This window comes from Sinohyriopsis cumingii, chromosome 3, assembly GCF_028554795.1.
Source record: "Sinohyriopsis cumingii isolate HCF-2022 chromosome 3, ASM2855479v2, whole genome shotgun sequence".
Classification (NCBI taxonomy): domain Eukaryota; kingdom Metazoa; phylum Mollusca; class Bivalvia; order Unionida; family Unionidae; genus Sinohyriopsis; species Sinohyriopsis cumingii.
The window spans coordinates 111,450,481-111,594,659 of record NC_142963.1 but is presented as its reverse complement, the minus strand read 5'-3'; the positions used below and the strand labels follow the sequence as shown (position 1 = coordinate 111,594,659).

The following is a 144,179-nucleotide window of genomic DNA, read 5'->3' as shown; positions in this document are numbered from 1 at the left end:
GTGCCAAGACGGAGGGCCTGTCCTGTACACGTCTCCGTCCTCGACTTCATTTCACTCCCCATAAAAAAATCTATAAAAACCTCAGACCCTTTTTCGTCTGTCTCACACAGTGTGAACATGACGTCCCTTCAGTCGCATCTTCCCGTCAAATTGATTCGTGCCTTGTATGGCATCAGTCGAGAAAAAGATCCACAAACACGAGCTCGTGTCTTAGAAGCTAGTCTCAAAGAAGTCTTACGATGGTTCACGGTGACGGCACGTCAATTACTCCAAGGAATCATTCAGATTCCTCATCAAACCAAACGCTTTTTTGATCGAAACAAAGTCGCTTTGGTCCAACTGGCCGATCCCCGCATCGACACTCAAACCAAAAAACAAATCATTTTGAAACCTGGAGGGAGCGGTACTCTAGGAGGGGTCATCATTCGCTCACTCGTAAGATGGGATCCTAATGCCCCCAAAGTTATACCCAAGACAAAAGTCCAACGAAGCCCCAAGAAGAAAAAGACCAGGTCCCCAAGGAGAACTTCTCCAGTGGCAGGACCCTCCTCTCACCAGACACCACCACCCCGGAAAAAGAAAAGAAGCCCCCAGAAAAAGAAACAGAGAAAAAGTCCCCAGAAAAAGAAAAGTCCACAGAAAACTAGTCGCAAGAGAGGCACTTCGGCCAGGACGCAACCTTACACTCGCAAACCACGATCTGCCACGGCAATGACTGCGTCTCCGGCATCCTCACGTTTGTCCACTTCTCCGTTGATGACACCAGGAACTGAAGAGTACTTGGAGACGTTGATTACACCAAGAACTTCTCCGTTGATGACCCCCAAAAGAACTTCCCCAGTGGCAGGACCCTCCAATTTAGCGGCAGTGGCTGCTGCTCACAAAGTACCTTCTCCCAAAATCAAAGTCCATGAAATATCGGTCATGTTACAAAGTTTACTGGATTTGTCCAAGCAAGAACTGGCTCGATTTAGTCCGTTGCGTACCCCTCCACGACGTGTCATGCCTGTCCTCAAACTGATACGACGTAAAGACAATCAGTGGCGACGCGTTCCAGTATAAAAAAGGCCTGTGACCAAGTAGGGTATCAGTGGTTTTTTTTGGTGCTCCTGAAGACTCAAAGATGTCACCCTCCAGAAAACCCCAAGGAAAGAAAAGGAAAGGACTGCCACCACGTTTAGCCAAACATGGGGACATGTTATCTGTCCTGTCCAAAGCTTCTCCACCCCTACGAAAAAAACTCATTCAAACGGCCTCCAAAGAGGTCATCGATACCGTGTGCGAATGTTGTTTGAACGTTTTGAAAGGCACGATCTCTTTGTCCAAACACCAGAAACAATGCTTAAGCAAGCATCGTCACGTTCTTCGCCAAATGGTTCGAAAGAAAATTCCCATTCGTCAAAAAAAGAAGATGTTGGTCCAACGTGGAGGCATTTTGCCTCTCTTGTTAGGTCCCAAACTGAAAGGAGTCTTGGGAACCATGTTGGGAGGACTGGTGGGAGCAAGATAAAAAGGCCCTCGGAAGTCCCAAGATCTCAGAATCGACCCCTGACAACCCCATGGAAGGACGAAAACTAGCTTTAGTGCCTTACAAACGATGGATGGAATACCATCGGTGGCAAGAACAACGCACCCCGCATTTACCTCCCAATCCCAATTTGAGCGAGATGTCCCAGTTACAACACGAATTGCAGTCCTTGATGGATCGCCAAGATTTGTCCGAAACAGAAAAATCGCAAAAGTACGGTCAACTCTTGCAACGACTGCAACTCTTTCACCAGAAAGCTTTAGACGAAACAGCTCTACCCACTCTGAAAGATTTTAAGACCTTGATGAAAAGTCCAGCACCATCACCAGTACCAGTACCAGTACCACCAGTACCAGTGACCAAGACAGAAAAAGGAGAAGAAGAAGAGGAAGGGTTTCAAACTCCACCAGAAAAAGTACGCAAGTTAACAACACCACCTACCTCCAGAATTGGATGGATTAAAAAGATGATGGCCACCCCTTCTTCATCACAAGAGAAAAAGAAAGTGAAGACAGAAGTGAAACAAGAACCGATATCCCCCGCTCAGACATCCTCCTCTTCGACACCTATTGCCGGCCGCACACGCAAAGCATTGCAATCTAAGAAAGTACCCCAAGAGAAAAAGAGTAGCATCCTCCAAGAGTGGGTGTCTTATTAACACAAAAAAATAAAAATGGAAAAAGTCTTAGCCAGCATTTACTACGATCCCTCCCATCCTGCAGGTTACGCAGGAGTTCAAAAATTGTATCGTGCTGCCAAAACTCGACTGAAAAGTCTCCGTTTACCTCAAGTGCAACGATGGTTACAAGAACAAGCTACCTACACTTTACACAAACCCATTCGACGCAAGTTTGCCAGAAGTCGCACCCGAGTGGAAGGCATCGATCATCAATGGCAAGCCGATTTAGCCGATGTCTCTCATTTGGCCAGCTACAATCGTGGCTACAAATATTTGTTTTGTGTCATCGACGTCTTTTCCAAATTTGCCTGGGTCGTGCCCTTGACTTCCAAATCGAGCAGCGAGTTAGTGCGAGCCCTGCAACGGGTGTTGAAACAAAGCGGTCGTCACCCTCTTCGATGGCAAACGGACAAAGGCACCGAATTTCTGAACCAAGCTTTCCAAAAAGAATTAAAGAAACGTGACATTCATTTTTTTACCACCGAGAATCCCGAAACCAAAGCCAGCATCGTGGAACGTTTTCAACGCACTTTGAAAGAACGCGTGTGGAAATATTTTACGCATCACCACACTCTGAAGTACATCGACATCTTACCACACCTGGTGCAAGCGTACAACCAATCTTACCATCGAAGCATCGGACGTGCCCCGCAAGACGTGACTCCCGACAACGAAGTGTTGGTGTTTGAGTGTCTGTTTGGTACGTCCCCGACGAGGGCTGTCCCCGAGAAAAGTGGAATGTTGGCCGTAGGAGATTGGGTGCGCATTGGCAAAACCAAATGCACTTTCGACAAAGGTTACTTACCTAACTGGACGACCGAATTGTTTCGCGTCACTGGACGAGTGCATGGCCGTCATCCTGCCGTCTATAAATTGGAAGACATGAACGGAGAAGTGCTCAAAGGAACGTTTTATTTGCCCGAGTTACAACGTGTCACCAAAAAAGAAGACGACGTGTACGACATCGAAAGCATTCTCGAACGCAGAACCCGTAAAGTGGGCAAACGACGTGTCAAAGAAGTCAAAGTACTTTGGAAAGGATATCCACCCAGTTTTGATTCTTGGATCGACGCTTCGCAAGTCATCGACTATAAAAAGAAGTGACCATCATACCCTTTCACACAGCAGACGCAGCTACGTCGACCACTCCTTCTTCACCTAGTTCTTCTGTGCAAGATTTACAAAAACAACCCTTGTGGGTGTGGTGTGGAGAACGTGTGCCTAAAACGCAAATCGTCTTTTTCTGCCAAATCTTTGTGGTGTATTGTGTCATCGGGGCAGCCATTGCCAATTTGAGTTTGCAACAAGGAGACAAACAATTGTGGACCATTTTATTGAGCAGTTGCATCGGTTACCTGCTTCCTAATCCCTCCCTGAAATTCTCCTCGAACGGGAACCCCGGGAACCTTGTGTCCAGTGCCAGTGCCAGTCACCACTTCAACCACAATCAGAACCCCATTTTAGACGGAGACACACCTCTGACGTCCAGTAACCCCTCAGACAGCCACAGAACTCTGGAATTATGAGTCACCAAAACCAATTTTACTTAACTTTACCCAGTGACAGTTCCATGGAGGTGTTTCCCCACAACACGTTGTGCTGTTACACGGCCAAATTACCTCAAGCCATCCCCTTAGATCACGAAGCCCATTGGGAAGTGGCTTTAGTAGAAATGATTCACCCGACCCAAGTCCTCAATGTCCTTCCCAATCAAAATTTTTTTGATGTGGAAGTTCATGACGAGCAATTGCAACGCTACTTGGATGAGAACGTCAAATATGACAAGAAAACCCGTACACAAAAGTACACCACCTATCATTTGTTCATTCTCCCAGGCTATTATTTTAGTGGTCATCATTTGGTCAGCACCATAGCCTCCAGGTTTAATGGCGTGTTTGGGAAAGCTTTGGAGCATGTCAACAAAAGTGTCACCCTGGAGTACCACAAAGTAGCTCGTCGCTTCTTGATGAAATTTGAACGGAGTAAAATCATGTCCATTTTATTTTGTCCTGAATTGTTTGACATGTTGGGCGGAGACATGGACATGAGAAAGGCCATGATCAAGAAAAACGAATTACCCATCGTTTACGACAACGAGTCTTTTAGCAAGTTATTTCGTGCCCCGGTAGAACTGAACCAAGGACTGAATTTGATGTTCGTGTATTCCGATGTGGTGGAGTACAACGTGGTGGGACACACCTCCATACCGTTAATGCGTGTCATTCCTTTCAAAGTGGATTCTGCCACGAACGCTGACGAGGAAGGTGGAAACACTTACCACGTTCACCGCGAATTTGTCCATCCTCACTATTTGCCGGTCAGCAAGTCGTATTTGGACACGGTCAACATTGCTATAAAAGGAGATCTGGGACAAAATATTCCATTCACCAAAGGAAAAGTCACGGTGAAACTCCATTTTCGAAAACGGTTCTCTCACGACTCGTAAGTAAGTCATGTATCCAGTGTATCAAGGGGTTGCTCGACAGCGAGGACACGGTTTAGGAGACATGTTAAAATCGGCCTTTCGTTCGGTGGCCCCGGTGTTGAAACCGATGGTGACACGCGGATTGCACGCCTTGAAAGATGCGGCACTGACGCAAGGCAAAGAATTTCTCCAAAATGTCATCATCGACAAACAAAACCCTAAAGAAGCCTTCATGAGGGCGGGCAAAAATGTCTTGCTGCAAACGGGTAAAGACAGTTTAGGCCGACAAGACACACCTATAAATGCCCTGCACGCTACCGAGTCAAGCATTCAGCAAGGACAAGGCAGAAAGAGACGACGAAGAAAACACCCTTTCACCAGACTTCAAGCGAGAAAGGCGAAGAAAAGAAGAACCGTTCGAGACTTAGACGTTTTCGATTATTGAGACCCAGAGAAAAAATGATGCACCGAGAATCTTGCGCTTGTTCCAAGACGGAACTGGACCTGTTTGCCATGCCCCCCACGATGATGACGATGCAAGAATCCCAATGGGTGGAATTTCACCCCGTCTCCTCACTGACCGATTCCGCTCCCATCGAGTTTGAAATCAAAGGACAGCCCGAAGATTACATCGATCTGAATAGCAGTTACTTGTACCTGAAAGTCAAAATTCTAGATAAGACTGTAGGTCCTATAGACGATGAAGCAGTAGCTCCCGTCAACAATTTCATGCATTCCTTGTTCAGTGGAGTGGACTTGTACTTGAATAACAAACTGGTCAGTAGCAGCATGGATACTTACCCTTATCGTGCCTACCTGGAAAATCTCTTGACGTACGGAATAGATGCCAAGAACACTCATCTCAATGCCTGTGTGGTATGGGAAGCTGACGAACCTACCAAGTTTGAAAATTTGGAAACTGATGAAAAGAAAGACAACAATGATGGATTTCTAGAACGAAGAAAGAGAATCACGGGAGTCAACACAAGTTTAGAACTGATGGATCGTTTGCATTTGGACATGTGGTTGCAAGAAAAGTATTTGCTGAACGGGGTGGATGTCCGCCTGAGACTGAATCGTAGCAGTGCCGCTTTCCATTTGATGGCTGATAGTGACGGTTACAAAACCAAAATCCTAGAAGCCAGACTCTACGTACGCCGTGTGGAAGTGTTACCTAAAGTGGGAAACGACATCAGTCAGACGTTGAGCAGAACGACCGCCAAGTATCCCATACGACGCGTGGAAGTGAAAACCTTCACCATTCCCAAGGGACAGCGATCCATGATCGAAGATCATCTGTTCCAAGGACAGTTACCCAAACGTTTGATCGTTGGTATCGTCGAGAATACAGCCTTCAACGGAGCTGCCGAAAAAAATCCTTTCTACTTTCAACACTTTGGCGTGTCCAAAATCGAAGTCAGTCGCGATGGCAAGACCTTGTGTACCCGACCTTTCGAACCTGACTTTACCAAGAAGAATTACTTGAGATCGTACTTGTCCTTGTACGAAGCCACCGGCCAGTTAGGAACCAATACCAGTCACGGCATTACGTACGAGGATTATGCAGGAGGCTATGCTTTGTGGGCTTTTGATTTCACTCCAGACCAAGGCAGCGACGAGGGACATTTCCACCCTATAAAATCCGGCCAGATTCGTGTGGAAATTCAGTTTAAAGACCGAGACCCTGATGAAACGGTGAACGTCATCCTGTATGCAGAATTCGATAATACGATAGAAATCAACAGTTTGAGAGAAGTCATCCTAGATTATTAGAAACCATGGAAGACTGTTGTCCCTCTTTACCTAGTGGAGAAACTTTGGACATGAAATGTGAGGAGACTGTGGAAGAAGAAGTGATCATGATGAAGTCGAGATGGCCAGAACAAGATGCCCATTTAGTCTCCTGTTTCGCCAAACACTTAGTCGAAAAAATGACGCAGTTGATCAAGAAAAATTGTTATGGATGTCAAAACGATCATCCCAGTCAAATTCAACACGATAAATGCCTGATGTTAAGTCAAGAAGAAAAATTGGACGAATATCTGGACGAAGCTTGGAGTCTCATCTCGAACAAAGACGTGTTGCACCAGTGGTATAAAGACTTGCGTGAACATTCTTGTCCACCATTAACCACTCAAGAGATCCATCGTATCGAAGCTCTCCTGAATCAGAGTGAGGAAACAGAACGAATAACCGTTTATTCGTCAGACATTTTCAAGCAAAAAGTCAGGATCGAATTGACGACTTATTATTACCTGTGAAGAAGAAGAAAACACACACACAAATCAATGGATACCTGGGAACTTTATTACCTTTTGAACCACAGTTCGTATACGGCTTCTTGGAATCCTGTCGTCTGTGCTAAAGATGAACTCCCTCATCGCAAACCTAAAGACCATCAAGCTTACGTGATCAACACGGACGAAAGTCATCTCCCAGGAACCCACTGGGTAGCCGTCTACTTTCCTCAAGAAGGATGTGTGGAATATTTCGATTCGTACGGATTACCCCCCTTTGGAAGACGATATCATCGACTTTATGAGAAGAAATGCTCAGATCACCCGATTCAATAACGTGAAATTACAAGGCACAGATTCCTTGGTGTGTGGACAGTACTGTGTGTATTTTCTGCATCATCGCAGCCTGGACTATTCCTTAGAACATTTAGTGACTCATTTTGATCCTCGTTCTTCTCCTAGAAACGATGTGAAAGTAGATCGATGGTTCTGTGACCATTATGCTTATCTTTTGTCTCAAGCTAGGAAACGTAGTGTCCATCAATGGCCTAATGATTTCCAACAGTGGAAATCACAATTTCATTCACAACGTTGTCAGCCCTGTTTAAAGTAGACTGTCAATTGAGAAAAAAATGTTGGTGATTTGAAAAAATTGTTTGATGTTATAGTGTTGGATTATTGTTAAAAATGTTAGAGTTGTTGTTTAGTGTTAAGTGATTTTTTGAACAAAAAATGTGTTTTGAAAAAAATGCCTTTGTCTTTTGTTTAGCCATAAGAATGTTGGATTGATGCTCTTTCATTTCTTACTATCCCTCTCATGACACTCACTGAACGTTGCGGCTCGAAAACCGTGTGGGGGATGTTTTCCTTCACGTCCGCGCTTTGACTTTAAGAACCGGGGTTGTTTCCAGTCTAACCATCCATTGTCGACTCATCCTCCTAAGAAGATGTGCTCCAAACTAGCTAAGCTCAACGAAGCCTACGTGAATTTGCATAGGGTCAGACACAGTCTGATACCGAAGCCAGAAGAAATAGAGAATGTGAGAATGTTAAAAGTCACTGAAGACCTGATAGAAGAGCTCTTCAGGGAAGAAATGAACAGGGAGAAAGAAGAATGGACAGAGAAGTACAGACTTCAGAGACAGCAGCAACAGCAGTAACAACAGCAACAACAACAACAGCAGCAGCAACCTGAAGCTGACAGAGGCTTTGTCGATTGTCGCATCGACACCAAAGAGTTCTTCTTCTCTTTCCGAAGAAGCAGACCTATCGCCAGAAAGTCTATCCTCAGAGGACATCGCATTCTTAGAAACTAAAAAAGAATGCCATAGCAAAATAAAAAAAAAAACAGCCCTTTTCAGGGCTACCCAATACTCTAGAAAAGAAATAACGATTGATTTGCCAATGTGTGTAGGTAGAGTAGTGTGAATATAAACACTAACTCTTTTTTTAAAAAATGTGAGGGCATGTGTTTGTGTGTTTGTGTTTGTAAGTGGTTAAGTAAGTTGGTATGGATAGTAGATTAAAATGATGTCTTTTTTTTGGTGTTTGAGGTGTATATTTGGGGTTAGATTGGATTACTTTGCGTATGTGGATAGTCCCTTGAAGTGATTTATACAAAAATTTAAAATAGTGATGGGTAGCATAAAAAGTGAGTGAGTGTTTCTTTTAGGTCCGCGCGTTGTTGTTTTTGGTCATGATGTAGGTAAGATCAATTTTATGTTTTTAGGGGGATGTTTTCCTTCACGTCCGCGCTTTCACTATAAATTGAAACTCGTTCGGCAGTCCAACTACCCTTGTTGATTGATCAACACCAAAAATGAACACGAGACTGGAGAAACTGTTGGAACTTCATGTGCATCTGGAATATGCCAGGCACATATTAAATGAACTGGCCGCGGAAGCCATTGTGGAGGAGGGAAGGATAAGAGAGGAGGAGGAAAGAAGAAACAAAGAAGAGGAGGAGAGAAGATATAAAGAAGAAGAGGAAAGAAGATACAAAGAGGAGGAGAGAAGATACAAAGAAGAGGAGGAGGAGGAGGAGGAAAAGGAGAGAAGAAGAAGAAATTTCAGAATCCCAGAAACCGAAAATTGGGATTCTGAAGCCACATATCCTGCTTCTGCTCTCTCCCCCCAAAAGGTAAAAAGTAACTGGGGGATAAGATGTGTATGCGGCGCCAGGCCTGGAAGGTGCCACCATTAACCAGGTGTCCATGAAGTTCCAAAAAAACAGCCCTTTTCAGGGCTACCCAATACTCTAGAAAAGAAATAACCATCAATTTGCCAATGTGTAGGTAGAGTAGTGTGAATATAAACACTAACTCTTTTTTAAGATAGTGTGAGGGTATGTGTTTGTGTGTTGGTGCTTGTAAGAGCTAAGGTATGTTTGTGTGAATAGTAGATTATGGGTTTCTTTATTGTTTCTTAGCGTATGTGAAGAGTATAGTTAGGGTTTTGTAAGCGCTCACGTACGATTGTGTGGATAGTAGATTATGGATTTTGTTTATTGTTTCTTAGCGTATGTGGAGAGTATAGTTAGGGTTATGTAAGCTCTCACGTACGATTGTGCGGATAGTAGATTATGGATTTTGTTTATTGTTTCTTAGCGTATGTGGAGAGTATAGTTTGGGTTATATTATAAGAAATGAAAAAAGTAGGGGATGTTTTCCTTCACGTCCGCGCGTTGTTCGGTCATAATCTAGGTAAGATCAATTTTACGTTTTTAGGGGATGTTTTCCATCACGTCCGCGCTTTAACTATAAAGCTAACAGTTTAGCCATTAGAACCCATTCCACGGAATAAAGACAAAGAAAATGGTGGTAGCAACAGCGTTACTGAATCATTTGATAGGCATTTATTATTGGATAGTAGATGTTACGTTTGTCATGGAGAAGATAGAGAAAGAATTCAAATTAGAAAAGTGTCTCGACTATTTTAATAATTTGAAGGAAGCAAAGGAGATAATAACAGGAATGATGGAAGAAGAGGAAAAGAGACTGAGAGGATTGATTGACCCGCCTTTTGTAAGAGTTGGAAGTTTAAAGGAAGCACTTGAAAATGTCATCGAAGTCAGGTGCTTCTTAGAAAAGATATCGAATTGGACGGAGTGGCGATATGTAAAATGGGGGTTGGACCAGCTGACAAAAACGTAAGAAGTAATGAGGAATGTGCTGACCGAAGAGGTCAAGAAGATCAAAGAAAATTGGTCAAAGGAAAGAAAAGAAGAAGAAAATAGAAAAAAAAGGATGAACTAGAAAAACTGAACACAAACTGGATGAAAATCCAAGAGAAGTTCCGGGCCATCGGCCACCCGGACTGGCTGCCGGAAACAGAAAAGAAGAAGAAAGGAATGATGGACAAAATAAGAGGATGGTGGAAAAAGTTAAGAAGTTAAAAGAAGAAGAAGAAGAAAAAAACCAAAGGCCCTTTTCAGGGCCAGCCATATTTCTCGAAAAGAGATAGCCTTTCCATTGCCTACCCTTTTTTAAATTTAAATTTAAATTTAAATTTAAAAAAAAACTTTAAAAAAAAAATAATAAAAAAATCCCATATTCAATTCCCCTTGTCCCTAGACAAACCCAAACTCTATTCCCATGTTAATTTCCCTTGTCCCTAGACAGACCCAAACTCTATGTTAAATTCCCATTGTCCCTAAAGTGGCCCAGCGTTTTTCTCCATGTTAAATTTCCATTGTCCCTAAAGTGGCCCAGGGGTGTTTTTAATGCTAAGTCCCATTGTCCCTAATGTGGCCCCATTCACTACTTTTACAGCATTCGGCTGAGATATTTGCAGACGACAGTTGGACAGCAAAGCAAAGGTAAGTGTTTCTTTTCGTATTTTATAAACAAGAACCATGTTTTCCAATCAGCATAAAGTGATTTTATCCACATTAATGAATGTGCGTGTATTTTTTTCTTCTTCAAGTTCTGCCCTATACTGCACGAGTTTCTTAGGCTTCAACAAAGCGAGATCTATCAACTAAAGAGATTAAATCTTGATTTTATTTGATCAATATTAATTACCCTGTTTAATGACCTTACACACTAAGCCAAAACTGTGTTTCCCGTCACTTTTGGTATATTTTACATTACCGGCCCTACTTGCATACGCATTATTCGTCCAAGGTCTATATGTTATCAATTCTTTTTTTTCCGCAATTGAATCCAGTTTGCAGCGACATATCAGTGCTTTTTTTCTTCTTCTTTTATATTTCCTCTTTGATATCGAATATAATTTTTCTTAGAATCCCTTATTCACGACTCTTAGTGTACTTCAAACACCCCACTCTCCTTTCCAAACGTACTGAAAATTGGGGGTGGGGGGGACTTAGTCATATATTTTGAAAGAATAATACGTGAATAATAAACAGTTACCTTCTTTGGAGTGTTTTATGGCGAAGAAGAAGCACGGATCATGTTTGAATAAACCCAAAATTTAGCAAATGATGTATGAAAATAACAAGGAATTGCCATTGATTCTATCAGAATTATAAAAAAAAAAAAAACAGCATCAGCGATTTGTAAGTGATACCACGTAGCCCTTAGGGTAAAGACATTTTCTCTCTCTCTCTCTCTCTCTCTCTCTCTCTCTCTCTCTCTCTCTCTCTCTCTCTCTCTCTCTCTCTGCAATAGAACGGTCGAAGCTTGTACTTTCTGCTTTCTGCTGACTGCTGGACCAATGCTAGATTTTACCTGATATCCATCGATTTAAGTAGTGTCTATTTGGTATTTATTTGTACTTAGCTCAATTGCCTGTTTCAACATAATTCTTTTCCTCAAAAAGTAAACAAAAAACAAATAATAATAATGGGATGAGCAAATTTTTAAAAAAAGTTTGAATTTAAAAATACAAAAAGGTGTTTAAAAAATTGCGACCTCTTGTTTGGCAGCCTGACACATAGAAAGATAAATGTGGGTATCAATATAAAAAGGCGAAACATTTTCAAGATAAAAATTAAAAAAAAAGAAAAATTGGGATGAGCGAATTTTAAAGAAATTTTGAACAATAAATGCCTTGAAAGGTATTTACAAAAAAATTGGGATGCCGCCGCGAGTTTCGAACTCTCGACATCTTGTTTTACAGAAGCGAGGCATAATTTATCCCTTTTCTACTTTTATGTCATTGGCAGTGCCAACAAGAACAAAATATCAAAATTAATAATAATAATAATAATAATAATAATAATAATAGTAATAATAATAACAATAATAATAATTATATGTCATGTCAAAAGTAACAAATTGTCATTGCCACAAGAGCAATGTTTGCTTTAAAGCATAAATACATATATATTCTAACTTTGCATGCAAGCAGTGGCGTACTAAAAGTAAATGGCATCTGGACGACGATGATAGCCCAAGGTTTTTTTTGGCGCCACAACACCCCTGGCACCTATCCATGGTTTTGGTGCCCCAATGCCACTAGCGCACGGAGCAAACTCTCCGTCCGTACCCCAAACCCTCCTTTACAACACTACTGCATGCATGTTTATATTATCTACTTCCTTCTCCTGACATCATAGATCTAAAATCAACGTTTCTTAATCGTATGATTCCAAATATAAATCAAGCCTTATAGCTCAGTGAAGCCCCCCCCCCAGGTTTGATCTCCTTGTCATGCCACTTAATATCAGATAAAATGAATGAGCGATATTAGTTTATTACTGAAATAGTCCATTTTAGTCAGAAGAGATTCAAACTTAGAACTAAAGTAGGACATTATCATCCTTGTGTATTCCGAGACGATGAAACATAAGGTAGCTAGGGTAAATCACCCTTGGCTGATGATGTGATAATCCGTGGAAGTGAGAAAAAATAATTGACACGTTTGTGTAATTGTGTCACAGACACACAAATATAAAAACCAATTCCACAAAAGCACTGTACCTCTTCATCAAATATTTAAGACCAGTTTTTATCGGTTCCCAAAAGTGTTTTAGCAGAAGAGTTTTTTTAGGTGATCACAAATATATACAATCGAGTAAAAAATAATGTTCAAGCAAAAAATAAGCAACCTCCAGCTCATCATCATTACCATTAGCAGCACTATCATCATTGTTGTCATCACCATACCATTATATCAGTTTAGATAATTCATTTTCTTCTTGTTCTTGCTTTTCTTCTTCTTCTTCTTCTTCTTATAATACTAATAGGAAGAGGAATAAATAGATTTATTTATTTATTTATTGTCATGGTAGCTTATAACTTTTCAGTACTGACTAATTTTAAGATCAACCAGTAACAGCGTTCTCTCCAAAATTGTATAATCCTGTCAGTTTTACAGGCTTCCACATATCAAGAAACTCAGTGTATATATGTTGCTTTATTTCTTATATATTGGTCACTATAAAGGAGGATGTACTTTAGGCATGACATTGTTTTTGGCTATATTTTAAATGTATTACCAGTAAACGATAATAATATATGGCTATATGTATATTAGAAGTAACACTGAAGAAACTATGGCCAATAAAATATTAAAATATTAAATTAAAATAATTTAAAATAAAAATAAAAATTAAATTAAAATAAAGTTTTTGAAATGATAGTAACATGGAAGTTTATAAAAGTTTATGATTAAAATTTACACAAACCTTGTGCATGCAACATTCATGCAACAAGTTTTATCAATTTGCATAATTATTAAATAGTTATTTTATTTTTTTGTAGTTTCTATTTCTGTCCACGTTTCATCTTTTTTCATAGGCCAAACTTTTAGTCTTTTATCTTCCAATATATATAAAAGCTAGTACTAAAATAATAACTTTGTATTTTATAAGAATATCTAGTTTGAATGAATTATTAATGTCAGGTAGTGTCATAACTGCATTCCAGTTTCCATCTGCATATTATTTCTGGTGCGTCTACATTTTTAATAAAAAAACGAAGATGGAACCTTCATCGTAATATATGGTTTTGTAAAGTTCCTTGAAAAATTGTGAAAACAGAAAATATTTTGCAAGAATCATAGAGACATGAAACACATGGCAAAACAAGAGCTAATGAAACTTAGCCAAAAATTTTCCTTATCATGCCTACAAAGAAACAAACCAAAAAATCATCTTGTCTCTGGAAAGCCATCTTAGGTGGCTAGTAAAATTACACTTACTTATTTACTTAGTTGGATTAAAGTGATTTTCGCTCCAATGGAGCATGTATCACTGTTTAATGCACGCACAGCGTGCTATTTAATTACTCCTGGGGGAAGGAAGGAGAGCCACATCCCCCAGGCTTTTATGTGTTCATGGAACACTTATTAATTAGGCCGTCAGATCGAGGTACTATTTAGTTCCTAGCGATCTGGATGTATGGCCGAGGTGAGTGGGATTGGACCCAGCACGCACTCATTGCTAAGGTTGCATTGCTTTGCTGATTGAGACGAGTGGGATTGGACCCAACGCGCACTCGTGTATTTGGCTGGGGGGGGGGGGTGCACTGCACGCGTGATGTTTGATGTCCGGTCATGGTAGAGGAGGAAGAGGCTTATGGATCGGGAGGCGGTTCGTGGCACAGTTTCGATGTTTCTAAGCTCCAGGGTATAGTTCTAAAAGTGTCGTCCTGCATAGTTTGGAGGATAACTCTGTGCTGTTTTAGAGTATGTTAAAGATAGATAGCCAGGTTGACAGCCATGGGTTTTGATGTTGCCACCTTGTGTAGCGGGCCCTGATGGTCTTGGGTATTTGGGACCACCTTGATTGGTATTGGATTTTAGGGTCTTAGTATTCTAATTAGTGCTTTTTTTCGTTGCAGCTTTGTGCTGCTGGATCTGATGGTCGTTGGGTTTTAGACCACCTTATACGTGTTAATTTGGGGTTATACTTCCTTATGCAGAGAGCTTTATTATTTTGCAGCCTTGTGCTGCGGGATCTGACAGTCTTTGGAGTTTAGACCACCTTATAAATTGATAATTTGGGGTCGTTTTGTTCCTAATCTGTTTTAGTGTGGACGATCCTGATGGTCTGGGTTCAAGACCACCTTATACAATCTGGTTTTGGGTCCTGTCGGTAACTCTAGGTATTTGTTGATGGCTGTCACCATGGGTTTGTGTGAGTGAGTTCGTAGAGGTGTTAATTTTCATTCCAGATGTTGTTTAAGAGACAAGGGGACGGTTAAATTTTTTTTTTTAATTTTTTGGTCTTGAATTCCTTATTTATTTTGATTCCTTATCTTATTGGTTTGGGGTGAAAACTTGTTTTATGGTTGTTTGTATGTTATTATGTAGTCCTGTTTTAATTAATTCCTATTTTCCTATTTAATTTTTTGTGTGGCCTTAATTGGTTTTTATTATTCGGGCTATGAACGGCTGTGTCAGTCTGTGAACCCACGAGACCTAGCAGGCCGTCATAATTCCCAAACAGTGATTTTGTAATATTAGTCCTTAATTGGTTTTTATTATTCGGGCTATGGACGTCTGTGTCAATCTGTGAACCCACGAGACCTAGCAGCCCGTCATAATTCCCAAACAGTGATTTTGTAATTTTTTTTGTGTGATTAGATTCGTCCTTAACTGGTTTTTATTATTCGGGCTATGAACGGCTGTGTCAGTCTGTGAACCCACGAGACCAAGCCGGCCGTCATAATTCCCAAACAGTGATTTGTAATATTTTTGACTGGTCTTTGATTTACTTTCTTAGATTTTTTTTATTAGATTGGATTCGTGTATAAAACTTATGATATTTTCGAATGTTAGATTAATATTGGGGTTTGTGTTCATCAAGAATTCTGGGTATGTTGCAGGGGATCCAATATTATGCTGTTTAACTTTAAACTTAGCCCTTTCTTTTTCAAGTGTGTGGCAGTTGTTAAAAATATGCTCTAGGTCTTCTGGGACCCTGCAGTGGTAGCAGTTAGGGTTATGTGGTTGTGGTCCTATGTACTGTCCGAAGCTGTTAGCCAGCTTGGTTTTGCCCGTGAGTATTCTATTTATGAATTTTTGTTCATTGCCTTTTGTTTTGGGTGGTTTCCTATTTCTACAGACTTCTTTAATGATGGTTTTTAGTTTCCTGCCTTGAGTGCTTGTGTTCCATAATTCCTGCCATTTATTGTCAATGAGGGTTTTATATATGCTACTGAGTTCGCATATGCTATAATCTAGGTTGATGTGAGTGGTTTCGTTTAGTTTTTGTTTAGCTGTTATATCTGCTATATCGTTACCTGGTATGTTAATATGGGATGGTATCCACATAAATTCTACTTGTAAGTTATTATTGTTCAGTTTTTTTTAACAATAAATTGGTTTGCCTAAGATAGTTTTCTCTTGATTTGGTGTTGTTATTAAGTACTGAGTTTATGACGCTTAGCGAGTCACTTATTATTACCGCTTGGGGTATTTTGTTCTCTTTGATCCATTTGAGTGCTTCAAGTATGGCCCAGAATTCAGCTGTGTATATGGAGCAGAGGTTAGGTAGTCTTCGTCCTACTTTAATGTTAAGTTCGGGGATTACATAAGCTGCTGCTGTTCTGGGTGGTTCTGTTATTTTGGATCCATCAGTGTAAATCTTAATGTAGTTGCAATATTTTGAGTTGATTTCTTCTGTACAGAGTTCCTGTTCGTTTTTATTGCCATATTTCGTAATGAGGGTGTTAACTGAGGGGTTGATATTTATCCATGGTTCTTTGTCATAGTGATTTGCAATTTCTGCTTGGAGGTTGTCTATAGGAAGTTGTTCAACTAATTGATGGACTAATTTCCCTGCTGGTATGTTTTGTGTTAATTTAGTTCTAAAAGGTATGTTGCATTTATTTAACTGTAATACAATAAAAGAAAATAAATGGTAAAATATAGAAATAAAGAAATAAAACAATTTGTGACATAATAGTAAACGGAAGCAGGACTCTACAGTGAACAAGCCACTCAGAAGTGGCACGCCAATGAGATTTTATGAAAGAATTCTGCAACCGTCCAGTTGAGAACTAATGACAATAAATAAACAAAAATGACATCTCTTCCCCTAGACGATCTCAATATGGACATGACGACAGACTGGTGACAATATCCACTTTAACAAACATTTTTTTCCATCACGTCCGCTTGATGGAAAATTTCAATCCTTTTTCGGGGAGAAAGCCACGAAAGTTTTGATCTATAATAGAACACACATATGACGATTTATTAACGTTGATGTATTGCTAATATGTAAAACAAAAAAATTGGAAAATATAGAAATATGGAACAAAAGTTAGCAGAAAGACCAAGCTTAGACCGTTCTATGTCACAGAGAGAGAGAGAGAGAGAGAGAGAGAGATTGTTTTTACCCTAAGGGTATCACTAACAAATCGGTGATGCTGTTTTTGTTGTGTTTTTTTTTTTTTAATTTGATAGAATCCATCGCCTTTCGTTGTTATTTTCATACATCATTAGCTAAATTTTGGGTTTATCCACGCATGATCTGTGCTTCTTCTTCGTCATAAAACACTCCAAGAAGGCAACTGTTTATTGTTCACGTATTAGTCTTTCAAAATGTATGACTAAGCCCCCCCCCCCCCCCCTTTTCAATACATTTGGAAAGGAGTGTGGTGTTTCAAATGCACTAAGAGTCGCGAATCATGATTTCTAATAAAATTATATTCGATCTCCCAGAGGAAAATTAAAAAGAAAAAAAAACAACAGTAATATGTTAATGCAAACTAGATTAAATGGAGGAAAAAGAAGAATTCTTACATACAAAACTTGGACGAATAATGCCTATGTACGTATGGCCGGTAACATGAGACATACAAAAGGTGGCGGGCAACAAATTGTTGGTTTAGTGTGTATGCTACGTTAGGTCATTAAACATGGTAATTACTATTGATCAAATAAGATGAAGATTTAATCTCCTTAGCTGATAGATCTAGCTGAGATGAAGCCTTGAAAACTCGTGCAGTACAAGGCAGATTTTAAAATAAAATACACACAGACATTCATTAATGTGGATAGTCACTTTATCCTGATTGGAAAACGTAGTTCTTGTTTATATTAAATGAGAAGAAACACTAACCTTAGCTGTTAAATGTCGTCTGCAAAAATCTCAGCCGAATTCTGTAAATATGCCTGTCAATTGTAAGTCGGCTAACAGCGCCGCCCTGTGTTTGTTTGGATTTACGCTAGCTGATATACATTTTGATCAGACCACTTACTTTCCATACATTTCATTTAATACCACATTATTGGAACAAGAGCTGATCATTCCATTCTGTTCTTCAGACCATTTCAATTAATGCCAGATCATTTGGAATCTGAATACATCATTTCATTTTTTGGGTTAAATCATTCAATTCTAGACTACATAATTTCATTTAATACTACGTCATTTGGAAGCAGATTTCATCAATCCGTTTTGTTCTTTAACTCATTTAATTTAATACCACATCATTTGGAATCTGAATTCATCATTTCATTTGTTGAGTTAAATCATTTCATTTCATACTACGTAATTTCATTTAATAATATGTCATTTGGAAGCAGATTTGATCAGTCCATTTTGTTCTTTAAATCATTTTATTTAATACCAGATCATTTGGAATTTAAATTCGTGATTTCATTTGTTGAGTTAAATCATTTAATTTTAGATTACATCATTTTATTTAATAGCACGTCATTTGGAAGCAGATATCATCATTCCGTTTTGTTCTTTAAATCATTTTATTTAATACTACATCATTTCATATCACACAACATCATTTGGAATCTGAATTCATCATTCTGTTTGATGGGTTAAATCATTCCATTTCACTCTACATCATTTCATTTAATACCACGTCATTTGAAATCTAAATGCATCATTCGGTTTTGTTCGTTAAATCATTTTATGTGACACCACATCATTTGGAATCTGGATTTATCATTTCATTTGCTAGGTTAAATCATTTGATTTCATACTAGATCATTTGATTAATGTAATTTTGGCGGCTAGAGCTGCCCATAGGTCTCCGCTTTGTTTTTCTTATGACAGCTGTCAGAAGAATAAAAAAAGCGGAGATCTACTTTTTGGTCTATAATTAACTGTGATGTGAGAGTGGCGCCGGGAACGTCGGTGATAATGGGTCCATCATCATGAAAGTACATCTTGACCTGTGACCACAAACGGTTTAAGCAACTTCAGGTGTTCCAACGAAACGTAATAAATTGTGTACAATAAAGTTCAACATGTCAATTGCAAACCGACATTAACATGCTTCACATTTTGACCCTTATTTGCTACCATAGATTCAATCTCCTGCTTCTTGACTAATATGGTAATCCTGTGATGTAACTCTTGACATTAACGTCATATGACATTATCAGATGCAAACTGGTTAACCGATTTGTTACACCAATATCGATTTTAATAAGATATAGATTCTGTCTGAGAACATGGGTTACGGCCATGTTTGGAAATAGTGATATTTATGTGTGCCTTTTTAAAATAGTGTACTCGCTAGCAATCCCGACATTTTCTTCCCGAAATCAACTGGTGGTACAGAACTACTAAGTTATGGTAATTCAGTGTATACAAGATAAGTACACTATAGGAGGCACTATGCAATTTTTTTTTACTGAAAACTTCGAATACCGCGATACTATATAACCCGCGATATTGTAGGAAGCTATTATATATGTCATCAGTGCTACAGGCACAAAGCAGGACAGATGGAAATAGAGACTAATGTTTGATACGGAATGCGTTTGATTTAAAAATTGATTTAATGGAAACAAAATTGAAACGGAAAACCAAACTATTCTATCTCATCAGTGAACAGGATGATCGCTGATAATTTCATCAGGTACTGACTGTTAGACAGCATGTAGGTCTGATTATATATATATATATATATATATATATATATATATATATATATATATATATATATATAATTAGTATTAAGCTTATGTTCTTTTGGTCTTCATCAGCCATTCTTGGTGTTAAACTAAAATAATATCTGATTTAACACGTTTCCCTTTTTTGTTAAACTCAGTAAAAGTATTTGTTGAAGACTCACACTCAGCTTGCATTATGTCAGACCCGGCCCTATGGCAAGGCAAAGAGGCAACTACCGTGGGCCCCGCGCTTTCAGGCAATGAAATTTTTTTGCTTGGGGCCCCACTCATCACTTTTGCTGCCTTGGGCCACACACATCCAAAGGCCGGGCCCGCATTATGTAACAATAATAGCAGCTTTCTCATATTTGAAAGAGTGTTTGTCAGGTATTCTTCCACTTAAACTTAAGGGAACTTCCTCATTCGAATTGTTGTGACCTGGGGGGCTGCATCAGCATAAAAATATAGTCAGCTGTTGCCTGGCCAAATCTGCAGATTTAATGGTCTTCTGATCTGCCTTTGGTGTGCTCTTTTCTTGCACCATGCTGTCACATTCAACAATCAGGTTTTGAGCTTCAAGTAGTAACTATTTATAATCAGTATCAGTACATTAATATTTAAATTTTTGTGGAAAATCATTCTTGCATATTTCTTTTCCCTAAAATGTATTGATTAAAAGAAATTTCTGTTTTTATACCGTAAACATTATCCATTTCTTGTATCTTGATTGCTGGGCTTGCTATTATCGTAAAGTCAGTAAGAATGTGATCAAATTTGATATTGTTTCATCCAGGTTTTGGATGAGTTTGATAAGTAACATCTAGATGTATTTTTTAGGTCACTGGTGATTTTGCATTGCTTTCAATTGACTGAATCTACAGCTTAAGAGGCTGTACATGTATTTCTGACAGGAGTTTCATTAAACTTGGTACATAAAAGCAAATATCATAAGATTAAACTTTTAATTGGATGATAATGAGTGAGATCTATGCGTATTAAGAGAATTGCTTGGAACAGGCCAAGGCAAGGTGCATCACTGCTGAAGGGAATTGCTAGGAACAAGCAAAGACACAATGCATTACTGCTTAGAAAATTGATAGGAACAGGCCAAGGCAAGAAGATGACATGCATTGCTTAGTAAACTGCATCAAGAGCTCCAATAGCTATCTGCTGTTTTTTTTCTCAATGTTGTCCAAGATACAAAAGTTACTGAATGAGGTCTTTAGAACTTTCACAGTGCAAAGATGATCATTTAGATTAGAGGGCATCCTCTGGATCTGCAAGAGTGGCCATGTTTCCAGTAATGGGGGAAGAATCTGTGGTTCATGGTTCAAAATTTGGTACATGTTTCGTTTCCTTGTAACTCTTGAAATTATTCTTTCATTTTTCCATATTCTCTCTTTGTGACAGGAATTAAAATAATAGAGAGTGTGTGATTCCAGCCAAGAGTGAGAGTTTGCAGAATATGAAGCTGTGCTTGGGTTCACTGTGCGCCTCAATATAAAACTTTTACTAAGTAAGTTTGGTCATCTCTGCAGGAGCAGACTTTTTTCCAAAGGATTATGGTCTTAACAAGATGTCATGGCTGAACCCTGGTGAATTGAAAACATATGTTACCCCCCTCTTTCTCTCTCTCACTCTCTCTCTCTCTCTCTCCCAGCCGCAATGATTCAGCATCAGCAGCATCAGCCATTTATCAGTCCCGTTTGTTCTTTTCTTTTCAAGATTCTTAGCTCAACTGGTTGAAGACTAAAAGAGCTTATACAAGGGCCTGTCATCCTTCATCTATTCAGCATCTTGCCTAACATTGGTACAAGTTTGTTATCACCACTTCACTTAAACTACTTAGAGGAAAGTAATGAAACTTGGGACACCGTTTATTGCCGAGGTCTAGTCAGTCCGTTTGAAAATAGTGGACTTGGATTTGCAATGTAGCCAACACTCTGTGGCCATCCTGAAAGTTTTCTTGTTACTACTCGAGAATGGATGGTTGTATCGATATTGGGTTAACACTAAGAGATATGTTGTCATGAATAGATAGTCTTAAATCGAAATGTTGCTGATCCAATCGTCATCAACAAAATACTTGTCTTGGTCCCCATGTTGAAAGTATCTGGCTTCTCTTTAATGGATGGTTAAATGTGTAATGAATTTTCACTAAAAGACTTCTTGATTTAAAAAAAAATTACTTGCCAAGCAAGTCATTAGAAGAAATGTAGTAACAGAACTTATCGAAATGAGACAATATCAGAGAAATATTTCCATCTTTGTAAATTAAATGGATGGGCACAAATGAGACATTGCTTCCCCATGAAAATATAATGGTTGTGCTCCAGTCCACCATGTACATGTAATGTCAGCATCTTCACATTACCAAGGTATTTTTAGGCTACATTACAGCTAAACAGCATATGTCATAATAAAGAATCAATACCAAAATAAGCTTCATGTAACAAATATGAATTAAGCATGTGTATTTTGCTGAATTTACATATTTTAAAGAGTTTTACTGATGATTTACTGGAAATCATTGTACAGTTTATAGTAACAAAAAGATGCAAGCACTTGAAATCTCATTTGGCATTTGCTATAGATATGTTGCATTTTGCAAGTGTAAAAAGGACAAATTCACAGCTGGACCAGGGCTCGAAACTGGGACCTACCTTACTCTAGATCTGCACTCTTCCTTTTGAGCTATCTGAGCTGATACGCCCTGTCCTACCCATTACACTTTCTCCCTACCTTTTTGAGACATGTCCTAGCATTTCAAGGTCCATCTTCTACTTATCTGCATCCTCCCTATTAAGTTGGAAGTGCAGATGTGGAATCCTGTCGGTAATGCCAAATGTAAAAGGGAAAATTCATGGCCAGGCAAGGGCTTAAAACTGGGACCTCCCTAACTCTAGATGGCTGCTCTACTATTTGCTAACATGTTTAGTCCTGCCTGTTATACAGGTATGTGAGCTTTTAATTTGAACCCCTGACAGTCATCTGAACATGGAGGTTTCACTAAAACTATATATGTAGCTGACCCTTTTTATTTTTCTATAGATGTTGGGGTAGGTAGTAATTCTAAAGTGTGTCCATCTGTCCATTATTATGTCCTGCATACAGTCTCTTTAGTGCAGCTATTACCAGTTGTTAGCCCAACTGACCATAGCTTAAGCTTATGGTATAACCCTGCGTGCATTGTCTATCCATTAATAATTACTTGTTGCCACTTCGGAAACCATGTTTTTGATCCAATTTTGATTAAACTTGGAATGTAGGTTTATGGCACCAGTGTCTTGGATAGTTCTGAATGTGAGCAAGATCTGAATATGTTAATGTAGTAATATTGAATCTGATTGGCTGAGGTTATTACTGCTATGACAACCAGGTTTTTCTTAGCAAAAATCCAGCTTCCTTCAGTAGCTTCACCCCAGTCTCAGTTGTATCTTTGTTGGAGATGACTAAAATAGACTGTTATGTCCAATTAGAGTTCTATGTTTTTACATGGCAGCTTTAAAAGGAAGAATGATGGGTAGGAAACATATTTTCCTATCTGTTAAAGGATCAACTGATATTTCAGCTTCCACCATTTCTTGGTGGATCACATTAACTACCAAGAGTGCTTACAAATCCCTTACTGACTGGGACCTGTCCTTTATGAATATCAAAGCCCATGAGGTTTGTGCCATTGATACCTCATAGGCCTGCCTAACTCATTTAGCTTTGGAGGATGTGATGAAAGCCATGTTGTTGTACTCTGCTACTTTCTCCTCCTTTAATCTTCAATCATTACCCTATCACAGTCAATGCATTTTCTGACTGGGTCCAATTCTTGTCACTACCCATGCATATTTTATCCTGCAGCAGTCTCAAGCTCTCCTGTGAGGGTGAGTATTGCTTTTATTTGTTGTTTGTTCATTCAAGTTTTGGGATCACCAGACCTACCAAACTGACAAATTCAGCTATGCAATAGCAACAGGTGAGATATCACCGATATTAATATGTATTTTTTTTGGTGGGGGGGTAAAACAAATGTGAACGATAAAATACTTGCCTGTTTCTTTTGCCAGATTCCCTCTTCTCTCCCCACACTGATGTTCCACTTTAGACTGCTCCCTCAAATATATGTGATGGTCCATCATGCATGCCCATTGTATGGGGTTCTCTTACAGGGACCGACTCAAACCCATGCAGACAGAGGTGAGATGGCAATGTGCTTAGATCATGTACGATTTCCACAAGTACAATATGCAAAGCAATTTCAGCCACATTACATCAGAAAAGGATAAAGATATGCCAACATTCTCTCCCCTGTGCATGTTTTAAATGCAAACAACTTCACCTTATATATGTCACTCTCTCAAAAGTACATAATAACTGTTGAGCACCCCTTGTGGAAGAACAGAATTTCTATCATTTAACTGGGTATTTTCCTCCTGAAAAAGTGCTAGCTATGCAATAGCAATAGGTAAGTACTACATCATTCAAATTAGTATAAAAAGAACCACATACCTACATAATATGGTCAAGGTTATTGTGGCTGAGTTTTGCATAGTAACTTTTGTCTAGAGAAAGTTCCTTTATGAAACTTTGTGGATGACTTGCACTTGGGATAATAAATGACCGTTTAGATTTTGGGATCTAAAGGTCAAAGGTCATGCACATGATGATTGAAAGAATAAAAATGGTTTCTGCACAATAAGATTAATTCTGCATCAATGTAGGCTTTTTAAGAAACATTTTTCATGATGTTTCATTGATCCTAATCCCTTTAGGTGATAAACTCACCTCCAACATGGCAGACATATTGACCATTTTGTAGTGATCCCTAATTCTACTGCTTCTCAATGGATGGTCATTTCAAGATGGGGTTCCACCAAAAGATTTCTTGTGATCTAGCTTCATTTGGCCCTAAATAAACATAGTGCCAGTCTGAAATCTAACAATTTCTTGTGATCTAGCTTCATTTGGCCCTAAATAAACATAGTGCCAGTCTGAAATCTAACAATTTCTTGTGATCTAGCTTCATTTGGCCCTAAATAAACATAGTGCCAGTCTGAAATCTAACAATTTCTTGTGATCTAGCTTCATTTGGCCCTAAATAAACATAGTGCCAGTCTGAAATCTAACAATTTCTTGTGATCTAGCTTCATTTGGCCCTAAATAAACATAGTGCCAGTCTGACCACCTTGGCCATCTTGACCTTGTTTTGACCTTAAAGATATCTGACATGATGTTTTTTAGTTCAGGTCCTGAATAAAAATGGTTCCAATCTTACATCGGATATGGGACCATCTTATAATTAATGCTCAAGAATATTAGAGATGGTTTAAGAACACAATATAAATGGTCTTATCTTGATTTCTTTATAACTAGTAGATCACCAGTTTCTCTGGGAACTCTTCTTTCTGTACATCATCATCTCTGGGTTTTAACTGAATGTAATTAACCTCACATAACGATGTGTGTACCTTAATTAATGTATGAAGTCCAGTCAGAAGATATTGGCATATGTTACTGTGGTTGAATTTATTATGTTAGACCTCTCGGAGGATGAAATACCGGTAGGTACTTAATGCATATATGGCTGGCACTTATTGAATTTCTCCTCAGTGTTGAAAGGAGAACAGACATGTTATGGATTGATGCAGTACACAGATAATGATCATGGATGAAAAGCATAGTATCACTGGCAGCTTAAATTTTAAGTAAGGGTGAAACCATAACTTGCAAACAATTGTGCCAAATGATGCATGAGACAGCTTAATCCATTTTCTCTGTTTCCTTGTATCAATTAACAATTTAAACATTACTTTTTACATACCAACATTTTCGCAGAAAATAGTATTATAGTACACTGTGACCATGTCAGTCCATCTGTCTGTTGATTTCTTCTTTTCCACACTGTAACTTCCATTCTGTTACACCTGCCTTTGATAAACTAAACTTTACAGATAACTTAGGCCAAAACATTTTGGGGGAATGATGACCTGGGACTTTTGGGAAAAGAATATTTTGGCTCCATTTACTGTAGCTTGAAATCAATGATCTTGCTCTCATTTCTAGAAAAAAGGAAATAATTATATGCATTTAATATTAGTTGAAACAAATAAATTAGCTTGAAGTTGAAGAAAGAAAAAAACCATCCTGGCTTTAAAGAAAATCCAAGATCCCAGTCCCCCCACCATCATCACCACCACCACCACACTTAGATTGTTAGTCACTAAGTTCTTCTTGATGAAAGATAGAAGCCTATCGATTTTGAGGTCATAAGGTCAATGGTGGGGAATAGTGCAGCTCAAAACAGGAAAATGGTTTACACAGTTACATTAATTCTGCCTTAGAGATCAAACTTTGTGTATGTCTTGCACTTGGGGGTAAGGAAGAAGTCTGCTTAATTTATAGTCAAAAGTTCTTAATACTGAAGGTCACTGTGACAAAAGAAAATAAAATGACTATTGCATACAAACTTTAATTCTAGATATGTACTTTGACCAAAGTTGTGGGGCTGGGGTTGCATTGAAGGTATGGAGTAGACATATTGATTTTTTGGTCAAGAGTAAAGATCATTGTGACCTGAAGAAGAATGGCATTTGCAAAATAACTTTTGTTCTAGAGTTAAGTGTCCTTACCAAATTTTATGCATGGTCACACTTGATCAATAACAAACCAACAGATTCAGGGAACTGAAGGTCAGAGGACACAGTCATGGTTTCTGATAAGAAAAGAATGGTTTCTACATTATAGGTTTAGTCGCACCTTCACCAGCATTCCAGGTCAATGTAAGTCATTGGTCAAGAATTTCCAGACCTTCTAATGTCCGAATAAATGCAGTTAAAACATGGGACTGCAGACACATACATATAATGTTCCATTCATATAAGTCACGTTAGAATTTTAACATAAAAATGGGGATATAAATTTAAAAGATTTATGAAATTCATTTCCAAAGTCCTTGAATACATTTTAAATCTCTTGACTTTGCCAAGCATTTCTGTATGGCTCATATATATTCACATGCTTACTTTGGTCATTTGGAATGACTTTCCATCTTAAGGACCAGCCATCATAAAGTACAATGTGTACACGTTACTGAGAGTTGTCTTTTGAACTGTATTTTATACCAAATTCTTTCAAAATGTTTTGATCCTAATTGCTGAGTTTTTGCCTTGAGCATTAGAACTATGTTTTAGGATAAATTTGCAACAACTGGAAAGCATTACTTTTTATTTGCTACCTAAAATATAGTAACACTTAATGTCCCTTGCTATTCTCAATTTAAATGATTGAAAATAAGGCTTTTTATGTGGAAAACCATCTTTGTTAATTCAGGATGATATTGATGCTGGACCAAGATTTAGCCATCACAGTATCTTTAGATATAAATACCATATGTCAAACAGCAGCTTTAGATATAAATACCATATGTCAAACAGTAGCTTTAGATATAAATACCATATGTCAAACAGTAGCTTTAGATATAAATACCATATGTCAAACAGTAGCTTTAGATATAAATACCATATGTCAAACAGTAGATTTAGATATAAATACCATATGTCAAACAGTAGCTTTAGATATAAATACCATATGCAGAATAGTAGCTTTTTATATGCGCATAAATTCCCCTCTGTTTGCAAAGTTTATTTCCTTTAAAAGATTTTGTTTTGATCACCTTTTTTTTCTTGTTGAAAACTCTTGACACAATAATCACCATTTTGCAACCACTATTTCTGGGTCTAAAGGTGGTCAAATGGTCCTAAGATGCTTGCTTTTGCAGATGATTGACATCTCACCTCAGTCTGCATGGATTCGAGCCTCATGCTTGGACAATGTGGGGATGTGAGAAAGCTTGCCAGGAGCTGCCCATACATCTGTGGTTCTTTCTCAGGAAATTTCAGGGTTCTTCCTCCACCATTATTACTGTTCACCATGCATAGCCTATCACATGATGAAAAATTCCATTAGGCCAACAATAACAACAACAAGAAACCTTATTTCACAAGTAAACTTTGCCATAGGTATGACCATTTGTTTTGAACATAAATGTTGTGCTGTTAAAAGTTTTAGAGTTCTTTTTCATTTCTTTGATTTATTATTTGCTAATTCATGAGAGCAAATGTAAAAGGTTAAAAGGTGCTCATGAGAAAAAAATTAAAATGTGCACATAAAGAAAAAATATTGACTTTGCAAATCTTTATAATTAATACCCTTCCAGTCATGTAACAGTGTTAAAAATGCAAGGTAGAGTTTTTACTGGCTGCAATAATTAGTTATTTACATTTTGAAATATATTTTGTAATTGAAATTTTTTAAGTATCAACTTACTGTCTATATTTGCTTATAAATTGGGTCCAACTGCATAATGTGCCATCAGATCTGGGTCTGTGCAGTTTGTTGGGAGTAATCTGTTAAACATACAACATGGCCCCTGATCTGCTAATGCATTATGTTTTGCCAGATTAGGGTCTATGACTTGTTTCCAATTGGATTATACAGAATATTTTTACTTCAATTAAAATGTATTATGGTACAATTAGCATGATTCTGAATCCATCATGGATTAATGCTTGACTTGTATATTTTACTCAGGTCAAAAGACCATTGCTTTGCAAGAACTCAATATTGACTCATTGAAAGAGCACTGCTTTGCATAAATTCAGTTGACTCACTGAAGACCATTGCATTGCATGAACTCAATAGGTGAGGTCAATAAAGGGCTTTTTTTCACTTTTCAAAGGAGAGTCATTGGGTGTATTGATGAATCAGAGTAATATATTTACTTATTAGAAAATATTTGGGAACCAGTGCTGCTCATATGGTCAAACATCAGATACATAATCCAAGAGTCAAATGTTCGATACCTACCCAGATCAGTTGATGTCAGCTGCTCTGGTGATAAGTTTAAGGCACTTTGCTAATTGGTTCCTCAGCAGTGAGATGTTACAATAATGCATTAAAATGCTCCAATGGCCAAAGTGGTTAGAGCATCCACCTCAGATGTGTGTGTTTGTGGGTTTGTACCCTGGCTGAGTCATACCAAAGACTTATAAAAGTGGTACTAGCAGATGCCTTGCTTGGTGCTCAGCATTAAGAGTTTAGTGTTAGGACTGGTCGGCCTGGTGTCAGGATAATGTGACTGGGTGGGGCATCATGCTACATGTCTGCAGCATGATGCCCCAGTGCTAGGCATCACTATAAACATATAAGGTGCTGTCAAAATCAAAAAGGAAATAAAAAATAGAAAGTACTTTATTTAGAACAAGCATTAACTTTAAAGAAAATATTTCTGTAGATATATTGCATAGCCAGATAGCCAGATGCATATAGCTTGAATGTTCTTAGGTGTTATCTTGCCTGAAATTCAACCCCACCATCTCAGGAATAATCTCTGCTTCAAATCCACAAGGGAAAAAAAGATATAGTGGTATGCATGAATAATGCATGCTGGATTCTCATAAAATAATTTTTCCAAGACAAGCAAAATAGATGTAGAACAATAATTATGCTGTGGGTGAGACTCAGTAGTCTGCAAATTGCAGCAATTACTATATATGTGATGTTCAGAAAGATAGAATTGGTTCACAATTAATACTTCCAGTTCAGTACCCACAAATGTAGTTCTAGTCTATTTTTAGAACATTTTTTCCTCTCTCATTTTGGTGGTGAATCAGAAGAGTTTTATTTATGTATTTTTGGTAGGGATTTAAAGGTAACTGTTTATTCTTGATAATATGAGCTCAAGGTGTTGTTGTCTGTGTGTATTTCGGTGACAGTGCACAGTGAGTAATAAGGCCTTGGTGATGATCCGGAAGTGAAATCTGTGTTCTGTTTACATGTTGCTATGTGACAGTCCAGCATCTAAAAAAAGAGCAGGTCAGCCTTTGATGAGAACTTCACCGTGAAGTCATCTTTGAAGGTATTTTAGATTAACATATGATTTGTATTGATTGTCACACAGTGGAAAGGTCAGTACTGAGAAACAAATGTAGAGAGCATATAGTAAAATTAATTGTGTCCTATGTCCTGTCAGGGAAGCATTGATTCAACTTTAAATTGCTATAAAATTTTTATTATTAATGATAGACATATGAGATTTTCACACCGTGTGTATAATGACTGTAGCAATCAGAACGTATAATTAAAATTTAAAAAAATTAATTATTTGTTTTTTAAATTAATTTTAAAATATTAAAAATTTAAAAATAAATTTTTCCCTATAAATTCACAGAAATGGTATCTGTTGGAGATGACACTCATTATTATTAGCAGCAATGTATTCCTACACCATATAGAAGGTGCAATGGAGAATTTATTTCAAAGCCTGTCAGCAAAAATTTCATTGAATTCTGTAATAGCACATAATAGTGTTTGTAAAATATGGACATGAAATGTAACAGCCAATGGATTATATGGCCTATTGTCATATAAGGATCCCGTGACAAACACATGGAAGAAAAAACATGTTCACAGACTGGCACTGATGATGAAGTTGAAAAGTCTGACTATACCAAAGGAGCTAGATGCATCCCATTTATGCCATACTAGTTTGTGTGTGAATGTGGATCATCTGATTCTAGAGCGTCATTCCATTAACAATAATAGGCAGTATTGCAAAGGTTATGGTCATTGCATTGGCCATGGTGACTATCCAGACTGGACTATCCAGACTGCATGATAAAGTTGAAATTGTAATATGGAATAAATTCAGGTATCATGATATATCCTTTACACCCACCCACATCCATATCAATTTATGTCTGGCATGGAAGGAAGGATGGATGGATGGATGTGTTGAGTAACAAGGAGAAAGGAAAGAGTGTGGTCTTTATTTTAGTAGACCGTGCTGGTATGACAGTGCTTTCTTAATACATTCCTCCCTCCCTCCCTACCTTCATTCATTCATTCATTCATTCATTCATTCATTCATTCATTCATTCATTCAGCTAGTCTAGTAAGTCATGTCTTGTCATGTCATGTTGTTTTAATTTTGATTTTTTTAAATCTTTATTTATTTTGCTTTTTAATTTCTTTATTTGTGTCTTCATATTCAGAGAAAACTGTTTCGACCTCTCCATAGGTCTCATCAGGTGGTAGTAAGTAACACAACTGCACATAACATGCGTTGTGTTACCTACGGATTTCCCCACTACAGTTTTCCCTTCTGCACAATGTATTCTTCATGGTGTATTTGAGCACTTTCATTTTGCACATGGAATTAAGATAACTTTTTCTGTCTGCAGTATCCATTGGCTCCTGCTAAACCTTTGCATAGGAGTGATTGCCCTTGGTATCTAGCAGTCCTTTGCAGTAGTCAGACTTCCTATTGCCTTGCTGTGTCCTGTACCTCAGATGGGCCTGTATCATATTTCCTCGTCTTGCTAGAATACGTTTCCTGGTTTGGGGATGCTTTTGATACAACTGATGGTAAGTGCAGTCTTTATCCATTGTCTCCAGTGATCTCGGAGTCCTTGTTGAAAATTTACCTCCCAAGTGTGTCACTTTTATTTTAAGTGATGATCCCACGCTGTTATTGAGTCTGTGTATTGTTGAATGCACTCTTGCCTCAAAGTTTCTGGAATAGTTCACATTTTTAGGTAATGAAACACTGATTGATCTGTTCACTGCCTCACATTTCTGTGTGTTTGTGTTCAGTCGCAGTCTTTCTACAACATCACAGGAGAGTTTCATTTTCAGAACTTCTAGCAGGATGTTCTTATCATTTTCTGTCATGTTGAGATGAGTCATTTGATGAGGGCCCAGGTATGATGATCGCATCCACCAGCTGTTAGTACTTCCTCCCCCACAGACCTTTGAATAATGCCAGCATTTGGAGCAGTCCCCTGAATAACAGTGCAGAGTGGCATCCAATAGTTGGGGAAGTTGACATTTAATTTTTGTAACATCACCAATATTGTCCTCCATCATTTGCTTGAAGATTAAACCGCAACATGTTTTAATGTCTTGGCTGACAATTTTCTGTTTGAGCCTTTTTCCTTCTCTTGTTCTTATTCCTGGAAACATGTTTTCACTAAATATTGCAGAATTATACCGTTTGAACTGTAAACGACCCAAATGGATGGGATCCGACAGTCTTTCTACTTTCCATATTGGATGCAGAATGGTGTAAGCATTTTGGAAGCCAGCAGCAGCCTGTGCATCTCCATCTGTTGTTGCATGTCTAATGAGAATCTCTTGCAGAACAAACTTGTTTCCCATTTCTCTTGCCATTTCATACTCTGAATGTGGTGCAACTGGTGACAGATTTGCTGTGCAGTCAGCATGGCCTCCTCTACATTTCACATCAAAACCTTTCCCCTTCAGCCATGCTCCAGTCCAACACAGCTTGTTTTCTATTGTAGTTCCCACAATGTATTGCTTCTCTGTAACAGTTTCACAGGCAATTCCAACAGCTTGTGATGAACTTTGACCAGGTTTCTTTTCATGTCCAAAGCTAATGGCATTGTATCTTGCATCAAAAGCAACATTTATTTGATCAGGATGCTGAACACCACGCATAACATTAACTTGTCTGACTAGTTTCAGCTTGTCTGTCATGTCCATTTCATTGAGCTCCACAGTTGCTTTGCCTACAAGGTTGGAGGCCCTTTGCATAAATGTTCTGCTAGGTGGCAGAATGTCAGTGGCTGCAAGCAAGTATCTAGCCCTGGTGTTGCCCATTGGTGTATTTTGTAGTCCAGCTTGAAACATCATATTTACAGCAGCAGGATTTGGCCCAGGTTTATTTGTTTTTATCTCATCATACAACTTATACTCTGGTGACTTAAAGCTGCAGTTTTTACACATCATAGTATGCTTCCAAGCAAGTCCCCATTTTATTTCATTAGCAATTTGGGACTCTGGTCTGCCACATATGTTGACTTGATTGCCACTGCGATAAATGATATCATTCCACATTTCAAAATTATTTTTCATACAGATCATACGTGTCCCATTGTACTCATTCAAATTTGTCTCTTTCAGGTCCAGTTTTGCTTTGGATGATGGTCGTAGAATTTTTGCAGACCCAGGTGTGCCATTACAGTCTGGTGCCTGAACTGGCTTGAAATCCCCATTTGTCAGCTTTGTCACTGCTATGAGAGAGAACTTGTCTGCATCAATTCTTCTGGTCACTGGAACAGATGCAGCACTGGAACTTGGTAGAGTATCATCAGTCAGATATGTGACTCCTTTGTTATGTGGAATATATCCAGGTTTAAAAAAAGTTTTCTTCCTCTTCTTGTACCCTTTCATGGTTTCAGTTACAATAACTGCATGTAAAATACAAGAATTATTCTCTCTCTCTCACTTATATAACTAGGAGAAGGCATGCTAGCTTGGTTTCAGAGAACTTCATCAACTCTTCAATACTACTGGAAGCCTGACATCTGAAGACTCCTCCCCTTCATGGGTGGAAATGATGTCATGTACTTGGTTAGACCTAGCTTGCATATTTAGATGCTACCAGATTTCAGGTGTTACCTTTCACTGACAAGCTCTGGTTTAATTGCTTCACACCTGATAAGAAAAACCACTGATGTTTATGACAAAGGAATGGAGAGACTTTTCCAAAGAACAAAATTTGTCAACTTCAAGTTTTAAATTTTCATTAAAATTTAAGTTGAATTTAAATTTTCATATCAAAATATGTATCATTTTTTAAAATTTAATTTTCTAAGAAAGTTAAACAGTCAAGTTTAATTTCTAGTAATTTCCAGATTGGTGTTAGAACTAAAAACTAATTACAGTTTATTTGAAGTGTTTATCTTGATTAGCAAAATCACAATTAAACTTTAAGTTTTGTGCATTTTTGAAATTCGGCCATTTGGAATTGGCTTGTGCTTGTGTTACAGAGGTGTCAGCTAAAAGCCTGTATCTGTCCTGTTCATGCAAGAAATTCTTTAAAACTTTGCAGCAGTATTTAAGAGACATTGGTTTGATCATGGATGGAAGTTTTGTCCATGGAGGTGAAATTGTCTAACCCTGTCAGGAATCGGTTCACAATTAATACTTCCAGTTCAGTACCCACGAATGTAGTTCTAGTCTATTTTTAGAACATTTTTTCCTCTCTCATTTTGGTGGTGATAGAAGAGTTTTATTTATGCATTTTTGGTAGAGATTTAAAGGTAACTGTTTATTCTTGATAATATGAGCTCAGGGTGTTGTTGTCTGTGTGTATTTCGGCAACAGTGCACAGTGAGTAATAAGGCCTTGGTGATGATCCGGAAGTGAAATCTGTGTTCTGTTTACATGTTGCTATGTTGACAGTCCAGCATCTAAAAAAAGAGCAGGTCAACCTTTGATGAGAACTTCACCGTGAAGTCATCTTTGAAGGTATTTTAGATTAACATATGATTTGTATTGATTGTCACACAGTGGAAAGGTCAGTATTGAGAAACAAATGTAGAGAACATAGTAAAATTAATTGTGTCCTATGTCCAGATGGGACAGGTAATTAACTGGCTTTAAGTCATCTTTGAAGGTGTTTTAGATTAACATATGATTTGTATTGATTGTCACACAGTGGAAAGGTCAGTATTGAGAAACAAATGTAGAGAACATAGTAAAATTAATTGTGTCCTATGTCCAGATGGGACAGGTAATTAACTGGCTTTATGAGAAAGGTTTGTTGCTTTTTCAATCAAATTTCTGGACAGGGGTTAATTTTTAATGTCAAACATGGGGTAGAAATAATCATGGCCAGCAATGAAATATCTTCTAACACTGGTAAACTGAGGTCAGATGTCTAACAGATCCAAGAAAATTAGATAAGACATTTAATGCAGCAATTCTAATTTTCCCCACAGAGAGGATACAGTAGCAAGATTAGATGATGTGAGTTACCTCCCCAGTCTGTTTAATGCTTTCACAGTTTGTGTTCTTTAGAAATGACGTAAACCTTGATGTTACTCATCTTCATTGATATGGTTGGAAAGAATAGGTAGAACTAGAATAAATCAATCTGAAAACAATATTTGACATGCTATAAATAATTATCAGTGTTGTAATTGTAAATCAAAAATAGAAGCTATGACATTAGCATTTCATTGTAAATAAATAAATAAACCATAAAGGAAACACTGGGTCATACATAAATTAATTCCTTAATCAACTAATTCAGGGATAGAATTATCCACTTTTGACATGACTGACCCAAGAATTATTATTATTATTATTGTTTTTTTGTTGTTGTTGTTGTTATTATTATTATTATTATTATTGTTGTTGTTGTTTAATTTTTTTTTTGCATCAACTGGAAATTATCATTTTCATTTTCAATAGCAACAACAATAACAACGGTGACAAAAACAAGCATGACCATGAAACATTTCTGCATGTGAATATTACAGTATGTTTCATGTGTTGATGGGAACACCAGAGGAAGTCTACTTAAGAAAAAAAGACAGTTATAGTAGGTTATAGCGAGAGTGATCTTTATTGGCAAGTTAATGAACAATCAAGCTGTAGATAACAGAGAATTCCACCTTAGTGAGGTCTTGGCCTTCATTTTACTGGATTCACTAATAGAGATGCTTGGCACGGGTTGATTCAACAAATCAATCGAAATCAGAATGATAAAAAATGTTAAAAAAGACAGTAAAATTAACTTGGATTTTGAAAAAGAATTTTATATTATGTGGTTAATATTTTAAGGAGTCAGCAACATGAGTACTATATGGACTATACTGTATGGACTGTACTATATGATCTGTACTGTATGGACTATACTGTATGGACTATACTCTCTTTACTATATGGACTGTACTGTATGATCTGTATTTTATGAACTATTCAGACTTAAAAGAATTGTAGAAAATCATTTTAATTATTTGTAATATTTAGAATCAGAAGTATTTTATAATTATTTTGAATATTAGAAAATAAAGATGTATTTTATAATCATTTTAAATATTAGAAAATTATATATATATTAATGCAAAAGGAGATCAGAAAAATATCCATGCTCTATTCCTTCAAGTGCTTTTGCATCATCTGTATGGATGCTATTCAGGTAAATACATCATTCCTTTACAATAGTTTTGTAAATAGCTGATTTGACATCCATGAAATATTAATTACGTTATTGTTCTTATGGCGAGATATTAGCATCTTCCCTACATCTATATATTACACAGTTGTACACAAAATTAAATTTGTAGTGTTGAAATGTCATGAATGTGCATCAATGCACTGATAGTTTCAAATATGATCCATACAAATTAAAATAATTAAAAAGTTATTTTAGTCAACATGATACGAACATGTATTACAGTAGTTTGTTGAAACAGTGTATCATGAATCATGTTTTAAATTTTGTTCTACCACTTTTCTATGTATTATCCGGCACATGGACAGATTCATATATATATGTGTGTGTGTGTGATTTGGATTTTTTATGTAGCTTTAAAAAAATTTCAGTCATATTGCTACGATGTCTGCAGTGTGGCAGTTTATAGTGATGTCCAGCACTGGGGCATTATGCTGCAGACATGTAGCATTTTGTTCCACCCAGTCACATTATCCTAACACCAGGTCAACCAGTCCTAACACTAATCTCTGACCTTCCGCATCCAGGCGATGCTCTAACCCACTAGTCCACCGGAGCAGTGTATATATATATATATATATATATATATATATATATATATATATATATAATATTGAAAATTAAGATGTAGTTTATAATCATTTTTATATTAAAATATCAGATGTATATCTTAATCATTTGTAATATTAGAAGTATTGATTTTTGTCACATGGTACAGCCTAAGTCATCACTCCAAAGTATTGGTGACCATCACAAAGTTATGAAGTCAGAAATTTATTTCTTCCTTTTTAGCATAGTCTGGTTACCAATTATTCCAAAGATGAAAGGATTATCTAGTCAAAGCCTAATGCACACACCTGGTGAGCTTTTACAGCTTGACATGGTCTGGAGTATATATTTATGCATAAATATATAGGCACCTTTTTATACACAATTGAAGGTATGAAGCATGCTTTCTTCCTGCTGCCTCTACCAGTTGTTCTTTTAGTCACTGTTGGGAACAGTGTACACACCAAAATTATTGCTCCTAATTATCCTCCCAGTGTGTGCCATATGCACTCACTTATAAGTCCAGTAAAACTGCAAAAACATAGATCCTGATCTGTCATAGCATAATGTGTCTGCAGATCAGGATCTAAGTTGTTTGTTCTACTGATTACTCCTAGCAGACTCCACACACCCATATCTGCCGACACATTGTACGATGGCAGCTCTGGGTCTGTGCAATTTGCAGTTGGACTCAACATGTAAGTGAGTATATATGGTAATAGAGGGGGCTGTAACTGTTGTCATGGCCTTCTCTTTCTGTCTTCAAACATTTTTATTTCCCGACCATAACTATCAAAACATTAAAGGTATTTCAACCAGACCTTGTATATACCTCAAGTGAGTTGCATACAGGTGTCTTTTAATACTTGGAATTTCTGCTTTCATTATTATTTAGGTTACCATGACAACAAAAGGTAGCATAAGTAGTATATAAATTAAGAGCTATGGATCATTGATTGCTGTCATAAACAGTATAAATAATGAAAGTGCTGGACTATACAGCTTTACATGTATACTTGCTTATTATGATGAGTTCAACTGCAAACTGAACAAACCCAGATCTGGCATCACATAATGCACTGACAGATCTGGATCTGTGCAGTTTGTTAGGAATAATCAGTAGAACAAATAACATAGAGCCGAATCTGCTGGCACATTATGCTAAGGCTGATGTGGATATTTGTTGCTTGCAGTTGACTCAAGTTATAAGCAAGTATATATGGTTAACTGGTGTGGTGATGTGTTGCCACAAGATAACTCTTGTTCCTGAGATTTTACAGCTTAGTAAATAAATTAGTGTGGATTCCCCAAAAACTCATCTATGTAATTGATACACACTGTTTAAGATTAATTTTTTTATTTGTCCTCAATCCTCTTCTTGTGTAGAGTACATCTTTCACAAAAGTGCTCAAAGTCTTATGTGCAGCCTTGTACAGTAGTCTTCAGCTCTTGTTGAAATCAAACTAAGCATTGCTCACACCAACTCAGTCAAGGGTATTAGAGTCCTGATAAAATTATGCAGTTCCTCAAGCCATCAACTCATTCCATTCAGCCTTTCCAGTCAGGGGAGAATAGTTTGGGTTCATTTAGAAACTCCTTTCGAGGAAATTACAGAGGGGATGTCTGTGATGTGAAAAAGAACTACAATAGAGTGTTAACAACTTTTTCCTGCAGGGCCAAGCAGAGAATGGATGAGGAGGTGGTGATTGGGAGCCAGAACAATGTAGAGTGCAGTGTTCCACCAGGAAGCAATACACCTCAGTCTGGAATTACCCAGGGACACAAACCAGACAAAAGTAGGTATCATACAAGTCACAGAATTGACTTAAAGCATGACTATTGCAATTATACTAAATACAAAATAAAAGCAAGCTACTAAATACTATTTTTATTTAAAAAAACTCATTCACTACAATTCTTGTCACTTTTTGACAAATAGTTGAACCATATGATAGCTATCTGAATATGGAATTAGTTTGCTGAAATTTGTATCATAATTTGCTTAAAAAGTTATTAAAATGTAAGGCATGAATGGTACATACAATGTAATTTTGAAATGGTTTATAGCCAGGTGTTACATTAAATAGCTTTTGAATGAGTATATTAATTGACCTGAAGTAATTTATGAAGACTACAGTAAATAGACTGAAGTATAAAGTGCCTGCCTTTGAAAATTTCACAGTTGATAAAATTATTTAAATTGGTATATACTTTGAAAATATGCAGGATTTCAGTACAAATCAAAATGTGAAAGAAATTGAAACCTTTTTCTCAAACAAGGAATTGAACAATGTCCTTTGGTTTGTCTGCCTGGTATTATGCTCCTTGTGATGCATCTACATATAAAATAGGTTACTGTGCAAGCAGATTATACAAGAAACAGCTAAACTAAAATTTGAATGCAGATCAGTGGAGTATAAATTATATATAGGTCACATGGACCTAATTTTGACTAGGTGTAGTATTACCTCTACCAAGTTGTCATGAATTAGCCAACAACATTCTCTGAAAATAAACCAAATGCAAAATGCAATATATTTCTGGAGAGTGAAACAGAACACAGTGACCCATGCTGAATGGAGAATGTAATATTCCTCATGATGGCTTTAAAATACACCAGTCCCTCAGTATAAAGGACTACAATGCATACCTCTACGTTGCATGTACAATCATGGATCCCATTTAGGGGATGACCATAGTTTTGATACTCAACCTACCCGAGTATAGGTGACCTTACTTACAACACACAACTCTTTTATCAGCGTCCTGAACACCATTACAGGCATCCCTCTGGTGGCCTAGTGGTTAGAGCATCGGTCTTTTGATGTGGAAGGTTGCAGGTTCAAACCTCAGCCAAGTCATACCAAAGACTTACAAAAATGGTACTAACAGCTGCCTCGCTAGGCACTCAGCATTAAGAGGTTAGTGTTAGGAATGGTCAGCCTGGTGTCAGGAAAATTTGACTCAGGGTGGGACATGATGCTATGTGTCTGCAGCATGATGCCCCAGTGCTAGACATCTGTATAAACTGCCACAGTACAGATATTGTAGTGATGTGACTGAATTTGTTTTAAAGCTAAATTAAAAATCCGAATTGCACACAATGCAATTATAGTGAGGGATGAAGATGCATAACTCTTGTGAAGATGCATAACTGTGTTCACTATAATTTATGAAACTGAGTTAAATGCAAATGAAAATTAGATCACTATGGAATGTAGGTCACAATGACTGTAGCACTTTAAATAGACATCCTCTGCAAGATAAGGAACTATCTGAATTTTACAATTCAGCATGATTTCACCATGGCCTAGTTCAGACTTTGTCAGTATTATGCAAATGCTAAAAAGCAAGATGAAAACTGCTAATGAGTGAGATAGTTTGTATGATCAGATAAAGAGAGGCAATTTCTCAAGTGAATTAATCTCTTTCGATTTTATCCTCCGTGAAATCATTAAAGAATTCAGTACCTTGCAATACATCCATCTTCTTGATAACCATTTGTCTAATAAAACTGGTCAGGAACCAAGGGTGACTACATCATCAGAGCAGATGGAAGGGAACACCTCATCTTTCCTTTAGTAAGTACCTTACGGTTTTAACTTAATTGAATGTGAATGTTGGATGCAAGTCTAATAGATCTGAAATATACCAAGAGCTTATAGATTCTTTGAGAGTGCATCATCATTTTTGTATCTATAGTCCCTATATGGGAGTGCATCAGTACTTCTATCTGGAGTCTTTATGGGAGTGCTTCAGAGACAAATCTTGAACATCTGTGGGAGTGCATCAGTCTCTGTATAGAGTCTTTATGGGTTAGATTCTTTATGGGAGTGCATCAGAGACCAAGAGCATTTGTGAGAGTGTATCAGCACCTCTATCTAGAGTCTTTATATGGGAGTGCATCAGAGTCTTTATCATCAGCACCTCTGTCTATCTAGAGTCTTTATAGGAGTGCATCATTCTCTAGAGTCTTTATGGGAGTGCAGCAGCACCTCTAATTAGACTCTTTATAGGAGTGCATCAGTCTATATCTAAAGTCTCTGTAGGAGTGCATCAGCACCTCTATCTATAGTCTCTATATGGGATTGCATCAGTCTATCTAGTATTATGACTATCTGGCCATAAACTAAGCAACAAAAAAGTAAAAACCCAAATTGTTTTAAAATTCAACAAATAATTTATTTTCCATGAATGCAGAGTGAAAATATAAAAAGAACTTACAGTAATGTAAATTAAATCCCAGATAGCACTAAAAGATTTATCACAAGTCCATATGTATAAAGTTCTTACAGAATTCCAGTGGTATTTCAGAAAAGTTCTAATATTGAATGTGTTGATGTGCCTGTAGTCTCAAACATGGTAATGTGCCAATGGCCTCAAGTGTGATGTTCCAGCAGTCTTCTGATATCACAATAATATAACCAAAAAATGTTCTTGTCTGAAACCACTATAATTCCAAATTAATGTTCCACTCCAAGAATATTATAGGTGAGCATTTCCATTGAATAATAATTTAGTTAAATAATTCAACCCAAATGAAATACTGAACATGACAATAAAACTGATTCTGCCTCAGATGTTCAATGCAAGAATGACTTAATTTTTCATGTAAACAAGATTATATAAGATAAAAGCTAAGACACAAAAATGCAACTCGGATGAGAATCAAAGTTTATTTCTAGGAAATTTTAAGTTGTCAGGAAGATAAAATCTGTTTCTAAAATTATAATAAAGAACATAGTAAACATTAGATATAAAAGTTTTATACATGGGGAATACCAATGTCCTAGACCCAGACCAAAATAAATGGATTTACCTCCATTGATAATGATCCAAATATTTAACCCACTCAAAGATAAATATTAACTATGTATGATTTGTTTACAAAATAAATTACTGGTCAAGTTCACAATGAATTTGATTTTGGACAATGTCAAGTCCAAAATACTATTATACATAACATATAATCCTGGAGAACAAACTAAAAAAATACAAATTAAATATACACAGCACTAGAGTCTCTGTTGGACAGCTTCAGCACTTATATTCAGAGTCTGTATAAGGAGTACATCAGTAAATATATCTAGAGTCTCTTTGGGAGTGCATTAGTCTCTAGTCACTACGGTAGTGCATCAACACTTCTAGAGTCTCTTTGGGAGATTATCAGTCTCTAGTCACTGTAGTAGTACATCAACACTTCTATCTAGTGTCTCTGTGGGAGTGCATCAGTCTCTAGTCACTGTGGTAGTACATCAACACTTCTATCTAGAGTCTCTGTGGGAGTGCAACAGTTCTAGTCACTATGGTAGTGCATCAACACTTCTATCTAGAGTCTCTGTGGTAGTGCATCAACACTTCTATCTAGAGTCTGTGGGAGTGCATCAGTCTCTAGTCACTATGGTAGTGTATCAACACTTCTATCTAGAGTCTCTGTGGGAGTGCATCAGTCTCTAGTCACTGTGGTAGTGGATCAACACTTCTATCTAGAGTCTGGGAGTGTATCAATCTCTAGTCACTGTGGTAGTGCATCAACACTTCTATCTAGAGTCTCTGTGGGAGTGCATCAGTCTCTAGTCACTATGGTAGTGTATCAACACTTCTATCTAGAGTCTCTATGGGAGTGCATCAGCACTTATATCTAGCACTTCTACTAAAAAGTCATTGGAAGAGATATCACTAACAACTGGATGACCCTGGGGTTAGTGAATCTCAAAGCTAAAGTAGCTACTACTTCCTAAACACTTAGTTACAAAGACACTAGGCAAATCTTTTTCAGGTGTCAAGTTGCTAAGGGTATTTCTATTTAGACATGCATGGTACTCAGGGAAGGCAGTTTAAAAAAATATCTATATACCAGAGTTCATGTTAAAATGATAAAAAGATTCTAAGTTGCATCCATGGATGAGTACCCCACATTAAAAGTGCCTTACCTGGGTCCCCTTTATGTTTTACTGGAACAGCCTTAAAATGACTACTTACAACAGTGGAGCCTTAAAGGCAAAATAGTGAAAGAGTCAGGTCTGAGATTAATTTGCTCCAAAGGTTTACAAACTGCCTCTGATCCCTCATAGAACAAGATCTTTACCCACCAAACAGTGCAGATGAATATGAAACCTCAGAAGACCAGAGTCTAAAAGTTCATGGGTTAATCGTTCACAAATAAAATACTTGTACTGAACTGCAAAATAAGTTGCACTATTTGTGTTAAAACGAACAATTCTAAAATCTTTGAAAGAACTTGTACAAACCTCAAATACATTTTAAAAATGAAGAGGTCATTGTATCAAATGTAATGTTTATTTACTCACAGTAGTACTAATATAGATACGAGGAATGCTAATGGTTACCATATATACTCATAAGTTGCATCAAACTGCAAACAACAAAGATCCAGATCTGCTGTAGCAAAATGCACCTGCAGATCCAAGTCAATCTTGTTTTTCCTACTGATTACTCCTAATCAGCTGCACAGACCCAGATCTGCTGATGCAGGATGGGATGGCAGGTCTGGGTCTGTGCAGTTTGCAGTTGGACTCGTCTTATAAGTTAATATGTACAGTATTAAATTTTTGGAGATCTACAGTTTGGGGAACCTGGAATGGCCATTTAATAATAAGCTTAATATGGATTATTATCCTAAGCCCTTGACAAAGTTTTTATGGACTCCAGAAGAACAGTGTGTGTTACAAATGTTTGCATGTGCACGTTCGTAACTTTTCAAGATTTGTTTACCATACAATCAAAACAAGTCATCCAGTTTTGGTAACACTATGAAAACACAGGTTCAGGATCTCTTCAGATTGCAGCTGAAAATGTTTGGATGAAGGATGCTAAAAGAAGGTCTGGTAAGTTATGGTATAATACAGTCTGGTAAGTTATGGTATAACACATTCTGGTAAGTTATGGTATAACACATTCTGGTAAGTTATGGTATAACACATTCTGGTAAGTTATGGTATAACACATTCTGGTACGTTATGGTATAATACATTCTGGTAAGTTATGGTATAATACATTCTGGTAAGTTATGGTATAACACATTCTGGTAAGTTATGGTATAACACATTCTGGTAAGTTATGGTATAACACATTCTGGTAAGTTATGGTATAATACATTCTGGCAAGTTATGGTATAATACATTCACTGGAAGACAACTGTGCTTTGGTACTTACGTTAGAATGCAAAATGAATTTCAGTTAGAGCACTAAGAAACTGTAGAATTGTTAAATTTTGAGATTACAGTGAAGAATGCATTAGAGAAAAGTATATTTATAAAAACAGGTCTTCGGAAAAATTACATTAAAATTGCCACTTGTAGAGGCACTTGAAAATTTGACAAAAAATGTTTTTAAACTTATGAGATATGCAGTTTTTGTTTCATAAAGATTTACATAGTTGAGTGGTTCCATTCAGATGTTTTTCATTTAGTATTACAAATACCGACACACAAATGTAATACTAATCTGTTTCATGCAATGTTTCAAGCCTCCTACTTCCATAGGGTTTGGTGTACAGCAGTAATTATACATTTGCCTAAAAAAAGGGACAAAAATAACCCAAGTAATTAGAGGGATTAGTCTTGCTTCCCATACTAAGGCCTTCACATCAGCCTTAAATAAGAGGGTTACAGAATGGTCAAAACCAAAAACTTTAATTGGGATTTAACAAGCAAGTTGTAGAAAAGAATACAGTAATGTAGGTAATATTTTAGAATAAATATTGTTACCAGCTTCAGCCATTTATAGTTAATGAACAAGTATAGATACCTTTATGTAGCAAACTAAATTATGACTCCTTAGCTTTTGACTTTATCACAAATCCTTCATCAGAGGAATTATGTCTGCTAGACTAGTCATAGTTGATCATTTGACAAAATTCTTCTGTACAAAGGTCAGGAAGTTCCAATCCAGTATCACAGTTCAACACTGGCTTCCCCTCCATGATTTCAGTAGCTTCCCTTATTTTCCTACTTTGGGTATTATTTTCTCTACACAGTTCTGTTATCCAGAGAGATATAATGCTCCAATTCTTTGCGGTATTCACCAACTGCTGTGAGGGATTCACTGTTGGGATTCAAGTGTTCTCTCTTTTTTTCAAGCATTGCAGTGGTCTCTCCAATGTAGTCTTTCTTGCAATTATCACACTGGAATTTATAGATGACCTAGCAATTCATATTCAGAAGAATGTGGTCTTGAGGATGTACTGAGGTTTAATGAATGGTGGTAAAGGGTTTGTGAATCACAACAACTTCATGCTTTTAAAAGATTTTTTTGTAATTTCATGGAGAGTATACTTAATACATGGTAAAGAAACAATGACAAATTTTTCTTCTTTCTCCTTCAGATGTTCATCCCTTCTCCATTCCTTTTCTGGAAGCACAAACATCCAGACTTGGTAATATTAGCCCATATAGCTTTCTAAATAATGTTGACCTGTCACTAGGTCTTCCTCAACATGCATAATGCTGTTCATCCAATGTAACAGTGTTCTCACCACTGATCTGATTTGAGATAAATTTCTGATACTGGTCTGTTGGGGTATTTTTGTGATAAATCACAACTTTTGTTTCCCAATAATCTAAAATGTGAACACATGTATCCAAACATGGCAACCTCTCATCTTCTTCCAGTTCATAAGTGAACGGGATATTTTCGTCAGTGTAATTGAGATGCTCTATGAATTTTTCAATATTCATGTATCATGGTGAGAGTGTCATCCATATAATGAAACCATACATCTGGAGGATAGGCTGCAGTTGAACAAGCATTGTGTTCAAAATCTTCCATATACAAATTTTGACACAACAGGAGACACTAGCAAGCCCATTGCTGCCCTGAACTTTTGTTGATAAACTTTTCATGTGTTCTATTGCAACCTTTCATGTGTTCTATTGCAACCTTTCATGTGTTCTATTGAAACCTTTAATGTTTTCTTTTCAAACCTTTAATGTGTTCCTTTTTGAACCTTTAATGTGTTCCTTTTGAAAACTTTAATGTGTTCCTTTTGAAAACTTTACTGTGTCCTTTTTGAAACCTCCAGTCTGCAATAAAATGTTTTGCTAGAAACAGATGGTACATTCATTAGTGATGACTAGTTGTGGGGACATCAGCCTTCCACTTAGCAAGAAGATTCGGCAAATTAATAATAGCCTATAATGGGGACACTGGGTGACCAAGTCATCTAAAGCACATGCTTTATCAATCACTGCTTTCTCACCTGTCCACATGGTTTCAAGTCATAGGCTCATCCAATGTGGGTAAGTGACGAGCTGCCAGTAGCTTCCCATTGGTTGTTTTTACCATGGTTTTCCCCACGTTCTTCCTCCCCCAGGTATACTGGCAACCATGAATAGCCTATCCTGCACTGTGAAGTAGTGTTAACCAGAAACAACAAAAAACACAGCAGATAATGTTACTGCTATTAAAATGTAGTATATAGGAGTAAAACTAATTTAAGCACAATCATACATGTCCTGACAGTCACCTGCACATAGCATTCACCTGGTACAAAGGCCATTCAAATTTCTGAGCCTGCAAATTTTCTATAAAAAAGCACTTTGTGTAACAGTCACCTGATTTGTGCTATCAACAGCCTGGTATTTCCTAAGTAACAGGGGTTTCTCTTGCCATAAGCAGTCACTGGAGAGTATTTAGTGACTGCTCTAAGTAACCAAGTAAACAACTTTGTTTGAGCAAGAAATTGTTTAAAGGCATATCATGTGAATAAATGTGAGAGCATTTCTCATCTCACTTGTGCTCACCATGCTTCAGTCACACTGTCAGATTCAAAAGCATGTTTTTTTATCCTTATAGAGAGGTTCAAAGCAATTTCTTTGCTGGATGTGGGGTAAAGTAGTTGTGTTATTGCAGCAGAAATTAAAGTAGCTTTTTGTGCAGTGTTACATATAGTTTGATATCTTCATCAGTATGCCTGTGAATTATATCTGTCAGATGCAAAAACTTGTCTGTAAAGGCAGGTGAATGATCCTCCTGCTTCTGGGTGTAAGGTTAAACAAGATGACTACATGGGTTGGATATTGCAACTCGTATCATCATGTAATTATGCTTAGTGACTGTAAAGCCCAACAAATAAATTTTCACTCGTATTCAAACAACTGTCAGTTATTTTAATTTTGCCTTTTAAAATTAGGACTGGGGTATAAAAGAAGGATCAACTCTTCTGTGTTTTTGTTGCTTCAGTCGTGACAGTGAACAGACGTATGAATAGGCACCTAGGCAGTGAACAGACTTTTGAATAAGTTCCTTTATTTTTCAAGTATGTGCCTACCCAGTATTATTTATTATTATCCAGGCCTGGTCTTATACCTGTGCAGGTAGAACTAACCAGTTTCAAGATCCTGTCTTCAAAGACCCATGCACATGTGATTCCACGTTTTGGGGAAGCTTGGAAGAGTTTGACTGATTGAGCTAATTATTGCCTTATTTAGGCTATTTGCACATTTCTTTTGATTGTATTTCATGCCTATTATCTCATTGCATTTGTCATGGCTCGCATTACACATACATGGGAAAATCTCTTTACTTTTGAAATTGTTTTTCCATCTTTTCATACTGTAGACAAGAATATATTTTAACTCACCCACCTAACATTGTGCAGGCCAAATGGCATGTGACGTGTAATATTTTTGTTGTAGGAGGAGATTTAAAACATAAAAGGAGTTTTTAATTGTGGTGCATTACATAAATCTTAATTGTACTTCCATGTATGCAAATTTTGGGGAAAACTTAATTTTAATCCCATATTGACTGCTGTATTGAAGATGCAAGTTTTAATAACTGTTACATGTGGGTTACAAGATAATTTATCTTTGCATGCAGTCTCCAAGGCTTCACCACAAAAGAGGCAAAACAAGAAGAATGGTGGAAGTTCCTTGTCTTCCAAGTCTACTTCCACATCCACTGCCAAAACTGCCACGGGAAGGATCAAATCACAGGAACATAATCTGAGCAAAGAGTCCCAAAAGAACTGCTCTCTGCCAAAACAGGGAGGCAGTCAGAGTGCTGTTTCAAACCAGAGCCAGAAAAATGCCAGTGCTGCAAATGGTGAAGTTGGGCCAGACTTGCATACTGCTTCAATAAAGTTGCCAAATGAGCAGGAACAGCCCCTTGCTGACATTGTCAAAAAAGTTTCCAAAGATAAGAAACCTACCAGACAAATATTGATGCTACATCAACAAATATACCAAGAAAGTCAAAAACCAACTGATGCTGATAGTAATATGACCAATAATCACTCTCAATTTTCTCATTTTAATGCAGCCAGTAACCCTACTGGTTACTATTCCATGGCACAAGCATCCTATACACAAACATTCAGCGACCAATCTAGGGTTAATACATGCAGTGGAACTTACAATACACTGAATGGGTACAATAGTTTTAATCAGAATCATAAAGTATATTCACAGAAATCATCTAGTTATGAAACCAGTCATATGCACAGATCTTCACCAAACTCATTATTGATTCATGGTTATGAAAGACAGTCTACAGCTGGAAATGAGATGCAGATGTTCCAGCCAGCAAAATCATCTTTGTCATTTTATTCCACACCCATGCTATCATCCTATAACAGAAATGACATATTGGAGACAGGCACACCAGTTGAGCTGTTTGTATCCAATCTGGACTACAACATAAGTCCTGGGGAATGGAAGAATATCCTTCAAACAACATTCAGCCCACATGTAAAGGTAAGGAAATCACAAACACATGTTGCATTAATTGTATATTAAACTACTTTGCAAATACTGACTATTTCATTGGATTTTGAGATTAAATGTTGAATTCTGTGCCACAAATTTGGATGGGACATTACCATTGTCCATTTACACATCTCTACATGTGTCTGTCTGTCAATCAATCTGGTTAAGTTTTGGGAGTGGGTCAGTTTCTCAACATTGTTTAGTGCCAAATTGATGCAACTTTGTTTGTTAATGCAGCTTGGTGAGTACATCAAAGCCTACCTTCAGTGACTTTAATGTTTGCTTTAAGGTTACCAGTTTTCTGGGTCATGTTGGCAATTTTCTGTCTATATCATTTTAGTAAATACCACTCAAAACATCTCTAGGCTTATCCCATAAAAGTGAAGAAAGAAATCGTGGCAGTAATGTAAGAATACACATACATTTTATGGGTTTTCGTGATTTGCCACCAGAGGTTCACCATAAAAGATGCATATGAGGTGGTCAATGATGCAATCTCCTGCTACCCCCATATTGTGCCAATGTGGTTAAAAATAGTTCTTTGTGTAGAGCAAGTATGATGACGTTTGGGGGTTTCTGATGGTTACTGTGACCTATATTTAATACTTGACATACTGCTGTTCAGTTTTGTATTTAGATCATTTTTTTGTTCATGATGAACCATATAATCAATCTCCTTGTATGTAGATATATACTGGTATTTGCAACAACATACAACTAAAATTGGGTCACTGTGATTTTCAGTTTATATTTTAGTGACTTGGGTTCAGTTTTGCAATTTGATCATTTTCTCAGGCTTACTGATGGGGATGGTGTGACATTCTTATTCTATGAATACATTTCTGGTTAAGTTAAAAAAATATATGCAAAACAATGTATCATCAGTTTATACTTTGTCAATCATCTTTGTTATCTGATTATAGCAATGAAACTCCAGCTTCAAAAAAGCTGACTAACCTGAACCATGCTTATATTCAGGTCAGCTATAGTCATTACTGTTGATAAAGCCAAAAGATACACTAGTACATGTAGCAGTAGTAGCTTGTTTTGCTTTCTGTTTAACAATCATCGTAGGAAAATATTTATTCCAGAAAGGTTTTTGCTTTTTGCCTAAACTATATCCCTTCCTATGGATGTTGGCTTTTTGGAGTCCAAATACTAGAGTTTTTGATTGACAAAAAATAAATATTTTCTGAAGATATTGAAGTTGCTGATCTATTACAATATAAATTGAATGAAGCTAAGTATTAATTAAGAATTAATCTTTCTACGCACTTAGACCCTTTGGGTTCTGGCAGATATTTGAGTGGTCTTTCATAATTTAGTGCCAGTCTCTTTTAAAGAACTGTGAATATTATGGACCAGTAGAAGAATTGGTCTTATAAAGCTCATTACACGTCTGTATGGATTTGCATCATCGATCAACAGATGACCATTCCACAGCTGGACCATCCTATCCATTGTCTTATTAAATGCATCATCTTTCATTTAAATTTGACGTTGTTCTGAAAGTTGTTCTTCTATATGGCATAATCTTTTCCAAACATTTCAATTGATCGATTTCGACTCTATCCCTTGTTTTAGATGTGGTTAAATCAAGAGAATCATGGTGAGATCATCCTGGGATCCAAATCTTTACAACTGAAATGGATAACGGCAGATTGTCACCAAGTCTAATAATTCATGTGTCTTCAGAGGAGTCTTTAACTTCATCTAATAAAGCTGGCATGTGCATCCTATGTCCTGCAGGCTGGATCTGGCCTGCAACCTAGTTTTAACTGATTATTTACATCATTAGATGTGACTTAAAACTGCTTATCTTGCTTGTAACCTGGAGGACATGCCTGCTATAAAGTTTCCAAAGAAATGAAGCAAATAACAGAAGCTTTCCACATATTTAGTTTTCTTTTGACATTGGAAAAATCAAGAGGGATCTCTATAATTTAAGGACTTTTGCAGGGGCCCTAAATGGTCAAGTGATTCAAGGTTCTTTTTGCAGCCCCTCTACAGATCACTCACAACTCACCTTTGTTTGTGTTGATTCAAGTCTCGTCTCAACCAGTGTGGCTGTCTGAGAAAGCCAAATGATTAAATATATGATAGTTTTGTTTGATTGGCTATTTCTGCCAGATGTGCACATTAGATTAAAAATTTGATGGGGGGATGCATTTTGTGTACTGGACTTGCAATTTGTTTGTGTTCTGCATCCAGTTTTACTCTAAATCTGAAACTTTTCCTACTTTTTGCAAGGCTCATCTGTTTGTAGTTCAGACTGGTCTGATTTAGATCTAAATAAAACCAAAAACTAGAAAACCTGGAGGTTCTGAAACCAGTAATTTTCAGCCAAATTTTATTATTCCACTGTATTTCTGATTGCATATTCTGAAAGTTTATATTATTTTATATCATTGCACAACAAAATCTTTCCCATTTTCTGTAATATCACCTACTTTGGTATACTGTAAATGATGTGGACATTATAGATCTCACAAGTAGGGTACTCTTTCAGGACAAGTAAATATGGTATGTAGGCTAAATTATTTAAACCCACCAAACCAAACCAAACCACTTCAAGTCTAAATGTAAATGGTGCCAGTCTGATGGTCAAAATGGCCACAATGGCATTATCTCCAACATCTTATCTATAATCCTTTCTCATTGAAAAACAGAAGTCATATCAACATAGGATTTTCACATGAAGACTTCTTATGATACATTGTTGGTCCTAAATAAAAGTGGTTCTGATCTAACATCCAATATGGCCACAATGGTGACCATTTTGAAAATCTTGTTATTGCTAGCCCTCATAAAAGGAAAGTAATTTTTATAGTTTTCCTTGCAATCATTATTATGGTGTCCTTAATAAAAATGATGTAACTGACCCTCAATATTGCCATGGTGGCCATCTTGAACTGTTGGGTATGTTATTATCTCTACTCCCAGTGGATGCAGTGTTTTCCCTTGAAGTGAAAGAGTAAAAAGTCCCTTTTGTGTTGGAACTGAGGGTCAGATTGCATTAAGAAAACAAATCCTGGTGTCAGAATTGGGGGTCAAATTAAACATTTGGGGGTTTCTGATGCACAGTGAGAGTAAATGAACACAATGGTAGGATGGTCATATCAACATAGGGTTTTGAGATTCTTGTGAAATCTAGTTGAGTGTGAATGAAAATTGTGCCAGTCATTACATCCAGCATGGCTGCCATGAAATCACTCTTGAAAATCTTGTTGTCAGTAATCCTACTGAATGGATGATCATGTTGATATGTGGGTTTAACCAAAAGGCTTGTGATGTCGACTTGGTCAAGAATGAAAATTGTGCCACAATGATAACCAATATGTCCACCATATCAGTGAATTTTAAAATCTCGTTATTGCTGAAAAATATTTGAGATGGTTTCAGCACTCAGCAGTTAAAAGGAAGAAATGGTTTCATCTTGAATTTTTGGAACTTCTTTTCACCAAGTAGAGCATTATTCCATTCAAGGGGCTCTTGCTTGTTTGGCTTATATGACTCAGATGTTTAGTATGCCTGGTTTATAAGTCACCTCTATTTGTATAAATTAATTTTGGTGGGAACAAAAAGCAAACATGTACACAGGTGTACACAGCATGTTTGAGGCTCATAACTTATCTTCACTAAACTCAGGTAAACACTTAAACTCAAATTTGATAAGTTTACTGCAATAAACAAACTAAAATTCACGAGATTTCCAAATTTCTATGTGGCCTTATATAAGGATGCATCAGTTGTTAAATGTTTATTTTGTAATTATATAACAAATTTGAAACTGATGACAAGAGTAAGTGTGAACTCAGAAAATCTTTTATTTGAATAGTGGATATATGGCATGAGAGGAAGGAAAGGTAACTATGACACTACTTTTGTTGAACTAATGGCACCTAATGCATTAGTAAGTTTGAATTGATAATGTGTTATAAGAGAGCTTCAGGACTCCCAAGACTGCAAGCTTCAGGACTAGACATTTTCATGTCCAGCATTATAGAAAATTTTGAATATGTATTAATTCTATTGGCAGGTTGTGAGTGTACATGTGCGTTTGCAACCCGATAACACAAGCCTGGGGACTGTGCGTGTGGCCACTATAGATGATGCCCGCCTGGCTATATCTCAATTCCACAGGAAGAAGATTGGCTACAAGAGAATTCATGTGACTCTAAAAAGTGATGACAGTCAGAAAACAGCGAGCAGTATTAGGTGGGGCAAAGCTGGGCAGCTATTTGGATAGATCTTAATTCAGCTACTCTCAGATTTCATGAAGAACAAGTCTCATCATTTTTATAATTGTTTTAATATATATGTTCATTCTAGTCTTTTCTGTCATTTGGAATCCATTTGATTTCTAGCTAGGATTTTATGCACTCAATAGAAACATTTTCTCAACATGATATTAAGAGCAAATATCTTGGCATCCAGTTATGGCTTATCCTAACATTTTTTATGAAGTACCTCTGATTACAAATTGTTTTCTTAACCATGTTAAACTAGACATTGGAAAGTACATTTCAAAATACAATGTTTGAACTTTGGTCCAAAACAGGGATTTCAGTAGTTCAGTTGACAGTAAGACTTGTAATACAAGGGTCATAGGTTCAGTACCCACCCAGGCCAGCCTGGGTCAACTTCTTCATTGTGTCCTTGCAAAAAGGCAGTTGACTCGCTTGGCATATAACCATTAATGTTAAGTTCTATTCAGAGCATCAACAGCAAAGAAATCCTTCCTTAATATTGTTACAACCAAGCATATTACAATAGTGTAAGCAGTGATGTTTCTTGATAGTTGATATATAGCTATTTCAGTAATAATAAAACATTACTTCCCTTTATTTCAGTCATAATTAACATTACTTCCCTTTATTTCAGTGATAATAAAATGTTACTTCCCTTACAGATTAATGTTGCAAGTCTTGATAATTTCATATATCAGTATCCAAGGATACAGGCCAACTGGTCACAACAGTTAGGTTAGATTGAGTGTTTCATCTTCAAACATGCATCTTTATGAGAAACTGTAAATCACAAAATTTTAGTGAGTGCACAATTTTAATGAATTTATTGAGTATATTATATTTATAAAAATGTTTTCAATAAACGTGATTCAGTAAAATTTTATGTCACTATTTGTTTTACTGCATGTACAGACAAAAATTTCATGTCAATATATATGTTATAGTCCAACTATACTGTTAGAAGTTCATGTCACTATTTATGCTATACAAACAGTCTCAACAGAAATGTTAAATCACCATGTTATACTGACTACTGACAAATTTAATGTCACTATGCTATACTGACTGTCTTGGAAGAAATGTTTTGTTAAGTTATGCTATACTGACTGTCTTGACAGAAAGGTTGTCACTATGCTATACTGACTGTCTTGACAGAAATGTTACATCACTATTTATGCTATACTGGCTGTGTTGACAAATGTCATGTCACTGTTTATGCTATACAGACAGTCTTAACAGAAATGTTGCATCACTATGCTATACTGACTGTACTGACAAATTTAATGTCACTATGCTATACTGACTGTCTTGGAAGAAATTTTATATTAAGTCATGCTATACTGACTGTCTTGACAGAAAGGTTATGTCACTATGCTATACTGACTGTCTTGACAGAAATGTTACATCACTGTTTATACTATACTGACTGTCATGACAGAACTGTCACGTCACTATTTATGCTATATTGGTTGCCTTGACAGAAATGTTATGTCACTATTTATGCTATACTGTCTTGACAGAAATTGTCACTATGCTATACTGAGTGTCCTGACAGAAATTGTATGATACTTATTTACTGGAAATAGCAAGTTAGATGTGGGGTCATATGACATTCACCAGTTTCCTGTAATATTTTTATTCAGATTACACAAAAGACAAGCTGAAATTTTAGTTTGTAAACATGAAAATCTTTGGTCTGAGTATGTCTGCAAGTTTAGTCTTCAGGAAAATAAGATCTATTATTTCAGACCTGTCCTGTAATACATGTATGTAGCAGAGAAAATACCTACCGTCTATACTTGCTTAAAAGTTTACTTTGAGTCTAAACCCCTCCCCCATTTTTTTTAGGCTACCAAAAGCCAGTTCATTTTTCTTACTATAATTAAGGATGTATTTTGCAAGTTAGATCCATCTGAAGGGATGTCTAATTTTCAGTGAGTCAGAGTTGCACTTTGGAAAAATAAATAAGCCCAACTTTATGGATGGATACATTGGAAAAAACAAACTAATGTAAAATACACTTGTATTATTGAGTGGAATACATCACAAATAAATTGACCACTTTCAGTATGTTATAATTAGATCTATTAAAATTGACAGTTGTTGATATTTCAAATCCATTTACATGATAACTCCATGAATTAAATTATAGGTCAAGTACCAGCATAAAAATAGTTCAGAATGCTCCAATTCACAATATCCCATAACATGTTAATTACAAATAAACAATGAAAGTCCACATTTTTGTGATTCGCAGTATCCTAAACCAGATCTAATGTCATTGGGTAAAAAGACCAGCAATTCATCTTTATTGTCTGAAATCTACCATTGTCATCCAGTCATCATAAATTGTCATCATCTAGACATCAGAAATATCATCAGATTCTTTTCTCCACTTCACTCTGCTTAAGTAGAGACTGAGCTTGGGTTCTGTAACACTTTGATAAGACAGTGTGTGAAATCTATTCAAGGTTGCAACTGTACACATGTCAATTGTGAGGCAAGATCACAGAAGGTTGGGGGGGGGGTATGTAATCATCCTCTATTACTTGGCAGTGAGCAAGTATCAAATTCACAGCTCAATGGAAAGGAATGTTAAATGGGGAAACAAGCTAAGAGATGAAGGTCACAGGATGATGTAGAGCTCTACTTGGCACTTAACAAGTACATGTACTAAATTCTCGGCTCTATCAAAAGGATTGTCAATTTGAAAACAAGCCATGGGCTTGTTGGGTCACATGCACAGCCAGAAAACTTAAAAAATATCACTTCAAGCCACCTTATGAAAAAGGAAAATACAACTGAAATCAAACCTTTTACTGCATCAAATACAGTGGTTAAACAGTAAAACAAGTATTAATAACAATACAGGTTGGTAGGACTAGCATGAAAATGGGAGCAATATATTTGCTAGTAAACACATCAGATAAACATTTGTGGACAATTGACTTTGCAGTGGGTAGTATTAATTTATCCATACAATCTAAATATAGATACCATTATTTTGTAATGAATACCACCATGAAATGGATAAACACAGTGCATATCACATAAATATTTCAGATCGGGAATAGAGGCATGAAAACGTAAAAACATTTGAATTGACCATGTTCTTGTGACACAAGTTGTGTGCTGCAGACATCTGGAGTTTCTAACATCAATAAAAAAATATTTCTGTGTTGCACTTATAAGACCCGTACTCTACATGAACCAATAAAAGAGGTTGACTTATAAGCGAGTATATATGGTACTTCAACTACTAGATGGGAAGTAGTTAAACTGAAATGCCTAATAAAATATGCAGTAATAATAAACTATGGGATGGCTTATGTTTTTTCATATTGCAGAGCAGAGGCGGTGGCTTTACTACAGGAAGCAAATGGAAATGTTCTACCCCTGTTTAAATTCATTGAACTTTTTGACAAAAGGTAAAAGAATTTAATACCATTTTGACAAGTCTTTGCTATAAAAAACTAATGTTCTGTGTAAGAACTGTAATTCTTATGATCAGCATATTTCTTTAGATCATTCGTAAGTCTAGTCTATCGCAACATTTACCATTTTGTTATGTGCATAAACAGTGTTGGCCGTGGGACAGTTAAAACTTCTTTTCTTGCAATTAACAAATTTTCTTTACCTTTTTATAACAACTGGAGAGAATTTACATAATATGTGCAAGTCATAGCGATAAAATTTATTTTAATTTATTTATGTCACGTCATGATGCTCAAAGTATTTTGTCTAAAACATTGAGTTTATATGTATCTGTTCACTCAATCAGGATATATGTTGACAGATTCAGTATCAGCCATAATTTATTTTGGACAAAATACTTGAATCATTCAAGTACAAAATTCTCTTCTCTTCCCCAATGACTATAAAATGTAACTGTTTCTCTTTTTGATGTTTGGATTTGTAGTTTCTGAGATTGAAACATTGATTTTTAGAATCACTATTTTTTTTATTGGCAAGCTAAATTTATCACATCTTGTTGTATATACTGTATATATTGTACATAACAGCTACGACTCAAGGTAGATTAGTTCTGTAATTGAGTTACCTTCTCTAAATAGTCATTATTATTATTATTGTCATTATTATTATAATTATTATTATTATTATTATTATTATCATTATTATTATTATTATTAATGTTTCCTAGCCTCATTGCTTTTGGAGGATCATCCACTGTGGTGTAATTTGGTGTTTAACCTTTTTTGTTTTAATCTGGGCATGCATGGCTGGGAATAATTGATACCTTGTATCTATGGCATTGATGCAGCCAGCAATATTGCAGACTGAGTGGACAGTTTTGTAAATTAAGTCATTTAACTTTTCCTCATCAAACTGCTGAAAGTCCATGTACTGTATTTCAGTGTGGTGACCATTTTTACACCATTTGGGAGCATGGCTAGTTACATAGACCAGATATAGTCGTCACTTTATGCATGCACTTGCACATTGATTTCACTTACATTTTCAGGTTTATTAGTGTAAACATGATCATGAGAGTAACACTGTTATCTGTTACTCTAATTAATTGGAGTTTTAATTATTTGGGTAAAGCTGTTAAGTTTCAAAAGTTACTCATCCATTTTAATGGAGTTTTTATGTAGTGGATGTTGAAGTCACCTAAAATGATAGTTTCTCAATCTTCTTTACTTGTAATGTACATCTATTAACAATATGCCTGTTCTGCAGACAGTGTTGCATTTCACTTTTAACTGTTTTAGGTTACGTGTTGCACTTAGTGTGTTATGTACAGTACCTTGCATGCAGCTATCTAGAATCTTGAAACTTTACATGTATGAATACATCTTGATGAGTCCTACTATATTTGAATCATTAGTCCTTAAGATTTTATGCTTCACTGACTTGGGTTACAATGTTTGATGTTCATTGTTAATGCTAGAATAGTGAAATTGATGTCTGCTGGTACAACACCCATATAGCAAAAGCAGCTCAGTGTGACCTATATTTAGTCTTACTGGCTTAGGTTAAGTTTTTAGAGACCTCATGCAATATGCATATTGTCCTACTGAGAATCCTAAAGCCAGGCAGGTGAAAGTCAGAGTGTTTATTCAGTAGTAAACTTTCCATATCAGTGACTATACATTGTGCAGCATGATAGGTTACCTTTGTTATTGGTGTTTAGTACATGTGAATGTGTATAATAATTAGTCCAGTTGATTGCATGCTCAATGATTTTCTTGTGAGGTCTAAGCTGTAGTCACTAATCAAGGCAATTACTGATGCATGATCTATGTATTTACTGACTATTGTTCTTGGTTTTTTTAAAGCCTTTGACTTTCACTGAATACAGTCTGATTCTAGGAGGGTGGACATCATTGCTATCTTCTGGAGCAGATTTTTAGAATAGTGATTTAAAAAGAAGGAAGAAAAGAATTAATCTCTGGTTTTTAAACTCCAATGGTCATAATCAGAAGAGCATGTCTTCTATACATCAATTAGCACAAGATTGTTACTGATACTCCTCCTAAATTACTGAGTATTGCTACTCCTCCTAAATTACTGAGTATTGCTGCTACTATTAAATTAGAGTATTGATACTCATAAATTACTGAGTATTGCTACTACTCATAAATTACTGAGTATTGCTACTCTTCCTAAATGACTGAGTATTGCTGCTACTCTTAAATTACTGAGTATTGCTACTACTCCTAAATTACTGAGTATTGCTACTCATAAATTACCGAGTATTGCTGCTACTCTTAAATTACCAAGTATTGCTTCTGCTCTTAAATTACTGAGTATTGCTACTACTCATAAATTACTGAATATTGCTGCTGCTCCTAAATTACTGAGTATTGCTGCTACTCCTTAATTACTGAGCATTGCTGCTCCTCCTAAATTAATGAGTATTGCTACTACTCCTAAATTACTGAGTATTGCCATGAAACTTTACACATACATTATCCCAAGGTTAGTTAGGAAAATAATGCCACTCAAATATACAGTATTGTCACCAACTTGTGATATCTGGCTGGTCCAACACAAATTAGCACTTACCTTGAGTTCATAACATTAGTATTGAAATATGATTTTATTGTTACTCCTGTATTGATGGTCATATTGACATTGGGTTTTCACCTAAAGACTACTTATGATTTCAGATTAGTCTTAAATAATAATGGTGCCACTCTTGCTTCTAATATGGCCACAGTGGCAACTATCTTGAAATCTTGTTATTGCTCAAGAATATTAGAGATGATTTCGGCACTCAGCAGTGACAATAGTGGGTCCTGGAGCAGCTGTATTGCTATATTTCTTATAATTTCTAAATGCCTCCTCTAAATTTCTTTTTTGGGATAAAAATACTTCTATAGTCCTTCATTTTTGTTTATCTCCCAATATGTTTACCAAAGTATCCTCCAAAAAATTCTATACCATTGTAATCAATGAACTTTTACTGCTGGTAAGTATCCTTTCAGATATTGATTGTGCCCTACAGAAGAGATGGCTTAGATCACCATTTCAGATGCATTATAGTATCTATGGCTTGCTGTGCTAGATATCACTCCATGTACTTCATGATGTACTACATCATCTTACTTACTGGTAAGTTTAGTTTTCTTTGAATACATATAAAAAGTGTTTCATCCAAATTAAAACTGAGGGAGTTAGTGTGCTTGTTCTGCACATATAGTGAAAGAGTTCCAAATAAGAATTGTCACAGTGGTAGTAAATAAGGAAAAGCAGTTTTGATACTTTTTGATAAAATTTTGCTATTTTTGCCCTACTTTATTGGTTGAGTAGCATTCCTTGAAAAACTATGGTTTAATAGCCAAACTTATAAAGGAGTCAGAAACAAAATAATTTTCCTTGGGGTTGTGACATCTGAAGGTAAGTATGCATAAAGTTTTGAACATTCATTAAAAAAAATATTGTAAGTGAAATTCATTAATGGAGAACTATATTTTACTGCCCTCTTGTCTGGAACTTGGTCTTTTCTTTTATCCCATAGAGTTGTAGCATGTTGTTTATCATATGAAGGATTCGTAGACACAAGGCTATGTAATTGGAGGAATTCATAGACACAAGGCTGTGTCATCAGATGAATTCATAGACACGAGGCTGTGTCATCGGATGAATTCATAGACACAAGGCTATGTCATTGAATGAATTCATAGACACAAGGCTGTGTCATTGGATGAATTCATAGACACAAGGCTGTGTCTTTGGATGAATTCATAGACACAAGGCTGTGTCATCGGATGAATTCATAGATACAAGGCTGTGTCTTTGGATGAATTTATAGGCACAAGGCTGTGTCATCAGATGAATTCATAGACACTAGGCTTAATCATGATTGATTCATATATATCAGGGCTGTAGAGAGTGATCATGGGCCTTGTGCTAAGAAACATCCAGGCCTCTCCTAGTTCTTTTTGAAACAATATTTTTCTTTTATAAAATTAAAGTGTTGTTTGGCTCGGCCCTCTAACGGTTGCCCCACCCCCCATCAGCCCTGTATACACAGGCTGTATCATAGGATGAATTAAAAGACTCTAGGCTGTGATAATAATAATAATAATAATAATGAGGACTTTGTATAGCACCTAATCTTTAGAAGCTCTAAGTGCTTTACAACATTAGACAACACCTAAAAGATAAAAAACGTAATAATATTGTTACAAAAACAAACACCATGAAATTAGAAAAACATAAAAAGATAAAAAACATGCTGAGAATATTTCAGGTAGGAAACATTATTAGGTCTTTAAGTTTGTTCTTGCAGTCGAAATAAGTGAGTTTTGAGAGCCCTCTTGAATGTGATCACTGTAGTCTTTGTGTCTAAGTTCAGTGGGCAATTCATTCCACGTTGCTGGGCCTTGGAATGATATAGGATGGATTCATGGACTAGGCTATATCAATATGCTAAATTCATAGACACAGGTTGTATCATATGAATTGATAGACACTAGGTTGTATCATAGGATGAATTCATTTAGACATCAGGCTGTATCATATTGTAAATTCATATATGCTAGACTGTATAATAGGTTGAATCATACACTGGGCTGTTTCATATTTGGATTCATAGACACTAGGCTGTACTAGAATTGGGATTAAAGGGGTGCAGGTTTGAATCCTACCATCAGACCAGCCTGAGTCAGCTACCATGGTGTTTCCTTGTGCAAGGCATTTTACTCTAATTTTCTTTGACTAAATAACCTACCTGTGTTGCTGTGCCAAAAGGTACCAAACCAATCCAAATTAACTCTTAGTGTTGAGTGATGCTGTTGTTGTTGTTGTAGGGTTTAACACCATTTTTCAGCACACGATAGGCTATACATGGCAGCCAGTATTAATGGTGAAGAAAGAACCCGGGAAAACCCCGGAAAGAACCACCAACCCACGAGAAGCTACCAGCAAGCTTTCTCATAACAGAGTGCTTTAGACCACTCTGCCACTCGGGACCCCATCGAATGATGCACACATATAGTAGATTATATGAATATATTAAGATAACAAAGAGTCACACAAGCTATCAGGACATGAAAGATGAAGGATTTCAAGTTGACCTGTGGTATAAAAAGATTAGCTTGTTACACATACATTGCAAGTAATTTTCCATGGAAATAATTGGAATCCTTTAAATCTAGCAGTACAGTATAACAGCCAGACACAAATTGTGAGGAAGCATTGTTGGATATCATTTGATCATTTTGGCAGAATGTTCAAATGCCTCATTGCTGAAAATTTTGGATTAGGTAGATTTTAAGTTTGTTGCACAATATCATATGAAATTGGACTTTGTGATTGCACAAATATTGAAAGAGGTGATTGATGGTAACTTGGGTTATTCATTAATGTATGTTGACTATAAAACTTCTCAAGAGGAAATGCAAACTAGAATTCATTAATGTATGTTGACTATAAAACTTCTCAGGAGGAAATGCAAACTATAATTCATTAATTTATGTTGACTATAAAACTTCTCAGGAGGAAATGCAAACTATAATTCATTAATGTATGCTGACTATAAAATTTCTCAGGAGGAAATGCAAACTAGAATTCATTAATTTATGTCAACTATAAAACTTCTCAGGAGGAAATGCAAACTATAATTCATTAATTTATGTTGACTATAAACTTCTCAGGAGGAAATGCAAACTAGAATTCATTAATGTATGCTGACTATAAAACTTCTCAGGAGGAAATGCAAACTAGAATTCATTAATGTATGTTGACTAAAACTTCTCAGGAGGAAATGCAAACTATAATTCATTAATTTATGTTGACTATAAAACTTCTCAGGAGGAAATGCAAACTAGAATTCATTAATGTATGTTGACTATAAAACTTCTCAGGAGGAAATGCAAACTATAATTAATTTATGTTGACTATAAAACTTCTCAGGAGGAAATGCAAACTAGAATTCATTAATGTATGCTGACTATAAAACTTCTCAGGAGGAAATGCAAACTAGAATTCATTAATTTATGTTGACTATAAAACTTCTCAGGAGGAAATGAAAACTAGAATACATTAATGTATGCTGACTATAAAACTTCTCAGGAGGAAATGCAAACTAGAATTCATTAATTTATGCTGACTATAAAACTTCTCAGAAGGAAATGCAAAATGCAAAGGAATGAGTGAGATTTTTAAAAGTTTTTGGACATGCATGCTTTATTTAAATAAACAAAATCAGAACTTTTAACATATCAGCATCTTTGTAACTGATGGAAACTTAATTGGACAAATTTACATTTGTAATAATTATAAAACAATGATTTTATTACAGATTCACTTTCTATCCTTTATCCAAAACATATTCATTACAAATATAGTGAAGTTTAGCATTAAACTGAGTCATCTATTATTAAAGTTACTGTGGCAAAACTATGTGTTAAAATTATATTTTGCTTAAAACTTGTCGCTCTGATTGGAAGGACATAGTATACCTTAGTTTTGCTTTTTCATTATCAAATTAAAATTAACTTTGACATTTCATTTTTCTGATAGAATTTTATTTAACTAGATACATAATACATATCATTAAGGTTGTATTTCAAAAATAGAGTATTTTATTGCAAAGATTATTATGCAGTGTCATTTAATTTATATTTTCTTGGTCTCTGTTAAAGAATGAATAAAAATTTCAGGTACATGGTGTGATTTTTGGTACAGTCAGTACAGATGGCAGGTGATCACCATTCTTCTGTAGGGCTTTGAAATGAGTGTGGTTTGTAATATGAACTGAATGAGGTAAGGATTTATAAATTTGCATCATTGATACTGGAGTTTTTCCTGTATTTCTGCTACATTTGCCTTGAAATTTCATTATATAACAATAATTTGGGTTTTTTCTATATAATATAGAAAAAATGGTGGAACACTATGGAAAAGAAACAAACTTTTCTTTTCATTAGAGTGCCAGTAATTTTGAGGGACTTGTTATCAATTCATTAAAGCACTTCTATTTTGACATCACAGACGAGCTGTTTTTTGGTAATTATTTTTTTTTCCCGTTGCTGAATGCATGTATTGTTGTATATATGTGGTTTGACAGCATGTCAGCACAATACTTGCTGTATAGTGGAAATTGAAAATTAAGTTATAAAACATGTGTTGATAAAAAAAAAGACTTTTAGTTAGCAAATGGACTTACATTTTATTTTGAGGACAACTTTTGTTTGAATTTTTATGGGCCTGATAAATGCTTATAACGGCAACAGCAGACTACTTAAAGCTTCAGAGATGATGTAATCTTTGATTAGACATTTTTTTTTGTGTGTACATTTTTATTAGATATCACCGGTCCATTAGTGTTGCAGAGCTGTACAAAATGAGGGATCTGCTGGAGATAAAGGAGCAGGGAGGGGCAGGAAGAATGGTTTTTCTTCTCCAAGAGTCACCTACCTCCTTCTCACACAGTGACTCTCCTGATGTGGAGGTACAAGTTCATAAATTTACTTGCAGAGAATTTTTAAAAATAATTTTATGATTGAAATTCTGAAATATTTGAAAGTATGTTTGATTTGTTAGGTGGGTTTTTTGACAGTTGTTGCTACTTCCAAGTTGTTAAATTTAAGTTTCTATACTATGATGTTTATGTTGCATAATTTTATTGCACTGTTTGTGCATTATTTTATTGCATTGTTTGTGCATTATTTTATTGCATATCATATATTTAGTGCCTATTCTGGCAAATTATTTCATATTTTTATTTAGAATCTTTATCTTTTATAAAGAAAAAAGAATCTACCACAACATGCTTTTATTCTTGAACATTCCCATATTTAATTAAATAGTATACAAAATCCATTGCCTTGAAAAAAATACCAGTGAATTGTAATTTCAGTTCGTATGAAAGCCATGAGACTCTGTCAACCACAAATTAAAGTTTTGTTAGTAAACTTTTAAAGATTTTAGATGACTTTGATTAGGAGCAAGAGACTAGTTGAGCAATATTTTGGGCCTCTTGTTAAAATAAAATTTTACCTGAATAATTATCATGTGTAAGAATGATAACTGAGATTTCTTTAATTGAGTGCATATAGTTGTTTTTTATAAGTTTAGTTTCATCAATATGCTTGAAGAAACACAAATATAGTTTGGTTGTGGTAATAAGTTTTGTGTTGAAATTCAATTTTGTCCTCAAATAAAAAGCACAATGTTCACAACAATGAAAGATAATTGATAAAATGGGTGTGCATAACTTCAATTTCTAATGCTGTTTAATTAAACATTGACTACAATGTATGTAAGCTATGTAATTACAATGGTCAGTCCCTTATAAGTCTCTTGTATGATATAATTGCAATTATCAGTCCCTTGTATATCCATTTTATGCTATAATTGCAATTAATCAGTCCCTTGTATGTACCTTTTATGCTATAATTGCAACCATCAGTCCCTTGTATGTCCCTTTTATGCTATAATTGCAATTATCAGTCCCTTGTATGTCCCTTGTATGCTATAATTGCAATTATCAGTCCCTTATAAATCCCTTGTACTGGTATGCTATAATTGCAGTTATCAGTCCCTTATAAGTCCCTTTTATGCTATAATTGCAATTATCAGTCCCTTGTATGTCCCTTTTATGCTATAATTGCAATTATCAGTCTCATGTGTGTCCCTTTTATGCTATAATTGCAGTCATCAGTTCCTTGTATGTCCCTTTTTATGCTATCATTGCAGTCATCAGTCCCTTGTATGTCCCTTTTATGATGCCTTATTTAAATTATAAAATGTTTTATAAAAGGAATATCAGTTATAAAAAAATCTAGCCCTGTGGCAGTGTTACTTTCCTACACATTCAAAAAATAAAATCATCAAGGATTTAAAAGATGCACAAAACAGTCTTTTCATCCATCCATTAATAATTTAAAACCTGATCATTGCCATGGGGTCTCTAACGTTGTCATATTTTTTTTCTCAAACCAAATTGGAGCATCTTTCCTAACATGGTTACCATATTTGCATGGGTGAGTTTTTTTTCTTTCTCTGACAGCTGATGTGATAAGTTCTGAATAATTCCGTACATTTCTGTATGTTTGGGAGTTGGAACATTTGCATATAAAAGCTACAGCTTTTATTTTGTTCAGTTTTTGAAAAAAGAAATATTAAAACTAGACATTGCAGATATGGAATGCAGATGACACAGTTGAAAATTGACCGTTTTAGAAACCAGTAATTTACATGGTTGTTTACATCAAAGTGTTCTATTTATTTGAAAATGGAAACAAGACGGCAATGTTAGAGTGCCCCATGGTGACAATCAAGTTAGAAATTATAAATTGATAGATTCTACAAACATTCTAATTGGACTAGTATTACATATGTGATAGAAAGCTGTTTAACATCAACGTCTGTGCAACTTTGAAGAATTCTTTGAATTTCATTGTCGCCCTGTTCTTGAAAAGTTCTTGAATTTGTTACAGAAAGGTTTTGAATTTTGCTGAAATCTTTAGGAGATTTCTGAGGGAATACAAAATTTGTATGGATTAAAATGGCACACAACATGGTTAATTGGCCCAATGGAGTAGCAACCATCCATTAGTGAACATTAATTATTCTTTTTCTCAGATTTGTACCTATTTATACTGTGTTGAACAAAGTAATATATGGAGTAAAAGTTCAGTTTCCGTAAGAAAAATTCTTGAAATCTTTCAAAGTTCTTGAAAAGGCCTTCAGCATAAACTCTTCCCTCTTCCAACTATACAAACCATTTTCCAGTTAATTGAAAGCAGACTGACCCCAACAAGGAAATAGCAGTTGATAAATGTTTATGGTTGTATAGACACATCATAGCTTAGACACGTGCACAAGAATTTTGCAATCCAGTCTTTTAAGCATGGTATTTTGCAAGAAAACAACTACCTAGTTGATCCTAAATGAGCATGGTGCAAATTGTACATCCAAAAGAACTACCTAGTTGGTCCTAAATGAGCATGGTGCAAATTGTACATCCAAAACAACTGCCTAGTTGGTCCTAAATGAGCATGGTGCAAATTGTACATCCAAAACAACTACCTAGTTGGTCCTAAATGAGCATGGTGCAAATTGTACATCCAAAACAAGTACCTAGTTGGTCCTAAATGAGCATGGTGCAAATTGTACATCCAAAACAAGTACCTAGTTGGTCCTAAATGAGCATGGTGCAAATTGTACATCCAAAAGAACTACCTAGTTGGTCCTAAATGAGCATGGTGCAAATTGTACATCCAAAAGAACTACATAGTTGGTCCTAAATGAGCATGGTGCAAATTGTACATCCAAAAGAACTACATAGTTGGTCCTAAAACAGCATTGTGCAAATTGTACATCCAAAAGAACTACCTAGTTGGTCCTAAATGAGCATGGTGCAAATTGTACATCCAAAAGAACTACCTAGTTGGTCCTAAATGAACATGGTGCAAATTGTACATCCAAAAGAACTACCTAGTTGGTCCTAAATGAGCATGGTGCAAATTGTACATCCAAAACAACTACCTAGTTGGTCCTAAATGAGCATGGTGCAAATTGTACATCCAGTACAGTTACCATGATGGCCATTATGAATGTCATTGTCAATATGCCATCTAAATAATTTTCATCAAGAGACTTCTAAAGATGTCTACTTGGTCCTAAATGAATATGGTCCCAACCTGATATCCAATATAGTCATTACAGCAGCTAATGTGACAATCTTTTTGCTAAAGACTATCAGAGATGCTTTTAAAATTCAGCAGTGAAAAGGAAGAAATCTTATTTTCTTGAATTCATTGAAATTCATTTTGTTCAATAGAGCATCAGTTCATTTGAGGGACTGTAGTTTTTAATCATAAAGTCTTGTCGAGTTCAGTTATTGAATATTTGACAAATTGTATAATTGTTCTTTCCATTTGCCTCTATCGGCTGAATCCTGTTTTTGTTTCATGTTCTTGGTCAAGAAGTATTGTCCTTTCATTTTTATTTTGATTTGTTAAATAAACTATGTTCAGCAATACTTTGTCGAGTTTACACCCTATCTAGATTATGCAGCATTATATATTTCCCTTTCTGTACAATTTCTGCCATGGGTTATGCTTCTGGTTGAGGTATTTGGGTCATGGAGTCGTACCCTATTACATAGAGAACTTGTTTCTGGGAAATTTGAGTTTCTTAAAACATTGCTTCCTCCTAAAACTACTACTGTACCAACTGAATTCCCATGAATACATTTTGTGTTCTTGTATATAGTCATTTTAACTTTTGTTGTCAGCTTCCTTACATATTTCCTGTTGTGATAATACAGATCTGAATGTTTGTAATCCGTGTTGTTGGTACAGGAGATTTTGGAGAATGCTGTTTGCCTCATCCATTGCCCAGAGAACAGTGCTGCCTATGCAGAGGCCCTGAACTGCTCCATGCTGCCCAGTGTCTTTCTCCATCTCAAGACCTTTGCCGCCCAGGTTCACTCACTAATGCTCTCTCACAATGGAGACATGCCACTTATGAGGTAAAATTACAGTTGTCATAATCTTAGAAAAATATTTTTCTTCAAATAATGGAGACTAGAATGAAGTGTTAAACATGGAGTCTGTATGTATGTAGATACTTGTAGCAGGGATGCAGAAATCCATTGTCTGTATTGTCCGAGGTTGATATTTGTTCTTATGGACAAGCAGCTTTTGCAAGGTTACTTGTCCATGGACAAGTACATTGTGGCCTTTAACTTGAAAAGGGCAGTCGTTTTCTGTTTCAGAGTGATGTTTACAAAAGTACCATTCATACTTACCTCAAGTAAAATATGGGTGCATTGCTGAAATTTATCAATTAGGACTGAAAACAGCTGCAGTTTCTATGGATAAAACCAATGGAAGCAAATAGTACTGGTTTAGGCAATTTTTGATGATTACATAAGAATGAATTTAATTGGCTGGAGGAAAGGGCTTCCCTGAGGAATGTTATTTTGAACCAATCGCTGGACTCGTTAATTCCACACAGCATCGTGAATTTTGTCCTATTTGAAACCCAGAAAATTTTCTTTTCAGCATCATTAAATGTATTTAAAGTACCTAATTTATTTCACTTGAAGTATTTAAAATGAAATAAGTACTTCTAGTTAAATTTAATGAGTTACCTGAGCATTTGCTGAATTACAGATGGAATAAAATTTGCAATAGTTTATGGAATGAACAATAATGTATGCAAGAGATACCCCTCAACTGGAGACAAAACCAGCGGATTGTTTGCAGGACAGGTAATATCACAAGGAAAGACGCTGTTAACTCACCAAAAAAGTGCAAAGCACAATAGATGTCATTTAAATTTGATAATTAAAATTCAAAATCTGAGAGAAAAAAGGTTGTGGGTGATTTAAAAAGTCATCAGTAAATATCATGTGAGCCAGATCACATATTACAAGAAAAGAAAATGTTTATGCCAAATCAAAGCAGAGAAAATCTTTTTCAGACTATGAAATTCTTTGTGAGGGTCAAATTAAATATGGAGTTGATTAAATATGGTACAGATCACATGAACAGAACTGCATGCATAGATTTCATAAAAAGTATCTTGTATGTTCAAGGGCCCCGAGTGGCCGAGTGGTCTTAAAAGCGTTCTCCGTTATGGATCACTGCCATCTCACCTCTGTCTGTGTGGGTTCAAGTCTAGGATTTGGCCAATGTGGGTATGTGAGAAAGCTTGCCAGTAGCTTCTCATGGGTCGGTGGTTCTTCCCGAGATTTTCCTGGGTTCTTCCTCCACCATTAATACTGGCTGCCATGTATAGCCTATCATGTGCTGAAAAATGGCATTAAACCCCACAATAACAACAACAACTTGTATGTTCTACTGAAAAATGTCAAAGATAAAATAACTCAGCAATTATAGACCAAGAATGCATTCTTGTTAGATTTGTAGACCCTGACCATAAAAGTCTAATAATAAGACAAATTGAAATATCCAGTATATTTTACATGTCACAGATCCATACTGCATGCTTTTAAATGGTGCAGCTTAATAAAAGTAAACAGTTTTGAACAGTTTGTCTTCCACTATTCTTGTTATATGGACAAGTAAACTTTTTAATTTACCTGTCCATGGTCAACTTCATTTCAACAAAATTTCTGCACCCCTGTGTATAGTCCTGTTAGTATGTATGGGTGTACTTCATTATTGTTTTATCTAATTATTCTTTCTGGAAAATCTGCCCTAAATAATTTTATTTGGACAAAAGCTTAATTCATTTGTTTTGCTGAAAAATGTTTCTAAATTTTGCTGAAGAAACTTTGTTCTCACTTATGCCTAATTTTTACTTTAGACATGAAGTTTATACCCTTCTACAATATTACTTTAGGCCCGACATTTATACCCTTCTACAATATTACATTGGGCCTGACATTTATACCCTTCTACAATATTACTTTAGGTCCGACATTTATACCCTTCTACAATATTACATTGGGCCTGACATTTATACCCTTCTACAATATTACATTGGGCCTGAAGTTTATACCCCAATATAATATTACATCTTGCCTGAAATTTATATCCTTTTACAATATTACTTTAAGCCCGACATTTATACCCTTCTACAATGTTACATTGGGCCTGAAGTTTATACCCCTATATAATATTACATCATGCCTGAAGTTTATACCTCTCTACAATGTCATTTCAGGTCTGAAGTTTATACCCGTCTATGTAATTACTTCAGGTCTGAAGTTTATACCCCAATATAATATTACATCTTGCCTGAAATTTATATCCTTCTACAATATTACTTTAGGCCCGACATTTATACCCTTCTACAATATTACATTGGGCCTTAAGTTTATACCCTTCTACAATATTACTTCATGCCTTAAGTTTATACCCTTCTACAATATTACTTCAGGCCTTAAGTTTATACCCTTCTACAATATTACTTCATGCCTTAAGTTTATACCCTTCTACAATATTACTTCAGGCCTTAAGTTTATACCCTTCTACAATATTACTTCAGGCCTTAAGTTTATACCCTTCTACAATATTACTTCAGGCCTTAAGTTTATACCCTTCTACAATATTACTTCAGGCCTTAAGTTTATACCCTTCTACAATATTACTTCAGGCCTTAAGTTTATACCCTTCTACAATATTACTTCAGGCCTTAAGTTTATACCCTTCTACAATATTACTTCAGGCCTTAAGTTTATACCCTTCTACAATATTACTTCATGCCTTAAGTTTATACCCTTCTACAATATTACTTCAGGCCTTAAGTTTATACCCTTCTACAATATTACTTCAGGCCTTAAGTTTATACCCTTCTACAATATTACTTCAGGCCTTAAGTTTATACCCTTCTACAATATTACTTCAGGCCTTAAGCTTATACTCTTCTATGCTATGAGTTCTTGTCTTGCAAGTGTAATCAGAAGGCTTTTTGAATTATTGGCAATAACATTATTAAAGTTCATGTTTTAAATTTTGAATGCAAGTTTTGTGTTCATGTTTTTAAAGTTACTTCAACACAAGTTGCTTGATTCATCTGAAACTTTTGGGATCACTCCGTTATTATAATACATGTATTCCTAAATCTTTTAACTAATATGTTTGATATTTGACAGCAAAATTAAAGTATTTTCAAGTTTTCAAAAGCAATATCCTCTACATCAGATTTGGTATTGAACTGAAACTTTGCTGCTGTATTATTAGATGTCTACAGTTTGTATCCTGATATTCTAGGACTTTTCTCTTACCTGTATAAGCAGAAAATCACATCATAACATGATTCATAGAACTTTTGTTATTAATCACCCTGTAGCAGGGCCTCAAGTGGCAGAGCGGTCTAAAGCGCTCTGTTATGGATCACTGCCATCTCACCTCTGTCTGTGTGGGTTCGAGTCTCGGATTCAGCTAATGAAGGTATGTGAGAAAGCTTGCCAGTAGCTTCTCGTGGGTTGTTGGTTCATCCCTGGGTTTTCCCAGGTTCTTCCTCCACCATTAATACTGGTCGTCATGTATAGCATATCATGTGCTGAAAAATGGCATTAAACCCTTCAACAACAACAACAACATAACCACCCTGTATGTAATTTGATCATGGAGGCTTTGTTATTAACCACTCTGTGTGTAATTTGATCATGGAGCCCTTGTTATTATTCCCATGCATGTAATTTGATCATGGAGCCCTTGTTATCATTCCATGTATGTAATGTGGTAATGTGGGCATGGAAACCTTATTGTTGTCCCCCTGCATGTAATGTGTTTTTGGAAAACTTATTATCCCCATGTATGTAATGTGGTAATGTGGGCATGGAGCCATTGTTATCTCCACATATGTAATCATCATAGAAATCTTGTTATCATCCCCATGTATGTAGTGTAGTCATGGAAACCTTATTATTATCCCCATGTACATAGTGTGGTAATCTTACAGGGCATGGAAACCTTGTTATTATTCCCATGTATGTAATGTGGTCATGGAAACCTTGTTATTATCCCCATGTATGTAATTTGATCATGGAAACCTTATTGTTATCATCCCTATGTATGTAATTGTATGTAATGTCATAATGTGGGCATGGAAACCTAGTTATCATTGCCATATATATAATGTGGTAATGTGATCATAGAGCCCTTTTTATCATCCTCATTTATCTAATGTGATCATGAAAGTTTTGTTATTATCCCCATGCATATAATGTGATCATGGAAACATTATTCCCATGTATGTAATGAGGCTGATATTTGTTCTGATGGACAAGCAACGTTTTCAAGGTTACTTTTCCATGGACAAGTAGGTAGATTGTGTCCTTTAACTTGAAAGGGCAGTTGAAGTTTATCCTATTTTAAACTCAGAACATTTGCTTTTCAGCATAATTAAATGTAGCTAAAAGTGTCTAATTCATTTCACATGAAGCATTTAAAATGAAATAGGTACTTTTGCTACATTTAATGACTTACCTGAGCATTTGCTGATTTACAGATGGAATAAAACCAGTGGATTGTTTGCAAGGCAGGTTATCACAAGGAAAGACGCTGTTAACTCAACCAAAAAGTCCAAAGCACAATAAATGTTATTTAAGTAATAATAATGAAAAGGCAATCAGCAGTTAAGAGAAAGAATTCTTTTAAGTCACAATATATTTCCCAGCATGAGAAAGCTATAAAAATATTCATGCACCGAAAGAATGGATCATACATGTGCAAGAGAATGGTTGTTTTGATAGGATTAAAGAGTTTATCTCCAGTAAACAGTATTATATTTTTTAAAATAAAATTTCACTTGGAGTGCATTTTCTGACATGTAATTTTCGAATGATTTAAAAGGTGTTCCACAGCTTATGACTCGATGAAAATGATGTCCCAGAACATAGTGCACACAAAAAATTACTTTAAACATTATTTATATGCTGTCCCAACAAATATGGTGTTCCAACATATACAGTAAATACAGTATTTTAAGTGACCTGTTAGCATGACCCCTGATAAATATTACCAGTCTGAGTTAATATTGCCAATGGTTACTTGTTGAGACCTCTGGCTTAGTCTAATCCAGTTTAAAGAAAAATTATGAAATAGACAACAGTTGAACTCTTGCAGTAGAATTCCATGATGACGTATGGGACCTGTTGAATAAATATATGAAAATATTACTTTTTTATATGTACATGTACAGCTTTTACTGTTTTGTCAACAACAAAAGTGAGAGAATAATATATGGATAGATGTGCTTATCTATGTATTTTCTCTCATTAATTTTGTACCAGATAATCAACATTAGATAGTTCATGTATTAAGTAGATGCTTTTATGCACACAATATATCAGATTTATGTTAGCACCTGCTGCTTTAATTGGATTTAAATTAATTGTAAGGGAAGTAATTTAATTTATTGAGTCAAAGAAACAAGTACTACAAATGTTTGATAAAGAACATTGATTTTTCATTCCAAAGCAGTGCTTCATCTGTTTTGTCAGCTTCCCAGCATGTTACAGAGCCGAGGTGTGTCCCCTGTTTGAGTGTGAGTCAGGGGTGCCACTGGAGCACCTCATCAGCTGTGTCCCTGGAATCCAGATTGAGGTCTCCAGTACTGGTGTCAAGAAGGTACGCTGGGCTGAGAACAAACTACCCACCACCATTGGTGAGTTTTAACAACAGCACATTGTCAATTAGTAATAAGGACTGTTTCATAATTATACCCAGAAAGTATAACAATAAAACATGTACACTTTAAGGCATTGTCATACCACACATTTGTCTGGAACATCAGTCCATCAAAAAGTTTTAATTCTAGAGAAACCAAATTTCATGAAAGAGCAATTCTTTCATTTTCAGAGATTGTGAAGTGGTTCCAGATGCAGACTTAATATTTGCTGACACAGCAAGAGGGTGTCCAGTTCAAATGAAACTGGAAAAATGTGAAAAAATAGGACATTCATCAGGAAGTTCTGAGTGTTGTATGTAACAGAGAACTGTGCATACATGACAAAATGATGCTGTGATGTAGCACATAGGGAATTCAAAGTTAGCTATAAGACCAAGTACAGTGATACAGTATAGATACTTGCTCATAAATCAATTAAAACTGCAAACAACATAGATCCTGATCTGCCTTAGTTTAATTCACCTGCAGATCAGGATCTGTCTTGTTTGCTCTACTGATTACTGCTAACAAACTGCACAGAAACAAAACTGCCATAGCATTGTATGATGGCAGATTTGGGTCTGTGCAGTTTGCAGTTGGACTGGTCTTATAGGCAGGTATATACTGTATGTATCTTGATCTTGTAGCTATAAGACTCTTGTAGCCAAACTTTCGGAATTCAAGCTCAAGATTTAAGGGTTTAAGACCAGTCTTAAGTGTTTGATGTCAGGTGGTGGGGGAGCATAAAATGAACTATGAGCCGTTGTATCAACACCAGCCAACAGCAGACCTGCCAACCATTGTGATTTGAGACTATATTAGTGTTACTGAAATGACACTTAAATTACTGACTTTTGGAATGATAGTAATAATTATAAAAATATGATCATTGTAAACAAAATCCAGATTCTGGTTGTATATGAAAAAAAATGAATTTGCAGTATTCAGGCACAAAGATTGTTTTGCTTGTCAAATTGGAATCCAAAGTTTGTCATCCTCTCAGCTGGTCGAGGAATCAGGACAGGTTTCTTTGCAGTAAGAATTTCAAATCCACCACACACACCAAACCTCCATACTTTGTACACTGATGCCTTGTGTTATGTTCAGGATGGGGTGCTCATCTGGAGGCAGTTGTGTTGTCCATCAAGGATTGTGGTCAGGCAGGATTCTTCCTTCATACTGACAGCCTAAAAATGTGGGCTGTCTGTATAGGTCAACAGGGTCAATGTGTCAGCCCGGTAAGATGCACTTGCATTATGGTCATCAAAGACAAGACATTGCTTGTGGCATATGTCAGATAAGGGGACAATCATGTCCCTTATTTGCTTAGAAGACTGGAACCTCCTTTGATTGATGGCATCTGAGAGAATTATTATCACTGTCCAATACATTCCATGCAGTAGGAGTATCCTGTCAGAAAGGTGTTGAGGCAGTGATGATACAGTCCTCAAGAATAGTCCACATGGTTGTAGGGGAGGCCAGTTGTAGACTGTTCAAAATGAGGTTGAACAAACTACTACCCCAGTACCAAATCAGAGTGCATTAGTAGTTAATGGAATCAATCGGAAGTTAGTTTGACTGTACATTTACTGTCATTTCGAATAGTCCCTTAAATCCTTCCAAGTCAGGACCTTGTCATCACATCTCTTCCTGATAGCCCTCTAGTGGCACTAAATGGTACAGGAAGCTTCTGCCCCTGCTGGTGTACAATTCACAGAGGTCATGTAAGCTTTCAGCACAGACTATTTCAGTAATGGGTGCCATTTGTTAGAATTTGATTTAATATACCTTTATTAAGTGGCAAGAATTCACTTCATTTTTATTCTTGTGAATAGACATTCCTTTGGAAGGTCATTATTTAGATGCCCCAAGAAGTGCATACGGCAAAATCAGTGTTAAATTATGTAGACATATTTGGACGAAATGAACCTAAAGGTACTGGAGTACAATCTGGATTGAATGTCATGTGCTGTGATGTCACAGTGAAAGCTACACTTATTGATAAACAAATTCATACTACCCCATATTGTGATGATTCCACTCGGCATTTTCTTTTCTTGACCGAAGTTTAGTACATGGCCATCATGGTAAAAGACTAAAGATAGTTTTCATTTGGAACTTTCTTGATGACAGTTAAGGTGCAAAGCATTGAATAATCAGGATTTAGTAGACTTGTGTTAAAGTTTAAAAGAACAATCTATCTTTATTTAAAATGAGTAAATGAACATGCAGGACCCATGTGACTTTCACTATAGTGGACTTCAGAGAGTTACCACCAAAGATGGGTCTCCTGTTACAGCACAGAGAATGTCTTCATCACAAATCTCTACCTCCATGTATTGTATCACATGATCTATCCACCATAACTAGTTTAGCAGGGTTGCAGATGGCACCAGTTGGGCTAGGACGCAGCTGACCTCCAAGGTTGATGATGCCATCTAGAGTCATTTATAATTGATTGATGCAGAAGGCAGGGCACTGGCCTTATCAGCCCTTTTTAACCATTTTTGGGAATTTCCTTCTCTTTTGGAAGAAAAAGGTTGTTCAGTTTCCACCATTATGGTCTATAGAGCGACCCATTTTGATACAATTAAGTTTAAAGTGGATTACACTTTTGTGTTGAACCCTCATCTGTTAGAGCTTGTTAGGTATTTTGAACTCAGAGGTCAATTTCTTATCTATGAATGCCTTGGTGGAACTGTTCTTGTATCCTTTGGGTTTTATCCAAAACTTTGTATGAACCTTTGAGTGAGGCTTTTTTCAAGAACCATACATACAAATACTTTTCCTTCTTATTATGGATCTTCTAGGAGAAGGAGTGATGTTTATGCCTTATCAGTGGAAAAGAATTGCCTTCATTTCAGTGGCAACTATGAATCTGTTTTGTGTGCCAACCTGTTTTTCTGGCAGTCACCATATGTAGGTGGATTATTTTGGGTGTAATAGAGCCTGTTAGTCATACTAAGAGAGAATTCTTTCCTTCAAGAGAATCAAAGTCCATGAGGTTAGGGATGTTGCTACATCTTGGGGCTTCTTTAATTCATTCCTCTTTGGAAGATGTCATAAGTCACATCTTGGCATCCACATTTTACTTTCTTCTCATTCGGCTTCATTTGATGGTTCACCGGAGTGATGGCATCTATGCATAAAGCCCAGTTGTTCAGTTATCAAATCATCTTCCAGTCCGCAATAGCATCCAGCTAAGAAGAAATGGTATGTTTGCATGACAGCTATTTTTTAGACCATCTGCCTCCCTCACAGCCGACAAATTCAGCAAAATAATAATAGCAGGTGATGTTTTGTTTCATTTTAAATGTACATTTTGGAGGTAAACCTGATTTAGATTTTAACTAATTTAAAACTAGTACTTTACCTGCTATCCTGGATTGCCTTCTCTTTCCCAATTCTGATGTCCTTGAGTCTCAGTCCAAGTCAAAGGTAAATGATGTTCCAAATAATGAAAAGTGACTAGGATATAGACTGGGACCATATTATTTTGTATAGACTGCCAATTACTAACTGGATGAGGCAGTTTTCATCTTGGACTGGGAATAAGCACCAGGAAAATAGATAGCAAAGTTATAATAGCAAGTAGGTATGACCCAAGTAAAATTACCCGATAAATGCATTAAAAAATGACTGTGCACTGTTCAAAATTGCAATATACTTGTATATGCTGTTCTTTCCCAATAATTTATGATCCACACATAATTTCCATATCCTGCTCATTTTAATCCATCCTGTAAATCACATTAAATCAGAGACTGCTCCAGTGGCCCAGTGGTTAGAGTGTCAGCCTCAGATGCAAGAGGTCACGGGTTCAAACCCTGGCCAAGTCATACCAAAGATGTATAAAAATTGTACTAATAGCTGCCTCACTAGACACTCAACAGGTTAGTGTTAGAAATGGTTGGCCTGGTGTCAGGATAATATGACCTGGTGGGACATAATGCTACATGTCTGTGGCATGATGCCCCAGTGCTTGACATCACTATAAACTGTCACACTGCAGACATTGTAGCAATATGAGTGAAATATCATTAAAGCTATGTTAAAAATCCAAATCACACACAGGCACACATTAAGAAATATTATAGGGTGTCCCAACATTTAGTACTCTTAAATATGCCACCATTTGAATTTAGACATAAACATCTTCCATCAACTTTCCCCCACTCCAAGTTTAAACAATGCCGATCATAATATAAGAATGATATGTGTCATGGGTTGATGAAATAAGACAAAAAGTATTCTATCTGACTTCTTGCATGTCTGTATATACCAGTCTTTTATTATTTTATAAGCAGAGTTTGGACGGTCATGTGCCACCCCCTTGTTAAACCAGCAACTGAATCAGCTGAGTCGAGAAATGGTGGACCTACTGAGACATGCCCCCCAGTGCCGTATGCCTGTCAGCAGGTTTATACCCACCTACCACCACCACTTTGGGCGACAGTGTCGTGTGGCCGATTATGGTTACAATAAACTGATGGAACTGTTTGAAGCCATCCCACATGTTCTTCAGGTAGATAACGAATCTTTTTGTTCAGGCCTGTGAAACAGAGGTTCAGATCTTTTAAACAAATGACATAAGCCCACTCAGTGCTGAATTAAAACTAAGCACCAAATAAAATTATGTTCATATAGCATTCATAGGTGGGACAAAGGGGTCACTTTTCTAACAGCGTTATATGCTTCATTGTTAACTTTTTTCATTTATCTCACTATAATACAACTGTATGAATAGACACAAAACTTGATGGTGAGTACTACTTGTCACAGGAAAAAGTAGGTCAGTGACCCACATTTTATTCACCAGTAATGACATTCATTTTAGCTCTGCTAGTCATAGATCATGAGAGCTTATGGAATAGCTTATTGTCCATTGTTTGTCCTTCTGTTAGCGCAAGTTTGTTATTTTTTCTCTTCCTAATGTACTCAGAGGATTTGTCATGAAACTTAACACACAAATTCATCCTGTAGTTGAGATGGTTCTAAATAAAACTGGTGCTGCTCAGAATTACAAAATGACCACCACAATGGCCTTCTTGAAAATCTGTCCCTACTCCACCTATATGGATAGTTATATCAGCATGGAATTTTACACTAAAACAGTTTGTATGATTTCTTGTTGGACCTAAATAAAAGTGGAATCCATCTGAAGTCCAGTATTGCTGCAACAGTGGCCATCTTGAAAATGGAAAGTCATATTGACATGGGTTTTTCGCTAAAAGATTTCTTGCAATGTCTAGTTGGTCCTAAATGAAAATGATGCCACATGTACATCCATTATACTCATCACAATGGACATCTTCATAATTGTGTTATCACTGCTCCTGAATGGATAGTCTTTTCAGAATGGTACTTTAACTTAAAGACTCATTTTGATGTCTCTTTGGTCCTAAATGAAAATTGTGCCAATCTGAGGTACAAAATGTCCATCACAACAGCAAATTTAAAAATCTTATTATCACTAAGAATATCAGAGTTGGATTCAGCAATCAACAGTTAAAAGGAAGAAGTGATCTTTAATTGAATTCTTGAAAATTATTTCCAGTCAGTAGAGTTACAGTCCCTTCAAGGGACTATTCACATTTTGCTAAGCTTCTCTAGGACTGTTGTGACTACAGGAAACTTGTAGTGTCTCTTCATCTTGCAAAGTAAATATAATGATGAAACTTGATGAGTGTATCCATCTTCAGTGGTACTACTCAAAGTAGACAAAGGTAGGTCATAGTGAGTTATCTTCATGGTCAAGTGATCAGGTTTTTGCATTTAGCTTTGTCTCTCCAGCCTTATTGAATGAATAGTCATAAAACTTAATTGGTGTATTTGCCTTGGACAGTACTACTGATACCACAGCAAAGTCACAGTGGCCTATGTTGCAAGAAAATAAAAAAATGTTTGCATTTTGTAAAGTGGCTGCAAAATTTTAGCAGTTTTTAGAATGACTGGTGTTTTTCATCTTCGCTAGCCAGGGTTCCAATGTGTTATCCCTATCTACACCTTGGCAATTTTTAGAATGCCTGGTGTTTTTCATCTTCGCTAGCCAGGGTTCCAATGTGTTAACCCTATCTACACCTTGGCAGTTTTTAGAATGTCTGGTGTTTTTCATCTTCACTAGCCAGGGTTCCAATGTGTTAACCTTATCTACACCTTGGCAGATCATACAGATATTTCAGAGCTTTGTCCTAGTGACATCAATTGAATTTCATGAGTTTTCTCCCTTAGTATATAATGCCAATTAACCAATAGCATGTAACAGTGGTGCATTACTTTGTTCATCAGCCAAAAATGGTGGAGGCATTTGACTTCAAAAGGATACTTTGTAAGTTTAACATTGAAAGTATGACTACCTACCAGAGAGAAGCCAGCACTGGTTTAACTTGAGGGAAACGATGTATTTGTAACAACACAGACCAGCAGTGAAAAATTGCTTATTTATTAGTCCATTCCAGTTGTTTATTCCCCTTGTATCATTGATTTAGGAACAGTGTTTTTGATTGGATGCATTGGGTTGCCGTCACATCAAATAGAATTCAGACCTGAAGCATAACAATGACAAGGTGTAGATAGTGTTAACACATCAGAGCTTTGGCTAGCAAAGATAGGTGTTTTTAGGTATTTTACAGACTGACTAGATTGTGAAAGAATAAATGGAATAAAGTTATTTAGATATTCATTAGATCTTTATGATAAAAATTAATATACAGTACTAAACATACAAAGGTAACATGATGTAACCATGTAATCAATGGTGGCTATATTTACTGTACAAGGTAAAGGGCAGTTAAAATGTCAATGAAAAATCTATTCAGTGATGGATACTCATCTCAATTAATTTTAATTTAATATTTGAATGACAGGTGCATAGTCAGACATTGTAAACCAGCACCTGTTACCATTACAACACATTTTAACATTAGTCCTGCAGCTACATTTGGTAAAACCTTGATGACCATGACAAATACTTTCATTTGATCATTGGTCTCCAAGAAATTTCATTTGTCATTTTACAGATTCATGTCATAAGCATGCCATCAGTGGTTTTATGTATATCTATGTTAGGGGCCCCGAGTGGCCGAGTGGTCTAAAGCGCTTGCCGTTACGGATCACTGCCATCTCACCTCTGTCTGCGTGAGTTCGAGTCTCAGCCTTGGCTAATGTTGGTACGTGAGAAAGCCTGCCAGTAGCTTCTCGTGGGTCGGTGGTTCTTTCCGGGGTTTTCCAGGGTTCTTCCTCCACCAATTATCCTGGCCGCCATGTATAGCCTATCTTGTGCTGAAAAATGGCGTTAAACCCTACAACAACAACAACGATATTAGTAAATATGTTTACAAGATCCAGTCTTTTTCCCACTGGACAGATCAGTCAGATTGTATCTTACAAGAATTAAGTTAATTTCCATTGGATGGGTTCAGTCACATGAATAGTTATTTGTTGTTCCAACTTCAAGTATGCAGATGTATTTTATGTTGTATTTAGATATTATTTGAGAGGAAGAATATTTGTTTGGATTGTTTAGAGGAAATAGAAAGTGCTCATTGGACTATAAAATTATTTTAGAACAATTGTGAATTATTTAAAAGAGTTATGGACATTGCCATTTTGGTGTCATGATTCTTGGCAGACCATTTCTGAAACTTGAGCTGAACTTTTCATTCTTTTGGACTTTAATAGAACTTTTTCAGAATTATTTTGGATTCATAGCAAAATACTACAAGTTCCTCTCACTTTTTAATTTATAAGTTCGATAATTACATTATTTGTTAAGTTTAAAAAACTTGTTGGTTATGCTTCTTTCTGTTCCTTAGTATATGACCATAGAGCCACAACATTGGTTTAAACTGGTTTCTTGTGTAGAGTCCAATTGATTTTTGTACACTGACATAAGGTGGGACAATTTATTTTATGCTTTCTTTCCATCTGTCTGTTACCAATTTTGTTTATACTCAATAGCCCAAATTTCTTTACCATCTACAGTTATGAAACTGTGGATGACCTGCACTTTGGGTAAGGAAGAACCCTAACAATTTTAGCATCACAAGGTCAAAGGTCTATGTCACTGACTAATTAAAGAAAATGGTTTCCACACAATAGTTTTAGTTTTATAGTCCATATCTTGACCTACCTTTTTGCGCATTGCTTGCACTTGGAGCAAAGACTTGGGAGTAAGGAAGAAAACGCTGCTTGGGACACTTTTCTCCACATGCTTGGTGTGCTAAGTGCACTAGCATGGATTAATGACCTTTCTATTCCAAGCAAATAGTGGATTAATGACCTTTCTATTCCATGCAAATAGTGGATTAATGACCTTTATATTCCATGCAAATAGAGGATTAATGACCTTTCTATTCCATGCAAATAGAGGATTAATGACCTTTATATTCCATGCAAATAGAGGAGGGCCAGCAGAAAGCAGCTTGCATTTCCTATATTGGCAGGAAGAAGATGGCTGCCTCCTCCTTTTTTTCTCAGTGGATCCTCTGTGATCCCAAGATGGATCAGTAACACTTCCTGGTGTATAAAAGCATCCTTGAACGAGTTCTATATTTCTGGCATGACAAGAATGCTTTCATCTTCAGTTTGCTAGAGTAATACTGCACACAGGTTGGACAGGACAAGAAGGCAGTCTACTTAATGGGGAAGTTCCCTTAATTGGGACTTAATGAGTTCATCATTTGACCATTAATTGACCATATAACCACAGGGCACCAGACATAATACATTGGGACCAGGGCACTGGATTAGGCACTAGGCAGTGAATGTAGATCTAAGCACCAGGCATTGGGTACTGCCAACGGCAATGAGTACTAGTTGAAGAAGAAATATTCTTATTCCGAGTGTGCTAAACATAAATAGGGTATCTAGAATTCTCGAATCATGGAGACAGTCATCCCTAGGGAGTCATGTCCTCTCCTGCCAAATGTACCTCTTCCCATTGTCTAGTAGGTGCCAGACAAAGCCTTTTTTTCAGAGACGTGGTTGAACCAAATGGACAATGTGAAACCTTTTTACAATAAGAAAGGGTTATTAGATTGGCTTCTGGGCCACTTACCTCTGTCAGGGACCCCATTTGGTTTCACCAGACCAAATTAGAACCATTAAGGGAAAGGTTTACATCCTTGTAAAGAAGGGAGCAGTAGAGAGGCTGGTAAACATTACAAATCTGGGATTCTATACCAGGTTATTTCTTTTTGTAAAGAATGGGGCAATGGTTTGCCTCATTATTCATCTTTCCCTATTAAAAAATGTATTCAAGAAGAGCACTTGGCTTCAGTCTGAAATGCTGAAAAACCAGCCAGTCTCCATAGGCCTCCATCCAAGGCTTATCTACACATTGCCATCATCTATCTCTGGGACAGAATCCTATAGGGTGCCCAGGAGGTAATGCCCCTAGAAACTCCTTCACTTTAAGCATTTATGGAGCACAATTTTAACCACTTTACTGTAAATAAAATTTGCTGTGGGAATTATTCAGGTTATTTCATGCTTATTTACAGAGGGGTGTGTCATGTACAGTTCCTCCACCTTCCTCCATCTGCCATGAAATTAAAATGGAAAAGAAATAAGAAACATGTCATTCTCCCTCTCAAAGATACCATTGTTATCTCAGAAACCATCACTTCAAGATGAATTTTTCTGTTAGAAGAGTTTATCAATATCACACAGAGACCTTTCCTTCACAATAAATGAAAGTCCATGGGTTATAGTTGTTGCTGCATCATGGTCATTTGTTAATCATTGTTTTATGAATGATGTCCTGCAAGTCAAATTCCGACTGACTCAATCCTTTTGTTCATTCTACCTTCATTCTGTATCACACCAGAGCATAGGCATTGATGCAATAAACCCAGTTGTGTAACTCCAGCAAGCTGTCAAACCATCCTCAACTTTTCATTAGAGGGTTTAAGGAGACAGTTTGTTCGCTAATCATTAGGCCTTCAGCCTCCCTTCAGCTTGAAAAGTCTGTGATGTAGTAGTAACAAGTAGTATATTATTGCTGTGGTTTGGTGAGGCAAAATTATTTGTTATCTTGCAAGTCCAACTCATTATAAGAAGTTCCCATGGCACAATGATCTCTCGGCAAATTTTAGAGTTTCTTGCTGTTTCCACCAATCTCTAACCAGTTTTTCTGCATCTCAGAAATGACTATCGATTTGCAATAGTTGACTTGGCTTAAAAACGAAAAGCATATTGCACACTAATTTATTGAGTCTGCAATAGTTGTCATATAAACAAAAAGCATATCAGACACTAATTTATCGATTTGCAATAATTGACTTGCCATTTAGAAATGAAATGCATATCAGACACTAATTTATCGAATTGCAATAGTGGACTTGTCAGTTATAAATGAAAAGCATATAAGACGCTAAGTGAGTTCAATTACAACACATTACAGGATTAAAACAAAACTCAGATGTTGATTTGTTTGGTATGAGTGAAGGACATAATCACAGGCAGTCAGAGTATAGTTGCTTTCATCTCAACATCAGTGTCAATGCATTCACGAAGTTTATATGCATTAAAAAAATGACATTCAAAATGTTTCAACTTGCTTGCAATGGACACTTTTTAAAAATATTTTGTTTAAATCCTGAAATCAGACAGTAGGCTTAGAACAATATGTTAAGTGTGTGAAACCACTTGTCTGCATTCAACACAATTTTTAAAGATGGATTATTTTCCTATGGTCTGATATTTGAAAATAATATTTCAAAAATCATATAATCTTTATAGAATTGATAAATGCAAAATAAACTCAGAAATTAACACAAGTAATGATGAAAATTTGTTTATTAAATTGTGTATCAATTGTTGGAAGGGGCCCCGAGAGGCTGAGTGGTCTAAAGCGCTCTGTTACGGATCATTGCCATCTCACCTTTGTGTGGGTTCTAGTTTCGGATTCGACCAATGTGGGTATGTGAGAGAGCTTGCCAGTAGCTTCTCATGGGTTGGTGGTCATTTCCTGGGATTTTCCTGGGTTCTTCCTCCACGATTAATACTGGCTGCCATGTATAGCCTATCATGTGCTGAAAAATGTGTTAAACCCTACAACAACAACAACTTGCTTGAAATCTCCCAATAGTAGAAATTTTAGCTGTAGAGAGTTTAGCTCTGTTAAACAAACGAGTTATACCCCATCAATTTCTAGAAAAAAATTTAAAGCTCAAAAGTATAACTGTATGAGTATTGTGTTCATTAAGGTTAAATACATATAACAGTTCATGAAATATGTTAGCTGTAGTCTTTTGTCATCATAAAATTGTTACAAGATTGTGTGAAATTTAATCTGACTTGTAAAATGCAAAATCATGACATACTGTACTTTCATGCATATCTCAGAAAGGCAAATTAAAATTCCTGTGATACAATTGCAGATTCTTGGAACTGGGGATAGGAAAGTTTTAATGCTGACTCACAGAGCACAGGTCCGTAGATTTACCACAGATGTTCTCCGTCTTTTAAAAACCATCAATGGAAGACAGATCGATTTGTCTAGTCTACCTGAGGCTGTTTGTAAGTGTAATGAAGATTTTACTTACTACTTTTATTTATAAATACAGTACCATACATGTGAAAAATGTTTCAGCTCAGTTAATTAGGGGGGAGAAGGAGGGGAACCCTGTCCAGTTATGCTCAGTTTACAGTGCCAGATAAACTTGTAATCCCAATAACTTCCAGTTTAGAGGGAAAGCATTATGAAAATTAAAGCACATAATTTATTTATCTTATAAAGGCGATGCCACAGATGCATTCCTGAGGTTTTGGCATAAATCAAGGGGCCCTGAGTGGCCAAGTGGTCTAAAGCACTCTCCATTACGGATCACTGCCATCTCCCTCTGTCTGCGTGGGTTCAAGTCTAGGACTCGGCTAATGTGGGTATGTGAGAAAGCTTGCCAGTAGCTTCTCGTGGGTCGGTGGTTCTACCCAGGGTTTTCCTGGGTTCTTCCTCCACCATTAGTACTGACCGCCAAACATAGCCTATCATGTTCTGAAAAATGGTGTTAAACCTGACAACAACAACAACAACAACAACAGCATAAATCAAAATTGGCATATTTCGAAAGTAATTTTTCCATTAAATACTAGTGAAATAAGGAAATTCTTGGGCAAATTATATCTCCAAGTTTTCAAGTAATGATAAATTATGCATAATTTTCAAACAAATTAATCCAGGTAATATGTATGTGAGCTGCATATCAGTCACAGCACATGGTGTCAGTAATAGCATATAAATGAGAACAGGGTGCAAATTGAATGTTATTTCTTCATTCTGAATTGCGTTAAAATGAAACTGCATTAACTGAATTGGCATAATGCTCACGTCACTCATACATTTGAACCAAATTCTATATCAGTTTCACTTTTAGCTCACCCTGTCAAAGGCCAAGCAAGCTCATGGCTTGGACCTGTATCAGCCATCGTGCATCTGTCAACAATTACTTGTGACCACTTTAGATGCCAGATTTATGATCAATCTGATTAAACTTGGTATGTATGTGTAGATCATCAAGATCTTAGATTTATTTGAGCTATGTTGATCAGCAGGTCTTATATTCGAGTGACTGAGCTTCTCATACTAGAGACCGCATTTTGGGATGAATTGTGATCAAACTTGGCATATAGGCTTAAATTATCAACATATTTGACATGTATAAATATACACCTCATTCACACATTGATTAGGTGATGTGGCATCAGATTGACTGAACTTTATATCACTTTAGAAGCTGTATTTTCCAAACTCATTTCGATCAACTTCATTTGATGGCTTAGATCTCAGAAGAATTGTTATAATCTGTGATCTGATTTGCTGAGATTGTTACTGTCCTAAAAGCTGTATTTTTTAACTAGTTTTTAGTTTGCTTGATGTAAAGGCTTGTGTCATAAAAGATCTTAATTTTACTTTTACATCTGAATGTGACTGACATCTAAATAGTATTGACAAGTTCATCTGGCATACAGATTTACTGAGCTTGTTACTCCCATAAATAATTAAATATACAATCCTGAACAGTATGTGGATATTCAGATTGGACTTGTTTCACAACAGCTAATAAATATACAATCATGAACAGTATGTGGGTATTCAGATTGGACTTGTTTCACAACAGCTATTAAATATACAATCATGAACAGTATGTGGGTATTCAGATTGGTCTTGTTTCACAACAGCTAATAAATATACAATCATGAACAGTATGTGGGTATTCAGATTGGACTTGTTTCACAACAGCTAATAAATATACAATCATGAACAGTATGTGGGTATTCAGATTGGACTTGTTTCACAACAGCTAATAAATATACAATCATGAACAGTATGTGGGTATTCATATTGGACTTGTTTCACAACAGCTAATAAATATACAATCATGAACAGTATGTGGGTATTCAGATTGGACTTGTTTCACAACAGCTATTAAATATACAATCCTGAACAGTATGTGGATATTCAGATTGGACTTGTTTCACAACAGCTATTAAATATACAATCATGAACAGTATGTGGGTATTCAGATTGGACTTGTTTCACAACAGCTATTAAATATACAATCATGAACAGTATGTGGGTATTCAGATTGGACTTGTTTCACAACAGCTAATAAATATACAATCCTGAACAGTATGTGGTTTTATTATATGCTCATTTTTTCCCGTTAACTTAATATTGTCAGAATCATGCAGTATTACCTGATATTGAATCCGTGCGACAATACACATATAGCATTCACGTGCATTAAGGAACTACTTTCTATTGCAAACAAACAATGGACGCAGATGCCAGCACTTTTGATTTATACACAAATCATGTACACTCGCATAAGAGGCTCTTTACATTGTGGTTGTTTAAATTTGTTTCTGAATGAACTAAAACAGATGTTTCGTGGACTGCCACATACCAGCTGCTTTGGCATATTCCGCATTGATACAATGTTACGGATTTAGGCTAGCTACAGTATATAATGGACGCAAGATAAGGTCCTTACAAATAACATACCAGTGACAAGTCATATACTCACTCCTTTAGCTGGTGATAAGAATGGCAAAATAAAATATACTTAGTTTTACATCCTGAATTTCCTCAAAATGTATTTTCTTAATTCTGCAAATCTGAATTACATGAGCCATGTCATAGGTTTTCAATCTGGATTACACATTTCAAAATTGTGCTGTAATTTCGATGATAAGTGCAACTGCATCCTCCTTACTGCACTCAAAATTAAATAAGCATTAAATTCCATAGCATCTTTTTGATAATTGCAATTGAAAGACTTTATATTTTTCCCACATTGTGATTTCAAACATTCAATGATAGAAACAGAAACACGTCTGCAGATGTCAACACGCTTCTCCCTAGCTTCTTCAATCTCATGTATTTCATGTGGAATTGTCACATACAAATCCAGTCCATAATCACAAAATTTCCTAGAATCTAGAAAAATACCAAAATCTATTCATTCCAGATCAAATGGAAAAGTTGTTTCAATGCACATTCATTCACAACATGACTCCAAATTTCAATTTTAACTTGACAAGCAATTTTTTTTCAAAAGTTATGTCGAGCACGTGACTAAGTTCAAATTTATCTGGGCGGAGTTATGTGTGCAGTAATATTGTTGATTTGTGTAATGATGAATATGCGCTTGTGTATTTAGTTTGGAATGCGGCATACATTTATTTACGTTGTTTCTTGTAGTGTATTGTGTTTATATAATAAAACCTCAGGTAAAATAAAGAAATGAGCATATACTAAAAAGGTTACAGCATTTATATGGGAAAATATGAACTCGTTTTGTTGGAGGGATATACTGCACTCCCAAGGTCGTGCAGTATTCCATCCAAAAAACTTGTTCATATTTTCCCATACAAATGCAGTAACCTATAAATATCGATTGGACTTGTTTCACAATAGGTATTAATGTGCACTGTTCATCAAAATTGCAACATACTTGTATATGCTGTTCTTTCCCAATAATTTATCCACATGTGATTTCCATATCCTGCTCATTTTAATCCATCCTGTAAATCACATTAAATCAGAGACTGCTTCAGTGGCCCAGTGGTTAGATCATAAGCCTCAGAAGTGGGAAGTCATTGGTTCAAACCCTGGCCAAGTTATACCAAAGACATATAAAAACGGTACTAAGTGTTACCTCATTAGGCACTCTGCATTAAGAGGTTATAGCCTGGACCGGTCGGCCTGGTGTCAGGATAATGTGACTGGGTGGGACATCATACTACATGTCTGCAGCATGATACCCCAGTGCTAGACCTCACTATAAACTGTCACACTGCAGACAATGTAGCAATATGACTGAAATATTTTAAAGCTACGTTAAAAATAATAAACACACACACATTAAATCATACAACTTTAGGATCATGCTAAACACCACTACTTAGAAACTTGTGATCAGAACCAAGTGGTATGTAGGAGTACCATGTAGTGTTAATAACCATGTTTTCATCATATTTATAGCAAAAATGACTGGAAAGCCTTGGGATATTATCGAGTATGGAGTGTGTACCATTGAGGACATGCTGGCAGATATCCCTCCCTCCACCATAATTGTAAGTTTCAGATTTACACTTTGACTTTGTTTTTTATTTACATATTTACAGAAGTATAATTTACCATGTGTAGAGCCTTGATTATGTAACCCCAGTTATCCAAATTATTGCTTTCGTCAAAACAGAGTACATTTACGAAATTAATGTGACACGGTAACATTGTCTAAATCATCTAAACTTCTAATAATTGAAACTTTGTTTATTGTCCAAGCTTTTAACTCAACTCTGTGTAGTATTGATAAGCTTGTATACCACCCCCAGCATTTGCTTTAGTATCAGTGTTGACAGTATATACATGTCTACACCCTCACTGAATGTCAACAATTCGTTTTCCTAGGCAACAGGTAGGAGTGATTTAAGCTAGTTTTTTCCTTAGTTGTGCCTTGAATCATGAAATGTGATGCACATTAATCAGTCTGGTATATACCCTCATCAAGGTCACTGTGACCTCTATTTCATGCTTCATTGAAGTTTGTTACATTTTGTGTTTTGTGTATCTTACTCAAGCTCTGTTCATAAGTAGAATCATCAAACAATGCTTATATGCATCTCTGTTAGTATCACACCCTTACAAAAAAGGTCATGCAGGGGTCATGCTACCAGGCAATGTGGGTGGCTAAGTTGCTGAAAAATATAAACTTCACTTTCTTTTTTCAAGAAGGAGAAAATGACTTCACCCTGTGATTTTTTTTAGATGTAAATGGAATGACACTAGTTTGTGACTTTTAAGATGCTAACTTGACCCAGTCAAGTAGATAAGAGTTGTAGCCGAAGGCGAAATGTATTGCAAGCAGCCTCAGGTAGGTGTTGATGTCAGTTGTGCCAGAAAAACAAACTGTTGCATGTTCACAGCCATTTGTTTTAATAGCTGATTGATGATGATGATCCTTCACCCAGAAGTTATAATTTGTTATCCCTGCCCAATTTCTGAAAGTTACCATTTGTTATCATGTCATGATGAAAACCTACCAGCATGTGTTTTGAATCATGAAACATAAATATGTACATAACAATTTGTCTTTTGACTACACAATCGGTGATAGCACTTTCTAAATATATTTTTGGAAGATTTTAACTGCCAATATGCTTTTGCTATTCATAAAATTATTTTGAAACTTAAAGTGACCTGTCATGGGATAATAATGGCAGACATCCCTGTCTGGGAAGTACATCTTCATTAGACTGTTTTTGTAAATTCATTGGGGACAGAAATTAAGGAAAATATAGAATTCAATGAAAGCAAAATTTAATGTCTAAATGCTATGTGATAGAAAATTTAGTGCCTTCCCCTCCGTTGTGAAGGTCAGAATTGTATGGGACAAAGCTATGTTGTGGAATTCGTGTTGCACAGTAAGTTACTGCTTAATTTTTCTTGCATCACTTTTTGGAAAATACAAAAAAAGCAAGGCGAATATTTAACCATTACATATTTCATTGTAAGTATGCAGACAAATATAAAAACCGTATATCTTCAATTGTATCTATAGATTGTAACAAAGTTAGAAAGTGTGAAGGGGCAAATTCAGAAACTCCATTTCTAAATATAAATATACCTACATGGCATTCATGGCACCATATTTGTTCTGGACTGTGTGCTGATTCAGTTGGAAAAAAGGATCTTCCCATACAAAATTTTCAATATGGACTTGATATGGAATCCATACGTACTTTTACAGAAATATCCATATGGACATTTTTATTCTATAGCTGAACCACTCTTATGGATTTCAGTGTATCCATATGGAATTCATATGGATTCCTTACATAGTTCTTATGGGCTTGAATGATTCTGTTCATCATTGATGAATAGGTTTGTTATTGTCTTTGCAGCACTGCCAAAATTAAGCTTTAAAGTTTTTGTTATTAAATGGTCAGTCCCATAAGGTTTATATACCCGTCATCTCTACACCATGTATTTTGACCATTCGACTTCACATGAACTCCTTAGAAACTATTATATTGTAATTAATGCTAACTCACAGGACCACTGCCTTGATTACACCATTGTAATTGCTTGCAAGTATAGATAGTTAAGTGCCACTGGAACAAGCAATTCAATACAGCAAAACAAAACAAGGACCACATCATGCTCACGAGTCTTCCCATTTCTTGCAAAAAGAATAAGAGCACACATAAGAATTACATATTAGTGCAAGATTGAATGAATATTCTTAAAAATTATGCCTGGGCTCGAATTCCCTCACGTTTTCATCTGTTATCAAGCCTGCCGTGAGAGTACGTTTTGAGGTGAAATAGTGTCACATACCAGAACTGGATCATTGTGACCTATTTTCATGATTTTGGAAAACCTGGTTTCAATAGATTAGAGTTAGTGGGGAAAATATACCAGATTAGGTTACTGTTGTCTTGCAAGGAAAATGATATACATGTTTTAGGACTCACTGAAACAAAATTAAATGCTAACCACTGGGGTGAGATGATACACCTGTGCTGCATATCAATATGGTTCATGATACACAGCCTGTGATTCAATACATGTCGATACACATATCAACTTGATGGTCTTTCCATCTTTGGAAGGTAGTTGGTGCCCTTTCATGTATATTGCAATTCTATTCCAATTCCAGTGGGGCCCCAAGTGGCCAAGTGGTCTAAAGCACTCACCATTATGGATCACTGCCATCTCACCTCTGTCTGCATGGATTTGAGTCTCTGGCTCTGCCAGTGTGGGTATGTGAGAAAGCTTGCCAGTAGCTTCTCGTGGGTTGGTGGTTCTTTACAGGGTTTTCCCAGTTTCTTCCTCCACCATTAATATACCGGCCGCCATGTGTAGCCTATCTTGTGCTGAAAAAATGGCATTAAAACCTACAACAACATTTTCAGTATGTAGACTACAGATAAACATATAGTTATCATATATTTATATGCAATTCTCATTGATGAGAATTCAAACAGACTAACTGTTGGTTGCAGTGAGTTTTATCTTACATTTTAGGTCATTTAATGGTGGCTCCATTTAACTCCATTTGTTTTGTACAACATGAATGATTTGAAAACATTATTACCAGCTAATTTCATTTATTCCATCAGCACCTTCATTCACTGGTTAAATATCTCTGCATAGAAAGAGAAATTCCAAATTTGTTTCCCATGTATAATTTAAGGAGAGATGACAGGATTTAATCTTAAGGGAGACCTCCCCCTTTGTCAAAGGTCAGGAAGAAATGTTCATAGGTCAATATTGATCTAAACCTGAATATCTGTCTCTCTTCCTCAACTCCACTTTCTTATAGCTCTACTGAAATCAACATCCTTGACAGATGTCACCCTATAGTTGTATAATGTGCTAATTAATTCTGTCAAGAGCATACTAATCTCCTTTTCTTTTTATCAATATTGTTCTGTGCTTCTTTCTGAAGGGGTATGTACATAACTAGCTTTGTCAGCTTGAATATGTTAGGAAACTGATCTTGGTGACAGTTATGTACAATTTTCCAGAGATCACAGATGTTATCTTTTGGACACATATGCTCCAAAATAGAATTTATCATGGACATAAACTAAAACTCGGTAGTTTACTGGCTACTATGCCAAATTTCTTATCTGTTCCATAATGCTGTATAAGGGTATTTAGTCCATCAATGCTTGCACAGACAGAGATATTAAAATAAATATATTTACTTCTTAATTGCATTTTCTTAACCCCCCTCATATGGATACATGTACATGTATATAGTCTTGTAGCATATATTCTCAGGGTGAATTTAGTTAAATAAAAAATTGTAAATTGCATTATAAATTGTCTGTATTTTAATTAGGCTCATTATTATATTTAATTTCGAAATTCCACTAAAAGGGTCATGCCGTCTATTATTTTTCCATCCAACATGTACATCAGACTCGTATTTAACACCATTTTGGGCTCAATATCATTCACTGGTATTTCCGTTAACTTTCCCAGCTCCAATAATCTGATACAGTCCATAACATTAAAAATTATTGTCATCATCACTATCATCAGCAAGTATTTGCCAAATGAAACCGTAATGAACCATGCGGGGAATCAGACTTTTGGGTTTTCTAGGTAGCCTGTATTTTAACACTCATTTGCATAACTTTCTTTATTGATGGTTCAAACTATGCCATAATTTTTATTCCTGGGCATGTTGTTCTAATCAAATTTATTTTCACTACCATTCATGTCCTGCTTGAAGAACCCAGATGTAGAACATTTGCTACCCAAAAAACATGTCATGACAAGAATGGTTAAATAAAAATTGTATACTTTGCTAGGCACATTTTCATGTGGGACTTTCAACAAATTTGTGGGAGTTCATGCATTTCACTATTCTCCAAGTACATAAATATATATCAATTTTGCACGTTTCGTGCAATGGCACACCCTGATATCTTCACTTATGTATTTCACATATCTAACGGCTTTTTCATGTAGTCTGTCTGTTGCTCTGCCAATACTTCCTGTTTGTCACTCAGAATAAGCTACATTGATTTCTGATTGGTCTTTTTTTTATAACTTTAAGTGGAACAAGCAATAATCACAAATGAGAATTCATTGTAACATTTCAACATGCAACACATGGATAGCATAGCTTTCTAGTCAAGATACAATTTAAAGTAGAAACTTTGCGTGAAAGTGGTTATTAAATGATGAGTAAAGTACTTTATTAAACATGTGGAACATGTTTGGAATGTATAGTATATGCTGGACATACTTCTGGGTTAAGATAATTAGCATAGATTGGGGGTGGCAGGTTATGAATCATGCCACTGTATTAATTTGTAGACGGCGAGTTGGTATTCTCAAATCTTTTTCATTTTTACTAATAAACTTTAGTGCCTGTGACTGCAAATGCTGTTTCAGATGGATTAAAATTTTACAGAATAACAAGGCAACTAATAATAATTATTCATGACAGCCGAAGACTAAAATGAGTCCACAATGTAACAGAAAGATCAAGCACCCTTATTGATCACATGTATACCAACCTACCAGACAATGTGGCTTGTGTTAATGTACCAAATGTTGGTCTTAGTGACCTCTATCCTATTGTTTTTGACAATTAAAATGCAAGAAATAGGAAAAATACACACAAAACTGTCATTTAGAGATTGTTCACAAATTTGAATGAAGAACAGTTTCTGGATGGCTTCTATAAAGTTACATGGAATATAATCCAAACTTTTGATGACATAGATAAAGCTTCAAGGGTTTGAACTGACTTATTTATGGATGTAAAGTATGAAATCCTAGATGCCATGAAAATACAAGACCAATTCAAGGCTATGGGAAACCAAGCACAATATATAGTATGGATAAATAAAGTATGATTAAAAAAGCTATAAAATAAACCTTAGTTGCTTGAAAACAATATGAGCAACACAAATTCTGTTTGGAAAGTTTTTCAATTAACTCACTGGGCGAACACAAAGATCAGACAAATCAAATTCACTCACTTTTGATAAAGGACACCATAATCACTGATGACACTGTCATTGCAAATGTTATTCATTTCACCAACATTACCACAAAGGTAAAGGAACCAGTGATAGAAGCAACTTTAGTGAACTGAAAAGATTCTGCAATAGCAAAATCCGTGAGGAGGTACAGCATGACCCCGCTATAGCATGCTCCATTATAGCACAAATTCAGATATAACATGATTGTGGCATGGCTCCCAAAATTTAATATTTATGTACTTTTCTCATACACAATTATATATTTCTTCTTTAAGGTATGGAAAGTAATGTCTAAAAAAGTTTATTATCATTTTGTTGGAAGAGATAGTGTATGAATTCTAACTGTCCTTTAGCGGCAACTTCAATAACACATGCACCCTTCATCAAAGAAAGCTAACTACGAACTTCAATAAAAATAACCTTTCATCAAAGGACTTAAATAAAAGCAAAAGAAGCTGATAGATTGTTGCATTTTCCAATGGTGACTGGAACACGTTTGTGTCATCAAAGTTTAATTTTTGCAGGAAAAAAAACAACCATTTACTTACAGTTGCTACCAATGGCAGCTTATAATGCAAATTAAATTTCTAATCTTTTGAAACCTTAGATATCTGGCTGTCAGGTTAATTGAAAATGGGGTATCTTGCAAAGATGTTTGTTAAACTTTTTAATTTGTTCAAGTTTTCATTTCCCTATAAATAGCCTCATCCCCTGGCTAGTCTTGGCAAGATGACAGCTGTCTCCAGCTGACCAAAATCTAGGACAATTTAAGTACATGTAGCATGTAGACAGCTTTAGCCATGTGCTACTTGCGACAATTGTAGTGAATTAAGTGACAACTGGATATAGATCAAAATGAGGACTATCATATTTTATTTATATATACACGTCTTATTTGTGTTTTCTAATGGGATGCGAGTCATACATGAAGTTTATAACATATGATCTATACTCAAATCCATGGATGTATTATATGCAAGTACAGTACTTTATGGATTATGGATTGTACTACACAAATGTAAGTTGTCAATATACAAATGTTTTTCAGACTAGTTTATCTTCATTTAATCAAAAGCACATTTTCGAACCTACTTTTATTACACACACACATGCCCATCATATTTTAGGTAAATGCATCATTTTCTTCAGCTAACTGATTTGGTTGGTTATAACATGATTTAGTCTGTGACAGTCAGGTTTTATGGTGGCTTCACACTGTATGTTTCTCTATCCCACCAGTGTCAAAAAATGTTGGTAAAATATGTCTCGTTGAATTTGATACCAAGAAAGCTACAGGACTTGATGAGGTTGGTTCATGACTCATTAAAACTTTTGCCTCAGCTATTTTAGTTAGCATAACATTCATAATCAATTGTAGTATTGCAACCTCATCTGTCCCCAAAATGTGGAAAACTGCAAAATTAATGCCTGTTCACCAATCTGGTTCTACAGTTGATGCTGATAACTACTGGCCAATCTCAAAACTACAAAAATTGTCAAAATTGATTGAAAAACATGTCCAAGACTCGTTCATGTCATATTTAACCAAACGCATGCTGTTACACCCTAATCAATCAGGCTTTAGACAGAAACATTCATGTGAGACTGCCTTATGATCTCCCTAACTGATAAATGGCTTCAAGCACTTGATCAAACTCGAATACAGTCCTACTCACTTATATCGACATCACTTGTGTTGACAAGCCGCCTATTTCGACAAAAAAGCATAGTCCCTTGGTCTACTATTACAAAAATAGTCATGTTTATGTTGACATCGAGATAAAAAATAAACGTACATGTCGACAGAAGCCCATGGTCCCAGCTTGAACAAATCCTTTGTTTTCTAATCGTTTATGTCACCAAGCTGCCAGTTCCGACCCATACTTTGTTCAAGAATTAGCTGATCTTGCCGCCAGGCTTTGATTTTCCCACCTAATCATTTGTCGGCAAGCGGACAGTTCTGACCTGTACTTTATTCAACAATTAGTTGATCTTGCCACCAGGCTTTAATGTCGTGGTCGGATAAAAAACAGGCTTTTGTTTGCTCCTATAATGTTAGCCTCTTGTGGCAACTTAAATAAAGCAATGAAATCTGATAGATTATTGCATTTTCCAAAGTGATCGGTGATTTAAAAACAAGTTTATTGTGCTGTGAAAGTTTCCTTTTTAACTTTATTTATATTTATTATGGCTACCAACGGCAGTGTAAAACATAGATGAAATTTACAGTCTCTGGAAACTAAATATCTGGCTGTTATGGAAGTTGAGGGTGGAGCATCTCGCAAAGATGCCTGTGAAAATTTTTCTCTTAAACATAACACCCTATCAGGATGGATGAAAGCTGCCGAGTCTATAAAGAAAGACTGTGTTGAAGGTAACTTCTCTCCCCAAAGGAAGAAGCAGAAGACTGCTAAATTTGAAGATGTGAAATAGGCCACAGCAAAATGGTTCAATGAAACCCCGCAATGTACATTCCACCTTATCCATAGATTGTGATATGATCATCGAAAAAGTGAAAGAATTTGCAAAAAACTTAGTGTGGAGAACTTCGCTGCAACAAGTGGTTGGTTCAGTCACTTTAAAGTTCATAACATCGGATACAAAAGGATTTGTGGAGAAGCCAACTCAGCATTCACATCACAGCTTGATGGATGGAAAGCCCAACTTAAAGATATATTACACAAATATAAGTCTGAGGATATATACAATGCGGACGAAACAGATTTATTCTTTATGTGTACTCCAGACAAGACATACTGCATCAAAGGTCAACCATGTGTTGGTGGAAAACAGCCTAAAGACCGCATCTGTTCTAGTCACATCAAACATGATTGGCAATGATAAAATGTCACTTCTAGTTATTGGCAAGTCTAAGAAGCCTTGCTGTTTTAAAAATGTGCACCATCTTCCTGTGGATTATTATGCAAATGCAAAAGCTTGGATGACGTTGGACATTTTTATGGAGTGGATAAGGAAACTCTACAAAAAAATGAGAGTGCAAGGAAGAAAATTGCCTTGCTTGTGGATAATTGTTCTGCGCACCCATGTGTGGACAATCTCCAACATGTCCAACTAATTTTTCTTCTGCCCAATAACACATCACTCATACTATCGATGGATCAAGGAATCATCCAGAATCTAAAACTACATTATTGAAAACTTCTCACCCACAAAAAGCTGGCTGCGATTGATCAGCAAGAAGAATTTAAGGAAGATTTACTTGGGGCTCTGTACAACCTAAGGAAATCTTTGGGATTAGTGAAGCCAGAGACCATACAGAACTGCTTTATGCACACTTTTTCTCCCGAAAACGAGGAATTTTATGGATTCTCTCCATCAGATAGCCCACATAGTCTTGAAGAAGATGGCTTTTATGAAGGTATTGGAATTCCAATGGATGAGTTTGTTAGATGGCTGTTGAAATGGATGACAAGGAACAATGCCGAGCAGCTCTAGCAGATGATGACATTAGTGCTGCCGTAAAAATTGATTACATTTCAGAAGATGGCACGGAAGACAACATAATTGACAGTGATGCTAATGATGAATCGGAAACACTACCTTTGCCATCTGTTTCATGCAGAGAGGCCTTTTCAATGTGCGATGGTTTTACAAGATTTTTTGTGCAATCAAACTCATTGGTAATATCGGAAGAAGTGCATGGTCACTTGGAAAAGTTGCAGCGTCAGAGAGAACAACTATCAAGGCTCAAACAGAAGAAGCTTGCATGAAGTTCAGAAATGCATGTACTCTTATCTCCCATGCCCACTTGTTGTGCTAAACATTTAATTTTAATTAATTTTAATTTAAATTAAATTTTATTGTAATTGTATGCATTGATTATGCTATAGATAATATCTCAATTACATGTATATGTATTTGTCATTAAAATCTTTTACTGCTACATGTATTTGTATTTTGAGAGAATTCATAACTTATTATCTCTGGGATATATTTTAAATGCATACCACTTGAGCTGACATTGTTACAATACTGTATTGTAAAAATCATTTTCTTTTAATACCTCATTAGCATGTGTCAGTGTATACAATATTATGCCTTCATTAGTCATATCAGCTGCATATCTCTTGTTCACTTTTGTGTAGTTTTCACGATGACTTCTGTAATTAAATACATGTACTGTTTAAACTTGTTGACAGGTTTTCATTTCCCTATGAATAGCCCCATCCCTTGGTAGCCTCAATAAGATGGGAACTAACTGACCAAAATCTAGGCCAATTTAAGTACATGTACTTGAAGCATGTAAATAACTATGCAACCATGTGCTAATGCTGACATTGAATATCGTAATGAATGTTTTTCATATTGGATTGTGACCGATGCAATATTTTATTGTAGATTTTATTACACAAAGGTAACCAAAATGTAATTTGACAATATACAAGTGTATTTCACACTGGTATTGTCTTCATGTACTCAAAATTTCCATTGTTTGTTTACTCAAAGTGTAATTTGCTACTCACTCACGACAGGTCACCCCACCCCCCAACACTTATCTCGACATCCACCTATGTTGACAATATTTCCTCGGGCCCAAGGGTAGGACTGTAATAGGATCTGTATTTATAGATTTCAGGAAAGCTTTTGACATGGTGGATCATGAAATCCTTTTGAAGAAACTGAAAATCTACCAATGTGATGATTTACTTCATACTTAAGTGAGAGAACACATATTTATATATAAAGATCTGTCCGAACCTCAAACAATTAGATATGGAGTACCACAAAGCTCAACTCTAGGTCTACTATTTATATTATTTATTAATGACCTACCACATTTACTAGGGGACTCAGTTTCATCTACATAACTCTATGCAGACAACACAACATTGTCAGACATCCAAAACGCCAAGCAGGAAATGGAAATTTCTTTGCAGGATGCCCTAAACAAACTGGACAACTGGTGCACATATTGCAATGGCATGTTGGTAAATACTGGTAAAACTAAAATATTACTTATCTCAATATGGCAAAAAAGGACAAATCTTGATAGTGATGAACTATGTCTGACATGGAAGGATAAAAATTTGCAAATGGTCTGTCATGATAGGTTATTATCTACCAAAACACCAAGTAGTCTATCATGGACTGAGCATATTAAACAGATCAGTAAAAAAGTTTTAAAGTTGTGGCTTCTAGTAGGATTAGACATTTTCTCCAATAAAGGCACAGAAAACTATTTTATAACAGTTACATGCAACCCTATTTAGATTACTGTAATACAGTATGGGGTAATTCAAATAATAAAAACAGCAAAGTTAACACTTCTTCAAAAAAATGGATTTGGGCTAATATCAATCCAAAAAGAAAGCAAGGAGACTTTGGCTGGTAAGTTAAAAAATATTACCTATTAAAAACTGAATCTGGTTGAGAAAAGCCAAATTAATGTCCAGGATATCCAATAAAAGTGCTTGTGAATATTTAGTCACTTAATTCCAGTATAGGCTACCTGGTAATACTCCCCCAACAGCGATCCATGTCCTCCAAACAATATAAAATTTCCAAACCAAATAAGGAATTATTCAAAAAAGTTTCAGATACTCTGCAACTTTGCTCTGGAATAGTATTCCAGTTGACATTTGAAATGTCCACTGTTTCCTTCTTCCAAACCTAATATATCCAGTGGCTTAAGAGTCACTGTTAAAATGAGAAAGAAAAGAACTGTATTTGTATTCATAAATGCCTCTGGGCATCATTAAATATAATATTTATTCATCTAATGTCACTAATTGCATATTGCATGTATATTGACTATGTGGGTCCAATATAGGTATGGGCAGTTATCCATCTGGTGAATTTAGGAAAGTAAGTAAATATATTGTCTATAGATGTGTATGCTACTATGAATAGGTACGAGTCACCTTCTATAAATAAAACATTGTTATTATTATTATTATTATGCTTGTTTGTACGTGTGCATTTGTATGTAAATTCCTTTTTATGAGGGCCTCAGGGTTAATTAGTTCATTATTATTATTATTATTATTATTATTATTATGCATGTGTGTGTATATGTGTGCATTTTATGCATGTGTGTGTATATGTGTGCATTTTATGCATGTGTATATACGTGTGCATTTGTAAGTAAATACATTCCTTTATATGAGGGTCTCAAGGTTGATTAGTTCTTGAACTAAGTGTATTACCGTTTTTAAATAAAGTCATTATTATTATTATTAACTCTTGCCACCGAGGATGCCATGGATGTATCCTGTGAGCTCTAGTTTACCTCCAAATGAAGCAGATATGTCAAAAGTGAAGATTGGAGCAGAATTATGAAGTATTTTTTGCAACAGTTGGCACAAGTTGCACCCTCCTGAATTTCATTAGAGGAGTAACGGTGGTAAAATGTTTGCCCCTGGGATGCATTGTGTTGATGTTCCAGCTGAGAAGCTCTTAGACTTTTTAAAAATTTGATTATTTCAGTGATTTACCTTCCTTTAACCTTTATCTTAGTTCTGTGTATGCTTTGCATGAATACCTAGACTTAGTCACAGTTGTTGAAGTACTTTTAAACCCTATATATGCATATACATGTATGTATACTTTTATATTGTTTGTTCATTGAGCTCTTAATATCTGAGACCCAAATTTTTGAGATACACATGAGAAATGGTCTGAGAATATATCTCAATAAAAATAGCTTGACCACACTAAAAAGTATGTAACTTTGACCTAATCTGCATGCCTAATTGATTTGTGTAGCTTATCATTAATTACAATCTTGATATCTTGTACCCATCATCTTGTGATATACTTTATATGTACCACAGATAAATCCTAATTCTTAAGGACAAATTTTCACACTTATGTCAGTGTGATCTATTTTTCTTATTCTGGTGATGTGGGTAAATACGTGTATTTGGGTATGTGCCTTGGCAAAACATGCAAGATCTGGCATTCGTTGGAATCCTTGATGGTTTTGTGTGTTATTGATGCTAACTGTTCTGTTTTAAATCTTTACACATTCCAGGCCACAAAAGAAGGGTCAGATACAGTTCTTTCTATTCCAAAGCGAGGTAAAGTATCAATGACAGAATCTTTTTTCAAGATTTTTTTCCCCCTTGTCTTGCAGTTCAAAGCTCTTAACCAATGTTTAGTTATGTTTCTTTATATCGCATGCATTAAAGGGTAAGTACCCAGTCATACACTCACTGTTTTTGGTGATGGTGTAATTGAGTTATTTAGCACTCACCGGTCTAACATTTGGATGCCAGTTTGCTGTCAGATATGGCCAGCATTAATGATTATAGAAAAACCAATCAGTTGCCTTCAACAGTTATTTTAAAAGTCTTTAAATCCACCTGACACAGACCATACTGATATAAAGGCCCTTAAAATTTGAATGAATTGCACTGGTTAAATGTTGCCACCATTTCTCAGAATAAAAAACCTTTAAATGGTTTCTATAAATTAAACTAACTAGACTTTGACCAAACTTAACATGTGGCTCAAAAACCAGCTCAACAGTATTTGACCAAACCTCACAGAATTCACCTTCAACCTCAAAAATGGCTCAGCAGTATTTGACTAAACCTCATAGAATTCACCTTCAACATCAAAAAATGGCTCAACAGCATATGACCAAACCTAGCAGAATTCACCTTCAACCTCAAAAATGTCTCAAGACTAAAAACACGTAGAATTCACCTTAGTATTAAGACTTTTCAATTTTATTACAAATGATGCCAATCTTCTTTCAAGGTTAGCAACTCTTTCTATAAATAAATAAAAATATATGCACTTATAAGTTAAATTGCAAACAACAAAGATCCTGATCTGCTGTATCATAATGCACCTGCAGACTAGGGTCTGTGTTGTTTGTTCTACAGTTTACTCCAAACAAACTGCACAAAACCGGATCTGCCAGTACATTATGTGATGGCAGATCTGGGTCTGTGCAGTTTGCAGTTGAATTCATCTTATAAGTGAGTATATACTTTTAATGACTTCAAACTAAAGAAAAGAATCAGGTCAAGCCTGATAGAAGTCTTTTAAATTCATGTAATAAAAAAATGCTTGTCTGCCATCAAATATGACAAAAACGTTAAATGACTTTTTCTCCAAAACTGCTGAAATGAAGTTCATACATGGAATGAAGATCATTCATTTCATGCAAATCTTAGAACAAATGAAAAGAATTTGACCAAATTTGTCAAGAAACTATGAAAAGAGGGCTTTTGATAGAAAACAATGCTGACCCACCATCACACGTGGCCAGTGTTGCTCAAATCAGAGAAACCTTTTGATGACTTGTTCTCCAAAACTGCCTGATAAAATTTGATCAGTACCTTTCAACATGTGTCCTGTCATGACTTTTATATTTACATAAATGATACCAATCCACCATCAAATATAGCCACCTCAGATGTGAAGTCATGGGTTCAATCCCTGGCTGAGTCATACCAAAGACTTAACAAAAATGGTACTAACAGCTGCCTCACTTGGCACTCAGCATTAAGAGGTTAGTGTTAGGACTGGTTAGCCTGGTGTCAGGATAATGTGACTGGGTTGGTCATCATGCTACATATCTGCGGCATGATACCCCAGTGCTAGACAACACTATAAACTGCCACACTGCAGACATGGTAGCGATATGACTGAAAAATTGTTAAAGCTACGTTAAAAATCTAAATCACACACACACATCAAATATAGCTGTCTTTACTAAAATAGGATGGTTTTTTAAATTTTACAGAAAGAATTCATGTAGTAACATCTTTTATGCAGACATATAAATTTTCCATCAGATAGTCAGATTCTGAAAATATTTGTAAAATTTTTGAATAACTTGATTCATTTCAAGAATCACTTCACAGAATTTGATCAAATTTTACAGAAAGTATTGACATGATGGACTTTAAAACTTTTACAAATCTGCTTTTAGATATGACTGCTGTTGCTAAAAATAGAAATACAAATTCTTATTAAAAAGTCGCAACAAAATTTGATCAAATTTGACAGAAAGTGTCTCTAACTTGAATGTCTTTCACATTTGTGCAAATGATTATGTTCTGCTATGGCTGTCATTGCTAAATATTGGAAAACATTGAAACAACTTTATCCCCTCCCCAAACAGCTCAACGGATTTCAACCAAGCTTGATACAAAGCATTCTGGCATAGGAGTCTTTCAATATAGGAACATTGTTGCTGATGTGCCGTCAGATATGGATGAAGATATGACAAATGGAGAGACCTTGAAGCAGGTGTTTTCATTATGTGCAATGAACATCACTGAAAGATATTTCAACAGAAAGGATCCTACTGACCAAGATTTCTTGGCCAACTGCTTTTGCACTTGGCTATTAGGCAGGTGAACAATGTCATGTCCACTTCAGCCTCTTATTGTTATTATATACAAGAAATGTACATTTTTCATTATTTCTATTAATGTTTTGTTCATAATTTATTTTAAATACAACATTGCAATTAATGTTTTAACTACAATTGGTTTCCTAATTAGCATTCCCAGGTCATCCATGCATCCATCCAGCTGTCCTTTATTCAGCAATTAGTTTTCTGCAGGGAAATATTTCAGCAAGTTGGTGGATTTTAGCAAATTTAGTATGCACCTGTATACTGATAAGTGCTTAAGGGAGTTTATGGTTTTCACCCTATGTCTAGAAAAGTTATCATGGTTAACACAAATTCAAAAAACATCCACAAGTTTTTAATGGTTGCCTTGAAATCTACATGAATATAAAAAAACAGTTGATTTCACCATTGAATATGCCAAATTTTTTTAAAATTTATTTTAGAGTAATAAACATAACTGGATACAGTACATCACTTTTTAGGGGCTCTGAGTGGCCGAGTGGTCTAAAGCGCTCTCCGTTACGGATCACTGCTATCTCACCTCTGTCTGCGTGGGTTTGAGTCTCAGATTCAGCCAATGCAGGTATGTGAGAAAGCATGCCAGTAGCTTCTCGTGGGTCGGTGGTTCTTTCCAGGGTTTTCCCGGGTTCTTCCTCCACCATTAATACTGGCCGCCATGTATAGCCTATCGTGTGCTGAAAAATGGCGTTAAACCCTACAATAACAACAACAACAACATCACTTTTTAATTTCAATCTTGTTTTTTATTTTCTAAAAATAATGAATGGGATAAAATTAGGCAGATCTCTTTGCTCTAGTGGCATGCTAATTACTTTTGCAAATTGCATTCTAAACATCATAATCTTTTTTTTCCAGTGAGACAAAATATGCTGTTTGAAAACTGAATTGCTGGAAGACTTCTTAAAAAGTCCTTGAAAATAAACTCTCCAAGGCTGTGCGAACCATGGTTATGGCCCTTGCTTGTTCCATTTCCACCCATTTATTTCTTTATCTTAACTATACCATTGATGAATTTCAGCCAAATTTGACAAACATCTTTATATTGCTGATACATTGACTGTTTTCTAGCATTGTATAGCATCATTTACAGGTGCTATGTCCCCTGATTGTCTGTCCTCCCGATTTTATGTTGATGAGACCTGGATTTTAACAAAATCAGACTTGCAGCTTTGTTTTTTAAAACTTGAATGAGTTTGTGAACTCCATCAGGCCATCATTATAGGAGTTTTGCCCCTGGTCATCCATCCTCCTGCAGTAGGTGTTTGCAGCATTGCCTTACCAAAGATTTCAATCAAATTTGATACACAGTTTTATACTAATGAGATCTTGAAAGAATTTGAGTTTTCCAGCATTATATAACATTATTTAATGGAAATATGGTCCAAATTGCCTATTCTTCGGAGTTATCATGGCTTAACTTTCCAAAGTAATGTTAGATTTTGACTGAACTGACGAGACCTTTAGTGAGTGTTAGTTCCAGTATTCCACACTATAATTTAGAGGATTTTAGCCCCTAAATGTCTGTTCTCCAGACACCATTTCCTGTGCAGAGTACATGTACTATCAGGCAAATAGTATTGAGCAGGGCCATTTGCAATGAAACTATTACTCAAGAAAGCAGTTTTATTCTAACATCCCTCATTGTTGGAAGTGATCAATGTTATTTTAACTTGGATAATCTCATTGTGCTAGAGCAATTGCCACAATATATTACTTACATCTAATCTATATCAACATAGCATCATACACAAACACATAAGTTTTGTTTCCTTATGACCTTAGAATGCTATCATGAAAAGTGTTCTTAATTTAATAATGCTAAAATCTTGTGAGTTTCAGTAATGAAAATTTCTCCTTCTGTTGCATGAAAAGTCATAAAGTTGATTGGTTCCATGGAATGTCACAAAATTGATGGGCTCTGTGGAATGTCACAGAATCAATGGGTTGCATGAATTGTCACAGAATCAATGGGTTGCACGAAATGTCACAGAATTGATGGGTTGCATGGAATGTCACAAAATTGATGGGTTGCATGAAATGTCACAGAATTGATGGGTTGCATGAAATGTCACAAAATTGATGGGTTGCATGAAATGTCACAGAATTGATGGGTTGCATGAAATGTCACAAAATTGATGGGTTGCATGAAATGTCACAGAATTGATGGGTTGCATGAAATGTCACAAAATTGATGGGTTGCATGAAATGTCACAGAATTGATGGGTTGCATGAAATGTCTCAAAATTGATGGGTTGCATGAAATGTCCCAAAATTGATGGGTTGCATGAAATGTCCCAAAATTGATGGGTTGCATGAAATGTCACAGAATCAATGGGTTGCATGAAATGTCACAGAATTGATGGGTTGCATGGAATGTCCCAAAATTGATGGGTTGCATGGAATGTCACAGAGTTGATGGGTTGCATGAAATGTCACAAAATTGATGGGTTGCATGAAATGTCACAGAATCAATGGGTTGCGTGAAATGTCCCAAAAGCTGATGCATTATATAAAATGTCACAGAACTGCTGAGCTCACTTTGAAGAAGAGCACTGCTAGTGAAAAAATCTTTCCTGATAGTGATTGTTTCATTTTGCATTTTGCTTTATTTCTGTGAGACTGGTGTTAATCACAGCTACAAATCTCTAACATATCATAACCTAACTAGTGAAGATGGCTTTATGGTGGTCCTGAATACAAAATTTTTAAAGTGTACTGCTATATTGTTTCAGCAGACCAGACAGCAGAAGAGGTGGAGAGAATGAAGCAGTTTGCTTTGGAGGTTGTGGATCTGCTCAAACACAACCCTCAGTGCAGGATGCCCTTCAACAAGTTTATCCCAGCCTACCATCATCATTTTGGACGCCAGTGCCGGGTAGCAGACTATGGAGTTACCAAACTTCTGGATCTGTTTGAGGCCATCCCTTGGGTGGTTGAGGTTAGATCTGAATTTTGTATCTAAGACTTTAAGCTAATGGTACACAGCCTACTGTGTTAAAGTGCCATTAAAACCAAAAATCAAAGTACACAGTCTGTCATACAATAACTCCCTAACCCTGAACTTTAGGGCAATATTATAATAATAATAATAATGATAATAATAATAATAATAATAATGAGGACTTTGTATAGCGCCTGACCTTTAGAAGCTCTAAGCGCTTTACAACATTAGACAACACCTATAACATGAAAAATGTATATAATATGATTACAAAAATAAACACCATGAAATTAGAAAACATAAAAAAACATGATGAGAATATTTAAGGTAGGAAACATTATTAGGTCTTTAAGTTTGTTCTTGCAGTCGAAATAAGTGAGTTTTGAGAGCACTCTTGAATGTGATCACTGTCTTTGTGTCTAAGTTCAGTGGGCAATTCATTCCATGTTGCTGGGCCCTGGTATGCAAAAGAATGCTGTCCATATGACTTTGTTTTCATAGTGGGAATAATGAGTATATGATTGTTGGAAGAGGAGCGTAAGTATCTTGCTGGTGTGTACACATGGGTAAGGTCGGATAGGTATGTTGGACTAGAGTCCGACAGTGAGACGTAGCACAGAGAACAAATTTTGTGTTTGATTCTGGATTGAATGGATAGTCAGTGTAGGGTACAGAGCAGCAGGGAGGTGTGCTCTGATCATGGTACATGTCTTGAAGCATATGTCAGCAAATGTTGACAGTTTCATAGATGTGTACATTGCTATCAATCACATTTTGATCTCTAGTATGATGTAGAGATGATAATTTTAGATGTGCAACTTATTTTGTATTGACTTTTTCTCTTTGTAATCTTATAATGAGCTTTACATTGTTATTGCAATTTATCTTGACTGTATGTATGTTCTAACCACCTTTATTGTATGCAAGCATTTCATGCATATGTTGCCTTCAGGTGGAAGAAGAGGAAGGGGAAGAAAAGATCCTTCATCTGACCGAGACAGAGCTGCGGAAGGTGGTGGCTGAGCAGATTGCAGCCATCATCAAGCATAAGAATGTCAACTACCTGCCACTGGAGGACATTTCACTGAACTTCACCCTCCAGTATGGCTACTGCCTCCCTCTTAAGGACCTCCATGTTAAATCTATAGAGGAGTTGCTCTCAAAGCTGAAACATCTTCTCAAGGTAAGTAGTTTGTGGCTGACAAAAAAGGGAAAGGGTCTGTGCAGATTAATAATATATATTGGGCAGAGGTCCCCAAAGTTTGATGGCTCTTTTTGGACATTGTTTTCTTAAAAATAACTTAAAAGCCAGATATTTGTGAAATTTAATGTGAAAGCTTGCAGAGCTTTAAAAAATATGTAAAGAAAAGAGATACTATTATTAAATGAACCAGTAAATGTCTCGTGTTCAGTTCAAGATGCTCTTGCTTCAGTGGTGATATTTTTATAATTCACTACTTTTTTCATACCATTTATTAACAGAAATGTATTTTTCTTTCTCAAAATCTATCTATATAATTTCTCCAACAACAGTGTTTTATGCCACTTTGATGTTTCTAGAAATTAATAAATTGACTACAAGCTATGTTAGTTCCTGGAAAATACATAATACCTAATTACCAAACATTTCTAGTCCAGTCCAATGGCAAAAACGTTTTGAGCATGTTGTCAAACAAATTGGAAGATAAGTAAATGTTGTTAGTATCTTTTTAAACTCAACTCTGTGAAGCACGAAATAGCTATTGTATTTCCCCAGTGTCAGCATTGGTGTTATCCACACAGATAAAAGCATCTACATATGTACAGCCTCACTCGATGTAAAACATTCTTTTTTCAACAGTTTCCTAGGCAACAGTTTGGAGTGAGTTTTACACATCTGCCCCATGGGGAGGGATTAAGTGGGGTAACTTTGTTCATTTTATGTACATTAGTTGTACATTCTTGAGTGTTGTATTTTGCCCAGGATGTTTGTGCAATGTATTCATACTGTTACACATATAATTTTGAAACTTAATGGGGAGATGCATCTTGACTACACCTCAGTACAAAGGTGGGTTGCTATGACCTATATTTCATTCTTTACTTAAGCTGGTTCAGATTTGAATGTCAAGTTCATTTCTTGATTTCTATTAGACCTAACCATGTCAACCCACCATCAGTTGTGTCCATCCTTACTAAATAAAGAAAAAAAATTAAATGACTTTCAAAAACTATCAGTAATTGACCAATTAGACAGAAAGCATCATGGCTCGAGTACCATTCAAATTCAGACAAAAAGATGCCGATCCTTTACAAATTATGTCCAATTTCACAAGAAAAAAGGGGAAACCTTGTATGACTTCTTCTGAAAAAAGCACTTTAAAAAATGTTCATATTTGGCAGAAAGCTTCATGGTGTGAAGATCTTTCCCATTCATTTGCATAATAATGTCCATCAAGTTTGTCTGTCCATCCATTACATTCATTCTGCTGTCCTTTAGTCAACAATTTTCTGCATGATAACTTTACTGGGAATTATTGGATTTTAACCAAACATAATATACACCTTTAATATTGAATAAACTTTTTTAATGTAATTTTTTAAATTGTTTGCATGTTTTCTACAAATAATGAATCAATAAAATAGGATAAAACAAGATGGAGTAGTTTCCCTTTGATGTAGTGGCATGCTAATTATTTTTTTCTTTTATTAAATTGAATTTATTTTGTCCACAGTACATGCATACATATTTCTAAAGGTCATCACCAGCAAAGTACAGAAAAGGTTTGTACAGAATGTAATTATCACTCCAAAGGGGGATAATCCTTAACATCCGATAATCTGAAAATGGATAAAGTAAAATTTTAAAACCTAAGAATACTATGGGCCCAAACTTTTTGTTCAGTATTATAGAGGTGTTTTGCCAGAACTAATAAGACACTTGAGTGAAGTTTCAATTATTAAAGAGATTGATATCTGAAGTATTAAAGCTTTACTATATTTATTTTGCATTTTGTTTCTGAACAGCAAATTAAGTTCTCTGTAACATGTATCAGTTAATTTGGTTAACGTGTTCCTGTCAGGCCTGGGTAGATTCATGTACATATAGATCTATGTAAATAGAATGATATAACTATATCCTCATTGGGGAAAAGTGATTCAGTACCATTTGAGATGGAAATTTTTGAAAAAATAATGTTAGTGTGGCATCTTTTACAATTAAGCAGTATTCTTGTTACAGATTGAGATTTACGAAGGCAAGAAGTATGTTTTCCTTACAAACAGAACCAGTGTCCCTGTTCTTGCTCGTCAGGTTTTACAACTCCTGATGGATGAAAGTGGAGGTAGTCTCCCTTTTGTGGAATTATGCAGCCGTTATAAATCTGCTTTTGGAGTAGATCCAGATGTACAGAAGATTAAAGAGGAATTACTAGATTATGTCCAGGTATATATATAAGTACATGAATATTATTTTCTAAATGTTTTTTTAATCTGTCAAAGTCAGACCATGTTTTGTCTGTTTGGTCATGCATCTGTAGCTGAAATCGTACGATCACAGTATGGACATTGTCATCTTAGAAATCTCAAAACATCTCAGTCAACACTGTAATAGTGTGAGTAAGCAATAATGTGTGGTAAAAGAGACCACTGTCACATCAGTTTATTGATTCAAATATATATACTGTACAAATATCTTATTTTCAGCATGACCAGTTACACTTCTGCTTTGCATCATATATCCTTCAACAATTACTTTTTTAAAAGTATAAAATAATCACTCTACCATATCTCAATAAAACTGACTATATATATATATATATAATGTTCGTCCATGAGTGTTGATGAGGACCATTCAATGTCATCTATTCACTGGGGTGGCAGGTCCAGAGATGGCTGATTAGTCCAGTCTGGGCCTGGAAGAGTCTGTTGCTGTGGGGACATGGATGTACATACAGGTTGCTGACTGGGAGTTGTGGAACTTGCTATTCCTGGTTTTGCGCAGGTCCCGTTCCTCAGCTGTGTCCACCAGTTTTTTCTGCTCAAAGGCTGCCGCACTGGCATTGACTTGACTGCGTCAAGCAGATTGATTAGCAGCAACACTCTTCCAGCTGTCAGTTTATCAGCAAGGCTTTGAGGGTGTCCTTGTACCATTTTTTTTTTTGACCACCGTGAGATCTCTTGCCTTGCTGTAGCTCTCCATAGAAGACAGTCTTAGGTATGAGTTCTACTAGCATGCAGACAACATGGCCAGCCCATCAGGTTGTGCCTTGCACAGCGCGGTGTGGATGCTTGTCATGCCAGCCAGAGTGAGCACCTCCGTGTTTGATACCTCGTCCTGCCATCTGATTTTCAGTAGTTTTCTCAGGGAGCTGATGTGGAAGTCGTTCAGTTTTTTAACATGGCGGCTATACACAGTCCATGTCTTGCAAGCATAGAGGAGGGTGAGGAGAACAACCACTGCATAGACTTTGAGTTTGGTGGCAAGCTTGATGCCTCTCCTCTCCCAGACATTTGAGTTGAGTCTGCCAATGATATGCTGTCTTTGGCAATCCTGGTGTTGACCTCATCGTCTATGTGAGAGGGTGCTGCCGTGGTATGTGAACCTGTCTACATTTTTGAGTTTTTGGCCATTGACAGTGATGGATGGTTCCAGGGAATCTTCTCCAGGAGCTGGCTGATGGAGAACCTCTGTCTTGCTGGTAGAGATGGTGAGTCTGAAATTGGTGCAGGCTGTGGAAAAAAGGTCCACATTCTGTTGCATGCCTGCCTCCATGCTGGAGTTGAGGGCACAGTCATCTGCAAATAGGTCACGAATGTGTTCAACTTTAGTTTTGGCTTGAAGCCTCCTCAGGTTGAAAAACTTCCCATCCAGATGGTACCAGAGACCTACTCCCACATCACTGTCCTTGAAAGCATCCATCAACATTGCGGAGAATGAGGCTGAAGAGAGTTGGGGCTAAGACACATCCTTGTTTCACACCATTCGTAACTGCAAATGGTTCGGAATAGTTACCCTGGTCCTGGATTCTGGCAAACATGCCATCATGAAAATGCCTCACCATGATCTTCCAAATGCCTTCCCGGCTGACAGTGTTGAATGCCTTAGTCAGGTCCATGAAGGTGGTGTTTTGCTGGATATTTTGTTCAAGACACTTTTCTTGCATCTGCCTGGCAGCAAAGATCATGTCGATGGTGCTTTTCTCCTTTCTGAAGCCATACTGACTTTCTGGCAGTAGGCCAATGATCAAGGTTCTCTGTGCATCTATTCAGCAGTAGCCTGGTGAGGACCTTACCTGCGCTGCAGAGTAGAGAGATCCCTCTATGGTTGTCACAGGATTGGTGATTACCTCTGCGTTTCTAAATGTGGATGATGATGATGCTTTGAATTACTGGGGTATGCGTTTCTGCTGGGATGGAGTCTGCTCCTGGAGCTTTCCCACTAGACAGCTCAATGGCCTTATGAGTTTCCAGCACTGTTCAGTCATGATTTTTCTCCATTTTAAAGTGGAATTCTGCTTTTCTTTTGACTTGAATCAGATTTTTCTTGATATAGTCCCTTTTTTATATCATCTCCAATCTGTTGTTTTTTTTAAACTGTCTCTTTGGTTCCATTCTGCAATGACCCTTGTAAAGTATTCGTTCCATATATTAGTTAGCACAAGAGTCTCTTAAAGATTATTCTGATTGGTCAAAAGTTTAAATTCATCCAATGAATCTTTATGTAATGGAAACCAATGGCAATGGAAAGAAGCATGCTTGCAAAACATGGAGTCCTGAGTTGTTGAGAGAGACCATGACACAAAATGATTAGATAAAAGTTTAAAAAATGTCTGGAAATGGGAATGGCTGGAGAGAAAAGTTGATGGAAATTTAGTTGGTCAGTTTATAAGAAAACTGAACACTAGAGGACTGGCATTTTGTGACCTCTGCAAGAAAGATCTAAATTATGGTAATTGCATTTGGAAAAGTTTAGAACAGCACCTACAAAAGGAGCTGCATACAGAAAAATTGAAGCTCAGAAGGCACCTGGAAAAAGTGCAGTTAATTACTATAAGAAGAAAGATTTCTTGCATGAGAGAACAGCTGTAGCCCTCTGTCAGAATGTGTAGTGCCTGTTGCCAATACAAGCACCACCTTGAAAGGATAAAGGCTCTTGTTGAGAAGCAAAAGAAACAATTGCACATTGAGCCAAAAAAGTCAGTGGCAACAAAAAGGAAGGTTAAAGAAATCTTTGTCAAAGCCACAAAAATAGCTCAACTGGCATATCAATAGGTTGTGTCCAGTGGAGAAAAAGACAAGTGAATGTATGGGATTATTTGTATGTAGTTGATCTATTTGGGTGTGTATTTTATTTGTTATGAAAAGAGAGAAGTATAATGTGTTTGCTGCAAAAAATGACATGCACATGAAATAACTTCAGCATCACTAGTATTGGAGAACAAATTCATGTGACAGTAAATATTGTGAAATTATTCAAGTCAAGTTGAACATTTTTGGTAGGTTTATTAGTTTTTCAAATGATTATTTTGTTTCATATATCATCATAAGTTGTACCAGGAGCAGTTTATGATTATAAAATGCGTTTTTGTTGTTGTTGTTGGGTTTAATGTCATTTTTCAGCACATGATAGGCTATACATGGCGGCCAGTATTAATGGTGGAGGAACAACCTGGGAAAACCCTGGAAAGAACCACCGACCCACGAGAAGCTACTGGCAAGCTTTCTCACATACCCTCATTGGCTGAATCCAAGACTCGAACTGGCACAGACAGAGGTGAGATTGCAGTGATCCATAATGATGAGTGCTTTAGACCACTCGGCCACTTGGGGCCCCTGCATTTTTGGCTGGAGGTCTTCAGCCCCCTGGACCCTGGATCAGGGGCACTGCCTCTTGAGACCCCATTGGGGGAGGACCCCCAAACCCCCTTAACATTTTTTCAGCTTTTTTTATGGAAGATCAAAACCATGTCTCACTGTTGGAGAGTAAGCCAATCTCTCATTGATCTCCACGTGGGGTAGATGGTTGATCGCTTCATTGTTGATGGAAGAGGGTCTGTTGAGGACACCATCAAAATGTTCCACCCAGCAATCCAGTATTTTCTCCTTCTAGGTTATGAGAGTGCTGCCACCTGAACTCAAGAGTGGGGCTGTGCCTGATGTTACTTGGCCATAAATATCATGAAGAGCACTATAGAAATTCTTCAGGTGTCTGTCAGCAAAGGACTGAATATTATCAGCCTTTTGGCTCAGCCATGTGTCCTGCATATCACACAGTTTCTTCTGTACAGTTTGGTGGAAGAAGGCATTTTTATTTGCTTTAGCAGACTTGGTGTCGATGTTGTATGCACAATAGAGATGATGCTTCTCTCATTGAACCAATCTTGGTGCTTTTGCACAGTAATGCCAAAGGTTTCAGATGCAGTCGAGTGCATCAGATGTTTGAAGGCCGCCCAGCATTTCTCTACATCACTGGTATCAGAGTCTGTGGTTCCTAGCTGGCTTGTCAGAGCTTCAGAGAGCTTGCTCAGTGTTGCAGACTTTCAGCCTAGAAACACTGAGTCACTTTGGGACTTTAATTCCCTGTGGACGTCTGGGAGGTTGAATTCTAAGATTCATCTTGGAAATCAGTAGCCTGTGGTCTGCCCAGCAGTCAGCACCACACATGGCCTTGGTCACATGGACGTCCTGCCTGTCATTCCTATGGACTAAGATGTAGTTGATTAGATGCAAATGCTTAGACCGTGGGTACATCCAAGTTGTTTTATTATGGTTAGACAGACATAAGACTGTTTTCTCCAGAGCAGATGTCCATTGCTGTTGCAGTTGCCAATGCCATATCTACCAATAACTCCCTCCCATGAGATGTGGTCCATGCCAGCTCTGGCATTAAAATCATCAAGAATGATTAGCTTGTCAGACTTTGGTCCTGAAGCAATCAGAGCTTCCAGATCCTGGTAGAACTTGACTTTGGCTTCCTTCAAGTTGGTCATGGTTGGTGCACAAGCACTAATGAGTTCCATGGGAGGGTAGCTTCAGCATTATAAATCAGTCATTATTTCCCTTTAATAAGATGGAGAGCATGTTTACCAAACTCGACTTGACAGCAAAACCAACTCCGGACTCACGATGTTCATTGGTGCCACATCCACTCCAGAAAAAGGTGTAGCCAGCTCCAACTTTCATCGGCCAAGCGAGTTTCACTCAGGGCTGCTATCTGTATCTTGTAGCGAGCAAGTTCTCTTGCAATCAGGGCAGTTCTTCTCTCTGGTCTGTCAGCCTCTGCATAATCCAATAGAGTGCGTATGTTCCATGCACCAAGAGTGAGTGGAACCTTTCAGGTTTTCTTTGTGTTTCAACAGCAAGAATGGGATTCCCTCCAGCCATGGTAAGCTGGTCAGGGTAGTTGAAGCAACCTTTTTTGAGGGCACCTTTTCTAGCCCCTTCCTCAAGCTATAGAGGTAAGCAGCACTATCCTGAAGAGGTCTGCTTAGTTGCTCAGACGGCTGCCAATGTCCATTTCTGCTTCAGGTCAATGGAAGATGACCCTATGGCCTGAGCTGCCTGCATGCAGGTCTGCCACTATGGCGGCCAGTGCATCCACACCTGCTGTATTGCAGCTCACCCATCACCGCAGGACTTGGGCATGGGTGATGACAAATGACTTGCACATGAGTTGGATTAAAGTGAGGGCGAGTTGCGCTGTGTCAGTCTCACTCTTCTCTAGGCCTCACTTTGTCTTGTTGCAAGATGTTGATGTAGTCAAGATGGCTGGAATGGAGACTGGATGCAGTGGATGACCAAGGCATCCTACATGTCTTGCCATGCTCTTAGCACTCCACATCACTTTGCTGGGTCTGCCTTCCTGCCCACTGACCAGCTGGTAGTTCCTCCACGCAGTCTGCTGGGTCCAGTCTTCACATGCAGTGGGTGACAATCCCAAACTCACAGAGGGTTTGAGACCCATCAGTTACCCTCAACCTGGTTTAGCCAGCCAGTCAAAGCCATTGCCTGTGGTGTGGCCGCTGTGCATGCTACAGCTTCTTGGAGCCACAGGTAAGAACTGAGCGCCAAGTGGGGACCAAAAGTAGACTAGCTACCCTCAAGGGATTACAACTGCTAACCCCCACCAGAGGTAATAGCCCTCCATGAGCACCCCTAACACCACTGTACATATACATATATATATATTTGTGTGTGTGTATATGTATATATATGTGTATATGTGTGTGTATATGTACGTATGTATATTTTTACACACACACACACACAAGAAGACATGTGTATGTAATAATATTGATACAGTGTGACCCAGCTATAACACTGTGGTTGGGTCCATAGAACCTGACTGTTTTAGACTGAACCATGTTATAACCAACCAAGTCAATTAGCTGAAGAAAATGATGCATTTACCTGAAAATATGGCAGGTGATGTGAGGTGTAAAAGCAAGTGCAAAAATATGTGCTTTTGATCAAAACTAGTCTGTAATACACTTGTATAGTGACGACGTAAATTTTTTTAGTATGATCTAATCTGCTAAGTATTGTATATGTATTAAAAAATCCATGCATTCGAGTATAGATCACATGTTATAAAATTCATGCTTTAGTCATAACCCATTAGAAAACATTAATAACACGTATATAAAAAATTGGTAGTCCTCGTTTGATCTTTGTCCAGTTTTCACTAAACAATTCACTACAATATCACCAATAGCACAAGGCTATAGTTCTTTACATGCTACATGTATATGTACTTGGCATAGATTTTGGTCAGCTGGAGACAGCTATCATCTTGATGAGGCCACCTATGGGATGAGGCTATTCATGGGGAAATGAAAACATGAACAAAAGAACTTGATGGCCAGATATCTATGGTTGCAAAAGATTGGAAAATTAATTTGTTTTATGCTACCTTTGGTAGTGACTGTATGAAGCTTTCTTCCTGCAAAAAGGAAATTTCACTGCACAGTAATTGTGTTCAATCACTTTGGAAAACGCAACAATCCATCATATTCCATTATTTTATTTAAGCTTGGTGCCGACTTCCTTTGTTGAAAGGTTCTTTGTTTTTAGTGAAGATTGTTGTCAGCTTTCTTTGAATGGTGCATGTGTTATTGAAGTCACCAGTAAAGGACAGCTTTGAAGGACCAAACAAATGCCTGTTTCTTATTGCCACTGCAACATCAAATAATTGTAGAACACTGATTGAAACTGGTTCTTTATTTGATTAGTATTTCCACAGAATGACTAAAGGTGATGAGTTTCTTTGAAGTTTCAGCAAAACTATTTATTCTGGGTACATTTTCATTAAAAAAAAGGAATTAGCCATCACTTGGTTGATTGTAGCAGTGACTCTTCCTGCCTTCAGAGGTTGATTGATTGTAGCTAGTCCCAGTAACAGGACTATTGGATGAACCAACAAATATATCTGTTTATTTGTTGACATTGCTGGTATGTGTCAGAAATTTAATAAAAGGTCAAAAGATTGGTACACAGGTGTTCTGTTTTGACAGGGATTACAACAGAAAATGTGAGTGTTCTGAAAGATTTAATTCTGTGAGTGAAAGTCAAAGGACAATCATAATAAATATATTAATTACTGACAAGTGACCAATAGTCAAACACTATTTTGTCTGAAAGATCTGTTGTGAGATAGAGCCTCGTCAATTTGCACAAGAATATAAAAAAAAAAAAATGTAGAGATCTCACAGCATATATATAGTACTCACGCTTGATGTCAGAATAAGTGAATTATAATATAACAATACTCTGTTAGGATGGTTTGTCAATATGAACAAAGAATTTGTTTATGTAATGATAGATTCCAGGGCATTTTATATCAAGTTTGCAGCTTCATTTTCATGGTGCCTCTGAATTTCTCAATCTCAACCCAAGATTGTTATACATGTTTATACACAGCCAACAATGTTGCAAAAAAGAAATCTCCAGATGGTACATTTTGCTGTCAGTAAGAAGAAAAAATTTGCAATTTGCCACATTCACAAAGCCTAGTGCAATCCCCAAATAAATGTTTTATGTGTTATTTTTTATACTTTTAAGAAGAAAAATAATTTTATGAGAAATATACATGTATACGAAATTTCAGAAGCCATGTCATGAACATCCTATATTATACTTCATATGCAGTCTCTTCCCCTGAAATGGTAATAAACTTTTTACTTTATTTTTCATACTTTTAAGAATATTTTTTTTCTTGTACAAGAAAAATACATGTATATGACATTTTGGGAGCTACACAATGATTGTGTTATATCCTAATTCATATTATACTGGAGCATGCTATGGTGGGATTACACTGTATACTGTAAACACAAAACGTTTTTATCCATAAACAAATACTGTAATTACTCAACGAGATTGAACAATGAATAAATGAATGAATGCAAAAATATGTGAAATAGCTACATAGTTCCCATGAACTGAAGGTCGCATTTTGTGGCAGAGGTTTTTAAAATTAATAATGAAGACCTCTTCAAGCAAAAACAATACAGGCACTTGAAGATATTGTATATGAATTGAGTTCACCAAGTTAGTGACTTCTATGATAAAAAGTAATGATGGGAAATTTTTACATTGTGTGTGTGTATAAAATGCACAACAAGATTACTGTGTGTTGTTTTCACATCGGCATGTGCTGAGATATAAATATTACAAGATGAGAAAACATCAAAAAAGGGTTTTTGAACTCATTTTAAAATGGTGTTTTATTGCAATAACCAACTTAATAAAGGGCACTCATTAATGATGGTTAAAGATTATGTGCCGTAGAGTCCTTTGTCCAGCTGTTAATGAATAGCAGTAGATAATCAAGTAATAATAATAACAAGATTATGCACATTTTCATTCTAATAAAGATAACAATAGAAGGGCAAATAAAAAAATAAGAGAGGATTGATAATTAACAAAACATTGACCCATTTAAAATGAGATTATTAACATCCTCTCTACATGAGGGGCCCCGAGTGGCCAAGTGGTCTAAAGCGCTCTTCGTTATGGATCACTGCCATCTCACCTGTCTGCGTGGGTTTGAATCTCTGATTCGGCTAATGTGGTTATGTCAGAAAGCTTGCCAGTAGCTTCTCGTGGGTCGGTGGTTCTTTCCGGGCTTTTCCGGGTTCTTCCTCCACCATTAATACTGGCCACCATGTATAGCCTATCGTGTGCTGAAAAATGGCATTAAACCCTACAACAACAACAACTCTCTACATGATTATTTCTTTTATTTCTTTATCTCATGTTCTTTTATTTGGTACCGCAGTTAAGAATTTACCTAAAGTTAACAAATGTTTGTTTTTTTATTAGATCAGGCATATAATTAGCAAACAATACATTGGTCAATTGACATCAAAATCATGTCAGTATTTCTTCAAAGCCATTTAAAATGTGAACTCTCTTGTTCAAATGGTGATTCTTGTATTTCATAATTTTCAGTTTCATTATTTGATGCCTCAATTAAAAACTTATGAAAAGTTAATAATATTTATAACAGACACCTAGCAAAAAATGTATTGGTTGCTGGACTTATCTAAATTGTATATCAGTATATTTTTGGTACAGTTTGAAATGAGAGCTTTTCTTCTTGATTCAGTTATAAGACACGAAAATACATGGTTCAGTACAAAGATACAATGCATACTGCTCCGGTGGCCTAGTGGTTAGAGCATCTGCCTCGGATTCGGGAGGTCGTGGGTTCGATTCTTGGCCGAGTCATACCAGAGACTTAGAAAAATGATACTAACAGCTGCCTCGCTTGGCGCTCAGCATTAAGAGGTTAGTGTTAGGACTGGTCAGCCTGGTGTCATGATAATGTGACTGGGTCGGACATCATGCTACTTGTCTGCGGCATTATGCCCCAGTACTAGACATCACTATAAACTGTCACACTGCAGACATCGTAGCAATATGACTGAAAATTGTTAAAGCTATGTTAAAAAATCAAAATCATACACACAGACACACACACACAGATACAATGCAACCAAACAATGCCTTAATTGTATGTAGTTTCAGTCACTTCTTTTTGGAAAAAATTCAGCAATATTTTTGTATTTTGCAAAAAGATCTTTACTTGAACATTTTACATGAAAATTTTAAGGATTTATGACAAGTACAAATTTCTATGTCTGAAAAATGATACATTTCATTGGGTGTTAATTTTATGGATAGATAATGGTTGAAAAAGGAGAGAATTTGACAAATTACATTAATTGTGGTATGTCATTTACATTGCTAGTAGAAAACAAGATACCATGAATTTATAAGATTGTTTGAGACTGAACCTTGTTACATCATTATAAATTATGTAGTGATAATAACATTTGCTGCTGAGAACCAGTCAGTTTATCCCCTTTGTCAAAATGATGAAAATTTGAGGAAAGTCAATCATTTCTCATGGTTCTGGAAATTTACTAATCTATCAGTTTCTCAAGGATTTATTTATATTTAAAATCACAGTACTATATTGTGCCATAAATGCAACCATTTTTATTCTAGGTGTTAAAATGACATAAACATACCATTAAAAATTGTATAGTAATTGTTTGAGACTACATTGAGCCATTGTAAACATTGAGTTCCTGCAGGACAACTTGATATCAAATTGATAAAGATGTCGGTGATGTCATAACCATAAAAAGAGTCAAATGCGTACCAGTCAGCAAAAAATATCATGTCCTTCACATGAGTTTTCTCTCTTGAAAATACCCATCCTGTCATTTGGGGGATTAGAAAATGGGTATTCCACATAAATTCACATGATGGATTGTCTCTTTTGCTGTGATTTTGTTTTGTTTTCAGGTGTCTGGAGATGACGAGTCTGCTATCATCAGCCTGACACCTCTACAGGTCCTGGCATGTGACATCTGCCATCTGCTGCATATTCATGGCTGGATCTACCTTGCTCACTTTGAAGCACTGTACCAACAAACCACTGGTGTTGAGCTAAAACCAGCCCTTTATGGCTACCCTAACACACTTGCCCTTCTCCTTGCTCTGCCTCATGTTGTTGCCATCAAGGGTCATGGGCAGAGACGAACAGTTCATCTTTCTGGAGACTTTTCCAGTAAGTCTTGCATATGGCATATTCACTGTATCATTCTTTAAGTCAGTAAATTATTTTAGCATTGGGAATTTGCTGTCTTGGTATCACTTTATATTTGAGTTACTGCAAGATAAAAGAACAATGGCTATCTGGATGAACTGATTGTATATCCTTCCAAAGATGGATAAAGCAGAGAATATATTTTTTTTTGCTTTTTTGCCGTCACATAATTTTGTTTAGCATTGCATGCATGTTTTTTCACACATTTTTGTTTGGCATTGCATGTATGCATCAGTGTGTCTGCATTCACACATTTTTATTTGGCATTGCATGCATGCATCAATGTGTCTGCATTCACATTTCTTTGTTTGGCATTGCATTCATGTATCCATGTGTCAGCATTCATATTTTTGTCTAATACTGTGTATTTATGCAAGTACCTGCATTCTTGCACATTGCAGTCAAAGAATAATTAGAACATCATTTAGGAGAGATACTTAAAATTGTGGGATTTCATTTGCTGCTGTGAACTTTGGTACTTTTGTTTGATCCATCTTCCTTGGGTCAGGGGAAAGCACTTGGCCATTCAAGTGAATGGTGGGGAGGGTAAACAAATAAAAGCAAAAATGAAGAAAAGTGTAATATACCTTGCTTTCTGCAAATAAATCCTTTAAATATCTACAGGAGAGCTTGATACAGAATTGTGGATAAAGACATTAGGACAGTATTATTCCACAGAGTTCAACTGTTTAAGGCCAAACATCAGGATGATGGAAGTGGTAATCCAACATGACCTTTCATGTCATTTGCATGAACCAATCAAAGTTTGACTTCCCAATGCACTCACTTATCAGTCAATAATACTGGAACTTTTATTGATGTATAGGAGATTATTACATTGTGTTTTTCAATGGTTCTTTTCAGGTTTTTCCCAGGTTTTTCCTCCACCAGTTTACACTGGCTGACATGTATAGCCTTGAGCTGAAAAATGGTGTTAAACCCCATAACAGCAACAACAACAAAATTGTGTTGTTGATGATGTATTTTTGTGTATGCATACCTATGAAAAATAAGGAACCCCAGCAGTCATAAGTGATGAAAGAGAAGAGCTTTTTTTATTTGCATGCACTGACACCCCAAATGGGACCTCAGTGCACACTTTTTGAGTCTCAAAAACGCTTTTAAAAATAGTAGTCTGGGAGGTTAGCATGTATGAAATGTACCTGTTAGTGGTTTGTCCTCCTGTACCCCATCTTTGTTTTTACTGTAATGACTGTTGCAAAAAACGAAAGTGTTAACAAGTTTACATCCATCTTTCTGGCAATTTCTCTTGTTTTCATCAATGAATCATGGTCAAACCTGACCCACATATATCAGGAGGATATGAATACCTCATGAGATTACAGGTGTATGATCTTGAATATCGAGGTCACATGGAACCATTATTTAAATTTTGGGTGGGTGGCCAGTTATAAAAAGGTATGGATTTGGCAATTACTTCTACAGTTGCCATGGATTAATTATCATCGAACATGGTAAAGAAGTTTACCATAGAATTTAAAATATTTCTGCTAATGTAGAGGCTAAAAGGGCAAGGTAACAGTTGGTTCAAGTTTAAACTATTAAAAAAGGATGTCCTTGGATAGATCATCAAATTTACATTCAGCTGTCATCTCATCCTTTTTGTTTACTGTCAGAAAAATGCATCCTGTTTTGTTGTTTATTGCTCCCATTCATGATTTCCTTTAGAATGAAATGTAAATCTGGTTTTCCATTTCCATGAGTGTTCAAGGGAGAGAACCCATGCTTGCGCATTTGATCAATTTTTAAACGTTTTTTAAATATGCAGTTGTATAAATTGCATAAGACAAAAGCGAATTTACAATTTTTTTAAAATGTAACATCAGTTGCTTTAAATATACAGATATTATCTTCTGTTTCATTTTCATGTAAATAAAAATTGTAACAATACAACCACTAGTTACAATATATATGTCATTGTTTTCATTGTCCACCTCAACAAGAACAGTGTCATGGGATGTACAGGGTAAAACACTATCAATGTAAGTAATTTATCCTGGATTATGTGAAAAGGCCATCAACCATCATGAAATTTCAGCAGCATCTCAATAAGAATCAATTTTCTAATCAATTAATGAAATACTTTTGCATTTGTTCCATTTGTTTTCTTCCAAAATACAATAATCATTTCATTTAGATTCATTTTTGTTATGTTTTTTTTTTTACTGCTCTGGTGATCTAAGTAGTTAGAGCATCCACCTCAGATATGGGAGGTCACAGAATCAAACCCAAGCTGAGTCATACCAAAGACATAAAATGGAACTAGAATGGCTATCACAATGACCCAGTGCTAGATATCATTATAAAGTACCATACCAGATATTATAGCAATATGTCTAAAAAATGTTAAATCTTTGATAAAAATTAGAAAGCATTATTTATTGGGGTTTTTATACATCAATTCTAATTTTAGTCTGCTTTCTGATTCATTACATGTACTTGGGTAAAATGACTTGTTTTGATGTCAAATAGTGTAGTCCATTCTGCATCATCCATATTGCCCATCATGCTCTCTGCATCTCTGCATTGTCTATATACAATCATTTTCAGCTTCAGAGAGTAGGTTTGCATGAAGACCTTCATAGTGTGTAGAAATGATGATGTATGACAATATATGACACAATACTAAACTATTTTAGACCACTTCTAATTACATGTACAGGGTTTTATCAAATTTGGCCATTGTTACTCTGACAGATAGAGACTTCTAAAAACAAGTACCAGGTTTTATCAAATTTGGCCAATGTTTTTCAAAAAGAGATTTCTAACAATAAATGCTCTTCACAATTGGACATCATTAATAAAAAAGAAAAAAGAACATCTGACTTTTCTATTAAAAAACTGTTAAATAGAATTTGAAAAATTTAACTGAAGTCCTCATATGAAGGCCTTTTAAGTTTGTACAGATGAGGTTGATCTGCTCGAAAATATGACCATTATAAAAAGACTATCTGACCAATGTTTCCGACTTGTTCAAGTATGCAACAGAATTTGATAGATTGGAGAGGAAGCACCCCAACAAATAGGTATTTCAGGTTTAAACAGATTGATGGCAATATACCATAAAATTTGACCACCATTATTAACATTTAAAAAAAAACTTAAATGACTTCTCAAGAACAAAATGACAGAATACACTAAATTTTATAAAAGCATCAAGGCATGAAGGTATTTCAGTTTTATACAAATGATGCTGATCCATAATTCCATATACCCATTGTTACTATAGATCAGAAAAATATTTAAATGGCATTTAAAATTTAAATTAACTGAATTTCAGAGAAATAAACCTGGCATAGGGCTGGTCTATTTGGCAAAATGGATGCTGATCTGTCAGCCAGTACAGTTGCAATTACTTTTAAAAAAATAGAAGCATTGTTCTAACAGTTTTGTCAAATGCTTTTGCATCTGACTTGTAGGTAGGTGTCATCCTGATGAGTGATCTGAGGCCCACTTGGGCCTTTTGTTTCTAGTTTATAGTCGCTGCAGACTAATGTTTGTGGTACCTTTTTGTTCTAGTCAGCTTGACCCATTCAAAGGAACACTGGCACTGTAGAAGACCAAGCTCTGGCACTGTTAGCTCATCAAATTCTGGCTCCTCAATGACAGGTATGTAACTCCATTTTCCAGTATCACCCATCTCTGGTGTCGCAGATCAGCATTTCTTTGGCCAGTACATAGAAAATCCTGTTATCAGGTGCAAAAGAGAATGTAATGTTGCTTTTATGAAATCTAATCTAGTTTTGACACATACTGGGATCAAAAATATTCATTCAATCCATTCTACATTTATTGATGTAATTTTGTCATCAATGAATTCACTTGTACCCATTGAGTTTTTTTTTAGCAGTTGAGGACATCTCTAAGTGCCAGTTCAGGAATTCTCTGAAACTCGCTTGTCCACCATGGTCCATATCTGTGAAACCAAGCTCTTTATTTTGCAATGTATTTTGCTTGGTTGCCTTGCTATCATTGATCACAATTATGAATGAGTTGGCCAAATTAAGGTAGTTTATGTTACACACTCGATAACAATTTTAACTGTTTGATTGATCAACTTAAGTGAGTTCACCCGACATAGATTTTAAGTAGGATGGATTTGCGAGCCTTTTAACTTTCCTTTTATTCCACCTCCTTTATTTGATTCAAAAAACATAATTAACATGATAACACAAAGGAGGCCAGCTTTTAATTCAGTGCAACAATGCAACAAATACTTCTGCAAGTCAGTTATCAAAACAGCCGGGACTTGATTGGGTTCTCAGAGAAATGCCTGCAGACATAGATGCCACATTTTATATTTAAATACACATTGCAATTACTATTACACTTAAGAGGAACTAAAAGAAACAATTAAAACACAAATTTCACTTAATAAAAATTATTTAATTGGCATTTAAATATTAATGTACTGCCTGCTCTAAGCGTAAGTGACATTTTCATTGATCAAAATTTCCTTGAATATCTTCCAATACAATGTACTAAAAATGTCGTTTGGAAGGAAAATGTAACCAATTATGACTTATTAAACGCTGATAATTTTAAAATGTTGACTAAAATTTCCCAGTCATATCTACCATTTTTGACCATAAAACGAGTGATATATCAACATTTCAGTTAGTAATTTTGATCATGATTTCTTCAAGTTCAATAAATAGGGATCAGTTTTTGGGGGAGGTATTTTCTGGTTAAAAAAATTGCGATCAATGCCTGACACCACATTATAAGCAGGTTTACGAGTTATCATGGGAGTGGTGTTGTTCATGATTGGCAGCAAAGTTTCTTTGAAGTTAGATTTTACTATATACAAGGGATCCAAAATTCAGATGGCTCTTACCAAAATAAATCTCCAAAATATTCAAGAGGTTGCTAGACATTTGTGGAATTTAATTATTAAACACATTCAAAGGTGGCATAAAAAGTTGACAAATAATAAAAAATTGATTTTTAAGTGTACCATAAAAGACAAAAAAGGGTATCAAAGTTTATCTACTGGACTGAATTATTGTGCCCATGTTTGTCCATGTACATCAATCTCCCACACCATGTTTCTTAACTATATCATGCCCAAAATACATAATGGAAATACTAGCGACAACTAACATTTATTATCAAAACTTATTGCAGGACCTGATCAAATACCATTTAACCATGTGAAATATCCATCAGTTAGGGGCTAATCTGCTCATTGTCAATTAATACATTTCAAAATCAAGTCGAATAGAATAAAATATGGCTATTCTTTGTGACTCAACAACCAAAACATCACAAATTAGACAAATTTTAAATGTTGAATGACCCTGACCCTAATGAAAATTGTTGTAATTTGTATCTCTTCTCAAAAATGAACTTTTTCATCGGAGATAGTTTTAATTCAGTCTTAGGCAAATAGATGAAGATATCAAGATATGTCTCACTGGTCAAAAAGTTTACTTCATTTCTTCAGTAATAACACTACCTTTCTCACCATCCAGCAAAGGAAATCTACTTCAATACCTTCGAGTTACCTTGACACAGTGACTGTACAGTGATATAAGAAATGTTCACATATAAATTCACGCAATATTCCTTTGTCTAAATAATGCCTTCCTCACAAAGTGAAAGTTTAGTTTGCATAAACTGAGTGGTCACTGTATATTTGCTCCAGTGGATGCCTGAAACAGTCAAAAACCATTGTTTGGTTAAGAAACACCTAAATAGTGACTGCAGAAAGCAGGTGACTGTTATATACATGACTGTATAAATGTTGCTGTTCAGGTTTCAGACTTTGTCTTTGTGTGTGTGTAAATATATATATATATATATATATATATATATATATATATATGACCTCATTACACAGTAGCCTATAGGCATTGTACATGCTATAATTGTTCATTTTAGTTAGACTTCAAAATTAGTCGAGCTGTGCTGTCTTTTTGACAGCTCATGTTTTATACTGTGTAAGTTTTAAAAGCTGGGACAAGAATATTCCTAGTTTTACTTACAGTCAAGAAAGTTACTGTTTAAAAATAAATATTCATAGTTTATTAAAGATTTGATATATGTTAGATTGTCATGTTTCATTCAATATACTTCCCAGACGAAGACCAGCAGCAGGCTGCCCCCCAGAGGAAACTGTCCCCATTAGAGTTGCTGTCAGGAGGTATCCCATTTAGCATACCACCACCTACTGAGCCCAAGTTAGGACCACACTCCTCAGTGGATCTCGTGTCTTTTGAAACATCCGGTAAGTCCATTGCATCTGTCAGAACCTTTATCAGTAGCTAGTTTCTGATTACTGGATTTGTTTACATCTGTCATATTGTTATCTTGTCTGTTACAGATTTTGTTTTAACACGGTGACTTGAACCCTTTTGATTTTGGAATCCATTGGGGTCAAGGATCAAGGTCTCTGTGACTGAAAGAAGAAAAATGGTTTCTTTGTATTAATTCAAGGTGCTCACAGTCTACAGTTGCCAAATGCCTTAGATGATGTGCACTTAGGATAAGAAACTGATGACTCCAGGGTCTAAAGATCCAATGTTTAGATCACTGACTGAAAGAAGGAAAATAGTTTCTGCATGATAACTATTGCATTATACAGATGCAATGATGTGTTGCTGAGTAATCTTGAGCAATCAAGTGTACACAACAAGCTGTTGATGGATTACCTTATTGTTGTAATCCAAATGCAGATGTTTTATGTAGTGTTATAAGTAGTAAAGGAATCCAAGTTGGCTTTTAAATTTTGGAATAAAAATCATTTTCCCTTTGGTGTGGAGGAAAAATGGAGAGAATGACCCAAAAATTATTTCAGCAGAAACATTTGAGTAGTCAGCATTTAGAGTTTTTGTATTGTTGAATTATTATTGCATTGTTCAAGATGTTGTTAGAGGAATATTATATGACAGCTTATCTATTACTTCTTAAATTCATGTCAGAATGCCAAAATATGTTTTCTTTCAATGCTAAAATAAAACATATCAGAATGCCAAAATATGTTTTCTTTCAATGCTAAAATAAAACATGTCAGAATGCCAAAATATGTGTTTTCTTTCAATGCTAAAATAAAACATGTCAGAATTCCAAAATATGTGTTTTCTTTCAATGCTAAAATAAAACCTGTCAGAATGCCAAAATATGTGCTTTCTTTCAATGCTAAAATAAAACATGTCAGAATGCCAAAATATGTGCTTTCTTTCAATGCTAAAATAAAACATGTCAGAATGCCAAAATATGTGCTTTCTTTCAATGCTAAATTAAAACATGTCAGAATGCCAAAATATGTGCTTTCTTTCAATGCTAAAATAAAACATGTCAGAATGCCAAAATATGTGCTTTCTTTCAATGCTAAAATAAAACATGTCACAATGCCAAAATATGTGCTTTCTTTCAATGCTAAAATAAAACACACTAAATAATGAGATTCAGGAATATAACTAGGTCCAGCTTAGGAATTTCCTCCTTGGGGTGTACTTAGAATGGAGTAGTATAGGACAGCAGTCAGAAATTCTACAAGAAAATTGACATTTGTTCAACCTGGCAGACAAAATATAAAGTGATTCAAGGAAAACTGGACCATAAAAAAAATTGAAAGTTAAGTGTGAAATGTATTAGCCACAGTGAATGTCATTAGTGGTCACCAGTCAGTGAACCTGTGAAGGACATTAAAGATGCTGGTGCATTTTATATTAAAAAATCTTTGCTATTAACTGGATGATGATAACTCTTCAGTTCTCATTTCATTAGTAATATATTCAATGATATTCATCATGATTGTAGCATTTTCCATTAGAATCTGATTCATGTTCAAAGTTACTGTTCTATTGTAGAAGGAAGAGAATACATATTATATTTTTAAAAATCCACTTGTTTTCTTTTCATTCCTCTTAAATCACATAAAATGTATGTCAATACAAAAATCTAGAAGTTAATCTACTGGTCAAACTTTGTAAATCTGCTGGTTTAATGTCCAGGTTCTGTCACATATAACATTAGTTCTACATCATGTACCTGGACCAAACATTGTGGATGGACTGCGCTAAGAGTAAAGAAAAAGCCTGTTAATTTTGGGATCAGACATGTCAAGGTCACTGACTAAAAGAATTAATTCATGCAAGAAAAATTGAATCTGAGGTCTGAAGGTCAGAGGTTATATGGCCATGGAAAGGCTGATAAGAAAATACTGGTTTCTGCACATTAAGTTTGGTGTGCTCGGTGCTTGCATAGAGGGCTAATAAATATGGGTGGACAGACAGTGTGTGCTCAATGCATGCATAGAGGACTCAGGTGTACGTTGGCATATAATGTGTGCTCACTGCTTGCATAGAAGACTATTAAATATAGGTGGGCATACATTGTGTACTCAGTGCATGCATAGAGGACTTTTAAATATAGGTGGGCATACAATGTGTACTCATTGCTTGCATAGAGGACTTTTAAATATAGGTGGGCATACAATGTGTACTCAGTGCTTGCATAGAGGACTTTTAAATATAGGTGGGCATATAATGTGCTGTTCATGGCATTCTTGTTTATTTTGTTTCAAGTTTTTTTTAATTTACCCATCACTATTGACTCTGAATATCATTTCATGAGATGAGCTAGGGGATAAAGGCTGTAAATTACAATATGAATATTTCTGGTAGCTGTCTTTAATTAAAAAAACCAAGTTTATCACACCTGGTTAAAACCACATTAATTTGGACTCTGTGTGTGTAGTATGTCTATACTGACAACCAATCATATTATCTTAATCCAGTACATTATGAAAAGAATTTTTAATTATTTTAGTTATCAGCAAGTTTGTGAACATATTGAACATATTTTTGCCAAGTAAGCATCAGTTTCTTAAAATATGTGACCCAATTATAACACTTTAGGAGAACTACCACCACCATGAAAATCCAGCCTGCTTAGGCTAAAACGTTTTACTTTATTACTTCAGAAGATAAGTTATCTGCCTACATAGGTGGCAGTTGCAGAGTGATCTCCCAATATTACTGGAATTGGCACCAGATCACTGCCATCTCAACCGTCTGCGTGGGTTCGAGTCTCGGATTCGGCTAATGTGGGTATGTGAGAAAGCTTCCCAGTAGCTTCTCGTCAGATGATGGTTCTTTCCCGGGTTCTTCCTCCACCATTAATACTGGCCGCCATGTGTAACCTATCGTGTGCTGAAAAATGGCATTAAACCGTACAACAACAACAACAACATAAACATTACATTTATTGACATAATGCACACACTTGCACCTTCCCATTAACACTACCTCTGTGATGATAAAATATTAAATGAAACCAGATTTATAGAAACTGCTTGAAGTTTCAGCTCTATTTAGATTGTTTAGTTCTATCATTGCTCTACATTAAGAACTCACCAAAGTCAATGTTTCCACTTGTATCCTGGTCTAAATATCACTCCACAGTCTTGCTTCTTGAATTTAGTTTTTCATCCATAAGTCACCAATATATATATATAAATATATATATATATAAATATATATATATATATATATATATATATATATATATATATATATATATATATATATATATATATATATATATGTGTGTGTGTGTGTGTATATATATATGTATATATATATATGTATATGTATATATATATATATATATATATATATATATATATATATATATATATATATATATATATATATATATATATATATATATATATTGAACAGCTAAATGCAGCCATAATTTAACACTGCTCACTCTTCAAATCTTCGATTCCCTGCTAGTACATTTCAAATTTTCCCTCCACCACCAGGACACTCAGTGGGGTGTTATGGAGACATGTTCTCCCACTTCAAATCAACCCTTCACCAAACAGAATGATCAGCGAGGGCTATGGGGTCACATATTCCCTCCTGCCTGCCCATGCCCTCCACTTGTCTGTCTGAATGCTTTATATTCTCAAAATACATGAATATTCACATGAGAACTTGCTTTCCACTAACCACTAGCATCTTGCAGGAACACGGTTTTCCTTAAAATAGCAATGTTAGTATAGCTCAGTGAGTATAACTTGTGTTCACTTTTGGTAACATGTTTCACCAAAACTGTTAATTTGATGGGTTTGTGTAACACTGGCTATGTGGTTCAAATATCTTATATCCAATCCCAAGTTGATGAACTGGACAACATCATGCCAAGTATGATCACCCAGGTGTTCCACCATGACCAGAACTCTGATCGCAACACGTTAGTCATTTGTACACTGTAAGCCAACTGATGGAAGGCTTTTATCAACTACATTGGAGCAAGAAAGAAATCTTTGCAAGTATGCTCAGGTATTATCTCGTATTGGTGAGATTGACCTGTTTTGTGGCTCAAATATCCCCTAACCCATCCCAACATAATGGGACAATGTCATGCAAAATCAAATTGCATTGTTCCATCACAGCTGGACTCTACCATGTCTCAGATCACAACAGGTCACCACCACAGTAGATTTTACCATTTAAGCCAAACAATGAAATATTCTTGGTCTAGTTTGCCAATGCTACACCACAAGTCACTCAATGCACCCAGAGCTCATTTAATTCCCCAATACAGATTATATGGATACAGTGCATTCTCGTGTTTGCCACTCAAAGGGAGCAGTGATTGTTTGGAAGTAACATTCTGTGAGCATGGTGGTCTGCTTCTGTGGACAATTCTTCTCCAGCTTAATCTCAGACTGCAAATGAGACACCATAATATGCTGTATCACAGGAAAAAATTATGGACTCCCAACCACACCCCTCTCCGGACATAGTCATGTTTTAAAAAATCCCAACACTTTCAGGAATCTTTGCCCCATTTTTTTTTTCAACAACAAAATAAACAAAACATTTCTAGACCACTACAATATATGCATATTATCTGTAGTATGCATGAACAGTCCTGCTCAAAGCTCAGTGAAACCATGGGGCATACAGCTGATATAAACGCAATTAAAATGTAAGATGGTCAGAGATATAATTAACCCATTTTCAGTGATTGCTTAATTGGCTCAGTGACAATAGCTAGTGTGTTCATCTCAAATTCTGCTGTGGGAGAGTCAGTTTAACTAATTTGCACACATAAAGTACACAAAGCTGAGGATGAGTACATGAATCATCATGAAGAACATATTACATATCACTGCATTAAATGAGAATAGTGAAGCCAACTTTAATCAAGTTTGTGATCAGTGGCAGTGTTTCTTTGAAGGTGGACTTTTAATCCTGATATAAAATGCAAAACATTGTTTCATTTGTTAGAATAGTATTCATGGGTAATTCAACTTTGAAGTCGAGTGTGATTCAGGAAGCAAGACACTATCAGCAAAGCCCAGCAAGTTGTCAAAACTCAATTAGCACAGCAGCAAAGGGGAGAATTTCATTCTTGTACATACTGCAAGCATCATATTGATATTAATCATTCTGGTATCCATGGGAACACTACCTATATGGAGCATCACAGGAGTCTAATGTCTTGTCAATAAAAAAAGACTTGTATATTTATTGTTGTTGTTGTAGGGTTTAACGCCATTTTTCAGCATACGAAAGGCTCTACATGGCAGCCAATATTAATGGTGGAGGAAGAACCTGGGAAAACCCCGAAAGAACCACCAACCCATGAGAAGTTACTGGCAAGCTTTCTCACATACCCACATTGGCTAAATCCGAGACTCAAACCCACACATAGGTGAAATGGCAGTGATCTGTAACGGAGAGCGCTTTAGACCACTTGGCCACTTGGGGGCCCCTATATTTATTGTACAGATATAGCTATTTTGTGTAATCACAAATTTTCTAAGTATTTTATTGACTCCTAGTGTTGTAGCATATTCAACACACTGAACTGAACATTCAGATGGGTTGTCTTTATCATCATTCATTATTAATTGATGATTTTAGCCAAGAAATAGATTGATGGAAACAAAATACTAAGCACATGCTCATGTTTACACACTTGATTTGTGTTGATAAAGCATTAACACTTGAACTGGATGGACACATTTATTACTACTGTGTTACCTATAAAGACGCCGTTAAACTTGAAAATACTATGTTCCCTCCCTTCCCTGATTAAAATGGTCAGTTTCAAATGTGATCTATTTTCATTTTTATATAGAGACAAGCATTATATCTCATTATCAAACTGCACCAGATACAGACCAGGATTTGCTCAGAGAATATCCAGCAGGGAAATATGTACAGCAGTACAATCTGGGCTAGTGAGTGCAAAGATGAACACTAATAACACTTGCATTGCCTTAAAACCCCATATTCAACCACTGAGGGCAGCAAAGATTGCATCAAATTAAGTATATTTATTTGCCATCCAATGGTTTTTGAGGCTTCCAAACCCCTCAACACTATGTGGAGTAATGGCAAGTAAGAAGACAGAGGTGTCGCCACATTCATCCAGACTGACAGCAAAGTATGCTCACAAGATCTATTATATTTGGTAGATCTCACTATGACAAAAGAAGACTCAAGCAAGTTTTTCACTTATTACCACCAGTCTTTTTCTCCTCTCCCATATGTCATATATTGGTCCAGATTTCCAGTATCAGCTGACATCATGCTAATCAACAAACACCAATGAGTGTTCAACTGTGACCACTGTTTGGTCAAGTGGCTGACTTGGAGACATTGCAGTAATGGCAATGAGGAAGCCCTCTTCAGTAAGGTGCCATCTTGCATGGTGCAAATAAGAGCTGGTTTTGTCGCTTAGCACTCCAACATAAAGGAATTGACAAGGTTATGGAGGATGCAATGACCATATTCCATCACTGTTGGACTCTTCCATTGCAATCTGTCAACACAGATCCTGCCTATTCTGTTGAATTATGGGTCCACTTCCATTGATCATTATCCCGTATGCCATTACAACATCACTCTTAGGACTCACATGACACAGTTGATACGGAGGATGAGATGGCCATGTTATGTCTCTACCATCCATATCAGATTGAACCAGGTCAGTACCAAAGATCTTGCCTGTAAGGTGGAATGATGGGCCAGCTACACTGTTCAATATCTCATAGAGCCACAATGCACCAAGCTCAGTCCCAGGCCATTCACCTTTTGCCATTTGTGCTGCAGTATCTAGTTAATGAGCTCTTCTTGGTAGGAACAGTCATGCAGATCTGATACGAGTTCAAAGCCACAGTTCTTGAGAATCCATGTTCATAAAAGCAGGGAGAAGTGGGTTGTTTGTGGTGCAAAACCCCTGTCTATTCTGGATACTTCATCTCATGGTTACCAAAAGGACCCAGTGAGAGCTCTGAAGTGGTACCTGAAAAGAGCTGAATTTGAGCATCAAAGGAAATTCCACAGCTTGTTGCCTCTCAGAGGAAAAGGATATTGACATAACACAGGTCCTTTCATCCTTAGTAACATGGGTCATCTGTTCCACCTTTTGAGATCGAACCCAGGGTCAAATGAAGTTGGTATACATCTTGGCTGATTAAGTTAGGGTACTCACAACAACTGGACCCCAAGTAGCCGAGTGGTCTAAAGCACAAACCATTACAGATCACTGCCATCTTACCTCTGTTTGCATGGATTCGAGCCTCCAGTTCTTTCAATATGGGTATGTGAGAAAGCTTGCCGGTAGCTTCTTGTGGGACAGTTGTTCTTTCCTGGGTTTTCCCAGGTTCTTTCTCCACCATTTATACTGGCCTCCATGTATAGCCTATCTTGTGCTGAAAAATGGCATTAAACCCTACAAGAACAACAACAACAACAACAACCATTGCATTGGAATGAAACTGTTCCCTAGCTGACATTATATGCATGCTGTGTGATGGAGTTAACTTTCTCCAGCTTTTACCTCAGAAATTATGCATCCCAAAAAAGCTCACCTAGACCTGGTGGTACCTAATAGGTTTTCTTCCTGGTGTAAGTCCAAAAGAATAAAGCTTCACAACTTGCTCTGGAATTGCAGGAGGTAATTATTTTCCTTTAAAGAGTCCAAGTCCTAGCATATGGAATATATTCTCCAGCTGGGTTATTATCAGTAAGCTGGCTCCTTAGGGGACCACCAATGGCCTCTCTGGGATAAGATAACTATATAATTATTATTTCAGAAAATACAAATGTTTCTATGATAATAATTGCCTAATAATATACACATACACCCTGTCATCCTCACCAGTTACATCCATCTAGCAGTTGCACTGGTTCAGTCATTATTTTTTAAGTATTCATGTGATTTGGTGCTTTTCTTTGTATCAAGGGTAAATTACTCTAAATGACACCTATGTGGGCAGATAACTTTTAACATTTTAGCTAAAATGTTTTAGCCTGTGAGGGTTGGATTTGAAGGTAGTTGTAGTTCTTTTAAGGTATTATGACTAGATAAGTATTATCAAAGAAATGTATTTTACTAAAACAATGGGTTCTTTCTGAGATTATTAGGTAATTATACCCAATCAAACTGATTGAAACAAACTTTGCTCCTGTTTCATTACTAGCAAACACATATTTATACTTTAAAATTACACCCAGATCTACTTAGATTGTATCTGAAATCTGAAATTAAGGAAAAACAAATATTGTTAATATTGTTTGAATAGTTCAAGACATTAAAAAACTAATTTGGTAAATAGCAACTGGTTTAATTGAAAGCAAACAGGGTCTAAAGAAATTATGCTAGTTAGTGAGTGTTTGCCCATATTGGCTATGGCTCTATGTACTAGTGATGGAGACAACAAAGGTATGATTTTCTGTTCAAATTTAGTTAACTTTCCTTACATATTCAGATGTTCAACTGAGTTGTTTTTCAAACAACATTGTATAGGTTCAAAATGAGCATAAATAGAACTGTCACTCATAAAATTCTGACCACTCCATTGGCCAGGTGGTTACATCTGCTTTGGATGCAGGAGGTTGTGGCATTGAACCCAGCCAAGCTGTACCAAAGACTGATAAAAATGATAAAATTGGTGCTCTGCATTAAAAGGTTAGTATTAGGACCAGTTGGTCTGGTGTCAGGATAGAGTGACTGGGTTAATGACATGATGCCACATGTCTGTGGCATGATACCCTAGTGCTAGACATCACTTGCCACAGTGCAGATGTTGTAGTGATATGACTGAAAAATTGTTAAAGCTACATTAAAAATCCAAAACACATGCACACAAAATAGCAATATGTTGAAAGAACCTGTTATATATGAGCACTCAAACAAACAAAATGTAGCTTTACAGTGAAAATTAATACTGCTTGATTGTTCTTCATCAACTATACTGATTTTTAATTCAAGAAAAAGGGCCACATTTAGGAAATATATCAGATTGTTGCACACAGTCAGTTCATTACTGAAGGGATATAAAAAAATTTGATGTGCAAGAAAAACAAGAAGCCATGTCAGAAAATGAAAAACTTGATGAAATAAATAAATATTTTTAGCAGCATGTATTCTATAAATTTTCATCTGTCAGCTGCACGAAAATAAATGCCCCTTTGGAGCATCATTTGCAGTGTTATTGCTGACCTAATCATCCAAATTTTAATTTTGGTCTCTGGCCTAGAGATCGTCTATAGTGGATATCTGATGGGCATTGATGAAGGTTATATCAGATAAAATGTTGATTTGCTCTTAGTAACAGTACTTGTTCCAAGTGATATTTTTCATATTCAGAAATATGAAAGCAACAACTTGGTGAGTCATAAAGCCAAAAAAAATAACCTTGAATTGGTAACAAACAATTCTACTTCTTAGGGACCGTTCATTTAGTATGTACACATTGAGGCGGGAGGTTGGTTAACCCAAATGCATATGCTTGCATATGGGAGGGGGATCTACTGATAATCTACGTATGCATAAGAAATGAGGGGGACCTTGATAATAATTTGTCTGATATGTAACCTGTTTAGTTGGCGTTCGAATTATAGCGGACACTATACAAACTTTTTAGAGTTACGCAGCTTATTTCTTTGATGCAGCAGTACATTCAAGGTCAGTGGACTGTTTTATTAAACATGTTAATATTATTAATCCTTGATCGTTTCTGCATGGATTAAATATAGGCCAGTCTTTAGAATTCAGGGGGGTGTCAAGCATACATATGCAGATGGGGGTGTAAAAAATGTATGCCCGAGTTTTGCGGTGTACTAAATGGATGGCCCCTTACAAGTAGATCTTTATTTTAAGCAGACTTTTGCATGATAAATGTAGAGAAATTGCAGTGGACTTGTCAAATGGATTTGAAGCATCATGTACATGTGGCCATTTTGATAATCTAATTTGATAATCAACCCTGAGATGGAGGTTACTTTTTCTGCCTATTTTGTTTTCTTTATTTTAACATTCCTACCAAACATACCTGCTTGTATTTAAATAGATTAAAAATGGAATTTTGCCCTGTGTGGTGGAATGTTGTACAACTGTTTTATTAATATTCCTTTGCATCAAATTTGTTCAGCACCACAATTTATATTTTTATTGGAATTAACATTACTCTTTTTCCTGAAAATTATCCCAAAAATCATTTGGATAAGAGACTTAAGTTTGTCATCATTATATATAAGCATATACCATGTGTTCAAATTTGGTACTTTAATAATGTGATATTTATTAATTTAAAACTCGATTACAGATGCAGATGAAAGAAAATGGATTACTAATGAGGAGAAAAGGGTCGATGTATCACCCACATCTGAATTACTCCAGCTAGCTGCCATGTGCCTCCCACAAAGCCTCAGAACCTCTCCACAAACACATCAACCCCAGGAGCTAGAAAATGTGACAACTTCCTCTTCTGCAGACAAGCTGATGGAGCTGTTCAAATATGGCTGGTGGAGAGCCAGCCCCTCCCAACTGGAGGAGGTGTCTCGCAGTGAGGGTCATGTCTTGAAGGAGGCAGTACAGGGTGCTTTTAACAATTTGAACTATGGCCACACTGACAAATTAAAGTCAGGGGATATTAACATGACAGACAACGAGTCTGACAAACCATCTGCTGCTACAAAAATGGTAGACATATTACACAGTTTTTCTATTACTAATCAAAGCTGCACAGAGGAGCTACTCAATATTCCTGATATTGTATGGAATACTGTCCATTCCCAATGCGAAGAACCTGATGTAACTGATACAGCAGGGTACATAAAGGCAGGATCAGTAGAGAATGGCCTTCCTGCAAATGAAGAAAATGGCCTTGACCAAGATGAAAAGCCCGCAGGCAGCATTGACAATAATAATCTATGCTATGAGTTGGTTTTTCAGCACAACCAACCTCTTCACACAAGCTCCACAAAGTCTGACACAAGTGACAGCTTACAAAGCTCTCCAACTAAAATCCCCTCTATTGCTGATCAGAAAAAGAATGCCAGCCCAGTAACTAGTGAAGCATCCAATTCTCCAAGGCGACGATCACGTCTTGCTGCCAGATTTGGACAGCTGTATGAAGCATAATGATGCTTGCATGCAAGTTTCCTTTTTCTTTTAAACTGTTCTGGTTAATGATTTGTGTGTGTACACTTTGTGTATTTTGTGACAGTTGCAGACTTTGTAGCTATCTAGAGTGTTAGTATTCATGCCTTGGGTATTATACAACACTCTTGCATGTTCATTTATCGATGTACCTTTGTTGGTATGGACATGTTACAATTGGATAGATTTTGTACATTTTTTTACATGTATACATTTAAGCAGACTTCCTTGTATACATTTAAGCTGACTTGTATAATTTTAAGCAGACTCCCTGTATACATTTTAGCAGACTTCCTTGTAAGTATAATTTGATGTAAGTATTATGGTCAGGCATATTGTTTCGACAGAGCTGTCATCATACTTGTGCATTAAAGTTGCCAACTAATTATCACAAAAATACATCACATATGAGAGTATATGTCTGCCTGTTGTGGTCACATCTACCATCAGATATAACAGACCATAATTTTTTCATTCCCATTAAAACAGTAAAATGTACTTATTCCAGACTTTAAAATTTACCTTTCTTAATGTAATTGACACAAACCTTGTTAAGATTTATTATAAAATGTGTGGTTTGGATAGCCTAGGTTCATACAGAGTATCATTGTGTCCAGTTCTTTATAGATCAGTACAGTAGATCTATAAATTGGGACATCAACATTATATTAAATGCATCAGTGGATATATAAATAGGGACATAGTGTATCCTCAGCATCAGCATCATATATAATGCATCACAGGAGATATATAAATAGGGACATAGTGTATCCTCAGCATCAGCATCATATATAATGCATCACAGGAGATATATAAATAGGGACATAGTGTATCCTCAGCATCAGCATCATATATAATGCATCACAGGAGATATATAAATGGGGACTTATCATGGGTCCATCATCATCATCATATATAATGCATCAAAGGATATATAAAAATAGGGACAGTGTATCCTCAGCATCAGCATCATATATAATGGATCACAGGAGATATATAAATGGGGACTTATCATGGGTCCATCATCATCATATATAATGCATCACAGGAGATATATAAATGGGGACTTATCATTGGGTTACATCATCTCCACTGTGACCATCTTAAAGAGCCATTGTCAAAATGGACCCACAACTGGGGTCCCTTTTGGGGGCCCAGGGTAACGTTTAAAAAAAAATTAAAATTACAATGGTATTTAAAACTATTTTCAGACTAAACTTAATATATGCAACCAGGTAGATGCATTATATATGTAATGGATTTTGCATTATGACCCTAGAGTCCATGTCAGTATGTATGTAATGGATTTTACATTATGACCCCAGAGTCTGTGTCAAAATGTATGTAATGGATTTTGCATTATGACCCCCAGAGTTGATGCATTATGTAATGGATTTTGCATTATGAGCCCCAGAGTCTATGGATTATGCATGTAGATAAAACAAGCTTAGATGTATGTAAAACCCAGACCAGGATAAATCATTGGTAAACTGCACTCAAATTTATACAAACCAGGTATATGCAAATAGTACACTGTTTTATATTACCTAAAGGCTGATATGTATATCACTGTGATAAGATATTATCTGATGTATTTATACAAAAATTGAATGTATTGGCATGGTGTTGATGTGTGATCTCAAAGCTAATTGTATTCATTCATCTGCAAGGATTCATGGTTGGTAAGTCCTGTTTGTGCCATGCTGCATTTGTGTATTCCTGACTTTTCTGTGATTGAACTTGCCATGCGGTCGAATGAACAGTTTTGATACAAATTAGGTGGCGAGACATTTTACTTTTCTAACACAAGATATGTATATCTTTTTGTAAAACTAATGTTCACTTTGCTTATAATACAACTAGTATGTTCCCATACCAAACAAATTTGCTTTGTTTACTTGTTTTTTCTATATTGTTTTTAGATGTTTGTATTAGATTATGTGAATTCCAAACTGCTTTCACGCCATCAAAATATACTGTACAGTATGTACTCCCTGATAAGTCAAGTCAAACTGCAAGCAGCAAAGATCCTGATCTGCTGAGGCATAATATGCCTGTAAATCAGGGTCTGTTTGTTCTACTGATTGCTCCTAACAAACTACACAGACTCAGATCTGCTGGAGCATTATGCAATGGCAGAACTGGGTCTATGCAGTTTACAGTTGAGCTTGTCTTATAAGCGAGTATATATGGTACTTTTTCATGCCAAGCTATGATGTGAAACAAATTGTCATACCTTTGCTAAACGAGTTTTTCATGTGTGTAGCAAATATGTTTTCCAACTATTCAGAGTGTCCATACACAAATCTTGTCCATGTAAACATGAACATCAGCATATTTAACATCATCTTTTTGGCATCATTCTCCTTTATTTTTGGTACCTGTCCCCAGTTTCATTAAACACCTAAAGTTTCCTCCTTCAAATTTAGGTTTCTATACATTTTGTTTTTTGGCAACAACTAATTTTTCACAGAACCTGCATCAGATATTAGAGGGCATTCAGCAATCTTGAAAGTTTTTTTAAAGGAATTCCAGAATTTTGATTTCATTTTTTAACAAAAGCTTCCTGCATGATAGAATTTGATGTCTGAGGAACTATATTTAATCTAGCTGCTGTTTCATCATCATTTATATACACACTGTTGTGAGCAATGTAATATAAAATCTCAAATTAAGCAGAAATTTTGAAACATTTACTGAAACTTGGGCCTGATCTTTTGTAATTTTGCAAATTAATATAGAGATATAATATTTCATTAGGTTTCTTGCTGCTTTTACTTTGGTTAAACAGTTTAACCCAAACTGAATATGTCTGCTGTGGAAGCCAGTTAAACTAATCTAACCCAAAGTGAACATGTCTGCTGTGGAAGCCAAACTAACCAGTCTAACCCAAAGTGAGCATGTCTGCTGTGGAAGCCAGTCAAACTAATCTAACCCAAAGTGAGCATGTCTGCTGTGGAAGCCAGACTAACCAGTCTAACCCAAAGTAAGCATGTCTGCTGTGGAAGCCAGACTAACCAGTCCAACCCAAAGTGGGCATGTCTGCTGTGGAAGTTTGGATTGTACAGACTTTTGTGTAATGATACCAAGCAGTTGTGGAAATAGAAATAATCAGCTGCTAGTACAGTATGACCCCGCTATAACATGGTAATTGGGAGCCATAGAACCTGACCGTGCTATAGACTGAACTGTATTATAAGCAACCAAGTCAGTTAGCTGAAGAAAATGATGCATGTACCCCAACAAATTTATGTATGGGGGTAGGTAATAAATGTGTGCAGTAAAATACATGCTTCATTGACACAGTTACCATCTTAAATCGATGTATATTAAATGAGAAATACACCTGTAGTGAAAACAGAGAAGGCATATATAATAGTTAACTTTATTCAGAGAACCACGAATTGATACATATACGTGAATACTGTTTACATATACATGTCTAATGTATAGCATGAATCAACACTGTGTACTCACCCACAAATCTTGTCACATATATCGAATCCACAATACAAGTAATTCCATCGAAAATACGCACACACACTCACACAATTAAAAATAATCAATATTTTGTCACAGGTCATATAGGTCTGAATTCAGAGGAAAAACAGCATAATCATGAATGATGAAGAACATTTACTTTTCAGTAAGTCCCAAGTCGGTAAAAGTTTGTGTTTTAAGCTGCCGTTAGTAGCGCTCATATGCATATTTTCCCTGCGAAAAGGAAACTTTCATGGCACAGTAAACATGTTCCAGTCAAGTTAGAAAATGAAAAAATCCATCAGATTCCATTGCTTTTATCTAAGTTTGGTACTGACTTCCTTTGAAGAAAGGTTCTTTGTTTTTATTGAAGACTAGTTGGCTTTCTTTGATGACAGGTGCATGCATTATTGAAGTAACCTCTAAAGGACAGCTTTGGAGAACCAAACAAATGCCCATTTCTTATTGTGGCAGCAACATCTAATCATTGTATTGCATGATTGAGACTGATTATTTTTCCAACAAAAAAATGGATATCCATGTATAGCCTATCATGTGCTGAAAAATGGCGTTAAACCCAACAACAGTAACAACAACAACAACAACAACAACAAAAGTGCTTAAGTCAATTTAAATCTTTACTTTCTTGTGGGAGTTTTAATAAACATTAGATATTGATACAACTCTAGTACTAATATACTGAACTTTAATATGACTTTCAATAATAATCTTTTGACAAGATCATCATTTTGTTTTTTTTTAGGTGGAGATGATCGCTTTTTTTTTACTTACTATTAACAAGGATATTTATTTTTTACAAATCGTCAAGGAATTGCTATATTTGTAATTTATGTGCAATGTCGATGCACAAGTGATTAAATATGCAAGGAATATTCAAATTTGGTGACGTCATCAAAATGCACTGTTTAACATTAACCCTAGAGGTTTTTGTCATTTTTGCCTGAAAATCGAGTAGGAAACACATTTTGAAAGCTATTTCTGAATAGATCCAAAAACACCAAATCCCCGGTGATCTTTCAATAACATACTGCCTAGTTGTGTTAGAAACATCGTTTTTCATTGGCTATTTGACTCGCGCATGAGCAGAAGGGTAAAAGTTAGAGTTATTTTTTATATATTTTTTTTTACTAAATGGAGCCATTATTTTTGTATCGAGACCACTCTTTATTCCAAATACCCATCTTATCCTACTTTTTGCAAAGATTCATCTGTCTGTTTGCAGTTCATACTGGTTTGCTTTAGATCTGAGACCAAAAAGTCTAAAATCCGGACACAAAATCAGATTCAGACCACGGGCAAATTTTGGGTAGAAAAAGTCTGGTCCAAAAATTTGTTTTTTTAATCTGTATTTTGTAGTGCAACTAGATATTCCAGATTATTTGGTATCATTAAAGAGCTACATCTGTCTACCTTTCTATAATACCACCCACTTTAGTGTATCATGCATGACCATGACGCTACAGAGCTTGGCAGTAAGCAACTACCTCCTGCCCCGTTAAGTCGTCGCTAGGAGTTAATGTGTTAACAAGTTTGTAGATAGACTCCATGATGTCATGGTTTTTAAAATAAGGCCCACTGAGACAAGGTCAGAATTCATCAAAAATGTAGTATTTTTAATGTTGCGTGGTTTTTCAAAGTTTTCGTATTCAGACTTGTACTGTATTTTCCTAGTTGTGCCCAAAAGATAGTAATGAGAAAGAAAATGAGCTAACCACAATGAGATTGAGTATTTAGTATTACTGTTCATGTATCATAATGGTCAACTGGAGGACATATTATCTCGAACAATAAGGTATACTTCTGCACTAACTCCTCCTTCACCTCACCAGTCACCACCCAAGCTACCATGTTGGTTTGTTTATATTGTATGTATGCAGGAAGAGTAAGTTAATGTAAATCAACCCAGCTTATTTTCATGCCAACTTATCTGGCAGATCAGTTCAGGAATCAACTAAAATGCCATTTTGTGTATTTTGATGAATTTCAAAGTAGTCATCCCTCTGTCTGCCATCCATTTTTCATAAGGTAATGGTTACATTTTGTTTTGAATGGCACTTTTTAATCTGTATCAGTGGATAATAATAAAATATTGCCCACAAGTCCATCAATGGAAAAGAACAGACTAGAGGTTTAAGAGGTAAAAGCTCAAGGTCACATGGGTTGTTCTGTAAATTCAAGGTTAAAGAGTCCAGTGTTTTAATCTGACAGTATCTGTAGGGCAGACTTGGATCATATGTCCATGGTTTGCCTCCAGAAGCACTTTTACGATACAGCTCAAATAATTTTTTGATTCTCCATGCTTTATAGTTTGGAGTGGAGAGAGAATGGAGATGATAGAGAAAACACATACTCAGCGCATCACTTTCTCACAGTTGCATCCAATAGAGTAGATGTGGTCTTGATATAATGAGCATGGTATAATGTTTATGACCCCTGCAAGCTTGCTTTAAAGAGTTTCAGAGAGGGAAAGAGGTACCGATATATCTATATAAATGTCTCTTTTGGGAGAAATTAACCTACCTTTTTATACTGATAAATGCAGTCTCTGTTAATTATAAACATTTCCATATTCAAACAAAGATAGTGTATGATACATAATACCAAATCAAATTTGATAACCGGTAATGACAATGCTTCTCAAGCTGTATTAATACATTTTGCACAGAGAATCAAATTTTTTTATTATTATTTCTGTTGCAGTTCATGCAGTATGCATTTTCAATGAGCATATGAAAGTCAGTTATATTGTACTCCCTGCAGTGAAAAGAATGATAAACAGAGAACAAATTAATAACTAAAATCAAATTTATACCTGACTGAAGTGAAACAACATGCACATGTTATGATGGTTACCCTATGCACAACTTAACATTAACATGTGCATGATAACATCTATGGTTACCACATGCACAACTTAACATTAACATGTGTATGATAACATCTATGGTTACCCCATGCACAACTTAACATTAACATGCGTATAATAACATCTAATGATATCATTATTATACAGGTCTATTTAAAACTTAAA

General features: G+C 36.1%; 1 protein-coding gene and 1 long non-coding RNA gene across 3 annotated transcripts; one reads left to right on the top strand and one right to left on the bottom strand.

Annotated features, from left to right (window-relative positions):
• The first annotated feature begins 37,814 nt into the window (after positions 1-37,814).
• On the top strand, positions 37,815-139,647 carry LOC149803584 (meiosis regulator and mRNA stability factor 1-like). 2 transcript variants are annotated; one of them, XM_089953333.1, is made up of 18 exons: positions 37,815-38,030; positions 47,077-47,951; positions 52,003-52,181; positions 55,561-55,641; positions 62,993-63,137; positions 66,997-67,166; positions 72,618-72,781; positions 77,092-77,309; positions 84,169-84,307; positions 88,275-88,366; positions 100,800-100,845; positions 105,899-106,101; positions 107,057-107,287; positions 109,325-109,528; positions 119,902-120,166; positions 123,746-123,835; positions 126,309-126,455; positions 136,812-139,647. In XM_089953333.1, exons 1-18 carry the CDS (start codon positions 37,922-37,924, stop codon positions 137,627-137,629), a joined length of 4,176 nt encoding a protein of 1,391 aa, XP_089809459.1. In that variant the 5' UTR covers positions 37,815-37,921; the 3' UTR covers positions 137,630-139,647. The 2 variants fall into 2 exon arrangements, with proteins under 2 accessions (XP_089809459.1, XP_089809458.1); XM_089953332.1 differs by having other exon boundaries at positions 77,089-77,309.
• LOC149803585 (uncharacterized) lies at positions 120,136-129,672 on the bottom strand. Its single transcript, XR_016420228.1, has 3 exons — positions 129,589-129,672; positions 123,733-123,913; positions 120,136-120,268 (listed from the first exon to the last, which is right to left on the bottom strand). It is a non-coding gene; the product is annotated as an uncharacterized LOC149803585 (long non-coding RNA).
• Positions 139,648-144,179: the final 4,532 nt, after the last annotated feature.

What these genes read in the sequence shown, in the direction of transcription:
- LOC149803584 (XM_089953332.1), top strand. Translation starts at nt 37,922, where the DNA reads ATGGATGAGGAGGTGGTGATTGGGAGCCAGAACAATGTAGAGTGCAGT. An exon ending in AAAACAGCGAGCAGTATTAG is followed by an intron (nt 52,182 to 55,560) that starts GTGGGGCAAAGC and finishes TTCATATTGCAG; the next exon opens with AGCAGAGGCGGTGGCTTTAC. An exon ending in AGCTGAAACATCTTCTCAAG is followed by an intron (nt 107,288 to 109,324) that starts GTAAGTAGTTTG and finishes TTCTTGTTACAG; the next exon opens with ATTGAGATTTACGAAGGCAA.